Genomic DNA, 144,179 nt, shown 5'->3' with positions numbered 1-144,179 from the left:
GAGGATGTGCTCAAACACAATCACATCATGCTCCTGTATGTTATCACTAGCCTTTAAGCTGTTCGTTGGCTTTGTCACTGCTCTGCAATGACTGTAGACTTGGAGTTTTGGTGAGGTATCATGTCAAATATAGTATATAACCATAGTTACTGCAACAAGAATTGGGATTTATAACAAGTATTTATCAATGGCACATCATAATGCAATTCATTGTGGACATAAATCAAATATTTACATCAACAACCACAAAAGCAAACTGGATGTCTAGTTTCTTTCTGGGGAAAAAAAAAAAAGTCTCATTTGATTCCCACAGGCAACTTGAAATGACAAAATGTTGCATAGCGCTGCATTTGCATCCACTTGACCCCAGTCTGCGTATGTCATGATGCTGTTGGCGTGTACTTTTAACAGCGCCTCTTGGTCCCTCGCTCATTCAGAGCTGGGTGAAGCCGCAGAGTCTATATCGTCATTTTCCAGGTCGTTTGGTGAGCCTGACTGTCCTCCTTTTACTCTCTTCCACTTCATCCTCCTGTTCTGGAACCACACTTTCACCTGTAGTCGAAAGACAGAAGAAATGCTACATTAGAGTTAACTATGCCATGAACTATGCCACTATTCTATGAACTATGCCATGCCCCCACCCTACTGCATCTTCTTTACAGACTGGAACTACATCCGCACATGGACGTCCATCAGTCCTGGTGCATCTACAGTCTGTCCGTCCATGGGAGTGGATCTCTCCTTCACTGTGGTTCTACCCGAGGTTTCTCTTTTCCCACTAGGTTTTTGGAGTTTTTCCCTGATCCATTCCCTTCTTTTACTGTTTGACTGTTGTTTGTTTTCATATCCAGCTATTTCTGTAAAGCCCTGTGTGTCTTTTTTTATGTTTTTATGTTATATACCTGTTGTGAAGCACTTTGAGTCTGCCTTGTGCATGAAATGTGCACTATAAATAAAGTTGAATTGAATTGACTTAAAGCTCATATGTTAAAGGAAATGTTTGCATTACCAACTGTCACTTTTGCATTGTGAGTTCAGCATTTACTAAATGCCAAAGTAAAACTGCACGAAGTATATTAGAAAGTGTTCAAAAACTATAAAAGTAAACTAAATGTAAATTAATTCTATTCTCTCATAGTGTTTCTGCCATCCCATACTGAACACAGAATATGTGCATACTCTATGTATTAGAACTTGTAAAATGATCACTGTGGTTTTTTTTATGTTTGGCATTTTTTAACAAAATTTACAACACGGTCAGCAGAAAAACAGACAAATAATCTCCCTCAAATCCCCCTGCACGGTATATAAATTGGCTTGGTTTACTTTGGAATTACAGGGAGAATGAATTGTCAGAACAAAGTACTTGGTTCTGGCTCAGAAATCTGTACAAAAATACAGGCAGAGAGTATCGTATAGACAGTAGGTCATAGAAGTCAATTATCAGGATGTCAGCCTACACAGGAAGTAGGTTTATTCACAGTGGATTGTGTGCATCTGTATCTGCACTGTTCTGAAATGACTATGATATCATGCTTTAACCGTCTTTCCAAGAATAGCAGCAAAAACATGCGCTTCCCGAAGTTCAAGGACAAAGCAGATACAAAAATGCAACACTAGAAGCATCATGTATTCATCATAATTATGTATAATAACAGAAACAGTTTGGGTGCACACAGCGAAAATCAGTTTTAATACACAAGATTATACAAATACAGAATATAATAGCATTTTGACAACTCCAAGTTTTAAGTTTCTCCGGCCAGACAGCCTCAGTCGAGCATTTAAGGTCAGGCTTCGAGTGAACTTTGCGAATCCCACTAAGTATTCCCGCCTGCAACTCACATATGAATTTCTTCCCACATACTGTAGCCTCTTCATCCAAGTTCATCTGCTCATTGTGACTGATTGAAAAGACGGCAAAAGGCCAAGACATGTAGGATGAGCTGGAAAAAGCACGGAGAGTTGCAGTGGGAGCTGGGAGTGAAGATGGATCCTGGCTCTGTGAGTGTGTGTCTAAATGTGTCTGTCTGTACAAGTGTGTGTGTGTGTGTGTTCTAGAGGGCCTGGGAAATAGATTTAGGAGCAGACTGCAGTATGTGTGGTCACTGTGGCACTGTGGCCTCATTAGGAGGAGCTGGGACGCTGGGCCTGACAGACTGGGGCTTTATCCAGCAGCATCTACATATGTTAGCCTTATTTCATCCAGTCTAGATCTGAAAACCCACTCAGTAAAGATGCATGAAATTCTACTTGAACCACAGGATTAAAATTTTAATATTCTGGAAAAGAAAATGGATGTGTGTTTGTGTGTGTAAATGACCATATAGGAGATGAATGATATCTTAAAGGGTGCTGCTCATCTTAAAAAACAATAATTACGTCATTGATTTCGTTTTTTTACAGAACAGATGGAGAAATAAAAGAAAAAAAATAACTTGTAGTATTTTGAATTACTATTTCAATTCTTGTTAGGTGGATTGTGTTTCTGGAAAAGCACAAAAAGTGTTACTTTTATCTATTTTCTAACCAAAATGTTTCTTCTAGATGTTGCCCATGTGTTGTATAAGGTGTCAGTATTGATTAAATAAAAGAATAGTGTGTTCAAAATAATACAGAACAACCTGTACTATTTTTTTAATTTAAAATTCTATTCATGGATGATGGATTATGTTTCTGGAAAAGCACAAAATTAATTACTCTTATCTATTTATACACTATTTTACAACAAAAATGTGTCTTCTAGATGTTGCCCATATGTTGTATAAGGTATCAGTACAGATTAAATAAAAGAAAATTGAGTTTAAAGTGTGTTATTGCATTTAACTATATATATATATATATATATATATATATATATATATATATATATATATATATATATATATATATATATTTATGTATAATACAGATGAGTGATGGCAATGAGAGGCTCCAAACGCTGATGTATATATTTGATGGAGTACCTGTCTCTCTGTGAGGTCCAGGTTGACGGCGATCTCGTAGCGACGGAGCCTGGTCAGGTAGTTGTGGTGGGTGAACTCGGCTTCCAGCTCTCTCAGCTGCTCCTTGGTGAAGGCTGTGCGCTCTTTCCTCGCCTTGCAGCTGGAGTCCACCTTATAACTGGCCTCTTGGATATCTGAAAATGAATTTTGCGCAGTTTTGAAGTGATTTTTTTGTGTTTTTTTCTTCATCTGAAAGTTTTTGTATCCATACTCTATTAAAAGAGGGCACGCATTATTCTTCATTTTACATCACATTTGTATTAAATTAAGAAAAAAAATGATTCAGTTTGTCGTTTTTATTCTATATGTGCTCAGTTTGCATTCAGTGTCAGTCTACTAATTGACCCTTTTAGGCCTAATATGATTTTAAATTCAGTCTTCAAACATTGTGTGTCCAGCTTTACTATTACACAGACCTTAAGGGTCTTTAAAGCCAACAAAACCACAACTCCAAAGACTCTTTAATAGGAGGGCCCTCATATAGTAAAAAAAGACCACCCTGACCTGTCCTCATGAGTCTTGTCACCTGCACTGTTTATGTGCGTCTGCGCTATATATGTGACTCATCTGCCTGTATATGAATGGAAATACAGTACATAAACAAATTTAGCATTTTCGCATGTCTCCTTACTTTGTCTGTGATCTAATATTTTCTATCTCGACACAGGGCAGGGGCCACCAATCCAGGCACATAGGGACTGAGTTAGGCGTGGAATGCAGCGGAACATCGTTAAAGCCTCTAACAAAAGAACAAAGGTGCGGATGTGTCCAGGTCTGAATGCTGTGTGTGTGTGTGTGTGTGTGTGTGTGTGTGTGGTTTTGTGTGTGTGTGTTACATATCTCAAAATATTTCCCTCTGGAGCATGAGTGGTAGATTTGCATTAACTCATCTTGACATGACAGCAACACATCCAAAAAAAAAAAAAAAAAAGCCTGAGATGTCCATGAATGTGGAGATGGGTGAAGGGGTCAACCAGTGCATGTAATTTTAACTACACTGACATAGGGTTTTGATATTAAAAGTGCTTTGTTGAGCTTTCAGAACCAAAATAAGCGCTACCAAATGGGTTCCATATCCTCTCAGAGCCTTCAGTCGAACCCCAATAGCTTTCTTTAGTGAGTTTTTATAGAATAAACTAAATTTTCCAACCTTTCTTATGACAATTTGTGCAGGTTATTGATGAAATTTCTAGATTCCTGAGGCTTAAAATTCCTTCGGTAACAATAGGGTTTAAGTCCTCATTTACCAGGATGAATACAAATAAAACCTGGTTGATGTTAACTGTCAGTAAAGTCTCGCTTGTGCCTCAAGATCAACTTGTTTGGGTAATATTTGTGCAATGGTAGCGACACCAGCAGCTGATGTAATCACCAGAAAATGGTTCTAATTTGTCAAAGTGAGAAGTTTTTCTTGGTGTTTGCCAGAGCACTGGGCCAGGATGTGAAATGGACTGGACTGCAGTACCTGATCCAGATGTGTCTGGGCAGACCAGGATATTCTGGATGTGTGTGTGTGTGCATGTGCAGAAGTTGAATTTATGCATGCCTACTTATGTGCCTCTGGATGAGAAACGTAGAACTGCTGGCGTACCCATGTGTCATAGTGGAAACCTGTCCCACTGTTGTTTGTCATTAATGACAATCTGCTTTAAGTGTGCCAGCTGAACCTAGCCTCGTCAGGCCGCGTCTGGAACTGTGTCAGGCAGGTTTAGTAAGTGAACACCTGGCAGGGCACATACTGACTCTCACTAAACAGGCCCCCAATAAATATCCTGCACAGCTAGAGGCCGTAAACTGACAAAGAGAAGGCTTCTGCTCTCAGCGGGGTCCCAAAGACAAACAGCATTTGGTGCTTTCTGAGTGTATGGTGCAAGAGTAGTTTGTCTTAATCAGGACTGAATTAAGTCTGCTGTAAATGTGTAATTAGTACTTTTAAAGCAAAACCACAGAGCAGGTTCCATTCTGTTTTTTGTTTTTTTAATTTTCCCACAATATCTTAGATACTACTACTACTACTACTGCTACTACTGCTACTAATACTACTACTAGATCTACTACGACTACTACTACTACTACTACCACTACTACTACTTCTACTACTACTATTACTGCTACTTCTACTACTACTATTACTACTACTATTACTACTACTACTACTACTACTGCTAATAATAATAATAATGATGATGATGATGATAATTTCACATCACCATTTTGCAGAGGTGTGAATAAAATCTTACATTCATTTCCTAATATGTAAATCAGATAATATTCATGTATCAGATATCATATTGGGTTTCACCTTTTGGAAAAATCTCTCTTTGCACTGCAACACAATATCAGTGTAAGTACACACAGACTTTAGTAGACTGTATAGCAGCTCTGTCTGTAATACGGATGCCTTCAGGACATTTTCCTAATATATGCTGTTCTAACAGCTAGTCAATACAAGACTGAATGGCTCTTTTTTGAAACCAAGAACTGATGTAGTGGTCAGGCATGTTGCATGCACTCAGTGGGAGATTGTGTTACGGCTTAACGACAGGAAAATGTCAATGGATAAGAATGTAAAAAGTGGGCTAACAGGCAAGTGATTTTACCAGACGTGGTCTGGCATGTTTTCACTGTAGTGAGTGGAGGTTACAATAAGGTAAGAAAGGGAGGGGGATCTATAGTCCCCCCATCCTCTTCAATTAGCCTCATGTCTGTTACAGACATAATTATTCATGCTGTAGGATCAGTTTTGTTTTGTTTTTAATGGACAAAAAAATATAGTTTTGGAGATGAGAGATGGTAGATTAAATGACACGTAGACTTTTATTGTGGAAAAAACCCATGTAGTATATGTTAAAATAAAGATTTTATTAATAAATCAAAACAAAGAAAAAACATCAGTGACATTCATTTGTTAATTAATTTGATTTTTTTTTTTAAATTGGTTAAATGGATTTTGTATTTGTATCACTTTTGGGTAAAATTGTAATATGGATGTAAATATTCTTTTAAAGTACATAAATTCGTTAACAGTGAGGGTTAGACTTAAACCAAGAGAAAAGTGTAAAGCAAGGTTTTTCAGTTTACTTTTTGAATTTTTTAAATGATATCTGTTTTTAGCAAGTGAAATAAAAATGATTTGCATATGATGAACACGCTTTTCTTCTGCTGCATTATAAACTCAATATAGTCCAACTTTTACATTGAGAAATTCAGCTTGTATCGCATCAACATTTTCATCAGTCTTAGCTTAAAATAAAATTACAAATATTTGCAACTACTCACTGTAAATAACTATGGAATTTGATATGAATTATTACTGTTAACTTTGTATATAATAAAGTCAGTCTCGACACTTAATGTGGTGATGTATACTCACATTTTTTTTAAACTGCAGAAACCTGATGTCATATTTAACTGGCATCTTAACTGGGTCATGCTGTAATAAAACAATGGTCTATTTCCATAGGATACCGGGCACAATTAAACGCTCGGATGTCTCATTAATCATTTCAGCCTTTTGAAAGCCCTTGAACAATAAGAGGATGCAACTGCAACTTTTTAGTGTGTGTGGTGAACACTAAAGTCTTGTCACCTACTCACCTTTCACATAGCAATCTGGTGAGAGTCCTGTTAAAGACTAATTTGGTGAGGAAATGCACAGATGATTTGTATTATTGCCAGCTATGACAGAAGGCACAGACGAAAAATTTCAGCCTCGACACATTTAAGATAGAATTGTCTATTTATTTTTACCGAGAAACAAGGTGTGTTTTTGTTTATTACATTTTTGTATCATTGTAAACTAATTTCAAGCAGGTAAATTAACACAAATTTATTTCATTTATTTACACACTCCTCACTTTTCTGTTCATGGTAAATGAAGTCATTGTATATTAGAAAATGGTGGAAATTTGATGTGACATTTAAGATTCCCTGCACAGCTGACTCCCATCTACCCCAGCTCACCCTGACTCACCTGTGACGTCCCTCTTTCTTTTATTGGAGCTCTTCTTATCTGAGTCAGCTGATGCCACGCTCTGGGGTGAGTATTCTCCATCCAGGCACACGGACACAGCCCCCGGCAGCCGCTCGCCACCTACACTGTCCATCTCTGGCCCTACGTTGACCCCTCCACCTCCAGCGCCCACCGCCACGGGGGCAACAGGTGGACAGGCCTCGGGAGCCCTCGCCCGTGTCTCACAGGAGCTGAACTGCCAATCGGCTCTCTGATAACCCCCTTGGCTGTCTTGGTACAGTCTGTCGTCACGGGGGTAGGCTGGATGCGGTGAGGCTGGCACCAGGCAGGAGCTGGAGAAATCTGTGTAGGCCAGGAACTCAGGCTTCTGGTGCAGGGAGAAAGGGGCCTGCTGGTACTGCAGATTCCCCCCCGGGACACCTGAGTGAGGGTTCCTCATGCAACCCCAAATGGGGCTACCAGGATGAGCGCTCCGCATGCAGCTGCTGGCTGGCTGATCCATAGTGGTGCAAATACACTTCACACACTCTTGAATCACTCAATTATGAGTCCAACTTAAGGCAGGATTTGTCTTTTATCAGTGTTGAGAAAACTCCACTTAGCTGATTGCACTTATTAAACACTAGTCATCATCTCACTGCATCCACCTCTGGAGTACTCACGTCTATCTGAGGCTGCTGACTCTTCCACGGCCCAAAGCGCGTGAGGATAGACGCCTTCCTGTGACAGTGTGTTTCCCCTTTCTTTTTGGGAGTGTGTGTGTGACGTCCTTCGGAGCCTCTGGTCCTGACACGCTCACACACACTTTCCCTCTGTCTTGCTCTCACACACCCTCTTTCTCTGACTGGCTTGTGGCGTGTTGGGAGAGCTGCATCCGTAACTGCATGACTCCCCTTCTTGGCTGGCTGTTTTCACAACTCTTCTAAGGCATTCTTGACAAGTGAGCCCTCCTCCTTTTTAAACATATAGGTGGGAAAGAGTGGCAAGTTTATGGAGTGTAACGTGAGATTGCAGAGGAGGAGCCCTGTCGGCCACATGTTGGTAGTACCCTCCAACCAACCCTGCCTCATCAACTATTAATCACGGGGGAAATTTTATATGCACATCTAATGGGCTTTCCAGACGTGGGGCTTTTTAAAGGGACATTGTCTGTAAAATATAAAGCAAGCACCCACCCACATGGGAGCTGGGGACCCCAACTTATTTCAGCTTCTTAGTGCTTTCTGACACCCAATTTAGTTCCTTTTTTGACACCCTTTAGAGGAAAGTTAACCCTAACCCTTTCCCTTCGTGCCCCTGATCCCTGCCTGTCCTCTTCAATCTAAGAAGCCTTTTTTCCTCTTTCATTTGTTTTTATGACTTTAAAGCTTGTGTATGTGTGTGTTCACATTTATGCTTCACACCCAAATCCACCTGGCTAGACTTTGAGGTGATGGGAGACATTCGCTATGCAGGCTCTCACACCTCTGGAGGGTTTCCCACTTTACTGAAACACAATATAAAATTTCAGCGTAATATTTCAAAAATATAAGCCAATATTTTCCCTTGACAAACACTAAGGCTGAGGGATTGCAACTGAATGCCCTTTAATGGATAATTATTTTGCATCGTCTGCTCCATATTTCTCTGTGGAACTCACTCTTTACTTTTTTAGCTTTTAGAAATAAAACAGCAGCAGCAAGTGTGTGTGACAGCAAGCCCATGTAGATTAACCGCATTTGGAGCAGCGTGGATGTTATTATTCAATTATCTGATCACAGATTTTTAATCTGTGCAGACTGCGCTCGATAAAAGCCACTTCCCCATGAAGTAATGTCTCTAATACCATTAAAACCTTTTGGCAAAACCAAACTGTGGACTCTAGTTTCCGTGTATCCGTTACCCAATAAACCCACTGAACCACATTTTACAGAAATGCAGTTTTCTTCATACTGCTCATATTTGAGAGGTGAGGTTTGTCTTCCTCTTGTGTCCTCACTTTGCTCCTGACCTCTAAAGGGGAAAAAAAAGAGGACGTGGTTCACACCTCCGCTCAGAGAAAGAAGAAATACAGAAAAGAACAGAGAGACATATAAAATATAGAAGGAAGAAAGCAAGTTTGTTTTTGTTTTTTTAGAAAACTTGTTATAATACACTCTCAGGTTCTTTGTTTGTATATTAATGTAACTATAAATTGTATAATTAGAATCAATATTGTACATATTAATGTTATTTTTGTATATTTATGTGATTTCATACTGACATTTTCCTATTTGGGAAAATAAGGGATATCTAAATATTTAAAAAAGTCTTATAGAAATGGAAATCTTGTTCTATACGTCTATTAGTTTCGATAAAAATAAGCTATTAAACGTTACAGAAGATAACTTCACTGCACAGAGGAAAAAAATAAAAGCAACAACAAAATAAAGATTGGACCTGCGCAGATACAGAAAGAGTCAAAAAGAAAGTGATAAAGGAAAAACAGAAAGAGTGAGCAGTGTTTGAGGTCACACACAAAACCCTTTCCATTTACCCAGCGAATTGTTGAGCCATGAAGCATCCCTCGATTTTACTGGCAGTCTGAGCCCTGGCCGCACCGCAGGGAGCAGGGGTTACACTGCATTTGTGGTCAGAGCAGAGGCCATCTGTGTGTCAGGATAAATTAGAGTGTGTGCGTTTCTGTGTGTGCTCTAAAAATACATGTGAGTGAGAGTTTGCGTGAATAAAACAGAGATAGAAAGTGTATTTCTGTTAATTTGAGAACAAGCTCTAAACAAAGTGTCATCGGTTAAAATAAAACAATGACGAGAAACTTTGTGTTACGGTCGATTTGTTCAACACAGGATCGGTGATTGTGTGTGTATATTGTGTGTGTATATGTGCATGAGGATTTGTGATATGTCTGTGTTTGCACAAGAGAAATCCTGTTTGTTTGAAAAGCCCGAGTGTATGTGCACTAACTCAGTCATACACACCACAGATTGCAGATAAATGAGTTGGACATGAGTCACATCTGCCCTCACTCTGCAGACAACCTGTCTCTGTCAGTCTAATACTGTGAGTTTGTGTGTCAGTATGTGTGTTTGTGCAAGAGAGGAAGGGAGAAAGTACACGGTAGAAAAGGGAGTTCATACACGCACATGTGCAGTCAATTTTAGAAATCGTTGCTTTGTTAACGTGCATGCTTTTTTTTTTTTTTTTTTTTTTATATTGTCCACATCAATATCAATAAGTGTGTATTTGTGGGATGGGTGTGTGTATTTTTTTTTTTTTTTTTTATCTGATCCATCTTTGTGACACCAGCAGGATTAAGTCTCTCCATCAGTCTCTTGAGTTTGACAGCATGACCCCCAGTGACCCCCCAGTTCACGTGGGTCTTACCGGACTGTGGGAGCCCCTTCATCCCTGCTACTGTCCTGGAGATGAAGCTGAAGGGAATAGAAGACAAGAGTAAAAATTTATCTCCTACAATCACTGAAATTCTTACATGGTCTTTGCACTAACAAATCTCTCCAATCCTCCATCACAGATGGTGAGATATCATCTTGGCTCTTGTCTCCTATCAGTCAGCTGGCAGACCGATAGGAGCCAATACGCAAGATTGTGGTTTCATTTACTTTGTTGGTGCAGCCATAAACAAAATTAAACACTGTAAACAGCTTCTGTAAAACCCCAGGCCATGAAAAGACTTTAATAATTCTATTTTTAATCCTTGTGTTTGACCGTAAGCCAGTAAGGAAGTGCAACAACACAGCATGAAAGATAAACAGTCACATTTAAGCATTGTTATGGACTACACTTTTTTAGAAAGGGGTATAAATTATTTGCAAACATTAAAAACTCTGCCCGACAAGTCAATATCTAAATGCAATTGCCTTTATCTATATTTTTTTGTGTTTAATTCTGACATCATATAAATCTTTTTTAAAGAAAAAAATATGTATAAATGCATTTTGTAGTCATCTTATCCTTCATTTATGACCAAAAATGCAATGACATTTATCTTTAAATACAAATACATCCTCAAGAATTTTATATCTTCCTTTTTTCTTTAAGTGCCACTAACTTTTCCAGCATTTTTTGTTCCCAACTTTTTAGAGACGTGTCATCGCCATTCAATTCAATATACATCGTTTTGCTTTTTGTTATTAGCTTAAAATGGTATGTTTTTCAGAGTTAACAGTTGATATGTTTTCTGTGTTCTAATTGGAATAAAAAATGGGTTAATAAGATTTGCACATATTTCTTAATACGCCATCCAAACTTATTACAGTTATAATACAAAGCCTGTTTTTATGACACTTTTTACTCTGAATCGACGGATTAATCTGATTGTTTGCTATAGATGTATTGTCTGTGAGTGTAGCTTTAACTGAGCGCGTGCGTATTGGTGTGCGTGGGAGGTGGGAGGTGGGACACACCAACAGGTGCTAATAATCACATATGATCACATATGATTGGAATCAGGTGTTGGCTACAATTTCTTGCTATTGTGGGGGAATATTATAGCTCTCTAAGGCATTGGCCTGTCATCATCTTGCATTGTGAAGTTGTTTACCATTTTCCATAGTTAGAGCTAGTTAGAGTTGGACAGAAGAAACCCTGGTTATAGTTTTAAGCCAGTTGGAGCATGCAGATTTTAAAAGAGCACGTCAGCTTAAATTTCATCTCTCTGATTAACTGTTAGGAGAGGCAGACTGTTTCGATGACACATTTTAATGAAAAGGAATCGTATATTATTTTCTCAAAAGAGATGAAAAAGTAAACAGTGTAATAAATAAACATCAGTACAGTCTGACGAAGCAAAACAAAGAAAAGTGTTCCTATTCATCACCTAGTCTGTAAATAATTGCACATTTCTTCGTCATTTTTGGTGTTATAATATAATTCTGCAGTGTACTGTTATAAAATCACATTAAAAAATTATTAACTGCTTGTAAAACTGACGAATGCTGTTTAAGACTACATTGTTCCTCTTGTACAAAACAGACTAAATTACATTTCTTCATTTTTAGTGAACTGACCCCTTACACACAGCCTCTTCCATTACAGGTCTTATTATAGGTTACGACAATAAAAACAGGTAATCTTTACTTTACTGACACAATACCGCAAAAACTAATTTCCCTGCTACCACAATATTACCGCATACTGGATAATATGAGCCGGACCAGCTGAAGCCAGGCTACTGATTTCATTGGCAAGTATCTAGTATTTGAGTTCCATCCAGGCCACAGCAGAGGTTTAGTCTACATCCATGGAAAATCTATTGAAGACTGCTCTCTAGTGCTTTTAAGTGGAACAGCAGAAAAAGGCCCCAATGTCTTCACACAAGACTCAGTTCATGGTCTTGTGGATTTTTTATTTAAACAAACTCTCATTCACTTTTTTCCCCTTTTACTCCACAGTAATTGGATTAGTGGTTTTTGTAATTTCTGTATACACATATTTAATCACTTTATAAACTCTTTTTCTCATAATCAGTGAATGAAAATGATTATCATTTCTGTGAAAGCCAATATTATGCAGGATGCAGCATTAATTTCCATGAATTAGATGCATTCAATGAATTTCCAATGTGCTTCTCTGCTACTGCTAGTCCTATAAATCAATAAGGCTACATGATATTTGATAATGCATACCAAATTTTATTCATAGACAGATAACAGAGTATATGTATTAGTGAAGAAAATGGTTGAATTGTTGAGTCTGTTTGTATGACTGTACTGCCATGATCATATTGTAGTGTGTAATTCAGTTACTGCATTATGTATTTGATGCTAAAATTAGGAAAATAGTATTGTTTGATTCTTGTATCAAGTTAGTGATAAAGGTGTAAATGGACTGAGGGGTAGGATTAAATAAGTTTATGCTTCTTCCTACTCCTTTTCGACCATGCAAAATTCAGACTTGTATGTGCTTGAAGATAGATTCTGTCCATTTAAATGTTTTATTTTGTTTTGTTTTATTTTGTTTCTTTGCATGTTCAAAAATAAATAAATAAGTAAATAAATAAATAAAATAAAATAAAATGAAATTTTAAATAAATAAATAAATAAATAAAAATCAATGTATAGGGTTTGTTTGTTAAAATAGCAGCAAATCTATTTTATTCAATATGGCAATAATTTGTTGACTATTATATTAAAAATAACCCATCATAAATAGGTAATAAATAAATAAATGCAAACAAAGAGCATATGACATCCTCTGTGTGTTTTTTTTTTTTCATTCTCCTGTTGTTATTATGTTTTGTCTGGTTTTGTTTGGTTTGATGCGTATTTATTTATTCACTCATCTTCCATATCTCCTTTTGGAAATTTAGAGTATATACATATGCATCTCATTGTACCTTGTTTGAAATGTACTTGTATTTGAAAAACCCCAATAAAAAGAAGTTAAAAAAAAAAAAAAAAGAAAGAAAAAATAGCAAATCTGCTGTCTGTGACCTGTGTGGTATTGGAATGGTTCATACATTGACACATGCACTACGTCAATACAGGAAAGCTCACAGAGCACCAAACACATGATAAATCAGAATAACTGTCTGTGGGGTCTCAGGAATACCTCAGGTTTTGTGGGTGTCAGGGTAAACTGCAGGGACGTCAATATGAATGTGTGTTTGGATGGTAGCGCTGCTGTGTGTTCGTGGATTACCTTCCTTCCTGCCTGCTTCGCTTGTTTCCAAGTAGCACAGGGTTGGACTTCCTGCTTTGGGAGCTGGAACTCTTTGAAGAAGCCTACTGAGCGTGCTCCCCAGAGGGTTGTCAGGATCAGCCTTGGCTAACAAACACCTCAAAAGGGGAGCATACTCATCGGGCCAAACATTTCCTCAATCACTGAACAAACTCTAGGGGTATAGACTCCCAAGGCGCATGGGGCACCGACTCCCTGGTGGTGGTTTTAGTTTGCACAGAGGAAAGAAGCTGCTCACACGCAAGGAAGACCACAGCAAAAACATATTCACCATTTTCACATCAGTGAATATTGTAGCGTAGAAACCTCTACAAACAAAAAAATGTTGGGCGTCAGACAGGAGAATGGTTAAAGTTCACCTCAACCTGTCAAATTTCTAAAGTATTTAACGTAAACTGGAGAGGAAAACCAACAACTGATCACTTCATTAATACAAAAGACACATAGTCATACAACATCATAAAGTTAAGGTTTCTTAACCCTTTCACGCATGAATTATGAGAGCTGTAAACAAGAGCGGTTTTTATTCCTCTTTAGGCAATAAAAAAAAACTAAAAAACAATGCGATTGAAAATATTTTATGAACCTATTTTTCATGGAGTTGCAGGTGGACACCACGCGTTTAATTTTTGAAGTGAAGAAACGTGTATTTACTGATATACTGTGTGAAATCTGTGAAATAAAGAACATTTTTTAATGCTGCTAATCTCATGTTTTCTCACATTTTAACATACTCTAATACTAGTCATTACTCACTTCATGGAGATAATATGCAAAAAGAAACAAATTTTGTTTAAAAAAAATGCAGTCTAATAACAATAACAAGCAACTGATTTACACTGAAACATGTTACTGCAGATCAGGTTTATCAAGAACAGCAAAGTTACAGTAATGGTATGAATTGCAGTGTATTATGAGATGATATATATGTGTCCACTGTGTTGGCTGATATGGAACTAAAACAACAAAATCCATGAATATACAAAAGTCCAACAGTAGAATAGCTGTCCACTGTACTGACCACTATGCATGAAAGGGTTAATTTTCTTACTTCAAGTCAGTAACACAAAATCATCAACATCATCATCAAAAACATCTCAGATTAGTCATCAAACTCAGGTGAGTCTTAAATGAGGAATTAAACAGTAAATTCACAGACATTAAATTAAAATTAACAATATGTTTGTATATCTGTTTGTTTGTTTTTTATTAAATTTACCATATGTCATTTCTGCCACTAAGGACTTCTATATGTAATATCAAAAGATGCCGTAGTAGATGATGTTGTGACGTATAATTTCACTATCAATCTCATGTGACTCCGACAATTGTGATTAGAAATGATGTGATTTATTAAAAATTTATTAACAGTATGTTTTTGCAAAGCTGGATTGTGACTAAAACTCACAATATGATGGCACAGAAAGTGTTGTCTTTATTTTGTTTCAGATGTAACACCACCATTCTAATTGCTCTATAAGTCTTATTTCTTTTTCCATTGCAAATTTGTCTGGAGTACTGTATATGTTTTGATATTTTTCAGTTATTTATTCTCTTTTATTATGATTTTATGTTTTCTGTACTTTCTCTTAACTGTATTTTTTTGACATTTTGATATTTTATTGCTTAAGCACAGTTTTTTTCCCCCATGAATATTCCTTTTATTTTTCTTGAGGACATATAAAATGTGTTTTATGTGTAAACTTTATATAAACTTGCCTTACCTCACTGTGTTATAAGCCTTTTCCAGTAATGTTCAATGGATTACAGACAACATGTGTTCAATTACCTTACAAATTCTAGTCACTTGATGTAACTGCAGTTCTGTGAGTACATACATGCGGCGTTTATTAGGCTTCACAAAACATTAATTTTAATAATGAAGATATGACGCCATTAAAAGAAATAAAGCGCTTAAAACAGGCAATTTCACTGAATAAAATGACATTAATTGGAAGAAAATATGGAATATACAATGGGTCTTGTCATTTTTAGATATTCTAACACAGAAATGTTATAATGCTAAGTACACCTTCAATTTTTGATTTATTCTAGTTCATTTTAGCCTGAATCACAGCTCCTCATAATGGGCGTAACTTTAAAAGAATCATAAAACACTTGTTAAATTTGACAGTAAACAGTGAAAGGCAATAAGAAACATGAGAATGGGAAAGCACCTGGCATAAATATCTGAAAACAAACTCCAAACTCATACGGACACTTAACGCAATGTGATTCCAGCTGAAAAATACCTTCATTTTCTGAGATATGATACGCATATATTATGGGTACAATCTAAGCGATGGAAAAAATAGATGCATGTTCAGCTGTGGCCAAAGCATGTAATGGATTGGCAGTGACGTTACCCACTGTCTAATGACAATGTGTGAGCAGTAAAACTTGTGGGGTTCAGACAGTGTAATGTAGGGTTAATGCTCTGTCTGCCCTGTCAAAGCCACAGCAGGCGAGGTTATGATAAGACACAAAGCATTGGTGATTTGAGATAAATTGCCAATGACAGCCTCCATTATGATAATTACCCAACATGTATATACTAGTGAAACCCTATAGGGGTTCAGTGTGGGGTCAAGCCAAAAGCAAAGGAGGGCATGATATCATGTGTGGTAATATATGCAGTGCCAGAACAGGCACAAGAAAACAAATGTCTATATTTAGCTGGCTGACGCTTTTACGATGATGGATACTGTACCGAGTGAGTCAGCCCTCAATCAAACCAAAAAAAAAAAATAGAAAAAAGAAGAAGACGAAGAGGAAGAAAATAAAAAGGAAGGGGAGGAAAGAAATTCCAGATGTCAACAGTAAAGTTTGTCCAGCTCCGGTTTGTGGCCACTGGAGCTTTGTGTACCTGCCCCTGTTAAAGCCATTACCTCCATCTGCTGCACTGGGGGAGCTGCACAACAAAGCCAGAGAATTCTCGGAAGCTCTTCAATCAACTTCTCCAACATCGTCCCGGCAGTGCTGCTGCTGCTGTCTGCCAGCCTCACTCTACCTTCCTCTCTCTCTTATGAACAGGCCGTTAATTTGACAGGGTGGAAGTGAGGAAGATGATGAAGGTGTGTGACAGCATCCTGCAGTATTGTGCTGTTTGTTTCAAAAGGAAATGTGTTCAAGAGTACGTTTGTGTAGCTGAGTCTATGTGAGTGTATTAGATATGATGAGGTTTACTCATAGAATATGATAGAGATTTTATGGTATTTTTTAAACTTAATACTAATTTATACTTTAAACCACAGGTGTCAAACATGCAGCCCGGGGGCCAAATCCAGCCTGCCAAAGGGTCCAGTTTACAAAAAATGGGAATAACCTGAACAAATATGAACAAACGGATATGTGTTAAGAAAACTAAGTGCAATTTTACCAATATTCTGCCTGTTACTAAATGGTTTGTGCAATTTTAATGCACATGTGTAAACGATAAACTGATAAACCGAGGCAGAATATTGTTAAAATTGCATTTGTTTTTCTTAAGGCAATTCAAGTTGTTCATGTTATTCAGATTTTTACGGGAACTTTGTAGATATAAACCTGATCATAATATAATTTTACTATTTTCCCTGTTGTTATTGTACTGGTCCAGCCCACTGGAGATCAAATTTGGCTGGAAGCGGCCTCTGAACTAAAATGAGTTTGACATCCCTGCTTTATACTAACAATTACTCAAATATTGTACTTATGCACACATTTCGGGTACTTGTTTTCACAATTTAATGCAAATTTATATTTCTGTTTAACTACATCTTAGGGACAGATGTTGTAGTTTTTACTCCGCTCCACTTGTTTGACAGCGTTAGTTATTTTTCATATTACAGTTTTACAGTTTTAACTACATAAATGTGTTGATTCTGACTGTGATACACTGAAGAATTAACTTATCATTTTTATGTTAAGAAAATTCTTCCCCTTTTAACCCAAATTAACTTAGTTTATATAGAAAATTATATGCTGTTTTTACAGAATATGATGCATAAAGTATTAAACAGTATATAAAGTGATTTAAAAAGCCAGTGCTACTTTTTTTGTCAGTTCCAAAATATTTTTTTTTTCAATCTTTAACTTATATTACGTGATTTCCACCATTTATTATAATATTATCCTCTGTGTTTTAAGTATAAATCATGTATTTTCCTATATTTAATTCACTGATCATGTAGATGTTGATTAAAGCTCAGATTAAAGTTGAGGGTTATTATATCAGAAACAGAGAAAACTGATGAAAAAGTGAATTTTTCAGCAAAATCTATCATTAACTGAACATAAACCAAGTGTGTCCGTCCACTGTCATTTATAAAACTCCATAGGTTTTACTGGTAAATCAATGTTGTAGAAGATAACGGTGTTTCCACAGTAACTACAGAGCCTCTGATCGTCCAAATTGGTCATATCTGATGAACATGAAAAGATGACAAACTGCATTTTAAGACAATTATTTACATGTATTGATAAGATTAGTGAATCAACAGATTTTAAACAGTTTAGATCAGATGTTTTTTTTTTTTTAATCACTGGTGGATATTTGGGTTTTTATGGGTTAAATATTTACTGCTTTAATATGAATAAAAACATCACATACAATAGCAAAACACTGACAAGGACCATTTCCCAGCATAATGTACTTGACTTCACTTACTTGAAGTATGTTTTTCCTGATAATACTGTCATCCTTGTAAACATAAATAATGCTATTAATGCAAAGGTTGGCTTGGAGTTGAATATTTTTCATAGAACTGCCTCAGACAAACGTTTGCAAGAATTCTCCCATGAATATCCTTTTCCTGCATCAAAATTAACCCCTGTGGTTACATGTTACAATGCAAACTTGACAAAACTTACAAATGCATAAAATAGAATAAATAAACTACTACATAAAGACAAAAATGTCCTTTTTATATTGTGAACAACAGATGAAACTCTAAACTCTAAAATTCAGTGGGTTATATTGAGAACGTGTCTCCTGTTCTTTCCTTATTTGTGCTTCCATGTGCATGTGTGTTTGCATGTTTTTTTCTCCTTACGTATTTCCATGTGTGTCAGGAACTGGGTGTCACACATAAAAGGTGTGTGGATCAGTTTGCGGTTTTCCACAACCATCATCTTGTCTTCCAAAGTCCTGTTCAGTTTACTTGTCACCTGTGTAGGCGGGCGTACGGAAGGACATCCTTCACCTCAAGCTTTTTCCATGTTCCTCTTCCCATGGCCGTGGTCTGACCACAATCAACCCCCCTCCACTCACCACCAGAATTCTTCCACAAAACATCGCTGCTGGAGAGAGAAAAGGGTCCCCATCATATTCACTTTGAAATGAGCTGAACCAGACTTTGTTTGCTGAGTGTTGTACAACGTGATGATGAAGCCTGGGTGGCTCTCTTGCGTATCTAATCCAACCATTGGCTCCCTCAGGGACTCTCTCGGAGACGTTTTGGAACCACAAAATGAGAGACAACTGCCAAACAAGTCAGAGGAAATATGACAAGAAGTATATGGCCTTTTACTGTCGGAGACTGTCGGAGACATTAGTGCTGATTATGTTGCTTTTAACCCTTTAAAACCATTTGTATCGTATTTACTATGCTTGGTTCTGAGAACTCTCGTATCAACAAGGTCAATACTTTATTTAACCCTATAACGCCGAACGTTTCATATTTGATACATGAGTTTTGAAGCCCTCTATATGATCTGTGTGATATTTTTGTCTTGAAAAACCTAATGTATACAATTAGATACATGCAATACATAGGTAATCCACCAGGGGGAAGGAATTCATTCACCAGAGGCCTTTCCAGTAACACTACTAGACTTTCAGGAGGCAGAACTTTGTAAATTTTGAAAAGGAATTACAAATTTGTTAGACATGTTCGTGTTACATTATATTTTTTTTGTTCAAAGAAAATATTTGAGCACTGAGACCCGATGTATCAAATATGATGCAAAATTGAAAATCAAACATGGAAATTGATATTTGAAAAAAACATTTTCTTAGTTGCTCAGAAGGACCAATAAAGGCACCAGTTTCAAAGAACTGGAATTTTCTGTCAATGATTTAATAGTTCAGGCTTTACAGGGTTAAAAACCTGTTGTATATGACCTGATACGTGTTTTCTGCCCCCTGAGGGATTACCATCCCACTGCAGCCAATGGAAAGGCTTTGTTTCTGCCTTTTTCAAAATGGCCGCTAATTTTAAATCACCCAACACACATTTTGTCGGAAAGGCTTTAGTAATTTTCAAAACTTACCTTAAGAAGACTTACTTAACACTTATATTGTTATTCAATTGAAAATTTAAAAATATTGAAAAATATTGACAATATGGTGCCATTCAAGGGAAATAAAAAGGCTCTAAAAAGTTTTATGTAAATAAAATACATGAAATGTTCTACATTTTCAAAATGTTCCTGGTAAAATGTATTTATATCTCAAGTTAATGTTTTTGTGAGCAAAAGAATGCCAAAAATGCCCAATGTATTGAATGTGATACAAAAAATATATCATAAACAAAATTATATGGCAAAATTTTTTGCTTGGATTATGTTAAAAGGCCTACTAAACATTTCAATTCCAAAAAATTTGAATTTTGTGACTAGTTTTTAATGGGTCAGGTTTTACAGGGTTAAAATGTAATCTCAATGGCCTTCAATACAAACCTTTTTAAAATGTTTCACAAGAGAAAATGTGCCATTTTTTTTTCTATATCAACATCATTAAATAAAGATCAGTTCTGCTTGTGTGACAGAACACTAAACACTGCAATAAAATCACATTTTATGACAATGCAATGATGCCTCTTAAAAAAAACTGCAAATCACAACTACAGTTAGTATATTTAATGCATGTGTAATAAAAGATAATGATGCCACATTTCATGCTGATGACTGAACGTAGCATTAAAATGTTACAACAATGAAATGATCACCATAAAATTAAACTGTTTTCAACCATAAAACACACACATTTAAGGAGAGGCCTCACAAAAAGACAGCATTAAGAATAATGATATACTGGTTGAACTTTGTCAGTGAAGCATTTATAGTTTCTCCTAAAGTCATGGATGTTCACTTCCTTCACTGCAATACATTTTTAGGAGGAGAGGGATTGTATATTTTAGTGTGAAAAGTAAATTGATGTTCAGTTTTAGATAAACTTCTGGCAGCATCAAATCTTAGGTGAAATCTGTTATTTGGCCTCCCGTGGCTGGACCGCTGCTCAGTCAATGCTAATCTGACATAATGCTCCTGAGGTCAGACTATATTTATTATTATGCATGGTGTTTACGCTCTGTATCTAAAGTACTTCAGTTCAGATTTAGCATCATTCATTTCACCTCTCACAATCATCCTTCTGATTTTTAGTATTTCTTATCAGACCTTTTCTATTCGTGGATAAGACCTGTTTACACCTGATCAGAGCTGATAGACAGAAGGAAAACATTTCTGTCACAGGTACAGTATGTGTCTCATGATATTTGAAGATTTTATACAACACTGCCCTCTACCTAATATTGAGGGAATTTCTCAAACATCTGGCAGAGGGTCTTTCCAGCCCAGATTTTCTTTCATTATTATAATTTTAATAACAGACATCTTGTGTCTTTGCCACAGGTACTTTATTATGTAGCATTTATTATTGCTCAAAATAAACTTGTTGATTTTCTAGAAGCACTCCCTTTTCCTTTTCCCTCAGCAGGTCAAACACTCAGACATTTAGTCCTGTTTGTAATATTTTTCCATCACAACCTATGAAGTAAAGCAGTAATTAGGTGCCTAATAACTTTAGCTAAAATGTGCACCACCTGAGCCAAAATGCCTCATTTAATGAACATATTTAGTGAATTAAATTTTATACCTATTGTTCAGAGGAGTTGGATGAATGGAATATATTTATATTGAAGCACCTTGTAACTATGCAAAGTAATAACTCAACCCTTTGGCACAAAAGCAAAACCTCTTTTCAGTAAACCCTTCATTTTAATGAAACAAAAAAGTTTGTAAAACTTTGTAGGACACTGGGGACATTTGTCCTGTCCAGTGCTTTGAGTTGTTCTTGCCAGGTAATTTTACAAGCCCTCGTGAAGACAGATCTGACAGGAAAGAACTGGGATGAGAGAGTATGGAAGAGTATAAGAGAGAGAGGAATAATAGAGCACCTTAACATGTGCCAGAGAGAATAGGAGTTCTTCAAGAGGCCAGAGCTGCGTGTTGCTAAACCTCAGCCAGAATGAAGGTTTTGCTGTGACCTCTGTGCTCCCCACAGGGAGAGAGAATGATGGCTGGATGTCAGAGAGAGAAAAAAGAAGTAGTTAAACCAAGTGCTCCTCTCCTCCTCTGTCTTGAAATCCTGCAGGTCAGGTGCACCGTGGAGCCTTGGGTATGCACGTTCATAAGTTGCGTCTGAATTCTGCAGAGCCTTCTAGTTCTGCCAAACTCCTGTTGACATGCTTGTTCGTGCCAATAGAAACATTTAAGGCTCCTTTTGCTGACCCCATGATCATTGACCTAAGAACGTTTTCCAAAACAGCATTTCCAGCAAAGCCGACAGGAAAACAGAAAAGAGGACAGTTCATTCCAGCCAACTGAAAAGGCCTTCTTTGTTGATCTCTGATGCTACAGCTGGATGGTGCAACCTCCTTCTGACTGTGATTGAAACTGGCAGAACAAATCACTGCATCACTATTTATGAAATTTTTTAGTATGAATGGAGCTTTTTGGGAGAAAAATACATTCTTGAGATATGCGATGAATTGACACGACTGAATGAATCACAGTTTACACAGAGACTCCCATTCCTCTAAAAGATTAAATCAGTCTTTTGCAAACTAAATGCAACCAGTGTCCTGCAGGATTACCACTGACAAAAACAATAGCGGTTCAACCTTGAAAAAGAATTACAAAACTATGACGCAAAATTACCCTAATTTCTGCTCCCACCCTGATGGAAATGCTCATGGTGTACAAGAATAAGACAGATTTGAATAATATGTATAAAGAATGACAATCTAAATCATGTCTTTGTCTGCCCCTATTAAAGTACCAAAACAAACTAAAACTAGTCAATTCACCAATAAATATAAAAGTAAAGTATGTCTATTTTTTTTCCCTAATTTTTAATTAATTGATTTATTTTTATTCCCCTCTATTTCTGTTGGCTCAGATAATATTTTGTATATCACAGATTTGTTACTGTTTATACCAAGGTTATTATCGTTAAAAACATTTTCGTTAACTGAAATAAATAAAAATTTAAAAAATTAAAAGAAAAAATGATGACTAACTGAAACTCTATTGTGTGCTTATAAAACTAACTAAAACAGATAAAAATTAGGGATAAAATTTCCTTCATTTTCAACGTCAGATTGATATGAAATCGATTTATTTCACTCAAGCAATTTTAGCTGCTGGCACCATACAACACTTGACAGTCCGTCACTTGTGGTCACTTGTGGTTTAGAGTCGTCTTCTGGTCCCCACTCTACCTGGAAACATGGAGACTAAAGTTGGGAGAAAGCAGCAGAGTCCTGTCTGGGATTTATTTGAATACGATGGAGAAGAAGAGAAAAGATATAAAAAAACAAAAAACAAAACCTAAACTAAAACTAAGCATTTAGGAAAAAAAATGAAAACTAATAAAAACTAGCAAACCTGCTCTAAAAACTAATTAAAACTAAGTGAATTAGAGGGAAAAAAAAGTCAAAACTAAATAAAACTAAACTATATTGAAAAATTCAAAACTATTATAACTTTGGTTTGTACTTAACTGATTTTCTACTGCACAGAGACTTTGTTATAATGTTCTTATTCCTGCTGTTGCCTCTTCTGGTTTGGGCATGGGGAGAAAATGATATAAAAAGCAATGTATAATGAATGCACTGTAATTCCACTTCTTTGTACGTACTGTTACATTGCTCAAAAAAAGATATATAAAAAAAGTAAAGTAAGTAAGTAAAATGTATTTATATAGCACTTATCACAGAGAAACCTCACAAAGTGCTTTACGGATTAAAAGACAGCAACACACAAGAAATATAAAATAGGAAAATTCTAAAATACCCAATAAAATCAAAGAATACCCATAAAAGCAATAGAAGAAAGGTGCGTCAAACCACGCATGTACTCATAAAACAAAACTAAAATCAGCTAAATAAAAGTAAAATACGAAGTGACAAAGCGGAGGGAAGTCGTTTCTCGGAGACTCTAACACCCCTAATGCAGAGAAGCTGTGTTTTGTCGTACAGGTGTCATTTATCACCTATTATTTTCATTCCATCTGACCTGCCACAGTGCTGTTTAATTAACCACAGTCACGTGCTAAACAGGTGTGAGAACATTAAAACTATTATTAGCATTAAAACAGCCTTTTCCTAAACATCTTCAATGACGCCAGTTTATCCTGAACTGGCTTTAAATCTGTGTTTTATGACGACTGATCCAGGGCCAGTATCTTAAAAACATTCTCAGTTTTTCAATATTTTTTGACACATACTGTATATTTTATTTTTACCTTTGAAGAGTGCTACAGGAAAGAAGTGTGAGTCAATAGCCAACACAACAAGGTCACATGATGCTTGGAAGTGACCCCTGTAGTTGCATTTACTTGTCTCTCCCAGTGTGAGGTTGACCCAGATTACGCCACCCATGTGTTGCTTTCTTTCCCACATCTGTCTCCACTTGACAGCAAACCAACCGAGACCGTGACCACTCATTATTCATAGACAACGAGTTACTTTTGCGCTCTACACCATTCCAGTTACGTCATATTTGTTTATGATGTCTGACAAAAGAGCCCCTGCCAGCTGAAAAGGCCGCATTGTGAAACATTTATGGAGATGAATTTCCAAAATGGCCTCCCTCTAGATTTCATTGTGCTGATTTGCAAAGTCTAACAGCAAGTGTGACTTTATTCGAGCGCTATCATTTGTTTTGGAGATTGTTGTGGCAAGCAGCAACAAAGCTTTTACTGAATTCACACAATTCCCAATATTATAGACAAAGAAATCCCATTGTGCCCGGAAATCTGTATTCTAGGTCTTAGTCCAGAAACTTTAGCACTTAGAACTCATGAAAGTCGGCTGATGAACCTTTGTCTAATACATGCAAAGCCTCTTATAGCTAGACACTGGAAAAGTGTTGATTGTCCATTGTTGAATTCATGGATTGCAGAACTTTCATCCTGCATAGCCATTGAAAGGCTCACATACACAATTAAACGGAAAACTCATATCTTCCACAAAATATGTAATTAATTTCTTAAATTTTTAGAATCAAGACCTGATATCTCATCATCATAACTTACAAAGTGAGATCATACCCCTTTTGTTTATTATTTATTTATTTATTTTTTGCTAAATGATGTTTGATTATGTATCAGATATACAAAAATGGATGTTGAGAAGTATTCAAGTCACTATTACTCATATTGTCAGTCAATTATTATTTTGTTATGTTATTTACTTTCACAGCTGTTTCAAAATTCAGTGGTCTGGGAGGGGGATTCTGGAGATTTATGTTCAAGAGAGACCCACACAATACTATCAATTCATGTCAGAAAATAAATGTAACGTGCTAAAACCTTAATAAAGAAATGTGTTTAAAAAAAAAAAAAAAGCTTTTACTGTATCTTTTAAGTGTCTCTTTACCTAATCTGCACTGGGCATGTGGTATTCTGCCTCACCACAAGTGGGAGCTGTGTGACTATGTACACAAAATGCATGTTAAACGTTTTACCCTGATCCACCTTTCCTCTCACTAACAGTGGGAAAAAATAGAAATAATGTTTTTTGCAGAAATCCGGCTGATCAATCATGTATTTCCATTGATGTCAAAGACAATAAGTGTATGTACAAGATCTGTTAAAATCAGAATTATTTTTTTTTTCATGTTTGGGAAATTGACACTATGGTTTCCTGTTCAAACATAAATCCCATGACTTGTCAGTATTCGGTGGGCCAATATCTTTTTTTACATTCCACTGTACACTGATGGATTGTTGTAGTTTTTGGACAAGAAGAAGCTAGAGCTGATCTAGTCAAAAGACTGTGATGTGGCCTGGTCAAAACTCCTACAGTGTCGTCCCCAGGAGAGGGTTTAGATGTGTGTTTGGATATCTTCACACAAGGCACAGTCTGTTTCAACATTTGTGAACCTCTGCTCTCGCCGCTGGAGGACAATTTAACATCAGGCTCAATAAACAGGAGTCACTGGTGTGTTTGCACGTGTGCGCAGAAGTGCATATGTAATTGAGGAGTGGGAAGTGTGTGAATGTGTGCAGCTGACAGCTTGGTGGACTTGTGTGTCAGATGAGGGACGGTGCACAGTTCAAGCCCTAAAGCACATCTTGTTTAGTTAAGCATCAGAGTGTTTCTGTGCTCCTGTCTCGACCCTCCCTCCCCACCGCTCATCACTCAGCCACGGCTAACAAGGGAGGAATAAAACTTCCTGAGCCACCCACACCCACCCACATACAGTCATTCATACGCTGTAAAACCATAAACTTATGGATGTAAACTGCTGCATATGGAAAGCAGTACAAAGATATACAAATACTCACATGCGTACACACAGTGGATGTCCTCATTGTGTATGTCATAAAATTTAAATTAGCATCATATTTTGGGAAGAATGTCCTCCTTTTGTCCTAAATGTGTCTATTTTGTTGAAGCTCCACCCCTTTGTGGCTGGCTAATGCATTAAAATTACATGCACCTTCAGACCACGGCATGCGGTTGTATAAAACCACCATGTACGCATACATTATTAAACATAATATACACATAATGCATGATGTTGCCTTAATAAAGAATAAAGAATAAGTTTGAGAGAACAAAAAAAAAATCTGTCTTTACCCGTACTTTCTTTCTTCCTTCCATGAACTTTACCTAGTTTCCATTACTTGCTTGCAAAATAAACACTCCTCACCATAGGAATGTTATCCCAAACCTACTAATTTGCCTTGATTACATTAATATTTTTTCGGTTGAAATTGCCCTTTTCCCCTTCCTATTGCTGTTGTTTATTTTCTTTTTTCCCTCCCACTCTGCCCCCCTCCCCCCCCTCGCCTCCACATGCATTGCTTTCACTATTAGCACACAATTAAGGGTGATTAGTTGCCAGTCGGATGCCCTGCATTTCCTGTGTGTGTGTCGTTGTATGTGTGTGTGTGTGTGTGTGTGTGTGATATGTGGATATTTCTCTTGCTGCCTATTTTTGCGATCATATGGAAAAATAGAAGAGTCATATACTTATGGATTGCATGATCCACTACCGGGAGAAGAAGACTATGGAAACTAGAACTAGAAGAATGTGATGTATTAGACAGAATAGATTGAGGTTATTTTCATTTCACATATTCATCTTGTGAAATGAATTATAAATAATAAAACAGAGCTGTGATTAGTTTTATTTTCTTAAAGATTTAAGTCATTTAGAATGCTTGGAAGCTATGTTTATATTGACTGATTCCTCATATAAAAATCATTTGTGGAATATGATGTGTTTATTTGGTTTTGTCATGTTTGCACAGATCTGCCCCCCCCACCCCCCTTGTAGATTCTAAGATAAAGCTTTGCCCATAAGACAAGAATAAAAAACAGTTGTTAACACCCCTTCAGTTTTTTTTCATGTAATATTAAAAGCTTAAAACTACCATCGCACCTCCTGGCATCAGTAATGCCAGTGAACCACATTGCTGTGGACTTACACCAAAGAGGAAAGATTCAGACGTATTACAGGTTGATGGAAGAGAAACAGGCCTTGTGGGTTTGTAGAAGCCAGAAGAAAGTGCTCTGCTCTCTGTATTAAACTTTGGTGGAAGAGTAACAAAGGCCACATGGATTTGTAGAAAAGCAGCCGAAAGTGCTCTGCTCTCTGTAAAGAAATCATGGCCCAATCTAGTTTCAGATACTCAGATGTCAGGTTGACATGCGTCATGATTTTGTGAGGCAGTGAATCCCTTTATTGCTATTTGTGTGCAATGAAAAGCCTCCTCTGGCTCACAGAAGATATTAACAGGTGTTTGCCTGTTTTGTGAATCTGTTGCAGCTGCGTCATGTCATAAGAACACTTCTTTACATCTTGTCTTGGGTCGTAACACTGGACTATTCAGTATCGCTTGAAAACATATGGTGCTCACAGCCTTGACCGATACCTTATAGGCTCGAGTATTCCTAATTTTCCCAATGATTATTTATACAGATTCAGAATTGAGCCTGTTGCTTTTGGTGAAAGCAGACATTCCATAACTCACTGGGCCTGAGAATCAAGCGCTTAGTCATTTTTTTTCCCTCTTATCGTAATCCCATCAAAATCCGCATTGATTTATTGTGTTTTGAATTATGCTCTGCTTGACGGCTATGTCACTGCATAAAGGCCAAGCTGTTTCAAAGCCCTTCTGTGTTCCTCACTAGCATGCAGCATCACATGGTCTTTTCCTTGCTCGTTGGCCAAGATGCAGGGACGGAACTTATCATAAAAAGATGATCAGAACCCTCACCCTAATCTCAACCTCGCTGCAGACATAAATACAGACAAAGACACAAAAGTGATTAGCAAAGGGGTACATTTGTGACTTTGGGGTCTGGCTTGAAAGCGAGGATGATGATGATGATGATAACAACTTCTCTTTGTTTGTGCATTGGAAAAGCAGCAGTCTTATTTAACAAAAGGCCTTGGAGACATTCTTGTGTTTTTGATGAAGGCGCTGGCATAGATGACTAAGAGATGGAGGATTAAAAAAGGAGAAAAAAAAAAGTACAGATAAAGAAGAGCACAGATTTTGTTTGTGGATATTCTGGAAAAAAGCTGAGGCACAACGCCAACACACTCTCTCTGTTAGTGACACAGATACATAAGGTTCTCCACAAGTGTAGTATTACTTATTTGCTTTATGAAAGTAAACAAATGTAAAACACAAGTCAGTGACACCTACACACAGACACAATGCACATAAACTGTAAACACATGCACACGTTACACACATGGATAAACACATTTTCTACCTCTCTCTGTCTCACATATGCTTTGCACACTATTGTATAACACTGCATGGGTTTGTTCACATTATCTTTCATTAAATAATACATAATTTAATACAAACAATTTAAGACACATGTCTAAATATTTGGGAAAAATCTGCGCAGCACATTTTCAAAACTAACAGTGTTGCACAATTGGTGAGGGAGTCCCACCAAGCTTATAAAATATTATTGCAAGACGTGATTTCTATCAAAAATAATGTTTAAACAATTGAGTAGACATTTTATAATCCCTAAGATTACAATCAGATTTCACAGTGGAATTAGGTTTGCTTTTGAAACACTCATAAACAGTGCTCCCTGAGAATGTCTGTATTTGTACAGCAAACACCATTAGGAAGTAAATGGGATTTCAATGAAAAGAGGCTAATGTAATGTTCTCCGCAATGAAATGGTTTGGATTTTTGATGCTATTTTCAAATGTTTTGCACTCATCTTTTAGATTTTTCTTAAATAAAATAAAAATAGATTGGGTGGAAAAACTGCATCCTACTTGCAGTGGCTCTAAGTAGAATACAATTTGAGGCCCCCTATCACTTTAGCAATAGCAATAATGTGCAAATTACTGATTTTTACATGAACACAGACATGAGGACTGCAGCCTAATGTTACTCTGACTGACCCTGCTTGAATCTAAATGCTGTTAACGTCTCCAACATGTGCACGAACATAACACCAGCTCTGACAGAGGCAGTAGGATTTAACTGAACAAGCCACTTGTTGTAGCTGGCCAACACATTAACATAATATTGTATTGTGGTATGAACACCACTGACATTGTATATATAAAAAGGGTCTGTTGAGGGAAATTTCAAGGACTCTTGGGGGCTGTCTTTTGACCATGGGAGCCCTAAACAGACACTTAGTTTGCTTATGCCTCAGGGCACCTATGAACACTTTATTGATTAAAATAACAGACCGCAACCTCTTAAAAATACTACATTTCAGGCAGGGAACTATCCTGAAGCTACCTTTAAATATCAACTGTCTATATTTAGCTGTAGCCAAGGAAGCCACATATCTACTTGCCAAAGCAGCTAAAAATGTAGCTAAAAAATTCCAGTGTTTATTGTGGTGTTTCCGTTCTTTGGTAAACCAGGAGAAATGAAAGAATATCACAGACTTTCCAATGCTTTCCACAACATTCAAAGTCAACACCAAGTCTATGGCTGACTTTGGAAACCAAGCTAGAGGTACTATTTCTGTTTTTGATCAGACATGGGTTTTATTCTGGACAATTATTTAATTTTAGGTCATGTGTTTCTGCTGAATGAAGTATGCTAATTGTAGAATACATTAATCCATTAAGATATCTCTGTGAGTTAAAGAATTCTGGAGAAAAAGCGTCTGTTTATGTGGCCTGCGTGTGCTATGCGTGTGGAGCTGCATTCATTGAAGCCTACAGGGGATTTGCCTATTCAGCTAAATCGTGCCACACTTATCTCTCCCATTTTGTTATCTTCCAAAATGGTAATTGCTGACTTCCAATCACGCTTGTTTTCCTCTGATAGGGAGCCCTTTTCTCCTTAGCAATGAGTTCACTCTGACTTCCTCATGTCAGTAGAATAATCACTGACGTCTACAGAACTTATTACAGAACACAGTGTTTCCCAGAGGCTCTGCACAATGCTCATTATATTCTATAGTGCATGTGAAAAATATTGTACCCTTCAAGTTAGCAGCAGGGGGTTTGTTACCGTTATTTCTTACATAAGAAGCATCATTAACGGGTACTGTGGATTTTGTGTGATGCAAAGGAGTTCAGCTTCATCTGCGGATAGAGCCAAATGGCAATGCTAACAAATAGTTGTAATAAAATGTTCTCGAGAGACACATGGGTTTGATACTGCGCTTCATAGTTGCCAGCATTTTTGGAACTGAAGCATCAGTGTATATTTATATGTGGCTTTTTTAAAGCATCTTTAAAAGAATTCCTTTAAAAGAAACTTTCTTGCCTTGTGTACAAGTGCATCCCTTTGTTTGTTTAGCACAGCCTTGATACACAAAGTACATCCACACCCTCTCTGAAATATCAGCCAATATGTCATTCCATTTTTTTCTCTCTCTCTTGAAGGAATACACAGCCACAGCCCTGCGGTCCTTGGCAGTCCTGTGGCCAAGAGGGATCACACCACATGTTGTGTCGTGGTTTACCGAGAACCAACCACTTTAAAAGAGCCTAAATGAATGTAAACCATCTTGAACTAATTCTCTGGTTGAGGATGTGAGAAGAGGAATAACCTGGTGGGTTGATTACTCTGCCACAGATATGTTCTATGTAACCTGGGCTTCTTTATGGTGGTTCACCACAGTGACCAGATGCCACTCAAGTATCTGGTATCTCTTGCAAGTAGTTAGTTTCTAACAACTTTGTAATGTCAGAAGAGGCAGACTTGACATTAAAGGCCAAACAAATTCTTGTGAAGAACAAGAATTTGACACTGCTTGAACTGTTTGAGTATTCACAGATTGTGTCGTCCAAAAGACAACAGCAGACCACCCAGGCACTAATTTTAACTCACTAACTTAGTAGAGATGATACTGTTTCTAGCGCTCCCTTCTAGCATGTTTTTCCGGCTTTGCCTCATCCCTTGGTATCGATGGCAGCGTGTTTTTCTTTTTGACACAAAAGAGAAGTAAGGTGGTGGCAGCGGTGGAGGTTGGCCACACAACTGGAACAGTTGAGTTCACTGAAAACAGTGCCTGAGTGTGATTAGCAGAGCAGCAGTGCTCGGCCAGCTCCAGTGAAGACAGTTTCATCCATCAGTGTGTGTGTGTGTGTGTGTGTGTGTGTGTGTGTGTGTGTGTGTGTGTGTGTGTGTGTGTGTATGTGTTTGTATGTGTGTGGGAGAGGAAAACAGTAACAGAGATTCAAAGAGGCAAAGACACAAATAAAAGAGAGGAAAAAAAGGGATCGAGAATAGAATAGACATGGACAGAGACAGACAGAGGCGGGAGATAATATAATACAACTGCATGGGATTGGTATGTTTTGACTGCCATTTGAAACTAAAGTGATGTGTGGCCCAGCACCATGGTTTCAGAGTTACACCCAGGACAAACAAACAAAAGAGTTTGGGCAGAGGAAGAGTAAAAGCTTCAAAACCTTCATTAATTTCAGCGTGGCACATGAATGCACACGCACAAACACTCTCAGTGACACATACTCATCTGGGATGGATTTCCCTCCTAAGGTAAGGTTGACACATGGCTTAGAGGAATCTTGTGGTGTTTCACTTCATTGGGAATCTCTTGGAAACCTGTTCATCACATTCCTAACACTCACCACCATGTGTCACTGCTTCCACTGGCTGGAATGCAAATGCAACTTCTGACATACGGTATATCTGTTAAGATTTGGAAACACAGGTACAAAGTCACTGAGGGAAGGGTGTGTAATCACACCAGTATACACAGTGCATCCATGTCTCCACGTCTAATTAATACCAGACGTGTTGTCTGGCTGTTATCACTGTAACAAGTTACGGTACTTTGATCATACGTTCTTCTAATCATCCTCTCATCTCTGTCAAGTTTGCATTTGGGTACTCTGTATGTTGGCAACTGCTCCAGCTCGTATACAAGCAAATTTACTCCAGGTTTTTTTCTTTGTTACCTCTGTGTCAGAGAAGTTGTGTTTTCATTATCACTTATGTATTTGTCTGTAACTGGATATTACAACTCTACGGTGGGTAATAAGATGAGGAAAAAGAAATAGGTAAGAATAATCAAACAAAGAAGATGGACATTACACCGAAAAACACAAAATTATTTCCTTTGCCTTGTTGGGTTTACACAACAATAGAGTGAAAACCATCCCTGTTCATGTGGGAACACTGAAAACACTGTAGTATACATGTCAGGCCAGTAGTTGGCGATGTAACTTTGTAGTGACATATCCTACGTGGCCACTATATGTTGCTGTACAGACTGGAAGAAGAAGTACAGCTAGCTGTTACTGTTGTAATTTGCAATTTGAATTTTGCAATTTGAAATAAAGTGTAATGTGCATTCACAAAGTGGAGTATCACATCAGTGTTTTCACTGCCCATTGACACAACGACAATGGCTGTCGCATTTGAGAAAAATTCCAGGCTGGAGGCCATATTCAAAGGTGTTTCCATTTGAGGTCATCTAAAATTGAAGACCCTGGTGCTTAAAGGCACAAAAAAAGTCTGCTAAACATATTTATAGGTTCGACTTAGCTAAACAAATACAACTTAAATTGTCCAAAAATGTGACTTCATTACTTTTAGCACCAGAGTCTTCAATTACATTTCTGTGTAAACAGGAGGCCATAACGCAACAAAACCTACAAATGTTCCGCTGAAGATGCTTCTCCCTGACACTCTGTGCAAAGGCCCTGAGATTGATTTTAAGAAACAAACCAGAGAGGTTCTTTTCCCCATTCCAGAATAATTATGATGATGAAACAACAAACAAGCCTGCAGCAGAACCTTAGAGGACTGTGCGCCCTTGGCAAAGGTATTCGCTCTTTTCTATTTTTAATCTCAGGTGGGGCACTGGCACCTCTTCTTCCTCTCCAGATTTTGATCACTTAAGGTTTCAGGGGTTAGCTCATATGGAAAACTGATTCCAGAGCTTGCCTCATCTCACATGGTTTCAATCACCTTTTCCTACAGACCTTGCAGGTTCTGAGACAGACCTTTGCTCCAGGACTCCTTCAGCAGAATGAAAAAGTAGAGAGGGAGAAAGGAAGCAAAGAAAGAATAAGAGCAGAAAGAATAGTTCTCACACTCGTCTGCCTTCTCCCCAAGTGCTTCTCTCCTCATGCTTGTCTTGCCTTGTCTTGTCTGATCTTTTGTCTTCTCATTTCCATCAGCCTCTACTGAAATGTCTACTTTCACACGTTGGTTTTTGTTATTGTATGACAGATAACCATCTTGTGCATTACTAAAGTACTTATTCTCACAGACTAGATGTTGATGGTGGACAGTTCCAAACTTTCCAGATCGACAGACCAGGGGCAGGAAAAGGAAAGCAAGTCCGTCTACATGTTTTCTTTATCTTTCCCAAAGTAGCTGTGAGGGAGGAAGTGGGACGGTGCTGGTGAGAAGAGCACTGAATGCATGTGAAACATAATTAAACAAAAGCTCCTTTTCTTCTTTTCTCAGTTTGGTGGAACAAGCTGTGCTCTGAAGGATCTCCTTCATCACCTCTGGCGGTGTCAACAGCGGGGTCCATGGCGGCAGAGTGTGTTCACATGGATCCTGTGGAGAGGAGGGACAGTCAGGGGTCGCCTCAGGTCACTGGTAGGCACTGCAGTAGAATGTGATTCTGCAGCTTGACAAGAGTCTGCTGATACGGGTCTACACATCACATCTGTCAGTGCAACTATTGCTCCTCATTGGTGGGAGTACGCTACATGCAACAGTCATGTTATGAGGGAGTCGTAGCGGGAAGGAAGAAGAGACAGGCTTAGTGGCCAACAAGGCTGTGGTTCCCTCTGCTAGTTTTGTTTTCATTCTTGCTGGGGTCGGAAGTGTTATTTGGGTTAGGATTCAGAACGCTGGTTTATAAACATAACTACTGTATGATGGGAACAGCCAATCTGGTTGGCACATTTTGCCCTTTCCTCCATTATTCTGCTTAATTCACTGTGAAGGAGAACAATAACACATCATCAAATACTCAGTGGATGTCAGCATGGAAAGAGCAGAGCAGACGTACTCCCTAATTTTGGCATTAAATTCATCTTTGACATTTGGCTTCGACTTTAACAAAAGTGATCTAATCACACTTGGGAAAAGCAGCCCTACATAAAAGAAATAACACATGAACATTAACACTGGGCTTATTCTTGCCAAGTTTTACAAATTAGATTATGATAAAGACAAATCCATTATTATTATTATTATTATTATTATTATTATTATTATTATTATTATTGTTATTTTGCCTCCAGCTATAGGAGGTTGTGTATTACTCTTGTTTGTCTGACTGTCAGCAGGATTATGCAAAAACTATTTGGATGAATTTTCATGAAGTTTGGTGGAAGTGTAGGACATGAGCCACGAGGGACCCCATTAAATTCAGCGTTCTTCAAAAAGGGCAGGGTTGGTTGGAATTTTTCCCATTGTTTTGTTTCTTAAACTGTAAGAAGGTATGTTTAATTGAAATACAGACTGAGTCACTTTAAATCAACTTTTTCTTCTAAATCTGATGTTTGTAGTAAAGTACAGTAAAATAATTATAGAATTACTGTGGAATTAACACATGGAAGTGAATACAATCAAATGCTGTTGCTTTAAATCACTATTTTTAACATGCGAATGTGAATAACAATAAACCTATAAGAGCATCAAAACTGACAATCTGCTTAAGGCATAATTCTTACAGAAAGACTATAAATATAAAAAAAATATCTATTATTCAGATGCTTTAGTAATACACATGCATATATGTACAAGATTAAATCACATTTTCTGGATTTTCCAATATTGCTGTTGGGTCTTTCTAAGGGGAAAGACCTTTCTCACTAAAACAGTGGTTACAAAATGCAGGCTTTAAAAAAAAAACATGTACTCTGCCTTACTGTCTGAATGGGCCAGACAGGTCACTTGGCCAAACTGATAAAGATCTGCTGTTGAACTGCATTTTACAACAAACAAGAGCCCTGATAAATGACAGTACGGGGGGAGTTTACCCAAGGCAGTAGACATAAACATAGCAACCCTCATGGATGGAGGGAGGTAATTTAGATGTACCACCACCATTAGCTGAATTAGGGTTCAATGCATATGAATCCACATGGCTTTGCCTGTATGCCAGAGAAGGAAAAGGGGAAAAGTACACAGCAATTACATGTACTCAACAAAAACGGCAACATGGAGGAAATGAGAGAGGAAGCCGAGGTGAAGTTTGAGCAGGGGAGCTTCTCCTCAGCTGTCTAGAAGTCGGCCATTGAGGTAAGGTTGCATTGAGAATTGCCAGGGGGCTTTGGTGTAGTGTGCTGGCATTTCTGACACTAAATCTCAACTGACTTAACAGAGATAAGACATCTGGTTGACTCCCTCTCTGGGTCAGACAAGCAAACATTATCCAAGTTCAGTCTGATTGAATATCACTTTGTTTTTGACAGGGGATGACAACCGTTAAGCTTTTATAACTCTTGATACATGGGGTCAGTTTGCATAGACGGAGGTTTAAGCTCTTTTTATTCTCATACTCTGACTTATAATCAGATACTCTAAGTCTTTTCTCATATTTCTGACAGAAACCTTGTGCGCGCAAGTTGATACTGAATGTTGCTACAGCTTTAAATCTTAGTCTCACATATAAAATTTCCCATTAAAACAATCCAGTTCAGGTGTTCAGTATTGCCTCTTAAATTTGATATCAAACAAAACCGCATCTACAGGATTTTAACAGCTGTTTACAGTAAATACACAACAGAGCTAAACCACTCTCCATGTTAAAATGTGTGGCTGTGAACCAGTGAGTCCTCAGGCTGCTTTGGCGTCTGATGGAGTTGATCCTTGAAGGAGCCAGCCTCTATTTAAGGACTGCCCCAACCTCAATCTGCCATGATTCGTCGCACCCACACAATTGGAGCAATTGCAGGGGAGGAAAGTGGAAGTGGAATGGAATTTCAGAGACTATGCCATGGTGCAGCAGGGATAGTTCCCACCAAGCACACGACTCACTTAGATAGATTGCATCAAAGATTAAGAGTAATAATAGCCTATATTTGTCAGAGTGGAGTGCAGCTCAGCAAAAGTGCAACAGTTTGAAATAATTTTGATAAATAACATCCTGAGTAAAGGTGACAATTTGGATAATTCTGGACCAACATATTGAATCGCTCACAGGAATGATGCTTATGGCGTATGTCATACATATAATTACAGCATAGAGGTGTAATCTAAATGTTTAACAAAAAACTGACATCCTATTAATTCATCTATGTAAAACAAAGCTGACACCGGAGTTGAACTTCAAGGAGCCTCTCCTCCTCCTCTCTTGCTCCCTCCTTTTTCTCGTTGTCCTCCTCTCCATAAAGATGCTTATCCTGTGGCCTCATTATGTGAGCAAAAAAGGCTGTGGCCCTGTTCTTTGTATCATTTTTTGGTGGGGGGGTTAAGGATTTGTTATGGTTTGCAGATGTCACCCTGCATAGCATTTGGAGGGAGTCATTCCCTGGTGCTGTCAGGCATGGACCCTCCTCTGCTCTCCTGTCCTCTCTCCTGGGTGCGGTTTCAGGGAGGGGTCTGTGTAGGGAAACCCCACCGGTGGAAATGAACAACGACTCAGAAGGGGTAGTAGAAAGTCACACATGACATGTGTTTATACATAAAGCAAGCCTACCTGGATGAAAAAAGGATAATACAGTTAAAGTTTTATGCGGATCCACTCAAAAATGTCCAAACACTAAGACGTTGCAAGCGCATGCACACATCCAGTTAGATGATACAAATCTGAGCTAATCTCTCTCCTCTCAGTGTAGTTCACAACAACTTTACAACCAGCAGAGGCTGTGGTACAGTCGATAGACTGTACCTTTTCCCTCGTCACTGTAGCTTTATTTTATTTTACTTTCACCGAAGCTCAGAGAAAACCATAAAATTATGGGAGCAAATTGAATGATCATACACATTTTTCTTGCTTACAGCCCTGACTTTAACCCTATAACATCAAACGTATCATATCTGATACATGAGTTTTAATATAATAATAATAATAATAATAATATTCATTCATTCATTTTCTGAACCCGCTTTATCCTCACTAGGGTCACGGGGGTCGCTTGGAGCCTATCCCAGCTACATAGGGGCGAAGGCAGGGTACACCCTGGACATTTCGCCAGTTCATCGCAGGGCTGACATATAGAGACAAACAATCACTCTCACATTCACACCTATGGGCAATTCAGATTAACCAATTAACCTATTGGTGCATGTCTTTGGATGGTGGGAGGAAGCCGGAGTACCCAGAGAGAACCCACGCAGACACGGGGAGAACATGCAAACTCCACACAGAAAGGTCCCACCCCCCGTCGACTGGTGTTGGAATCGAACCCAGGACCTTCTTGCTGTGAGGCACGAGTGCTAACCACTGCACCACCGTGTCGCCCCCATAATAATAATAATAAATTTTTTTTTTTTTTATTTATAAATAAAAAAAAAAAAAAAAAAAAAAAAAAATTTATAATAATAATAATAAATTTTATTTATAGGCGCCTTTCTTGGTACTCAAGGACACCATACAGTAAAACAGGAGAATATAAAACAAGCAATAAAACAGAGTAAAAAATAAAAGGCAGCCACAATGCAATTGTGGTCACAAAGAGAAAGTGGTCCTAAACAGATGGGTTATGAGTTTACATTTGAAGAGAGGGAGTGAAGTGATATTTCTGAGCTCCAGTGGCAAGGAGTTGCAGAGTTGGGGAGCAGAGCGGCTGAATCCTCTGCTCCCCATGGTGGTGAGACGGACAGAGGGAACAGTGAGGTGGATGGAGGAGGAAGATCTGAGGGTGTGAGAGGGAGTGGCAACATGAAGGAGATGAGACAGATATGGGGGGATGAGGTTATGGACGGCCTAGATTGTCAATAAAAGTATTTTGAATTCAATTTGGAACTTAACCAGGAGCCAGTGGAGCTGTTGGAGGACAGGAGTGATATGGTGAATGAAGGGGGTCCTGGTGATATTGCGAGCAGCTGAATTCTGAAGCCCTCTACATGATCAGTGTGATTTTTTTTTTTCTTGAAAAACCTGATGTATACAAATAGATACATACAATACACTGATAATCCACCAGGGGGGAGGAATTCATTCACCAGAGGCCTTTCCAGTGACACTACAAGACTGTCACTAATGACGAAGGAGGCAGAACTTTGCCAATTTTGAAAAGGAATTACCAATTTGTAGGACATGTTTGTGTTGTGTTTTTGTTTGTTCAAAAATAATAATATTTGAGCATTGAGACCCGATGTATCAAATATGATACAAAATTGAAACTCAAACATGGAAATTGATATTTGAAAAAAAAAAAAAAGTTGGGGTTGTTCAGAAAGACCAATAAAGGCTCCAGTTTCAAAGAACTGGAATTTTCTGTCAGTGATTTAATGGTTCAGGCTTTAAATCACAATCAAATCAAATCAAATTTTATTAATATAACGCCAAATTATAACAAAAGTTATCCTATGACACTTTACTTATAGAGTTGGTCAAAACCAGACTCTTTACAGGGTTAAAATGGCAATGATGAATAAACACATACCTGTTTTGAAAGGGAAGATCATGGTAAAAAAAAAAAAAAAAAATCACCTCTGTGTAACTGTAACTCAGCTTCCAATGATAACAGAAAACCAAAGTATCCTTTATCTTCATGTATGCAAATAGCTTTAAAAGACTGAGTCAGTGAGTTAAATAATATCCTCAGCACAATGACCCATACTATAACAAAGCCGGCAGGGTGATTTTAATGATGGTGTTTCGATTCCAGCTTGGCTCTTTAAGGAAAAGCAAATGTTCATGCACCACTGAATTATAAATGGATTTGATTTTGAGGAGTACTTAGGCACAGGCCCAAACTAGGCTGAAAGGCCCAGGGACTGTAAACTAATATTGGTTTACAACACATGGTCCAGATTTCATAACAGACATTAAGACTCAATCCTGGAGGACACTCCTGTGGAAAAAGGATGATTGATGAGCATAAAGTAAAGTGTGTATGTGTGTGTATACGTGTGTTGGAAAGGGGGCTGGTATAGAGTGCATCAGTCTGTGAAGTGCTGTTTGGTCGGTGGATACTTTCAAGGAGCGGAATCGCAAAAGACTCATCTTTGCCTGAATTCTTGGAACTTGAATGATGTTTATTCATGCGTTATCCATAAAGTACAAAAACACCAGTGAGATGTATTTCTTTTTCTCAAAAAGCACTTAACCTTTATGCTTTTAGTGACATGTGACATTATGCAGGAAAATAAATAATAAAATAAATAAATGTAAGCGATTTCCATTACAATTACTGTAAAAAAAAATATGTATATGTAAGAATAATTAAATCACAATTATAATTGCAATTGCCAAAGTTGCAAATATTTTCTACTCTTACTGGTAAAAAGCTTGTGCAGAAAGTAACAAGAATCCAGTTGTTTGCATGTTTTCTTTATATCTTCTGCAGTATTTCTGTACAGTGGGGAACAGCAAAAGCATTAGGACACATATGACCCTCATGCATCTATAGACAGGCTCCATTCAGTCCTGTTTTTAATTGTTTCTCTCTTTCCAGTTTTACCACCTTTACCAATCAATTCCATAGTCCAGCACACTTGGTATGTGCTTATATGCTTGTGCTTGTGTCACTTCCATTACCATTGTTGGTATGTAATTATTGTTTAAATTTATTGCATTATAAGTTATGCAGACTATCAGTTAGATAGTTACTATGTGTAATATATATACATTTTCCTAATCTGTTTACTTTCTGTTATTTACATTATAGGACTCTAAACATGTAACTTTATCATTAAGGAAGCAAAAGTAATGTGGTATGATTTATAAATGAGAGATGGGGGAGGGATTTAATAAGTTTTCTTCTTCTCACTCCTTTTCGAGCAATACTGAATTAATTTCGTTATTTCTATTGCGCATGGCAATTGCTATATTGTCTTGATCACCCCTATTTATTAATATTTTGCTCTGCTATTAGTTCCTTGTACACATGAAAAATTTTGTTTTTTCTTCTGCTCAAAACAAAACAAAACAAAACAAAACATTTGTTACTACTGTATTTTCCAGACTATAGAACACACCTGAATATAAACCACACCTGAATATAAGCCGCACCCACCAAATTTTAAAAGAAAAAAGAATTTGTACATATATAGGCTGCACCTGACTATAAGCAGCAGGTGTCCATGTTGTAACATGAGATATTTACACAGAAAGATGGTGAACAGAAAGATTATTTAAATATTTATTTCCATACCTTAACTGCTTTTTTCCAAACAGTGCCTGTAACACAGCAGTAAAACGGCAGGAACACAGCTGGTTAAAAAACCCAGAAAAGTCATTGATTGCTATCTTCATCTTCCTTCTGCTCATTGAAACCACTGCGGTCGTCTTCTTCAGTATCCGAGTTGAACAGCCTCAGAAAGGCTCCGTCACACTCCTCAGTCTCTCTTTCGTTGTCACTCTCAATGGCACTTCTGTGCAGCAGCTCTGTTTCCTTCTTGGACAGCCAGATCGACTGGTTTTAACTTAAACGCTGCATCACATGCATTTCTTTGTATGTTTTCCATGATGAGGGTTTGTCCATGACATGCAAAATGATTGTTAAAAGTTAAGATTAAAACTTCTCTTCTTCACATCACCTCTTCCACCTGTCTGTCTCGCTTTTGCGCTTCCTGCTAGGGCACCCCCTGGAGGCTGGTAGCCCATAAAAATCTATACTTGAGCCACATCTAGGGATGGGAATCGAGAACCGGTTCTTTTTGAGAACCGGATCCCAGTAGCTCAATTCCTTGGAATCGTTTGCCTGCCTGCACGATGACGTCACGCCTTCGCTGCATTGTTTTGGTCAGAACGTAGCCAACATGGTGTTGAGGTAGAAACGGTCTAAAAAGACGACACCAGGTCCACTTATAACACTTGCAAAGCTTCCATGTCTTCAAAAGGGTGGAATCCCTCCAATATACTCAAACATTTGTCTGCACAGCATGTGATTCATTTACAGGAATGTCACGTATATAATATGCTACTTAGTGACGCTTGTGAATGTAGCGGCAGAGTGAACGCCGGGCTCAGCTCAGGTTCTGGTGTGAGCAACAAACGTCGTACCCTAATACAAGTTTCCAGAGGTAGGGGAAAGGAAATGAGGTGCACAACAACGGGAGCTGAGCCGAGCCGAGTCGAACTGGTTCGACGTAGTGGAAATGCAGCAATAGAGGAGTTAGTAAAGCATCTTTAGTTTCACTTTCACTGCACACCCCCCCTCCCCGAACCGGGCTCGGCGCCATTTGTTGTTATTATTTGTACATACTGTATATGTTATATTTTCTGTGCAGAGATGGAAATATACAAGACAGTTAATGCAAACACACCCGTTTGTACTCTTTTATTCCCTCACCCAATGAGAATCGCTAAAAGAATTGATAAGGAAACGGATCGATAAGCAAAATCGATAATAGAATCGGAATCGATAAATTCTAAATGATTCCCATCCCTAGCCACATCGTTGTATAAGCTGCAGGGTTCAAAGCATGAGAAAACAGCAGCGGCTTATAGTCCAGAAAATACAGTAATTGGATGTCAGCATGCATGTAAACTGTATTGTTATGTGACTAAATCTATACTATATTATCATGTTATCATGTTTAAAGCAATGATGATGAAAAACAATTCCCACAATCCCATGGCACTTCACAGCTAATAAGACTTCTGTTGTTATTTTGATTGACAGACACCTTGTGGCAGAAATTGCATACAATGGATTTAGCGAATAGTCATGAATCTTGAGATCCTTTTGATAACACACTCCGAAAAAATGTCTCAATTCCCAAATAGAACAAATCACTCAGCTACCGAATATAATATAATGCAGTGCTCCTCCTTTTTGCAACTCAATCCTGAGTATTTTGCAGTTATTTGGAGGTCATGCTGAGTGTCTGTGCTCCCAGTCAAAGGCTCAGACTTGGCCCAACGCCAGGCTCTGGTGATGGGTATCAACATGCTGGCGTTTGCACTCTGAGTCATTACAGTAGTTCTGTAAATAGCAACCCAGCTAAAGGAAATATTTCAGATTAAATCAGAGCATGAGTATTTTCCCCCAAACTGCTTCCCAAACTGAAACTCACTAACACGCAGACTCAACCGTACGCACGCATATACGCACACACACATCACAGATAGCAGCTCTTCTGACACGTGGCTTCCTCAGATGATAATGACGTTGAAGGGATCATATTAAGAAGCACTTTGGTGGTGGTTGAAGGGAACTTCTCCCTCTTGCTATGTCCCATTCATGCATTTGATTTACATTCTGTATCAGGTGACCGGTGCTTTAGCTCTCCTTGGTATTCATCGAGGTCAATACGTTTCGGTTAGATTACAGGTTTTCCCAAGTGAAGCAAGTCAGACCATAAGAATGAAGAACCCATCAGTGGGGTTTCACTACAGCCTTTTGCACTCTGGAAAAGCTCCCATGGAATGAATTGAGATAATACAATAACTTCAAAACACACTTCCTCCGTCCCAGAGGCTACATCCAGACTTCAGTGTAGCTGTTAATCTTGATGATACAGGATACAATGGCTCCGCTGTGGCTGCACCGCTGACTCAAATCTGTTCCTTTCCCCTCCATTTAGGTGACATGGATCTGATATTTTATTTGTTGTTTCAACTTGGGTTTACTTACATAGGTCTAAGCTTTCAGATTGTTAACTCTTTGTGGTATACATGTGATGTTTCAGGTTTACAGCTAGGTTTACTGTCAACATTCTCCAAAATTTGCTTATTTAAACAGATAAACATTCTGTACTCGCTCAGACCATATCTTTTTAAAATTGCCGAACATAAAATACATACTTTGTCATTCTTTACTGGGATAAATAGAAAACCATATGAAAATAATGTTTCCCTTGGTTAGGATACTTAGGATGATAATAAGAGACCATATTTGTGGCAAAAGTCACTGAAAACTAACCCTGTTGCTACAATAAAATGTTTCCATTGTACATTTGTGCAAACCACAGATATGTGTAATTTGTCATTGTAGGATTCCATCTCCTTTAGTTTAGCTTAGGTTTTTTTGTTTTTTTTTTTAGATTAGGTAATAAAAGGGCTTTGGTTAGGATTAGAAAAATTGTGGTTTGGGTTACTTCATAAATACACTGTAAGTCATTTTTATCACATCTCTGCACATTTATTTTGCATTAAACCGAACCCTAGTATCTTTCCACTGGTGACCAAAATCCTCCGCAAATTATATATAAAATGTTGAATCACCTTCGAACCACTAATTGTATTAATAATTCAGCTAAAATAGAAATTCTCAGCAGCATCGGATGTGTCTTTTTTGGACATTCAGAGGCTCCACAGTGAACAGTGGAAATACATCTTCTTCTGCAGCATTGATTCACCGATAAACCCCTACAGTGGTTGTAGGTACATGTTTTTATATTCAGTTAATGATATATTTTTCTAAAAAAAACAAAAAAGGAACACCGTCTTGATATGATAGCATTTGAATTTCCTCTGAGCTTTTATGAATCTACATGAGTAAGGAAATTAAATATAGTAAAATATCTGATTCTCACTGAAAAATGAGAATGTATAGGATATTATTGTAATAAATGATGATAAATCACTTAAGATAGGTTAAGTGTAGAGAAATTCATTTGGAAGTCACTGTAGAAAATAGTTCTTGGTCTGTAGTTGAGGGTTAGATTTAACAGAGTGCTGTCAATAACGAAACCCAGCCATAAAAAGAGTTTGAATATGAGTGTCATTTCTGAGAGATATAGTTGAAACCCCCACTGAGAAGTTAAAAAGCTATCACAGTGATTTACACATATCTAAAAATGTTCATCTGAAACGTATTTTAGGCCTAGAAAAGGTGACATTTCAGAGACATATAGAAACATTTTATTATGGCGAATGGGTTGTAAAAACAGATGTGTGTTACTGTATCGACGCAGTCCTCTGGGTAACATGTCAGGTTTATACTAAGTTTGCAAATGTAGCCCATGACATTTGTGTGCATTGAACAGCGCAGTCATATGTCTTTTTATTTTGCTGGAGGTTTTGGTCGGCTCCAAGAATGTGTAGGAGGCCCTTTATAGTGACATCACCACCTTCAGTACGACTCCCCAGAGTTGACCGAAACCAAGCAGTCTGGTCACGACCTTTTGCTTTGTCAGTGAATTTCACAAAGACAGATAGATGTTGTTACAGTAGCTTTATCCAAAAGAAAAGAAGTGTGAATGGGAACATTTTACTGATACAGACTGTATCTAATCTAAAAGGACTTTGTAAAGATGTCCCAGTGGTGTGGGAATTAGCAGAGAATTAGCATTGTTTTCCCATAACACATAAAAAATCAGTCTTGTCATATATGTTTGCTCCATTTTCCATTATTTTACACTGACCAAAAGGATACAAAACTAAACTCTGGTGTTGTCATTAACTTGCTTTGTTATCCTTGTAGGGAAATTTAACCCATTAAAGGAGTGATATATATATTTTTTTATATATGGAATTATGCATTTTAAAACATTTCCCTGTGGTCTATATAAACTGTAAATGCTATGCTTGGGTCTGAATTCTTCATTAATTCAACTCCACAGGTCCATCTTCAACCCTATTTCTGAGTGATGACACCAGAAAGGTTGTTTTGAGCGCTGGCCCTTTAAATGCAAATGAGTCACTTCACGCCCCACCCCCTCAAGGTTGTTGACCGTGCTTTCTGTCCCGTTCAACCACTTGCGTTTGTTAAAACAACCAACAACTGAACATTTTAAGTAATCGTCTCGAAGTTTGGATATATTTTCAGCTTTTATTACAACCGCTGTTGCTGACAAACTATTATGTTGCACCCGGAGAAATGTATAGGAAGTCTTGACCTTATATGTGCAAATGTCATAACGTAAATAGTTATAAAGGCAAAAAATTAAGAAGGAATTGAAACAGGTTGGAGAAATCCACTTGATTTTTACCAGAATGAATATAAAGATAGCTTTGCAGCACCTGGAGGGTTCAAATTCAAACTTTTTGAACTATTTGGGTCCAAATACACAAATAAATGTACCAAAGACTAATAAAAGTGGGTTTAGCAAAATATGACCCCTTTAACATTTAACCTCTCCTAAATGATTTATGACCATTTATGACAAATTTTATCTGCTGTATTTTGCATTTTTATGTGAACATTTTTTGTGATTTTACTACATTTAATCTACTGAACATGTAGAAGCTTGTTAAATTCTAAAGTTATTGTATCAAAATAGAAAAAAGTATAGAAAATGTGACTATTCAGCAAAACATTAACACTGCAGTTCTTAATGCTTAATTCTGATTTTTTGTTGAAATACAATTTTTTGGGTGGTTGCTCTCACTATAGTTCAAATGTGATGCCATCAGACTAATGTGTGAACAGTCTACAGTCCTGAAGTGACCCACAGCTGCAGAAGAATGTGAATGTTTTATCTTGCCGGGTCCTGTTTCCAACATCGCGGAATTGTGACATCTGTCGCATTTCAATCACAGGAAAGTCAGCGGAACCACAGAATTACTGTACAAACTGAAGTCACATTGCAAAACCTCAGATATGTATCTGATTTAGGACCACACATGAAAGTGGCCTGAGTCTGATGTGAAAAAATAGGATTTGTGCTGTTCAGTCATTAAAAAAATCAGATGTGGTCACTTTTATCTGCAGTGTGAACGTAGCAAAAGTGTCCACAACCACTGTCATTTGTCAGCCTCTATGGGAATTAACCTTATAACGCTAAACGTATCATATTTGATAAATGAGTTTTGAAGCCCTCTATGTGATCTGTGTGATTTTTTTTCTTGAAAAACCTGATGTATACAATTAGATACATGCAATACACAGATAATCCACCGGGGGGGAGGAATTTGTTCACCAGAGGCCTTTCCAGTGACACTACAAGATTGTCATTAATGAGGAAGGAGGCAGAACTTTGTCAATTTTGAAAAGGAATTACCAATTTGTTAGACATGTTTGTGTTTTATTATGTTTTTGTTTGTTCAAAAAGAATAATACTTGAGCACTGAGACCCAATGTATCAAATATGATACAAAATTTAAACCCATACATGGAAATTGATATTTGAATAAAAGATTTGGGGGTTGTTCAGAAGGACCAATAATGGCTCCAGTTTCATAGAACTGGGATCTTCTGTCAATGATTTAATGGCTCAGGCTTTACGGGGTTAATGTTGCTGAACATTATAGTGATTCTACCTTCACTACATTCAGCCTCTGAATGTACAAAAAAGACTCACCTGATGCTGCTGAAACTGATTTATCTGAATTATTTCAGTGTATTGATAGGATAAGTCACTCAGAAGTTATTCTAGATCAGTTGATGCTTTTGGTCGCTGGTGGTTGTTTAGGTCTTTGAGGGTTAATAAAGAGTGAACTTGTAGTGAAGAGCGTGATTGTGTGGTGGTGGTCTGTGTGTGTGTCAGTGCTGTGGTGGTCTAAACCTTGTGTTGGCTTCCTCCCACCGGCTCCCAAGCAGAGGCCAGTCCTGTTGCCAGGCCTGGCCCCATTGTGGGAAACGGCCTCTGTGTTATTGTACGCGCAATGAATTGCTGATGACGCATTTGTTTATACGCTTACTCAAATAATGGGAACATTAAATATTTGGCTGAAATAATAATAATCCATTTCCTCACCACCACAAAAATATGACTAATCACATGAAAATTAAAAATAAGCAAACAAGTCGTCAAATGATTGTATTTTGTGGACATCGTGAAGATTTGTCTGCACACGCCCTATGTGGTCAACATTACCTCAGATTTATGTGCACCATTATAGCGGCTCCGCCCTTGGTCAATGGGCCACTGTGCATTCCTTTAAAAAATCATTACATTATGGGCATAATTGGAAATGTTGCCATGCTGTTTTTTTTTTTTTTTTTTTTTTTTTATTCTATAATGTCTGGATCTGGAGATTATGTCAGTCTTTGTTGTGTCTTTTGTGGAAACTGCATGGAAATTGTGATAAAATTATTTTTTGTTTGGCCGCAGGAGTTGGCAGTGAAAATAATGCCTGGAATTGAAGGATGGATCAAACTGGGCTGCATGTGTACCCTAACAGTCAGCAGCTTCAGTGGAAACTCAAAACTCCCATGCAAATCCTTCCATCTTAAGCAGAGAACTTTCCTCTCACTGTGAATCTGACCACAGGACTGTTATTCCCTTGTGACAGATATTCCTCTGTCAAGAACTATTATACTCTCTCGCAGTCATTCTCACACGCTCCTCATCCCACAAATGCAGTGAAATTTCTTGGAAGAAAAAAAAGCAAAGGCCAGGACATGTGAGGATCAAACACAGGAATATAAGACTATAAACATCACACGCACACTAAGGGCTCTTTATGAGCCAGCAGCTCTTGACTGACAGACGGCATGGTGGTTGGCATGTAAAACGAAGGGAGGTCAGGTCTATTCACTGACTTTCCTGTTTATATGTGGCGTGATTTGTCTTGGGCTGAGCTCGTTGGCTGAATGGAAGAAGTGTTTATAAATGCCTCGCTGGCAGAGAGGAGAGGCAAGAGTGTGAGAAATCTGATGAAGAGGAGGGAATAGTTGATTTCAGTTCTGAAACAGTGATAGTTCTGAAATGTTAACATTAGATTTATCTTATACTGTCTGATTTATGTGATATTGGGTGTGTAAGTATTTGTAGGGTGTTTTTTTTTTTTTTTGAATGACTGCCTAGTTTTAGTTAAGTTATAATTGATTCAGTTTTGGTGTTAGCTTTAATATTGGATTATTATGGGATAAAATGTATTCTAAGTGATTGCAGGACATGATTACATGAAATTAATGTAGAAAATAACACACAAAACCACTTTTCACGAAATTAAAGGGAGATTAAGAGACATCTAATTGCAGATTGTACATGTGTTCAGTGATATGTTATCACCTGAAAATAGTAAAACTGTATTATTATTATTATTTTTTTTTTTTTAAATTACCAATGTGTTGTATGATGTACACTTGTATATAGTAATGTGTTGTATATACTGTTTTGTCTTGTTTTTTATGTTTAGTCTTTCTTTAAATGTTGAGGACTGCAGATGGAAAATAGCTTCCAGCTAAATCTGGCATATTTACACAAAGTAATGTTTTTTGTACTGAGTGTTCATTAATATGCATTATCCTTATCAAATAAACAAATAAAAGAGAGAAAAAATGACTCTATGTTATAGGGTGACCATATTTTGATTAAAAAAAAAAAAAAAAAAAAAAAAGACAATATTCAGCTCTGCCTCGAGATACTTACATGATAATTAAAGTTTATGAAGTTTAAGATGCCTCAGAACAACCACCACCCTGTGGAACATGGATCATTCGTGCAAAGAATCCAAGGAAAGAGTTTAGTTTATTTAGTTTTCACATTTCAGAAACTGTCTTTTTTCAGTGAACGAAATTCTTTTTCATGGCAAATTTTAGTCTCATTTTTTGTTAACTGTAATAACCCTGGTCTAAATGTTCTATCAAAGCAACATTTTTCCCACATATATTCATGAGAAAAAATTCTTAAGAATAACTCCTGAACATATGTACTGTATTTGTTTTTTATGCAGCTGTTATTTATCACTAGATGGGAGTAAAAAAAACACTCATCTTGCCTGTGTATCTTTGTCATACATCACTACTGATCAGCCATGATCATTTCATAGACCTGATTGTGATGAAATACTACATCCCATAGGACATCTGCCGGGAGATGATCATATTCATAGCTCTGACAGTTGAGAGAAACAACCAATCAGATGCACCACAAATGAAAAGGTATTATTTATTAAACTTGGCTCTGTTCGCCTAAATCACCCCCTGTTTTTCTTTAGCAAAAGTCTGTCTCACTGATTTTTATTTTTGGGTGATAAGTGCCTCAATATTCGCCCCGAATGAACTCCAGAAGAGGATTCAGGTTAAGACGTATCCTGCCAGACATTGCTAATGAACAGAGCTGCCTGGGGACTTGCAGTGTCAGTCTACCTTCCGGCGTTCTTATCATCACCCATACAAAACCTCCCCACCAATCAAACTGAATCCTGGAAAGGAAGTTGAACATGTCAAAGACTATTAATTCTGCTGCAGCCGTCTTTGTCTGCCTCACAGAATACTAATGGAGGGCTGAGAGAGAGCCAGCCCTCTTTTTATATCTTTTTGTAGGGTTTTCTGTAAGGAAGCACGTGAATAAGGGCGTCGATTATACGGAAAGTGGATATGTTTAAAAGACAAATGTACCTACAACCCACTGCCTAGGGGAGTGAGAACCATGTAAAACCCTGTTATTTTAAGAATCAGCTTTAGACCACCAACACAATAAGGTATTCACTTTTTTAATAGCAGGTTGTTGGCCCTGGTTAAGCCTTGTTTCCTCTTTAATAGTAATGATATCCTGTTCTGCACACTTTCTTTCAGTGGAACTCAGGTAAAGCATGGGTGGGACCTTCCGTTTCATGACATATTTTGTCAAAGTGCTGGCTTTTCTTTGTGCCTGTGCATATAAAAGACCTAAAGTATACTCTTTCATGCACTTCCTTCAGACACAGCATCCTTAAAAGAAACTCTATATATGTTTCATTTGAAACAGTCACACTGTGGCTAAACAGTTATCCTTGCTCGAAGCTACAGTGTTTTAGCAGCACATGTGTCCTGCTATTATCATATTACATCAGTTTGTCTTTTTTGCTCCAAAAAAATAAAGACCTTATACAGCAAGGTTAAAGTCATTTAGGTTATTTTGTGTGCTTAATGCAGCTTTCCTTGCATGACAGAAAGCATGTTTTTGGGCTTTTCTCAAAGCAATTATTCCCATACCACTTACTCACATGCTGCAAGCAAACATATTTGTTAGATATAGCATGTTTTGAACACATTCCAACATGGGCCCTATCTATGTCAAGAGCAATTTTGCTTTGTTGCTCCTACAAAGCCAGCGAGAGACTCTGCAAAACATATGTGATGAACAGGCTGCTATACTTTACTGAAATCAGTTCAGTGTATGTATGTACATCATATATGAGTAGTATATCTGCAGCGATTATGCTCATGCATGTTTTATTAAGGTGTGTATTCTGTTAAAATTCAGTTAAATGATACTGAAGAGCCCCTGTGTCATGTATGCTGTAAGCGATGCACAACTGGTGTTTTGTGGTTTGCTGCAACTGACATTATTGAATGTAAATGACTAAGTAATAATAGACAAAAAGCAAACATAAGAACACAATCAGAAAATTGTCTTGTTTGCTTTTTTTTTTTCTCCAAAATGGCCAATAAGGAGCACATCATACTGTGTTTTTTGATTAGAGGAATTTGTATGTGGATTTTTCCTTTCAACAGGACAAAACAAATCCTCAACTTTCAGTGTCGTCTGTAGTTAAAGAAAAAAGCAGCTGTCTCTAGACAGTTTTGTCTGCCATTATAATTCACATGTACTCTCTGCCAGATCATAATGCAAACTGAAAAATTGGCGTAAGCATCAAAGTCTGATGATAGAGAGAGAATACTGTTGATGTTGACTTGGAAAACAAACACACAAACAAATGATGAAATGGGAAATCCTCATGTGTGTGTTCTTTCATCAGTTCTTCATCTAAAATCTCACATCCTCGTGACATTTGAAAGTTTTTTTTTTCCCTTTCCAATTTCTGTGGTTGTGTTGAAAACAAAAATCATGTGTCTAAGTGGCTGTCCTCCTCAGGGCTGTGTGGCCAAATGTAGCGAACACTGAAGGCTAAGGGCCTGGTGACTAAGCCAAGACGTCATGTTTGGCACAAAGACACAAGTTCTTTTTAGCTTTCTTCCAAATTCCTTCTCTTTGGAGTGTGCTGGAGGAGCAGCAAACTAAGGTGCAAGCCTTTTCATTTGACCTTTTCTTTTTATTTCCTTCTTCCTCTGTCGCTTCCTTTGTTACTTCCCTAGATGTTTTCCTGTGTAATAAAAAGATGGAGTACATAACCCTATGTACATAAAAGTCTTTTTTATTCTTCAGCCATCGTTCTCTCCTGAACGTCTTGCCTGGATGTTGACAGACTGAAGGTGATGGGAGTATGCTTGCCGGTCCTCAGAGTGTCTTAAAAGGGACATATGTGTAGAAGCTTTGTTTGACCATGAGACCCCTGGCGGGGTGCATCTACGGTGGCGTGGGTGTTCAAAGACAACAGAGGTATATGCATGAAGTCATCTCTAACAGTAAAAACTCAAGCTAAAGGGAATAACAGGTCAAATGCAGAGGCGAAACAGTTGGATCAGCATGGTTTACTTCATTTACTTCACACAGACCGTTCCAATGACCTCATTTCCTCCGGGGCATCCTGCTGGACGTACCCGCTTGGATCCTGATGAATTACTAGAGTGATATGAATGATAGGCTGGGATTTGAAGGGGCAGATCTGTGAATGTTTTGCACATCATTGTCTAGCAGACAGGACCATCATCCATGTTACCTACACTTTCTCCTCCCCAGTCTATTCCAGGCCAGATCTGGCCAGACCAGACCGGACCATGCCAAGTCCTCCTCTATCCCAGGATGAGAGATTCGTTTGATGATGGGTCACTGGAGGTTAATATAATATGTAATGTAAATTCTGTTAAATTTTAATATTTATCGTGGACTTAGGGACCAGTTTAACAGGTAACAGCCAAAGTTGTTGCACGTAGAGTGGCAGTGAAAAAGTATGATGGGAAATGGGGGTTTTGTCAGTATACTACTTGCAGTAGATCATGGTCAACACAGCCAACATGACCTGGTGGAACATCCACACCTTTTATTATTACTATTATTATTAATAGTAGTAGTAGTTTTTTTTTATAACTCCCATCTTGCATAAAATGGGAGTTAGCCTTAATGCTACCTTTCAGATGCATTTTAAAGGAGTTATGTTTTGCTTTTTTAATTGGAATTATACGTTTTAAAACATTTCCCTGTGGTCTACATAAACTGTAAATGCTATGCTTGGGTCTGAATTCTTCATTAATTAAACTCCAAAGGTCCATCTTCAACCCTATTTCTGACTAATGACACCAGAAAGGTCGTTTTGAGTGCTGGCCCTTTAAATAAAATGAGCCATTTCATACCCCACCCCCCAGGTTGTTGACTTTGCTTTTTGTCCTGTTCAGCCACTTGTGTTTGTTATACAACCAACAACTAAACACTTTAGGTAATCGGCTCAAAGTTTGGACATATTTTCACTTTTTACTAGAACTGCTGTTGCTGACAAACAATTACGGCGGAGAAATGTTTGTCAGAAGTCTTGACCTTATATGTGCAAATGCCGTGACGTAACTAGTTATAGACGTAAAAAATTAAGAACGAACTGAAACGGGTTATAGAAATCCACTTGATTTTTGCCGGAATGAATATAAAGATCGCTTTGCAGCACCTGGAGGGTTCAAATTCAAACTTTTTGAACTATTAGGGTCCAAATACACAAATAAATGTACCAAAGACTAATAGAAGTGGGCTTAGCAAAATCTAACCCCTCTAACAGTTTACTCTGGAGGAGCTTGAGAGCAGGAGGAATGAGGTGGTTGTGTTGCGAGTCCACGGTGCGGTGTGGTTTCTGGGTGTTGTGGGATTGTTTCCAGAGCTCTTGAATGCTCCATTGCAGCTCAGTGTATGGAGGTATCATACCACTGTGACAGCCCTTTTGTGAAACAGTGGAACAGATTAAACCCTGCTCCGCCCAAGTTGAAAAGCAATCAAAATAAATAAAAAAAGAAAGAAGGAGGAGGAAGCAGTTCTACACCTCTGTCTCTACCTCACTCTCTCTCTCCCTGTCTTTCATTCTCTATCACTTCCTTTTCTCTCTCTCTCTCTCTTCAGTCTCTCTATCTCCGCAGATCTTTACCACCTGTTACCTGACACACATTGGCCCTCAGCCACAAAGCACTGTTTTTAGGACCAGGACAATGGTGTGCCCTATGAAGAGCTACTAAATCCATAGGGTGGTGTGGCTGTGAGTTTACAGTCAGCTATTGTTAGCCAACACAATGCAGAAGCACATCCCCTCCTTTACAGTATTATAGCAATTGTGCTCCGAACAGCTATTCTGGGGCTATTCCATGCGCCAAGGTGATTTCCGCTTGCGAAGTATCGTTTTTCAGCTTATTGATGTCTCGTTTTGTCATCAGAAGCTTTCACGCAGAAGGTCAGTGATTCTTTTGGAACAGGCTGTCCCCAGTGTGTGCATGTGTGTGAATGTGTCTAGGGAGGAAATTCTACCAAAACATCGTATGTAGTCAGCCTTTCACCTCTCTCCTTTTGCTCATTTCTCTTTCAGGTTCTTTGTTTTTCCTGTCTGCCTGTGGGAAGATAGTATTTTTCTTTACAATGCCATGTGACACCTTGGGAGCTTTTCTCAGTTGTTTAAACAACAACAGCATAACATACCAACACATACAAAGAGACAAACAATAGAGGCCAATAGAATAACAACAGGAAAAAAGCAGATAGCTAATTGACAACATGCAGTGTTGAACAAACAAACAAACAAACAAAAAAATCAAGAATTGTGTTCTGCTCTGACTGATGTACTCTCAACTTTTCTCAGTATTTATTTATTTTTTAAATGAAGTCATTCTGGTGTTGTTAATTTTATTTGGACTCTCCAATAACTATTCTGATGATCCAATTTTGAATTATTTCTCTGTTAACCCTTATATACCAAGATCTAGTTTATGAAGACTTCCAAATACATTTTCTCTACATTTAACCAGGTAAAAAAAAAAAAAAAAAAAAAAAATCAGGTATTTTTCTATATTTGATTAATTGATCATGTAGATGTCCATAAAATCTCAGAATAAATTCCAAGGTTATTATATCAAAACAGAGAAAACTGAAGAAAAGGTAACTTTTTCAGCAAAATACAGTACACGATTAAACTGAACATAAAAACAAGAATCTACAACCACCGTCATTTGTAAAACTATATGGCTTTTATTGGCAAATGAGTGTCAATGAAGATGATAATGAAAAGCTGAGTTATTTACATGCATTAATACAATTAGTTGTTCAGAAGTTATTGAACATTTTAGATCAGTAGATGCTCTTAATAAGATTTAAGAGTGAATATAAAGCTTTGGTATTGGCTATATTGGCTTTGGTTGACAGAGGTGGAAGACAAGGGACATGATTTAGGTTCACTCTGTCATTAAATACTTTTCACATTGGACTCGTTCACCAATGAGGAGATGATGATTGATGTGTTGGATTGTCAGGTCAAATATCTGCATCAATATATTTGAAAACTAAGACCTTTTGACCCTTGATCATCTGTTCCCACCAGCCCACTGCTATAGGTGTCACTCATACTAAATTGTATTTTTGTATGAACAGAATACAAAGGACCTAAAGGTTATTTTCCAAAGGTGAAGACTTTTTTTTTTTTTGGTGTTGTTAATGTCATTTTAGAAATATATACATCTAAACTGGTGAGAGTTGAAGGGCAATCAACATCAATGTTCCTCAGCTGTTGGCCACAGATAGCTGTCAAAACAGAATACTGTCCGACACGTTGGCCCAAAATCTCTGGCATCTTCAGATATCTGAGCTGCAAAGGCCAAAGCATATGATTCAAATCATCTTCATACTCCCCGAAGCCCTCAGTGAACACTAATGCTCTTCAAGCTTTGACGTTTTGTTGATTCTTCTCCTTATTTATTCAAGGTTTTCTTTGGACGAAGAAGACAGCTAGTCATGCTTAGTGTGACTTTATTAAGTTGTCAAAGACATCTGTATGTGTATCATAACATCTGTTTATTCATTTAATTGTAAAGCCTGTGGTGGTAACAAGTCTACTTTTGCAGCTTCAATGCAGCAGAAATGAATACAGTTAGTTTTATCAGATAATTTCATCTTTTTTCACATAGTTAAGACAGACGCAATAAGTGTGTGTTCAACTCTTACGGAATTGTCTTCATATCTTAATCCTCTCCATGTTAGGCTCAAAACTTTTCAGTCGCCCTTCGTACATCTACAGCTATGGTCCAGAGCTCTTAAACATCTTCAGCTTTATGTCACAGTGTATTTTTAGATGCTGTGTGATCTCATTGGTACAACTTGTCACAGATTGTGCTTTTAAAGGTTCAGTGTTATGTCACTTTTACGTCACATGTCACCTGTCTGTGTTGCCATGGTAATGCTACCCCAGATAGCAAAGAGACACTGGGACGGATCTGGAACAGAACCGCTGACTGAGTCGGCCCGAAACCGTTTGGCGGATCTGGCCCAGTGTCCAAACGCACATCGGGCCAAAACTGGTACGGCTCTGCGAAACAGATCTTCTACAGAAATGGTCCAGCTCTGGCCCAGTTCCGTTCAATCACATCTAGAATATACACAAGAATCATATTGGCCCAGATTTGTATTACGATTCTGGTCCAGATCAGTATTACTACTTTGAAAATCAGTCTTGGTTGTGTGATGGGAGACTGTTCTGGGCTGAATCCGTAAGCCAGCACAACTCCGGAACTGCTAGAGAGAGCTGAAAGACGGATCCGATGCAGATTTGGTCCAAAGTCAGAAAACGGATGTGAGCTATAAATGGATGTAAAGGTTTTAATGCGGATCCGGCCCAAAGGTAATTGCTATCTGGGACATGATGCTTGTAGCAAAATACATTCTATACATCCACGTTACCAGATGAACATCAGTTAAAAGCTCAATAAAACCAACTGTCGGGCAACAGAACACAAGCCAAACAACAAGCACGAAATGGGGAAAATATCAAAAACAAGCTAACAGTCCATCAATAATAATTTCATAAAACAAAACACAAATGCGACAAACTTTGCACCGCTAAGCTAACACCAAGTGGAGTCAACAGTACAAGTATTATTTCTCTTCCTTGAACACACACTGAAGTGCAAAAATAAGTTGTATTATGACACAATGATTATGAATTGTGTCTTACCTTTACTGTTTTCTCATCATAAGTTGGTTTTCTGTGAATAAAGCTTCTGCTATGAGCTACTCCATTGTTTTATGTCACGTTGAAATGATTCTGACTGGAAACAAATGGCCCAGGGGTTAAAGATTAAACTGCCTCCATGAGAGACTAAAAACAAAATCTCCATGAATAATATACTGGAAAATATGTGACTTCCACTACCATATTGCTCTTTCCATGCGAAAGCAGTCAAGATGAGATGAAAGTGCAAGCATCGGAGGGATGTTTTATAAGGTTTTTCATTTTAACTGGTACACTGGTACAACATACTATAAAAGTCATGACTGTTTCATGTTTAACAAAGGGCAGTGTTTCTGTAGCATGACTTTGTGGTTATAAAAATTCTTGTAAAGTAAGTCATTCATGTACATATAGCTCTTACATATAGCTTTGGTTTGGCCACACTAAACTAAAACATTTCTCCGGAATTAGATCAAAGCTGTTTTTGAGTGACTTCTAATCTATGACATAGCGAAATACTCTCTGGTGTTTACTGGGCACTGACATAAATATACAAGACTTGGAGCATATTAGAAAATGCATTAAAAATATTTGGAAATTCGTGTTTCATACGTAATTTGGCTAATCTTGCAAGACTCGTGCAGCTTTTCAGCTCTTCTGCTGATTTGGTAGTCGCCCTTTCATGTCTGGTTCTTCAAATATTTGAAAGCATTTAGATTTACAAATATTATGAGAATATGTTTGATCGGCCTTTGTGGCATGCCATCCATTGAAAAGAGTCCTGACGGGGTGATGAGGATATTGGTCTGGGCACACACACATAAACACACTAACCCAGGCTGTCTGAGAACCAGCTGGCCCTGGTAACCTCTGGCAGCATGGCACTATGACTTGGGTCTCAAAGCACTGACCCCAGAGCAGCTAGAGACAGCCCAGGGAGCCATGCGGAACAGAAATTAAAAATGGGGGCCTTCCCCCTGAGCCCACTTGTGGTCCCTAATTAAACACAATCACATTCCTTTAGCTGGGATAGGACTGAAACAGGAAGAGCGTGTGAGGGAAACAGCTTCATCCCATTGAGGTAATTTTCCCACAAAAAGTGTTGGGAAGTCACAATGAGGCGATTCTATCTTTGTCTGGAAAACTAAATATTTACAAGTCCTTAAAATGCCTTAAGAGGACCTTTATCTCATAGAGCTGTGGTGTTGTTGAATCATTAATAATCTAAATTCCTTAATTTGGACATGAATCTGAGAGCACAGCAAAGCTTACTTAAGCCATGTGATTGTTTGGTTAATAAACACAATGGGAGGGGAGGGTTTTAGCCTTTAATCTTCCTTTAACAGGGGCTCAATATCTTGACATTAGTGAGCTTCTGAGAGACGCAACCGTCAATTAAGATTTATAGACATGAAGCATTGGATGACCTCTTAAGTGAGCCAGCCTGTCAGGAGAAAAAAAAAAGGATGACATACTTTCACTTTTCAGACAAACATGTCGGTTATGTGAGAAAAACGACTCCTCTGTGGTGCCGTTTGAACATGTTCTCTTTTTTTCTTTCCCCTTTTTGGAAGCCAGTCATTTAATCATTCATTGATATTGAAGGCATGAACATATTTCAGTCTTGGTTATGTGTGAGAGAAAGAAAATAAAACCATGACATGATCATCCATTAATTTAACTGGCAAAAAACCCAGCAGCCCAAACCATCCATGATTTGTGATCATTTGCATAGAAATTAAAAAATCTTTTTCTTGGCATCTGCCATCATATAGATTTCATGGGAAATCACTTCAGAGGTTTGGTCCAAAGGTGAAACTGCAGGTGTGGGATATTTTCTGTGGAAGATGGAATGGGGATAGAGGTTTAGTAATGCTCCAATCCAGCATTTCAAATGAGCCGAAACATCACCAGGGATCTACTGAAAGGCAGATGAAAATGGTTGTACCATTTACTCAATTAGAGACTGGAGTTGCACCAATGTAAACACTGGCTTGATGAAAAAGTGATCACAGACGCCTGAGAAAAATACTTCCTGGATATCGGCTTGTTTTGGCTGATCTTCATGTTTAATCGTATCAAACTCACATGGATCTTTAAATCCTCTTGTCTCCTTATGCTTATTAAGAAGACTGCCTAAAGTAATGATGTATGCCAATTAGTATCTAATAGTGATACTTCACCATGACCTTAGAATAAACTTTCCCAACAGCCAGAGCAGCTCTATCCTTTCAGAGTGCTGGAAAGTAGCTAGTAAAGACTATCTGAGTATTTCTGTTTCAGTTTGATTGTAAATATAAGTTACATACATGGTACTTTTTATTACATTTACCTGATCTAAAGTAACTAGTTGCAGTTACACAACAGGTAATACAAGTAGCGTTTAATATATAATGTATTGTTATGTTAATATTAGCATAGTTTCCAGACATTGTGGCTTCTAATATCTTTTTTTTTTTTAACCCTTTTATAACTGGCTGCCTAAGTTTCTTCATGTTTTCTTTGCAATAAAAGTGTCAGAAAATCTACTTTTTACCAATTCTTTTGTGCCTCTGTTTTCAGGAAGAACTTAACTTTCAATATCTGGTCATTCATCAATAATAAATGCTTAAAACACTGCATTTTGGTAAAAAAAAAAAAAAAAAAAAAAGAAAGAAAAAAATGACTTGAACTTCTTCGCATATTTACTAGCAGAAACAACTATAAATGTCTAAGGCAGAAGTTTCTGAGATTGCAGAAATAAACTTTAAACTATTTTACATCTGCTCAACCATGCTTTTTGGTCTTGAACATTCAGTATCCACACAATGGTGTTTTTAGCCTGTGTGGATGTCTCTGAAACCCTTCCTTTCTACTGGTGATAGAGTCCCATATTGCTGCCGTAAAGTGTTATATAGTGTCGGAAAGCTCAGGATATCAGCTTTCTGTTGAATTCGACAGTAATTTGAATGCTGTAAAGCACAAAATGCAGCAGAGAGACTGCCGTTATTAAAGGGTTAAATGGCAGTGAGTAGATTCACATTTCTTTTGGTTGTTATCAGCTTCACCAAATAGTGATTGTTTCCCCCTTTAAACGCCTCATTTCAATAAATATTCCAATCATCCAATATCTTACCAAAAACAAACGTTAGGGAAAATGTCCAAAAACTGGAAACAGATTTGTATATTAGACTTAGTTTTTTTCTTCGCTCCCCTCTCATTAATCATTTCACGAGGCCTCAGATTTATCTGGTGTCCCTCTAAATAAAACAGGACATAAAGTAGTTGAAGCTCCCCCTCCAGCTGCTCCAACACTAACACACTGCTTTCACACTGAAGCTTCAGCACTGATCTAATCATCTCATATATGATTTATTAGTCAGAAGGACCATCCAAAACGTCTACATATCTTTTTATCTACATTGTTTTGCTAAGAGTTATGTACTTGCAGGAGTTTTAGCCATTTTTACATATTTGGTAAAAGTTCTGAGGACTTGCAATAAAAGCTCCCAGAGGTTTCCAAAAAGATGTGATTTCCATAGACACTGAGCAATAAACGAACAGGTAGGTGCACATATACACACATGAAGACATGGGGATTAAGGGGTAGAGGAACTCATCAAGACAAGGACACAGATCCAAGGGCAGGGAGCAAAGACTGTTTATCTATGGCTGGGGTGGGTCAAAACGAACAAACACAACCTTAAACACAGGAAAATGTGATTCAGGTGTGTGGGAAGTGGAGGTATACAAAGTCCTGCAAATCAGCCATGTGCTCTGGAAACATTTCTAATTCCATGAGTGGGTGAAAAAGACACAAATCAGGCATCATGTCCCGGGTGCTGTCTCAGAAAATGAAGATAAACGAGGATAAAGGAAGATTAAAAGGCTTTTAAACATGCAGGAGGCTGCGAGGTCAGCCTGTTGGTAACAGATATTCAGATTGGCTGCCGTTGGCCACTTTAATGAAGTACAAAAGTCTGTCTGAGAGCAGAGGCGTTTTTCTGTATTTATTCAACATCAGTGGGTGTGAAGTGACATTGTTTATGTGCAATGTTGTGTGGCATGACATCAGCTGTAAGCCTGTGAAAGGCTGTCTGTTGCCTTGATTACAAAAATTAATGCGAAGCATGAGCACCGTCAATTGATGTGCCAGACTCCCCCAGTGTGAAGTCATGTGCCATTTCCCTAGGAGGCCTTGTACACCCCCCGGTACTCCTTTAAATGTTAAAAGGCCTCTTTAACCCTGGTAATCATTTTAAGATGTCAAAAAACACAGTCTTTCGGGGGAGAGTATCTATCGCTATTGATGTCAGCAGCACTCTAATGGATGTTAAGCTGAAATGATAAAGAGGCCAGTTCAAAGTAAAACACCCCCTTGTACCTTTGAATCTCTAAAAGCTCTCAAAGCCTGGACAAGCTTCCCAAACGGGCACCACCCTTAAATAAATGTGGCTCCGGTGCTGGAGACTGCCAAGAATGTAATTGATGGGGGCTGACCAGCAATACTTTGAATGCAAACACTTTGGGAGGATTGTGATGGTTCAACAATATTTCTAGGAAGGGCCTTTGGTCTCTGGGCAGTTTACTGGCGTTCTGTGACCAATGAGAGAAGTGAAGCTGTCAACTAACATGTAATACACACTGACAATGGCCCCTGGTTTTCATTTGGATGTGCATTTACTACATTTTCCGCCATTAAGTCTCAGAACAACAGAGCATCAACATAAAGCCCCTATACTCAACAGTAATAGCACCAAAGTCATCTGAACATAAAGCAATGCCCTTAGTAGATGCACAGATGAGGACAGTGCACGTACTGGAATGGACAGTAAAGCTTTGCAACGCAACTTTACTTAACCCTTTATTGGGCAAGTGACTATTTATGGTCATTTCCACGCACATTACAAGACAGTGACAGCAACAGTTACAGTGAGGACCACAAGTCAACAATCTCAGGTCCAGTGTGGTCTACAGGGTCTGTAAGGTCCACCTCTGCATGAACAGTGAGTGTAAATGCTTTGTTAGGTACCATGAACTAATGGTACTAATGTAAGGAATGATGTTCAAAGGGAGAATGTGGATGTGGACAGCACCTGGATCAGCACTTATGATGTTCTAATGTTCTAAAAGACATGTTCCTTTCACCTTACACATGTTTTTTCTCATATTCTTTATATATACTTCTTTTTTTTTTTTTTTGCCACTTATGGGCAAGGAACCAAATATGGTAACTTCATTGACCTTGATTTTCTACATGACAATAAAACATTTTGAAAAATTTCACAAAAGTAAATAAGTCTTATGTTCTCCAATAACACACTAAGGTTGAAATTTATAATTTCAAAAATATTTCTGAGTGCCCTATAAAGGGTGAATTAACGTCAGAAACAGAACTATAAGCTGCATCTGAAAGAAAGAAGTAATTCTCAGCACAGCGAAAGCCTGCAAGTACATACAACCACTGACCAGCGTGATAGATACTCTACTGAAGATAAGCGCTGTTGTAAGTGCACATATCACAACATGCTTATGCCTGAGTGTCTGTGCAAGGCATCAGTGGAGGAACTGTGCTGTTTTATTACTTCTCCCAACTTATTTTCCATTTATCTTGTCATTATCAAGCTTAGAATTCCCACATTGCCTCTTCTCAGGGCCTCGCCTGAAAACATCGAGTTGCCCAGCAATGCATGAAGGCTTAAGTTCTATTCCATAGTCTATATATACATATTGAAAAAACTAGACATTTTGAAAAATTACCCCCAGTTCTGCATTTGATAATTTTTGGAATTTTCTTTTATGGATGTCGGTAGGTAGGGGATTGGTGGATATTTATCCAAATTTACAGACCCAGGTTTTCATGCATGAGTGAGCAGGGGTAAAATGCGCAATCCAAGTTAAAACCCTAACCCTAACCCTAATTTGGCCTGTCCTCAGTGATATTTTCAGGCCTAAACAAGCTGAATTAACTTTGAAAGGTAGGAACAGTTGCCATGGGTAAAGAAATGAAACTGTCATGGTGGCCAAAGTGTTAATGCTGTAACCTGGCCATTTTGTGGAAAACAAGATGGATGCCCATTGTCCCCTCCCATGACCTTTGATTGGATTTAAATCCCACTGCTACTTCACGCAAAAAACAGTTTTAACTTGGATTGCGCAATTTGCCCCTGCTCACTCATGCATGAAAACCTGGGTCTGTAAATTTGGACAAATATCCACCAATCCCCTACCTATCAACGTCCATAAAAGAAAATTCCAAAAATTATCAAATGCGGAACTGGGGGTAGTTTTCCAAAATGTATAGTTTTTTTTTTTTTTTTTGATACACCCTGTATATCATCACACCAGCCTCTTCTTGACCTCAAGGATGTAGGTTTACCTGATTGGAAACATGAGAGGCTAACGCAGTCACCAGAATGAAATGTCACCATCGTAGATCTACGTACAGAGCAATACTTCACTATAATAAATCCTGTGCAAAGTCAACATGATACGTCATTATCAATCAGAATTGGGCTCATTTATTGATAGCTCTGTGTTGTTTCTAAGTTTTTATTTATTGACTGTCAACTTGTATCTACTGATTGTCACTTTATTTTTATTTACTGTTGCTTTTACTTAAGATTTGAAGCCTTACTAATAGTAATGTATGAGGCACCAATGAGCCCAAAACAAATTTCTCCACAAGGACATTAAAGTTACATCATATTGTATCATATTGTATTGCATCTCATCATTTTTTATCGTATCATATTGTACTTTTATGTAAACCACAGATACATATGTCAATATTTCTGACCCACAAATTCCATGTTAGTGCAGTTTTGTATAACTGCTTATGGTGATTTCCAACCATTTGCTTTTACGGCTTCCACCTAAATGCCTCAAAAATTCAGGACGTAAGAGACCCTTCAATGAAGATTTCTGATAAAAAAAATATACAAAATATAGAATATATACAGAATATATTTGCAGAAATCCTTAATGGGCTTTTTTGGGGGGGTTTTTTTTGGGAGTTGAGTTGGCCAAGCCCCTATAACCAATGACAGATTTGACCTAGTAAAGACAAACAGACTTCAATAAACAGCAGGATTTTGTCTTGACTTGACTACATATCTATTTACATAAGCAGGGACATAAATAAAAAAAACAGGTGACTGACAAAAGAGTGGACAGATCAGTAAGATAAGACAAGTGTATTTCAGGATATCTCATGTCTTAAAAAAAAATGCCATGGAATTTGTTGCTTTCCCTTTTATCAGATAGAAAAAACAGTTACCACAAAGACTTTCTTTACCCCTAACCCTCTCCGGATTTATAAGTGGGGGTCTCCTCCATGTGTCTGAGTGCTGACAGACTCAACATGCCCTTATTTAGTGGGCTGGAGGGACGATTTTGTGAGGCTGACTGATGGAAAGACGGATTGTGGACATGAAGGAGGGACAGATAGTGAGGGTTTATTGGTTTGGCCTTGACCCCTTGGGGTTTTTCCAGGTTGTAAGACTTTCCCAAGGGATGTGAGCCCTGCAGAATCCTCAGATTGAGCCCTATGATAAGGACTTTAAGACTCCGCCTTTTCCTATTATCTTCACTACAACCACCATCGATGGGGGGGGTGGTATGTACACAGACACACACACACGCCACCTCCCTCCCTTCCATTCACCAGCTGCATTCCACTAATGCCCGCGGGATGGGTTCATTCCCTTTTCTCGCATAGTTGCGTATGTTTCGCACATGTACGCTATAGATTTCAACTCCCCAGTACAGAGAGACACCTTGACTCAGACACACACACATACACACTCGCAGGCACAATCGCACTCTGATCTCAGATTTGATAGATGCATGAGGCCCTCTGTAAGCGTATAACATGTGTGCCATATGAAGCTACAGCCCCAAAGAGGGATGACTAAATCACTTTTTGAGTACATACTGACAATTCTGTAGTTGTTGTCCATTTAGAAAGCCTATCTGACATCAGCTTTTTATTGCAGTGATGATGTTAGGGGATCTGCAGACTGCCGCTATGTACTTCTCCACATCTGACTTGCATTTGTTTACATTCATTTATCAAAGCATTTGATGTAGTCTGATTTATTTGCATGAGCATTTTTGTTTGTCCCAAAGGAATTTTTGAACTAAAACTTTGGAGTTCATCAACAAATGCTTAAGCCAAGCTACATTTATATGAGAAGTCCACAGAGGCTGGTAGAAAATACTGCGTTGGCTTGTCAGTAATATTAATCTGAAATGTTTTTCCTGGAGGCCTTATCAATATTAAAAGAGGTTAAGATATTTCTAGTATGTAAGAGATTGTTCAAGGTCGTGATGATGACTTTTAGATTACAATGACAGGGAACTTTGCTCAAATATCCTCCTTAAATATAGCACATTTTTTGTTTCCCAGCTGTTACCATAACAAACACACATCTCATAAAACTAGGTGCTGTGTTCCATAAGTGATAAGATGGTGTTTCATGATTTCAACTTGACATTCAAATTTTTTTTATTATTATTATTATTATTTCTTTTCCTGAGCCAGTTGAACCACTGAACATTTCTTTTTAAGACTTATACCTCTGTCCAGAAAACAGTTACTACTAATGTAGTTTCATTATTTAAACACATAAAAAACAATGACTAATAATGAAAATTAAACATTACATTCCTTAAAGTTTGTGCACAATAAATCATTGCAAAAATAAATCTCATCTTACCACAGCATGTTGATGTTTTAATGTGTTAATGTTACAAATGATAGCTTTAAAGCACTCTAATACAGATGTTCACATAAAAAAATGATTGGAAGCATCTTTTTGTTTGGAGAGCTATAATGGACTCTAATGCACATAAATATACCAGTGGCTGTTTTGCTCATGTGATGTTCGTGCAGGACTCTATCCAGAATGTGCTACCTGAACATGCTGTACAAGGACAGCAGGTTTAACTGCTAACAGTGCAGGTGCCTGCAGCAGGTACCATATAGACCACTGGATCAGCTGTAGGCCACAAAGAGCCGGAGGGGAGGGCTGATGAAAGATGCGATAGCTCAGTTGTTCCATGGAAAAGCCTGAGTCAGAGGGTGAACATCCTCCGTTACATGTGTCTGTTGGAGCGGGCCACACGTTCACGGTTATTAGATTATGGCTGTACCTGCTCGCCTTGCATCCCCCAGATGAAAGTGGTTAAGACAGCCCAATTAGGAAATTATGCTTGATGTTTCTAATCAAGCGCTCGGCGAGAACAAAGAGAAAGAGACTCAGCCTGGGCCATGGGGCTAAAATGCACGGATGTGGCCATGGGTATCTGTGTGTATGTGTGTGTGTGTGTGTGTGTGTGTTTATATGCATGTGAAATCTGGATGAATCCCAGTCTCATACTGAAATAAAGAACATTAGTTAGATCAGTCCACACAAGCAGATATACTACATTACTCCCAAATGCCTCCCTTTTTCCAGCAATAATTACAATTCTGATGATAAATGTGGTGCTTATTAACTAACTGCAGATTTCACTTCAAGTATGACTAAATAACATAGTCATGGTTGTTTGGTTGTCCATGAGGACCTCTCCACAGGTTTACATTACTAAAGTGCACTAATGAAATAGAAACGATCATGTTTAACCACAGTCGTTTTGCATAAATTGCACTGCTTTGAGCTGCACTCCTTTTATGGACTGCACTTCAACCATAGTGTGCCATGGTTTTCTTTTGACCCGAGTTCAAGCGAGAGAAAGGGTTGATTTGAAAAAAGCCACAAAACCCAACTGTTGTTTTAACCATTTAAGAGATTCTGACCACAATCCAGTGTGCTGTAACTGTATCCACTTTTATGTGCTCGTAAAGCCACTTTTTCACACCACCATGCTGGCTGTTTGTGAAAACACAGCAACAGAAAAACTTTTGAACCATTTTTTATTGAAAGATGAAAATGAAGAGTGTAATCTTAGTCATGATTTAGGCAAAGTCTGACTGACAAATGAAAATAAAAACAAGCTAAAACAGTATTGTGCACTAAAATTATAGAAGCAGTGTCTTTTTATCTATTTATTTCATGCATAAGCCTAGCATTCTAGTGGATATGAAACCTATTTTCCAAATTGTTGCTGTTATTGAATTTTTCTGGACACAAACACATTCATTTTATTTTTTACTACACAAATACTTTCACTGACTCTTACCCCTGATTACCCCATATAACAAAACAACAAAGTCTACAGCTAATTAAAACCTAAAATAAAACTATATTGGAAAAAAAAAGTTAAAATGCTCTAAAAATAAACACTAATTTAAAAAAAAAAACTGCAAAACTATTATATCTTTATTGCCGATTCATGTGTTATACTAATACTCCATGCTGCACAGACTAAAAATAATAAACAACACAAAACATGGATTTAATCATATTTATCCAACACTTTTGTTTTTGAGCCGTACATTGTATTACAGACCTGTAACACTATCACAATGTCAATCTCCAGTCGAGGTTCATGTTTTCGTAAGTGGAAAGCTTTGAATAAACTGACCACAGTGTACACAGTTGGAACAGACAAAGCAGCAAGAGCAGTGAGGTTGTCCATGGGTCGTATTAAGAACATGAGGGGTCACTGTTAATATCCACTATGGGGGAGATCACATCACATCCAGAGAGGTTGGGGGGTCGAGGGTCGGGGTTTGGCTGAGAGCCAGGGGGCGTCTGTTTGTCATAGTTTCACCTCTGAGTCCCCAAAGAAAACATGTGAGAGCAAAAACTGCACTCAACAACATATGAGATTTTTCTTTTTGTCTCATCCCGACTATTTATTCATTTCTGATCGTTGCTTCCACATTTTAGGCATTTGTATTTAGTCTGTAAGTTTTGGTTTTTGATTTCAGTTTTGTTTTAAGAGTTTAGTATTTGTTTTATCTTGAGGAATTAAGCCATTTTAGGGTGATTTCACACCTGAAAGCCTGAGCCAGGGTTCACATTTTCACATTGTAGCCTATACATCTGGTCTGGTTAGTTTTGCTTTCACACTGAAGTCACTTAAATATGAAGGTCCTGACCAAATGAGGTAGGTGTGAAAATACCATCAGTTTAGTGTTTATTTCATTTTAGTGTTAGTTTTTCTGGCATTATAAGGAAAGCCTTTATTTATACAAGCTGAAAATGTGAAAGAATGCTTGACAAATCCAACGCTGCTGTTTTGAGCTGGGTCATTTGATGGTCAGTTGTCTACATGCATAACAACAGCCTACACTGAATTCTACAGATAACATGGGTCATTTTTTATGCTTAAATCCTTATGCCAGTGTTTTTCAACCTTGGGGTCGGGACCCCATGTGAGGTCACCTGAAATTTCTAGTAATTGATAGAAAATTAAAAAAAAAAAAAAAACAACAACTTACTAATAAAAATATATGGTGGGTTAAGAGAGACAATTATAATGCATAAATGACATGACAAACTGTGAAGCTGAAACTGAAGCACTGTTTATCTTTCAAATGTTCATTGTGGTCGGTTTCAGATGCTGCAGCTCTTTCATAATTCATAGTTTGAGTTATTGTTTGTTCAGTATTAATTGTCAGCCTTGTAAATCCAAGCTGGACTGACTGTACATATCCTGACCAAGGAAAAAAAAATTCTCATTTTGTGCAGTAATCTACACCTAACTTTCCTGCCTCTGTCCATAATAATAAAAATATAAAATAATAAAAAGCGTCTTTGAGTACTTAGAAAAGTGCTATATAAAACCGATGTATTATTTTTTATTATTAATATAGAGGGTGGGGAAGCAAAATTTACAATATTTTGAGGCAGGGATTGAAAGACAGTGTATGACCAATTAGTTTATTGAAAGTCATGAGAATTTATTTGCCACAAGAAAATTGACAAAATAGAAAATGTTTTTATTCTATGTGTCCTCCTTCTTTCTCAATAACTGCCTTCACACGCTTCCTGAAACTTGCGCAAGTGTTCCTCAAATATTCGGGTGACAACTTCTCCCATTCTTCTTTAATAGCATCTTTAAGAAAGTTGACATTGCTGTGTGATGTTCTATTGGTAGCATGTTCTAAAACGCCCCAAATAGCAGAATCCAGAGGGTTCAGATCTGGGCTAGAAGGCGGCCATAAACATGATTCCAAAAAATTGCTAAAGTTGGATTTGTTGCTGTTGTTAACAAGTGTTTTGGTGTTCTTGTGTAAGATTTGAACTTTAAAATCATATTTTACTGCATTTCTAACGGTCTTGTTGTCTACCTCAAGTTCAATTGCCATTTTTCTCATGGATTTGGTTGGATCCTTTAGGATTTTGGATTTGAGAGCTTTAATAAAAGCTTTGGTACGTTTTTTGTTGCTTCCTCCACTTCCAGACTTTCTCGTAATAGTTTTGCTCATAGTCATTCTCTTCTTTCCATTATAAACAGTCTGTCAGGATCTGTGCCTGTGTGACCCTCAGCTCCTCCTTTTCATTATCATCATTATCATCATCAGATTCACCTGCTGGCGCTGCGTGGCTGCAGCCACTTACCTTCAGCCTATTTAAGGCTTTGGTTTGCAGCCATGCAGCGCTGGTCCATTTCTCCTTACTCCTTTCCATAGCCCGGACATTTGTTCATATTCATCCACGGACTCTGATACAGGTTTTGTATGTTTTCTTTTTCTGGACTCTGCCTTAGTTTTCATGTTAGGTTTTTTGTTGTCTGTTTTTTTCATATTTTTGTTAAATAAACTTTTTTTTTTTTCCCCTCAGTACCAAGCATTTGACTCCTCTCTTTTCCCCGTTGTGACAGAATGGACCAGCCATACCTGGACTCAGCCAGTACTGAAGGGACCCGTTTTTTCGTTTTTCCGTGTTTTAGTTTTTTATTCCTGGTTTCATTTGCTTTTCCTTAATTTTCCCCTGTACCGTCGCTCCGCGCTTCCCTGCCCCATATCCGGTTTTTCTGAGACTTACCCTTGTTCTCAGCTCCGGCGGCTCGGTCTCCTCCGTGCCGGTTGGTTCGGGAGGTCCCGGAGCCGCCGGGTGCTCACCTCGGTTTGTTCTCCCGGTGTATCTGTCCCCTGTCTGATTCCTGTCTTGTATTACCGGCGTTCCCATGTCATTTGGGGTCCCGGTCCATGTTGAGTCCGGGCTCTCCTCCCGTGTTGTTTTTTCCGGTGCGTTTGTGTCTCTCGTCTGTTTTCTGCCTCGTGTTTCCGGTGTCCTGTTCCATGTGGGGACCTGGGCCTTCGTGGGGTCCGGGTTCTTCTCTTGTGTCTTTTCCTTCGTGTGTCTAATGGTTTGAGTGAGTTTATTAGCTCTGATCTGCCTGTTCATGTTAGTTTGTTCTGCTTTTTTTATTCGTTCCTCCCTGTCTCTCTCTGTCCGTGTGTGCCGTTTTCTGTGTTTCTCTGTGTGTTTCTGTGTGTGTATTTCTCTGTGTTTATTTGTCCTTCTGTGTATTTTTCAGTCTGTTTCTTGGTCTGTGTGAATTTTCTGGTTTGTGTTTTTTTTTGTTTCATTTCTCGCTTCCCTCGTTTTATTTTGTTCTTTTTTGTGGAACTGTTCTTTATTTTTCCAATCAGTCATTCCTTTTTGTCCTTCATTTCTATTTAGATTTTTTTCCCTGTATTTCTGTTGGATTCTGTTTGTCTTTTCCCTGTTTGTCCTTTAGCTCTGTTTCTTGCGGTCCGTGTTCTTCGGTTCCATTTTGTCGTTCTCACCAGTTCAGTACTGTAGATTGTCCCTCTGCCTGTCTGTGTCTCTGTGTCTGTCTGTCCGTGTTTCTCTGCTTGGCCTTGTTCCCTTTTCCTTAGTACTACCTGGAGGCTAGTACGCCGTCTAGTAGTTTACCCTCCTTGAAGTCCGGTTCCGTCCGGCAGCGTTCCTGAAGTCTGGTTCCGTCCGGCGGCGTTCCTGAAGTCCGGTTCCGTCCGGCAGCGTTCCTGAAGTCCGGTTCCGTCCGGCAGCGTTCCTGAAGTCCGGTTCCGTCCGTCCGCGCAGCGTTCCTGTTTCCCCGTCTCGGCCTCGCTCTTTGTGTCTCCCCGTCTCTGCCTCGCTCTTTGTGTCTCCCCGTCTCGGCCTCGCTCTTTGTGTCTCCCCGTCTCGGTCTCCGTTCCCCTGTCTGTCCAGTCTCCGTTCCCCTGTCTGAGTCCGTTCCCCTGTCTGAGTCCGTTCCCCTGTCTGAGTCCGTTCCCCTGTCTGTCCAGTCTCAGAGTCCGTTCCCCTGTCTGTCCAGTCTCAGTCAGCTCGAGTCATGGGTCCATCCATAGTCCAATTCCAGTCGATGTCTGTAGTCCAGTCAGTGTTCGGTCTGTCTTGTCTCAGTTAGTCACTAGTCCAGCCATATTCAGTTCCAGTCAATGTCCTAAGCCCAGCTGGAGTCCTGTCTGCCACAGCCCTGGAGGTCCACGAACCAGGGGATTTTTCTGTCCTGTTTTGGAGGGGTTCTCACGTCCTGGTCGGGAGGTTTCTCCATGATCTGGTCCGGAGGGGCTACATCATCCTGGTTTGGAGGTTTTCCACGTCCTGGTCCGGAGGTCTGTCCTGAGGTGCTTCGGCAGTCTTCCCGGAGGCTCTTCATGCCGCTTCACCGGGAGGTGCTTCAGCCTGTTCGCCCTGAGGTTCTGCAGCCAGTCCGCCCGGAGGCTCTTCACGCCGTTTCACCGGGAGGTGCTTCACCCTCTTCGCCCGGAGGCTCTTCACGCCGTTTCACCGGGAGGTGCGTCAGCCTTTTTGCCCTGAGGTTCTTCAGCCAGTCTGCCCGGAGGCTCTTCACACCGTCCCACCGGGAGATGCTTCAGCCTATCTCCCCTGTGGTTCTTCATGCCCCTTTTGCCAGGATGCCCTGGTCTTCGTGGGGGGCTTTTTCGCATCTCTGGGGACGTCAGGATGCCGTCCCTTGAGGGGGGGGTCCTGTCAGGATCTGTGCCTGGGTGACTCTTTGCTCCTCCCTTTTGGTCATGGACCTGTGCCTGTGTGACCCTTCAGCTCCTCCTTTTCATTATCATCATCAGATTCACCTGCTGGCGCTGCGTGGCTGCAGCCAATTACCTTCAGCCTATTTAAGGCTTTGGTTTGCAGCCATGCAGCGCTGGTCCATTTCTCCTTACTCCTTTCCATAGCCCGGACATTTGTTCGTATTCATCCACGGACTCTGATACAGGTTTTGTATGTTTTCTTTTTCTGGACTCTGCCTTAGTTTTCATGTTAGGTTTTTTCGTTGTCTGGTTTTTTTCATATTTTTGTTAAATAAACTTATTTTTTTCCCTTCAGTACTGAGCATTTGAGTCCTCTTTTCCCCGTTGTGACACAGTCTTTATGGACACTCCAACTATTTTTGAAATCTCCTTTGGTGTGACGAGTGCATTCAGCAAATCGCACACTCTTTGACGTTTGCTTTCCTGATTACTCATATGGGCAAAAGTTTCTGAAAAGGTATGGATAATAGTGTTAGGTATGATTATGACATCAATATATGTTTGGTTTCAAAACAATTGATGTAGGGCCTGCTGAGAAAAAACAACTAAATGTTCATTGTTAATTTTGCTTCCCCACCCTGTACATTATATAGACTAAATGTCATCTAAAGTTAACGTTTATTTGCAACATAGTATAGCAAACTATTACGTGATCAAAAATGTCTGAGGTCGCCAGAAATTTGTGATGTTAAAATGGGGTCACGAGCCAAAAAAGGTTGGGAAACACTGCTTTATGCTCACTCCTGAGACTATGTGAAGCACTAACCACCTCGAGTTTGGAAACTGACTCAGCAATATCAAGGTTTGAGCACAACAAATACTCCAACACAAACTTCATATAAGCACCTTAACACACACAAAGTCTGACGGTCCAGAACAAATGAGAAAACTGTGAATGTCCATTAGTTTATATCATTAAGTGTTAGTTTTCAGCAGTGGTGTGGTGGTCCCTGGAGAAGTGGGTACACTTTAATTTTTTTTTTTTTAAGTAATCCAGAAAAATGCTGTGTTTTAGCAACAGTGACATGTCAGACTACTCTAGTTAGTTTACCAAAAAATCCTTCAGTAGTATTTGCTCACCATTATGAAATCATCATGACTTGATCAGGAGCAGTTTGTAGGTTTTACTGGTCACACAAGCAGCTGCATGAATGTAAATGTATTCAACATGAGGCAAACATAGGATAACGTTAGCCTTTCATAACGTTAGCCTACTCACACAGTTTAACTACTGACGACAACATCTCTTCTCCTCTAAATGTGCAGTCATATGGTCAGTAGTTTAAAACTGACTCATCCATAAACCACCTTAAAACTTACCTCAGAATTATGTATTCCATGAAAGTAGGTTCTGTCGATATGTGTCACTCACTTGAAAGACGTTTATTCTGCCTTTCTCGTTCGCATTTCCAATAATCTCGCATCTTTCAAGGCAAGGCAAGTTTATTTGTGTAGCACATTTCAGCAACAAAGCAATTCAAGGTGCTTCACACAAGACATTGAAATATAACGACAAAGGAAAAAGAAACACATTTAAAACATAAAAGAAACATGTAAAAGGTGATTAAAAACAGCAAGTAAGAAAACAACATATAAAACCCAAAAATATAAAAACAAACACATATTAAAGTAAGAGTTGCAGTGCAGAGTTTCAAAAGAGAATATAAAATTTAAAAAGTCAAAAGCCTTTCAGTCAAAGGCAGCAGTGAACAGGTGAGTCTTTAACCTTGACTTAAAAGAACTCAGACTCTCAGCAGACCTGATATTTTCTAGTAGTTTGTTCCAGATATACGGAGCATAGAAACTGAACGCTGATTCTCCATGTTTAGTTCTGACTTTTGGAACACAGAGCAGACCTGCACCAGATGACCTGAGTGGTCTGGATGGTTCACACTGGACTAGAAGGTCTCTGATGTATTTTGGGCCTCAACCATTCGGTGCTTTATATGATAGCAAGAGAATTTTAAAGTCTATTCTCTGAGAGACAGGGAGCCAGTGTAGAGACCTCAGAACTGGACTGATGTGGTCCACTCTCTTGGTCTTAGTGAGGACTTGAGCAGCAGCATTCTGGATTTCAACAAGATGTGCAGTGACCTGTCAATCAACTGGGGTGGCACTGGCACCTCAGGTGTCCAATCAGGCTCCAGAGGTGGCCAGCGCTAGTTAGCAATATTTTCTTCGGAATGAACCACACTACCTTGTCTCTTATTGGCTCATCAGTCCTCATGCCTGAAATTAACCAATCTAGTCTAAGTGAGTACTAGCCAATTAGAGGCAGAGTAGGGCGGGTCATGGCTTCACCGTCCTAGGGAAAAAATGGGAATTTGGCTCAGATACTACTGAATGTTGCGCATCAGGGTGGATTTAGAAGTGGGTATATGCAACGCTGACTGAAAAATAAGTAGGTAAATGCTGTATTTTGGTGTATACCCTGGACTACACCACTGGTTTTCAAAAGACTTGGATAAAAGAATGATCGACAAATTCATCACTGCTGTTTTGTGCTGGCGTCATTTGTTGACATCAACTCCATTTCCAAGCTAACAACAATCTCAGTTGTCTGTATTTACGATAACGGCCTGTGCTGGTTTCTACTTAAGGAATATGGGTAATTTTTCCGGCGAAGATCCTTATCCTCAACCTTGAGTTTAACGACTGTGTGCAGCAGCTTTGGCTAAGAAACTGAATCAGCTCAAATCCAGGTTCCAGCATAACACAGATTCCAACACAAACTTCATATAAGCACATTAACATGCACAAATCTTACTCAGTGAACCTTTAAGTAACTCTTTGTCTTTACAATATTTTCTTTTTTTTTCTCCTGCCGGCTCCTTTTTCATCTTTTATCATTAGTTCCTGCTTTTTTTTCATCCATGTCAAATGTCTCCCGGGAGGGCAAAGTACTGTTCTAATAAAATTGTTCAACTTGACTTTGGAAGCACATTAAAGGAAGGGATGGACAACTGTTAATGTTGGCTCTGGCAAGAAGAACAAAATCAGCCAAAATAAGTAGGCTGCCCCCTTGGAAGCCAAGCCCAGACACATACACTTCAGAAAACACTCATTCTATCTCTCTCTGCCGACATGTAGCATTTATCTGTCCTCACTCCTCTGTATTCACACTGCTCCATTGGCACATTTGCTCTTTTAGGAGTCGTTTCTCATAAATGCGGGCAGGGTGTAGCAAAACATCTAGACCTCTGGATTGTCACAATAGCCCACGTTATTTTTCATTAAAATGCTTGGGGTTTTCTTCTCACAAAGTTTTCACAAAGAACAAGAGGAGGTACAGTGAATGAAGTCTGAGTCATGAGGCTGAAAGGCCAGTCAGCGTCTCCCAGGTGCCTTATATGAACACTGCAAGCGAGGGGGTGAGTGTGATGATGTTATGGGATTATTTTTATAGAACTGCTGCATGAGGACACTTTGCCTGTGTTGCCATGAATTATTCAGCCCCCATCTGCGTCGTTGGAGAATGTTGTGTTTTTTTTGGGAACTCAGCGAAAGAAGGAGCTGCTTTTTTTTTTTTTCAAGGAGAAGGAGATTAAACGCTTGTTGCCTTTTTTTTATGACGCGTCACCTCAAATGTGCATTGAGCTGCCAGAGCCTCGTCCTCAGTGAGCTGTTTAAATTCACGACAGGGCTGTCTGCTCCCATAGTAGACAGCACCACCACAATGCACACACTCTCATGCTGTGCCGTACACACTTCACTTTACTTGGATGAAAAGCCAGTTTGCCAGGTTTGCCTTCCTGCCAGGTCTCTCTCTGACTGCTTACACGGCTGAATGTGTTCGCTTGGTGGGTTGAAGACCACCAGGAACGTGGATGATGAAACCTCCAAAGAAGCGCAAGAGTTGCCAGATTTGCTGGCTTGTCAACTTGGTGCCAAAGCACTAAAAACCTCATAGTGACAGCACTCCCACATACAGGTATTTCATTGCTTCTGTTGAGACTGGAGTCATTTGTTTCCCAGTTTTCCACAACAAAGACTGAAAACCCTAAAAGACATCAATGTCAGACCCCAACACATCAATTTGTGTTGTGACGCTAGCTGTGGACAGGTGAAATTGCTTGAAAAATAGGAATAGTCACTGGTAAGCTCAAGGGAAAGCCCTCGTTTTCCTTGCATCATTAAACTGAACTACATCTTGGGAAACATAACTGCTTTTGCTACCACAGAGCAGCACTTCTGCCACGTCTGGCACGGGCCTTAAAGTGCATATTATTATTTTCCAGCACATCAATGGTGAAAGCGACCTGGTTGTGTAAGAATTAAAATGGGAGTCACAGCCAATAGTCAGTCTGCATTAAGAAGAACAGAGGAGGGTTTCTCTTATGACTCCTTAGTCCTGTCTCTTCACTCACACTCCCCACAAGAAATGCCCAGAAAATATAGGGTTACCTCTGTCTAAATCTCTCAGAGATGGAACAAATTTAGTCCCATATGTATTCACTCACTGGCATTAAGTACTCTTATGTCTCACTGCATTAGGAGACATATTTGGTAGGAAAACATATTCCTAGCCAGTAAGTCTAAATAAGTCCCAATATTAGATTTGTGGCACTGGTACTTGATATAATAAGTACTTACGTGAAGGTCCAATAATTTGATTTGGAGACTTTAGCAGATGACCAGCAAAGCAAAATCCTTACATCAGTTTCACGTCTGCTCTCAATCATCCAAATGAAATGCTAATTATTTTTTAATAAAACAAAGGTGTCATTTTGACATCTCTGACCATTAAATTTAATCATAGTTAAGGTGGGCTGTTGTTAGTTACATTAAATGTGTCAAAGACCTAAACACACTATAAATTACTCTTTTTTTAGTACCTCAAGCACCTGCATTAAGAAATCTTCATGCCATATTTTTGTGATCTGAGAAGGTTTATGATTTGATGACTCTATCAGAAAGTATGTTTCAGATGTCTTGGATCTAATAAATATTTCAGTGCACCCATAAAAAAAAATATTATATACAGGTGTCTTTTATTCAAATATTAATTTTATGATAATTCTTGTGAAAAGGCAGCCTTATCAGACGTATAGTCTATGTGTCATAAAAGTGCCACAGACAATTAAAATCTTCATTAAAATATATTATCACAAGCTCATAACATACTACAGTAAGTCAATAAAAACTTTTGCAGGTCACACACATGCCTCAAGCTAAATGGTGTCATCACCAAACTAAAACTGACCCACTCATATTCACATCCTGCTTTCTGGGCCTGTATTTCACACTTCAGACTCAAACAAAGAAATTCCATAAAAAACTCTTAACTGACGGGTGCAGGGATTATAAATCATCGAAAATGGTTGCAGGGCACTGGTTAAATTAAATAAAAACGTGTTGTATTCTTGTTTCTGTTACTGTTTTTGGAAAGGTAAGTTTGAAGCAGTTATGTTACAATACTTATCACTCTATGCTCCTTTTCTCATCCGGTTTGCACTTGTGTTCCGAAACGTGCAAAAGTCTGGCTGATTTACTGAGTGTCAGACGAGTCGTGATCTCTGGACTTTACAGACAGCCAGTGGCAGTAAAACACACTCCCCATATGTAACCCACCTCCTCCACTAATGAAGCCCATAAACCAGACTGTTTGACAAGCAGCAAACACAGCTGAGAGCACAGGCGGTTTTAATCGGGTCTCTGGAGGGGGACACACACCTTGGGAGAGGACCCTGGGACACTCCGATATACATCAGGCACGACAGGGAGGCCCGAGGCCCCAGGCATGGTCTGAGCAGGGACCGTCCCTGAGGTCCTCGACTGCACAGGTGCATGATGGTGTCACGGGGAAGGAGGTCAGAGTCAAGCTTCAGTGCAAATGACTGCGCAAGATTTGAAAAGGTTCCTGATTTTTTCTTTACTGACTCAGGTTGGAAGCAAAAACAGTTGCGTCATCCCCACTTGTCATTACCAACTGGCACTGAAGGTCATTTTATTTGTTTTCTTATACCATATGATAAATACACTTCTAGATGAAGAATTATGACATGTAAGAAAAATATGTTATCGCTAAATTTGCTAAAGATTTGCTACCCGAGCCCATTAAAGCTAAATAAACTTGGAGGTGAGGCCAGATGTGTTGATTTAATGCCATGTGTAAATTTGTCTCGTCATTTATAATTTTATTGAGTTCATCATGTTCTTGTTTACAACTCCTGCCATTAATTACTAAAAGAATAACTTTATTACTAAAACATTTCAGGACAGACCAGAACAATTCATTGCTCAACCTCAAACAAACAAAGTGTTCCCATGGATTAACTTTAAAGTCTATTAGTTGTTTAACTGATTCTGTCTTTTTTTCTTTCTTTTTTTTTTAACCATTCACTACTTGATGCCAAAACCTATAATAAAGTAGACTCAAGATGTTGGACTTTTTCAAAAAATTAAGGCAGGTCTTGCTTTTATGAAAGATTAATCAATTTCATATGGTGCAAGAAATCATTTAGTGAAAAAGAGCAGAGAATTCCACAGGAAAATAAAGCAACAGATGCTGAACCACTCCGAGACCGAGCCTGCCAACCGAGGGTTTAGCAGAATGATTCCCGGGCCATTTTTTTCCCCTGATCTTGCAAGGAAAATAAAATCTCTCCTTGGCTGCAGATTAAGCATAGATGGAGGGGGTCAACCTTGCTGATGCCTTTTCATCATTATTTAAACTCCATCTGCCTGGTCAATCAGCACCTCAGAGACACCCAGTCCTATTCATCTACAGGGGACATCACTTTTAATAGATATCGCAGCTCTTTTGATTTTTGATTGAACATGAACTCATTCTGAGTACTTTACTTTCAAACTGATACATGAGGAATCAGATGGCACAATATTTCTCAAGACACGGACACATGTATGATAGCGGTTCCAAAAGGAAGACATTAACTTGCAAAAAGTTTTTCTTTTCTCCCTTTGGAAATCTAAGGTTTCGACACAACAGCCCATTTGGACAGTGTTCTGTTGTTATTCACAAGAGGACGCATGTTTTTAATGGCGCAAACATCAGTGGAGTCCTACAGCATTTCGCTTTCTCCCTGAGTATTTGAACCTGTAACGCAAAGTCAAATGTTTGCTCTATTTGTCAGCGGTTTGACTGAACAGTCTATTATTTCAAGTAGATGTACTGTATCATGTCATATATCTAGTACAGGCAACTATGTACAACAAAAATATGTAATTACAGCAAAAAAAAATGTGTGAAATTGTGCTAATTCAGTCCTTTGGGTTTTTGTGATTTAGAAAAATACGCCTTAGGGTAATGAAATCTTTCAGAAAATATTTGGGTTGCAGCTGGCGTGAAAGGAAAGCATCCTCCCAATAGAGATACTGAAGTTTAGAAACATTGATCAAACTGAGGAAAATCATCAGACTTACCTTTTAAAAGTGTTCTATTTTAAAATAAATGAATATCATAGAAAGCCTACAATGGCTTTTTATTGTCAAAAAATCCACATCAAGTCAGTTTTATTTAAGTAGCTCACTATCACAAATCACAAATTGGTTTCAAGGGGCTTTATGATCTGTACATTATATAACTACCTCTGTCCTTGGATTAAGTAAGGAAACGCTCTTGGAAGGATCCTCAGGAAGAGGAGGGAACCCTCATTTCAGGACACGCTGATATAAGACCTGAGTTTCTACCAAAATCCTGCACATTAATGTCACAATGCATGTTAATTATAGGAAAACGAAGCAAAAAAAAAAAAGAAAACGTGGTTTTTGGTTGCATTTATACACTTTGCAGGATGTGGCTCACTGATCACATAAAAATGTTAAGATTTTTAGACTTTCTATGCAGCTCTGCCATAAGACATTAATACTCTGAGGTTATGATAGTTAGGGGAGGTTGTGTTGTCATGTCAACGCATTGAATTTTGAGTATCTAGGGTCCACTACGGTTCTGCATTTTTGGATTTTCTGTTAACATTCTGAGAAGTTCTTTACAGACTCAGTGGGATGTTGGTCTTTTTGTTCTGCTTAGTGTTTGGCCTGTTTCTTAACAAACCAAATTTTACAACCTCTGCCCTTTGTAGCGCCTTCATAACACATGTGTATGTGTGTGTGTGTGTGTGTGTGTGTGTGTGTGTGTGTGTGTATGTGTGTGTGTGCATACGTGCCTGGTGTTTGAAAAGACATAAAATGCGCTATTTGTTTGTCGAGTTATTTACTTTTAATCACAACTCTTCTGTTTTTGAGAAATCCCAGCTGTAGGGAGTTGAAGAGTGTATAAGCAATAATTGATTTGTTGGACAGGATTCAGTCTGCTTAATTTCAATGTAGAAAAGGCGCATAGTACGTCAGCAGCGCGTCTGTCCATGCCAGGTGAACAATGTGTTTAAAATCACGTAGATACAGGCAGAAGGAAAACAAATCTAAATGTGTAATTCATGGTTACATGCCCTTTTGCATTTCAAAGCCTTTTATTTGATCACAGTCCCTTTGTTTTTCTTATTTCTTGTGATCCACCGTATACTTTCAGTTATAAAATTCAATAGCATGATAATCGTAATTGTTGTTATTATTTCATCTTACGGAGACCACCAACCAGGTTCTAAATCCTGCCTGTTTTATAAGTTTTAGCAGCGTGCTCTTGATGTTGAACCAGCAGCCTGCAGGTTAATGCAACTATGCTTTTCCTTTTGATCCTTTACCCTTTCACTTACGCACACATGCTGCTCTTCTCTCTAGTTGTTGTCAGATGTGACATCCGACACCGTGTAGCCCAGCCATGCTCACAATATCTCATGCTTACTGATGACTAAACATGGCGTCTTGCGCTAAGCCCCTCCATGGCTGTGGAACATCTCACAGAGTGACTCGACGGAGCTCAGCTTAAGAAGGATGTGAGACAAAAGTGAGGAGAGCCATTTAGGGGCTGGCAACTGCAGCAACAACAGGAGGCACCTGCACAGAGTCATGAGACTGCCTGCCTGGAGCCCCGATGGAGACTTATGGGCGCTGTCACCAATCCAGGGCTGTGTCCTTACTGTCAAGCTGCATGACGGAGCCCAGAGAGATGCTTTATAATCAGGCAGTCTATCTTAAAGACAGGTACACTGTCTTTTTTCTTCCTTTCTGGCTGGAGTGAAACATTGGGCTTTAAGAAGTACCACCATTATTGCAGATTTGAGAGAGCTGTTTCTAAGAGCTGCTTCCATCTGTGTATTTTTCTTTAAATTCTTATGCATATTTTCAGCTTATTGCTGTATTACAGTACAAAAGTTTGGCAATAAAATGGAAAAAAAAATATTTTGAAATTTTTGCTCAGTAGATCTTTTTTTCTTTTCATAGGAGTTTGAATGTACACTGCCTGGCCAAAAAACACAATCTTTTGTTGAACTTCCTGCCTTTAATTATGGGATGCATTCATCATGGCATTGTGTAAGCCATGGAATGATCATACAGCGTCACTAAAAGGTTACAACCTTTACTTCCATCCAAAATCACCAAGTTCTTGTATTAATGATGATGTGTAAAGCCTTCTCCATCACATCCCACAGATTCTCCATGGGGTTCAGGTCTAGACTGCGTGGGGACAAAGAAAGCATGAAAATGTTATCTCATGATCCTTAAACTACTCTTTCCTCCTGTCATTGTCATCTTAGAATATGCCTGTGTCACTGGGAAGGGGGGGTTCTATGAATGGATATTAATGGAAAATCCTGGTCATTCAGTTTATTCAGGTTCAGCCGACCTCATTTTACGGACACATAACAGTGCTGATCCTACACCTGACCACCTGAAGCAACCCCACATCATACGATCATAATCTGCCCCCACAGGCTTGTACTGTAGGCACTAGGCATGATGGGTAATCACTTCATCTGCCTCTTTTCTAACCCTGATGTGTCCATCACACTGGAACAGGGTCAATCTGGACTCATCAGACCACATGACCTTTTTCCATAGAAGCACAGTTTTGAAAACCATCATCATGTTTTTTTGGGCTGACCAGTGCATAAAAATTCCATGAATCACTTAAACGAAGCTTGTGTTACGTCAGTATTAGCCAACTCCGTTTCTAAGCTGACAGTAACTGTTCCAAACTGATATTACAGAAGCAGATTGTTAAAAAAAATACTGAAGCACAAGGATTTTTGCTGAAAATCCAATTAAATTCTTTAACTAAATCACTGTACAGGCTGTTATGGATGTAGCCAACTGAGACAGCTGCTAGAAAGGGAATGAGCTAACATTAATAAACAACCATCTCTGAACAAACAAACTTTACATAAGCTCACAAGTATGCATAAACTTTACATATTAAACCTGTAATGGGAGACGAAAACACACTGACTCAGCGATTGTGTGAATCACATGACTGATCATTGGAAGAAGATGTTTTCAATGACTTCCTGAATGTTCCCATTAAGCACAAAAACATGGCAGGAGGTTGAACCAGGGGCGTCCGGAATAAAAAATCTAATTATACAGAATCTACGTCACATTCATTAAACATCACAAACATTTTAGATGCAAAACAGCAACAGAATGCTGCAATAGGCTACATTCTATTAGCAACTAGAAGCGCTTGGAGAGTGCAGACCTCCCCCAAGGCAGATCAGTGTACCGGATTTGGATGAAAATTTCAGGAAATGTTGATACTGGCACAAGGAACAAATGATTAAATTTTCATGGTGATCGGGGGGGGGGGCTGATCTGCCTTGGTGGAGGTCTGCGCTTTATGAGTGCTTTTCTAGTAAAGACAGCGCAAACCTCCACCAAGGCAGATCAGTGCCCCCCCGCCCCCCCCCCCCCCCCCCCAATCGCCACCAAAATTTAATCATTTGTTCCTTGTGCCAGTATCAACATTTTCTGAAATTTTCATCCAAATCTGTCCATAACTTTTTGAGTGATCTTGCACACAGACAGACAAACAAACCAACGCGGACAAAAACATAACCTCCTTGGCAGAGGTAATTACAAAAAGAAACACTCACATACGCATGCATAATGTAACACATACTACCACCTAATTCCAAACCAGGTGAAGTGAAGACTAATTTGCTTTTTTACCTCCACTATGGAACGGTTTGTCTGTGTATTTGTTTGTTTGACTGTTAGCAAGATAACTCAAAAAGTTATGGATGAAATTTTCAGGAAATGTTGATACTGGCACAAGGAACAAATGATTAAATTTTGGTGGTGATCAGGGGGAGGGTGGCAGATTTTCTGTTTGTTTGTCTGTTAGCAAGATAACTCAAAAAGTTAAAAAGTTATGGAAGGATTTTGATGAAATTTTCAGGAAATTTTGATACTGCCACAAGTAACAAATGATTAAATTTTGGTGGTGATGTGGGGGGGGTGCTTTTCTAGGTAATTTTTTTGTTTTTTTTGTTAAATTTCATATGTTGTCCAATTTTTTATTTGTATATGGAAATGCAGCTACTGTAAAACCCCTTATATTTTTTAACCTAACACTCCTTTGCAGCAAGTTTCGTAAGAGTGAAAGCACCATAATATTAAATGCCATAAAGTTCAAAGCAGTTACTTGATGAAGAAAACACACTTAACAAAGGCTTTTCATCAATCAAGCATCTGCCTCTGCCCAGTTGTGCGGTCAGAAGGAATCTGTGGCATGTGCAGTGTGGTTTAAGGAGTGCTGGAAGCAGCCACCTCTTCAGTCTTTCTCAGCAACAATGCCGTCGACTCCCTGAAAGATCCAGCTTGACTTTGTAGGATGACTGCGTGAAACCCATGGAGACACTGAGAGTCCATGGCATTCACTTTTAATTAATCAGGGCGAGGTGAGATCAAACAGCCAGCTCCACTCCCACTACAGGGAGGGGGAAAATAACAGAGTGAGGATATTTACTGGTTGATGGGATTTTACAGCAGAAGGACAGAGTTTGTTTCCTTCACTTTTGAGGATGTTTTTCATTGTGATTTTTAATAAAGTGATAACTGATAATAACCAAACACGTGCATATTTGTGTTGTGGCCTCATTAAAAATGAAAGGCTTTATTAGTCCAGATGTATGCATTTAAGGCTTGGGAATCTACAGTGTAGTCTGTCAGTTTCAACACCTGCGTTCCACTCCCTCATAAAAACCACTTTGTTTCATTCCCTAGGGTGACTTAAGGGCATGTTAGACGATATCGCATCCCTTTAGACTCTGAGTGCAGTTTTCATTGTCTTGCTGACATCCAAAAGTCATTTGTGTTTACTGAGAGATCACTGTTGTCATGGATTCTAACAGGCATTTTGAGACGGCCTCAAGATGAGAACTTTAGCTGAACTACTGATTATATAACCCTCAGTTAGTGACATTTTGACATAATAGATATTTGGATTTCTGAATTTTGTAGAGCTGCACCATAATATTATTAATAACAGTAAATTTGTGGCATATATCAAAACAGAGTTACAAAGTGCTTTACAAGAAACATAAAACACAATGACAAAATAAGTAGTTATTTATGAAAAACAGCTCAGTAAAGGGAATAAAAAGAAAAAGAAGTAAAACTTAAAGCCATAAAACCCATAAATATAGCATGAAGGATGTAATATAAAAACATTAAAACTCAAAACAGAGCAATGCAAAACTGCAGTGTGGCAGCAAGACCAAGACAGAGTAACGTAATAGGTAAAATAAAGGAGGGAGAATAATAACCTTAAAATGTAATATTTATTTTCCAATAGCCATTTGAATAAAATTTAAGGAAAAGATCATTCAGAAGACAAAACTGGTGAGCTGTAAATCTTTTCTTCTTTATACATTTGCATTTAAATGTGTTGAAAACTGTCAAATTGCAGAAAAATTGACAAAACATTAAGTTCAAACAAATTAATAATTTATTGTAGATCTTTTGCGACACCTCCCAGAGTTATCTCAGTCACCATAACTCATCTTAATAGACCTATTTTCATATACATGTATTATTGTTGTAGTCAGAATTGGACATGTCCAGGATTTTTACCGACCGTATACTGTATTTCACATCCTACATTAACACCTGTGTGACTTTTTGTCTGAGGATGTATGTGCCTCTATTTCTCTTATATCAGCAGACTTATGTGCCCGAGATGTACACTAAAACTTTAAATGAAAAACCTGTTGACACGTCCGCGGGGACCAGAGCCGAGCTTGTGGGACTGCAGCTCTCTCTTCGGCTCAGCTGGGCCAATAGCTAACGGGCTGCCATGAGGTGTTTAATGGCTGTGTGAAGTTCCCACAAGGGGATGGCTGCTGGGAACATGGATGAATCCGGCCCCCTCACTCCCTCCTGCTCTACAAACACAGCTCCAGCCCAGTGATGGATGAAACAGGCCGGAGCCTACCTCAGCCTTATTTATGGGTGCAGAAAGCGCTCTCTGTCTGTCCGCACACGGCAAAGTGAATGCCATTACATGGTGGGGGAAAAATAAGGAGAAGAGGAAGAAAAAAAAAGACATCTGACATTGAAATGAACAACTCGCTTGTAACAGTTATTCTGGAGATGGGAAGTGATTGCAGTTTGTAATATGGACATTCCAGAGGTGGAAGCAAGGCAGACCACCAGAGCAATCCTGAGCTGATCTGCTCTTCCAATTATGTTCACGACGGTCCATGCAATGCTGATCTTGAGAGACCTGGAAACGTCGTTCACTATAGTGGCACAAGCTGGGTATGTGGCTGGTAGGAGAGGAGAGGCAGAGCGACGTTTTTATACTTTGATACTACTTTATACTGTAGGAAGACATACCTGTATATATACATCAGACTAAGTTGATCAATCCTGAAAAAAAAAAAAACATTATGCACTATATTAGAGGACACAAAATACCACAGATAATGTTAAAAGATATATCAATTTAACCCATAAAGACCTAGTACTAGTTTTATGCCAGAACCCAAATAATTTTTTTTTCTCTATTTTTAACCTTTCTTCACCAAATTTTCATCAAATCTCTAAAACCCGAGTCATTGCCTAAGTATTATGAATCCATAAGTCTTTCTGTGATTACACACCTGAATCTCTTCCCTCACGGTGAACAATTTTGAAGTGTACTAAACCATAAACAATCCATTTGTTTACAAACAGAGCCAGTAGGTCACTTGGGCATTTTCGAAATTTGTCGCGACATGCATTGTGGGAAGCGGACCTCCATGCAACTGCAGTAGCAAGAGGCAATGAAGCCGTTTCCGTGTTTGTTGCCGCTGCAGCCATAATTTTGGCTATGTGGAGCTCCGCTTCCCACAACGCACATCACAACAAAATTTCTTTAAATACCCAAGTGACTTACCTGCTCTGTTTGTAACCAAATGGATTGTTTATGGTGGAGTACACTTCAAAATTGTTCACCGTGAGGGAAGAGTATGGAGAGAAATTTGTTTCTTTATTCATCAATCAAAAAGAATGGATTTGCAATTAAAAAGAATACAGGGTGTCCCATAAGTCTCCATACATAGGAAAAATAAACGTTTCTTGACATAAACCATTTTTATTTATATAATATGCTCTATATGACTGCCATTTTGTCGGGAACACATTTCAATGCGTGTCCTCCACTGCTGAAGAACTATAAAGAAGAAATATAAAGAAATACATGTTAGAACCATATGTATTATGTCTCCTATGTATGGAGACTTATGGGACACCCTGTAGATTTGCAACCAAAAAAGAGATTTGAGAGCAAAAGACGGTAAGTGGCAATCCAAAAAAAAAGATGATTTTGATTGATGAATAAAGAAACAAATTTCTCTCCATAAAGAGATTCAGGTGTGTAATCACGGAAGGACTTATGGATTCGTGATACTTAAGCTATGACTCAGGTTTATACAGATTTGATGAAAAATTGGTGACGAAAGTCATACGCAGCTTTGAGTGATTTATCACCATTTATTATAAGAGTATCCTCTCTATTTTACATTTTTAAGTGAAAATCATTTATTTTCCTATATTTAGTTCACTGATCATGTAGACGTTCATTATAGCTCAGATCAAAGTTGAAGGTCATTTTATCAAAAATGGAGAAAACTGAAGATAAAGTGACTCTTTCTGCTAAATATATCATTTATGGAACAAAACATAAGTGTGTCTATCCACTGTCATTCATCAAACTCCATGGGTTTAACTGGTGAATCAATGTTGTAGAAGATGACAGTGTTTTTCTACATTCACTACAGAGCCTCTGAACGTCCAAATGGGTCATAACTGATGACCATGAAAAGATGACAAACTGTATTTTACACAAATTATTGGTAGGATCAGTGGATCAACAGTTATTTAACATTTTAGATCAGTAAGTGATTTTGGTCGTCGATGGATGTCTGGGTCTTTATGGGTAAAGCACAATAACTACTTGGTTATGGTTAGGAAAAGATCATGGTAAGGGCTAAAATAAGACAATACCAATATAGTGAAGTGACGAACATTACTAACACAAAAGCATAATTTTTGTTGGAAAAATAACAGAAATACTAATCTCCCATGTTAAGTTCACAGACTTCCTTTTTCCCCCTTGTTAAGTTTAATATCACTAGACCGACTGGCATGGATGCTTCTTTTGATGCACACATAATTAGCAGAACTGCAAGAGGTTAGCATACAACCAGAAGATGCTGCATACATATGACTACTGCTTTTGTATTCGGTTCTGGCTGAATATGTTTACTAATGTGTACATGCACATGGGTAACTGGTGGTCCTGGGTGGGCCATTGGCACCTTCAAACTGTGACCTGAGCCATGTCAGACTAGGAGTCTGCTCACAACACCGGATGGAGGTCTGGACTCGAGGCTACAACGAGGCTTTACAATGGGGTCTGCATTTTTGGGAGTCTAGCAGCTTTTAAGGACTGCACAATAAATGCGCTCAAGTGGTCCTCCACTCCTGGAATTCCTTTCACACGCAGCAACAAGTTTTGTTTTTACCACTGTGGTTGTAAGATTACGAAACACTTTCAACTTAATCAGAAAAGTATGATTGGAATTGTAAATTGCACGGCACTTGCTTTGGTGTTTTTTAGATTCAGTTCAACACTTCTATTAGTGCTGTAACAACGTCCAAGCTGAATCTGAACCAGACACAGAACTCATCATTTATATCGCAGAGATTGGAGGGAAAACATAGTGTCTGTACTGGGTGATTAACTGTTGACACAAGAGAAATCAGGCTTTATTTATTGGATATATTTCTGACCGTGCTGTGTTCTTGCCAAGTTGCTGCAAAATATAATCAATCATCTCATAAAACCCTCATCTCCATTGATGTAACCGTTCTTCAAGAAGGTGTTTGGCCTGGCTTGTCTGGCACTCATATTTCATTTGGCTTTTAACAATGTTATTCAAATTTATTAGAAAAAAAACACGACTTCTAAAGCAAATAGTGCTAAGATGTGCAGTTCTGCCTCCAAAGTCAATGTTACGCCATGGGTTTTCTTTGAAAGTACTGCTTTTTGACATGGAGTAATTGAGGCACCATACACAGTAGCCTGAGATGGTTTTGTAATGCATTTAATTATCTGTATTCTACGAGGCTTCTTGTCTGCAAAAGGACCTCAGAGGCATCTGCTGGGTGAATCAACTCTCGCCCCATGTATTCCTCTTTAGTGGAGGTAGAAATCATACTGTTTGCTCCGTGTTCCTTCCTGCTGGGTCCGATATGCTGACTAAGAAAGCAATCCCAGCACACTGTGATAACGACACGAAACCAACCAAAGACCCTCCAAGCAACAGTGAAATTCAGGCATGTGAAATCAGTTGAGTCAAACGGGGAAAGACAGAGGAGAAAAGAGGAGACTGTCACTATTTGAGATGCCATAAAGGTTGTAAGTAATACGTCATTGTGAACAAGGCAAAGAAAAGTGATTATTTTTATATCCCAGGATTCTTCTGGAATCTTAGTGACAGTTTTGGCATCATACAAACCTTTAATATAGTAAATGGAAAGATTTTCCATGCATTGACTGATGATAGACTGTGAGTCATACAAAGAGACACTTTCTCATAGAATCATCTTATGAACAATTAGCCTTAGCTGTCATAACATTAATAATCTTCTCCACGCCCCGGTATTAGACTACTCCGCTCTCACACCACTATTTCCCGACAAGAGCTCTTTATGAGAGGAGTCAGAAGGGTTTGGGATAATCATTATCTTATAGTACCTTAGGGAATGAAGGATTCTGTTAGAAAAAAAATTAGTGTCATTACTTTTTATTAGAGAAAGACTATGTCCTTTAAGGAAGCCTCTTGTAACTTAACCCGAACGCCTGAATAAAATGTTGCCATTGTATGTTTCTGCTAACCACACACTTATATATATATATATATATATATATATATATATATATATATATATATATATATATATATATATAAAATCTCACAGTAATTTGTCTTTGAAGGATCCACTTTTCATTTTTTTCCTTTGCTTTTCTTCAACAGGGTTGAAATGGATGGCAAACTCAATCCAGGATTTTGCCACCAGAGACTGGCATCCTGGGTACTGGAGGTTTTGGCGTCATTCATTGTGGTTTGGTTTAAATATCATTAAATACATTGTGACTCATTTTTTATCACATGTTTGCAGACGTTTTCTGTATTAAACCAGAAACAAAGTTACCAGGGCTTTGTTACCAGGGCATTATGTTAATGCCTAAACCTATCTATAAAAATCATTAAAGGTTCAATTTGTAAAAGTGACAGATGCTTAAGTGTTCATGTGAATCCATTAGTTAGCTAACTCCATTTCTATGCCAATCATTCTTTCTCTTGCCTACATCCATGACAACAGGGTGTGAAACAAAAAACAATTAGAATATTTATTTGGAAGATCTCTTGCTTTGATTATGGCATATATTTTCCATTGCATAATTTCTTTACTGTTATGCGCTGTCACAGCATTAATTCTGTAATTTTCTGACACATAACAAACAAAACATGTATTATAATGGTGACATACAAGTAATTATTATTCCTTAAATGACATGATATTTGTCCATTTAAAAGCTATTTTTACAATTGAAGTGAGTCGCAGTTTGTTTTAAACTGCTTAATTAAATCATAATTAACATTTCTGTCTACAGTCACATGACCAGACCTGTGCTGATTTGTACCTCCTTTAATGCTTTTTCATCTCACTTTTGAAATACAAGTCGAAATATGCTGCCATTTTGGTGCTGGTGACATGTAACACATACAACAAGAGATGCAGTCCACTGAGCCATTTCACACAAATTAGATGCTTCTATATTATTTTTTTTTAACAACAAAATGCAACTTTCTCAGCTCTGAAAATCATCTTTTAAATAGACCAATACTATACAGTCATGGAAAAAATTATTACACCATCAAAAGTCATCAAAAACAATGGTTATGTGATCAAGTACTAACTCCTGTGTGTATCATGTGACTAAAACAGACAGAAAAGAAAACATGGAATGCCTAAAAGCACTGTTTATGGCAGTACAATGCCATAGCTATTGATGTAAGAACTGAAGTGATTTTGGTTATTATCATGAAAACATGGAATATAGATAGATATCAGCTCTGAAATTAAACTCTTATGAGCTATTTTTGTTATTATATTTGTAAAAAAAAAAAAAAAAAATGTACCTTTAGTTGTACCAGGCATTAAAATGAACAAGAAAGTGAAGAAAACAAGGGTGGTATAATATTTTTTTTCTGTGACGGTATGTCTAGAGAGGAGCACAATTCAAATAGAAAAAAAAAATGCTGTTCATATTTTTTCCGAAGTTGGGTTCCATAATCCTAACCCCACAGCAGAAGGGGCACAATTTCAGCTTTCTATACAATGGCAACATTTTTTCTGCCAAATTGAGTGAAACACTAGTGAAAGCATACAGTTCCAGAGGCTCTATGACATCTGATAACGGTTGCAGAGCTGAATTGATCCCGATCTTAAACTCCCCTAAACTGGGGAGATTGCAAAGATATTAGCCTTAGCCTCTCCTGGGTCGTGCACCAATAACCACAAAGATAGGAAGTAATTTCCATTACACTTGGAGCTGATTGCATTGAGCTGGTCCAAGGGGGTCAGAATAAAGTGAAAAAGACATTCAAGCCTGATTAATAAGCACCAGGCCTAAAAAATAAAACAGGTTCCATCTGGGACACAATCTGAATGCACTGGCTTTTTGTATGCATTATCGCAACATAATTGAGGTTCAGGGTGAAAGATGCAGGATCATAATGCTTACACCACTGCCCCAAAATAACATTCTCAGCTGAGAAAATATGACACAAATATACAAACAAACACAAAGGCACCGTACTGTCTGTGGAAGTAGCCATAAACCCTGAGGGGAAAACTGGAGTTTGTTGTTCTGGGAAGGCAAATACGCCACTGTTTACTTCTCAATCCTGTGCAGTCTGTTTTGCAATGCCAGAGAAATGAGCACGGGGCCTGTGTTTTTCCAAGATAGGGTACAATAGAAATGACATCCTCCCTCACTGGAGCGAAAAGCCAGGGAGGGAGCAAGTAAACTGCCAATGCCACTGTGCTGAGTGGTGATATAAAGTCATAGAAATAAATTGAAGTCAAAGAGGACAAAGATGCTGTTGTCATCAGTTAGGTTCTGTCCAGAGAGCTTTGTCATGATCGGAATCAGCTGTAAGTCCACAAAATTTATGAGTAGTCGGGATAGGAGGGTACAGGGAGGGATGAATCACCAGTCACGGTCTGATGGGCACTACCACATTAATACAATCAACTTCACTGTGGTTAGAAATGATGACATCGAGAGAATTGGTTCAGTTCACTCTTCATGTTTCTTTCTTTAAGGATCCTTAATGCAAAGGGAGGTTTTGGTTAGACACTGACTACTGCCTGTCATAAATCTGTTTCTCATGGGCTGTATAATCCCCAACATGCCATGTCTACCACCCCCACAAATACTTTGCTCCTGTTTAAAAATCATCCCAGTGCATTTAATTGTTTCTGTGTGCTCTTAAAGGAGTCAAGATTTAATGATCCCTCCACTCATTTTATTTTTCAGAAATGCCTGCGGAAATAAATTGCCTTATTGAAAACACACTTGAGCTCAAGACTTTTGGGTGACCAGTTTAATACATCTGTATGTGTGTGTGGGGGGGCAGTTTTCCCACTTATTTTAATTAGCTACAGTTCACTACTTTCCTGTTAAGCTTATCAGTAACTACTTTATATACTTCATCAAAGTATTGCAGCTTAATACTTCTAATTACTTCTCGATTACTGTATTAACAAGTGTTTTAAAGTGGACAGTAAAGCCAAAAGCTCCTAAAAAGCCTCACAAGAGCACTCAATGATCAGTGTTAACCCTTAATTATTAAAAAGTACAGTAAAATGATTCCTTTTCTGATTTCAGAGGGAATATTTCGAATTTCCAACAGTTTGACATATTCAGACACCATATGGCTACTCAGGATGCTTAAACTACTTTTCTGGGAACACACAATGGCAAAACATCTCGATAGAATTCCCAATATATTAACAAACTGTGATAAAAAAAAAAACATTCCTGACCATTTTTTTCACTTCACTTTTTGTATTATATTCAACAGGTAAACCAGATGTTTTAAAGGGAATACATTTAATGAGACGCAACTTCTTTTTATGGATTGGAAAACTATGAAAAAGACAATAAATAAATGCAGGCAGACAAAGTAAAATAAACACAATGTAGCCTACCTTTCACTTTAAGGTGGATCAATGTATCTTAAATTAGTATTGCAAATGTCAAAACTATGCTTCTTGTTGAGAATCTTTTGAAATGCTTGATGTTCAGATGGATTTAACCTGTTCAGCCCTGGACCATTTGTTTCAAGTCACACATATAACACAACTCAGTGGATTAGCCAATAGCAGAAGCTTAATTCACATAAAACCAAGTTATGATCAGAAAACAGCAACGGTAAGGCAAAAGTCCTATCAAAAATCATCATCGTTTCATAATGCAACCTTTATTTTACTCTTCTTTGTCTCATTTGGTGAATTTCAGCAGTAGAGAAATACTTGCTCTGTTGAACCTGTTTAGTGTTATCTTAGCGGTGCAAAGTTTGTCATATTGGTCTTTTGTTTTATGAAATTACTCATGCCATCTCGGATGAACTGTTAGCTTGGTTTTGATATTTGCCTAAGTGTTTATTTGAATTGTGTTCCATTGTCCAAAATATTGGGTTTGTTGAGTGTTTTCCTGACGCTCTTCATGGCATCTGCATAGTGCTACAAGCATCATGAGGCATTACCATGACAACATAGATGGAACTGTGGCTACATGTGGCCATGTATACATGTACTTGCAGAAATGGATATTTCCCCACCTCTATTTTCAATAATAACATTGTACACCAGATAATTTTCAGAAAAGTAAAACAGGCATGAATGTGTCGTAGAGCAGCTTCACTGGGTCAGGGTTAGGATAAACTAGAAAAGCACTCAGAGAGCGCAGACCTCCACCAAGGCAGATCAGTGCCCCCCCCTCCCGATGTTTGTCTGTCTGTCTGTGTGCAAGGTAACTCAAAAAGTTATGGACGGATTTGGATGAAAATTTCAGGAAATGCTGATACTGGCACAAGGAACAAATGATTACATTTTGGTGGTGATCAAGGGTGGGGGGGCCACGGGGGCCCACTGAGCTGCCTTGGCGGAGGTCTGCGCTCTCTTTTCTAGAAAAGCACTCAGAGAGCGCAGACCTCCGCCAAGGCAGCTCAGTGGGCCCCCGTGGCCCCCCCATCCCCCATCACCACCAAAATGGCATAGGTGGCTTTGTAAAATGTCTCATGACTCATCTGTGAACCTTTTAACTGCTTCTTGTAAAGTGTCCTTAACCTTTGTGGTGTTGCACTCAAATCTGCCTTTGTTGTCTTGTGTTTTCCAGAAATCTATTAAAAGGAACTCCTGGATAGTGAAAAGAGGAATGTTATACGTATACACCAAGATGACTTTCACTTGCAACTATATATTTGGATGTAACCCTTTTGTAATCACGAATTTTGATTTAATTACATCTTTATTCTCACCAACTGTAAAAGAATACTGCTCCAGTTTTGTCCTTTCTTAATGCAGACACAACATCTACAGGGGGGAAGTGGAGGCAGCTGCCCCACTAACTTGTTCTGTGTTCAAACATTTTTTTATTGGAACTTTTCATGAACAAAGTTACATAGACAGGTACCAGAATATAGTGATTAACATAATATCAGGATAACACAGGACCACAACAGAAACTACAACAAACTATAACACCATGGCACAGTAGACACAAAGTAAAACTAAAACTTAAAGGGTGACAACATAACATCAGTGAGAACAGACAGATGTGTAAAAAGTCCAAGCACCACTATATCCTCAAGCTTCTTGAAGCATTGAAACAAACAAAAACAGTGATTTCGTGTTTTGTTCTTTATCTCCGGTGTGTCTAAAAAGAAATTATTGTATTTTTGTCAGAGTAGTACTTTTAAAGAGCTGCACAATTTTGCTCCTGTTGTGAAAAAGATCCAACAAATTATACTTAAGAACTTTTTTATGAATCTTTTGTTGTATTCATTTCCATTGACAAAATTTGTAGATTCACACATGCCATCCAATCTGTGAAGACCTCTTGCCACCTCTTGAAGGTGAAATGTTAACCTCACTTTTTTATGCCAGTATGGAAATTTGACTTCTGCATTTTATCCATCTTAATTAAGTACTGATATATGCGTTCGTGGTTAGCATTAGCACTTAGCTGTTTTTGCTAGATTTTCATTAGTATCGTGGTCTATGACATTGCAGGAGGATTAACCTTCATATTTCTGTTTGTTTTGATGGCCGGGGTAAATCAGAGGACCTGGAGAGAACAAGTAAACTCAACACAGAAAACACACAAAACTGTCTAGCTGTGAGGCGGATGTGCTAACCACTACGCCACCATGCTGCCCTTTACCACCACATGTACACTTTTCTAGATCCACCACTGAGACAGATGTACGTTGTTATTTTTCAACAGCATATTTATACATGTGTATTTAATATATCTAATATTAACCATATATGCCTTCTCAGCATGTAGGTTTTGAATGTATGTGCACATGTACAGTATGTGTCCAGTCCTTACTCAGTACTGTATATCCAGTTTAGTTTGCTCACACACCATCTGGAGATGACGAGTCCCTGATAGGAACTCCTGAATGCCACAGTCTTAAAGAGACATTTTTTAGAGATGATGGGAAACAGCAATTACAGTCTTATGAAGCCATTTTTGCTCCACCCTGGGACGGAGTTCTGGGTTGGGCTTTACAGACACGGGTCACTGTTTCTGGATAGCGACCAGATGACAGTGAGCACTGAATTGAGTCCATTCATCATTTTAAACGAAATAAAGAAAATTGACAAAAAGTGGAGACGTCAAGCAGTAAAAATGGGAACTTGTCGTAACACTTAAACACCCTGTATGTGGTTTTTAACTGTCAGCTGTAATTTTGGTACATTTCAAATACTTTTTCAGCAAGTTTGTTGTTTATCTCAATGTAATACACTGAACAGGGTAAATTGTTACTATACAGAAGTGATATTTTGCTTTTTTAAACAGAATTATGCATTTTAAAACATTTCCCTGTGGTCTACATAAACTGTAAATGCTATGTTTGGCTCTCAATTCTTCATTAATTCAACTCCACAGGTCCATCTTCAACCCTATTTCTGAGTAATGACACCAGAAAGGTCATTTTGAGCGCTGGCCCTTTAAATGCACATGAGCCACTTCACACCCCACCCCCTCTTGGCTGTGCTGCTCTGTCCCATTCAGCCAACAACTGAACATTTTAGGCAATCAGATCGAAGTTTGGATATATTTTCAGTTTTTACTACAACTGCTGCTGCTGACAAACAGTTATGGCGTTCTCTGAGAAATGTTCGTCGAAAGTCTTGACCTTATATGTGCAAATGTCAAGACGTAACTCACAACAAATTAAGCAGGAATTAAAACAGGTTGTAGACATCCACTCCATTTTTGCCAAAATGAATATAAAGATAGCTTTGCAGCACCTGGAGGGTTCAAATTTAAACTTTTTGAACTATTAGGGTCCCCAAACAAACAAATAAATGTACCAAAGACTAATAAAATTAGGTTTAGCAGAATATGACCCCTTTAAATGTTATCATACACTGAGATAAGAGGCAGAGATGCTTTACGCAGGTGTTTGACAGTCTAGGGAGAAAAGTTTCATTGCTTTCAAAATGTTATAGTTAGGTTATTAGACACAGCCTGATGCATGCATTTTTGGGAGAGATATTTCCCTTAGGTTCTGTATAAGCCAGTAGTAAAAACTCTGAAATATTTCTTATTATTTCTTACAGTAGAAGAAACTGATTAATGAAGATTTAAAGGGGTTACATTTAGCATAGATGTTCAAAACTCTCTACAGGCGGAGGTCAGGTACCACAACACACTTACGGCTGTCAAAACATCAACAAATGCTATGCTATCACTCACTGAATAAAGTATAAAACTCATTGTTTACTCATGCCGATTATTTTTTGGTATTATGGTTTCATCAGGTTGTCTTCCAATGAAAAACTCATAGCTGGTTATTTTGGCAGTCGGTCAAAATAACACTGTGTCCTATTTTTGTGTCTTGTGTCGGCTGATAGTTTACATCATAGCTCTGTTAGCTTAGCTCTGTTTTTAAGCAGAAAACAGCCACAGTAAAACCACAAATAATTTTCTGTATGGTTTGTCTTGTCAGTAGCTGCACTAAAGATCTGTTCAGAAGCGTACAAGGTCAAAACTGTCGCAGTTTAGTCTGAAACTAGACACTAACATCACATAATATCTTCATAAGCCTCAAACCTGTGTAGAGGAAATGCTGTTGATTTCAGATTTTATCACTTTGTCAATTTGTTTGACTCTAAAAGTTGTTCCTTTGTTGTTCTTATCTCATTGCATCATTTTCTGACACTGTAGTCAGCAGTCATGGTGTTGGATTTCTTCACCATGAGAGACTCCCATAAATCAGTCAGACTATGAATATATTCAGTGCATATCTCTACAATCCAGTATATTACCATTTTTGTAATAACTTCAAGACTCTTTAACCTCAACACCTATCATAATTTCCCTGTTTTTTTTAAAAATAATTTAAGTAAAAATGCTACATATAACAGATAATTTAATAATTAGCACATTTAGCATGCTTATCTTGAATATCAATAACTTATCTCTTATCTTGTATTTAGCAGACCAATGCAGGAGGAAAGCATTAGATTCAATGTAATGTTCTCCTCCTGCATTATTTACTGAAACACTGGAGATAATGATCAAATATCCTGACATACCTAATTCTACTTTCTCAGGTATCAACATTGACATCTCTGTTGTATGGGCTCAGACTTGCCTTGTAAATGGAGATATTGGGTTTCTATGTTATACATGTCTGACACACAGTTTACACTATGTCAGATGTGCACAGACAGTTTAATTGCTTGTGTGTGTGTGGAAGAATTGACCTTGCTTATGTCAACCTCTCTGAGTTGTCAGTTTCATTGACCTCAAGGTAATTACTGAGCGGCAGGGTGTGTAAACTTATGATGTTACATGTGTTGGATTTACATGCCTCTTTGTGCCCACTCGGAAACACATAATTGAAATACTAAAGCTAATACTAACATTTTGTAGTATTATCACAAGCACAACTAATATTTGGTTAATGTTTCTGCAAGATACTGCAACCATAAGATGATGATTAAACAAGGAAATGCATTCAGCCTCCAGAACCTTGGGGCTTGCTGTGGTTGTTTAGAATTGTTTGTTGACAGCCCTGTTTCCTATCCTCTGCACCTCCTGTTGTCCTGAGCACATATGGTTGGCTCGCTTCTCTTCATGGCTGGCCTCAACTAAGAGAGTGAGGCTTACATGCCTCAGCGGTAGTGAGTGACCTGTACTGTACAGCGCTACTGTCCCTCTCTGGAAAAGTGTCATCTGGTTCTCAGTCTAATGAGTCGTCTTCATCCACAACCAATAAAATAAATACAAATCACTGACTAGTATACGCTCTGGATGCTCAAGTCCACATCTTTGGTCTCACCTATATCCCAACCCTAGCTTCTCCATTCCCTGCTGAGAATTAAACTCTCATCTTGCAGGAAACATTAGCTACTTTTCAAAGTCTCTGCACTGTTGGAAGAACACAAAATTATTTAACTATTGCTTTCCTTGTTCCCCCAGTCCTTCAGGCAGCCAGACATCTCTTCTGGTTTCCATTTGTTTTAGGCTATTAGTGCTCATGACCTGATAAGGGAGTGGTTGGTTGAGCACAAACATCCGTCTCCAAATACATCCGTCATTGCCCATATGTGTTCGACCGAAGCAATAATATCCGCTCCTGGAAAACTGGAAACTAGAGGAAATGTGGAGGTGAAACTGCTGGCCTGTAGCAGATTTCTAACTTTACATAACGCTTGGTAGAACTCTGAATAGTGTGTTACTGCGCTCATTTGATATATTCCACCTCAGTAAATACCATTCATTTATTTAGAAGACACCTGAAAAGCATGGTCAGATAAGAGTTGGGGATTTGAGGACATAAAAAAGTTACTATGACTATGCAACTGCAATTATCTTAGGAGGTTTCCTTGGTTTTCTGAGATTCAGACACATGGCAGTAACGTGCATCAGTCGTCATCTCTTCATTTGCAGATGATATACAATCTATTTTGTCACTGTTTCTTCTGTAGTTGGAAGAACATCAGTTAAGTCTGTGTTGACAGTGCTTAAGCCGCTGAAGTGTCTGCCTTCTGGAAAACTTTTGGCTAAACAATACGCCTGCCCTGCACAGAGCTGAAATGAGATATTTTACCATTCCATTATGTGAGTTCAAAGGAGAAATGAGGAGCTAAACATGCATTTTGGCTCGGTGTCTTAACGTCTACTCCACGTAGGTCCTTAAGTCAGCAGATTTAAAGTGAATATGTGGCAAGATGGAGATGAGTGTTGAGTTGATTATCATAATGTGCTGAAAGCAATATGGTGCTTTGCAGAGAGGCGGCGATTATCTTAAGAAATTGCCAGCTGAAAGATAAGCTAAACATAGAGTTAGCACACAGATCATGCTGATGGTCTTTCATCTGGATCAGTGCCGTCCAATCCTATTATTCTTCTCCTACAGTTGGACAAAGGAAGTCCGACATCATTTGTTGTGGTCAGCATGTCAGTTCTATAAATATTCCATACAGAGACCATGAATCAACCAGTGAACTCTTGGCGAGAACCTCGTTTAGTTCTGTCTCCTACACTTGTAATAGAGTAGGGACCCTCAGAGACTTTTGCACCTGGTATTCAGGACTTCATTGATGACAAAACTGTTTCATAGACTGGTTACATTTGTTTGGAATAGGTCATGCCTGACTTCTTGTGCACCCCAGTACTTTCCAGGTCTGTCAGGGTCACTGGCAGGTTGCAACCAGTAATACAGGGCAGATGCTTTGTCAGCATCAATATATTTTGCTAGTGTTCATGTTGTGCACTTAAGGATGTGTTCTTGGATTTCTTGGGAAACTTCTTCCATGCAACTTGCCTGGCATGTCTTTTCTCCTTTGGAAAACACAGCTTGAAAATGACATAATGACTGCACATTATGGATGATGTAGTGAAACTTAATATCAACTGTTCTCCACTGGCACAACAAAAGACAAGCTCTCAGTCACGGGAGTACAGTTGCCACAGTGACTTTCTGTTTTGTGTTTACACTGATTTTATTTGGCCCTCTATGGGACCTCCTGTCTTTAGGGTGTGCTTTAGTCAGAGTAATTAAAAACTATATTTGCAGATACATCTAAGAATAAGTATATCATTGAGCAGGGTACATTTTCTATGCCTGGATTGCAAAGCTTCTGTTTGACTGCAAATCCAAAGTTTTAGAGTACTTTTTGGCAAGCACACTCCTGATATGACAGGCACAGAGTTCTCAAGTAGAGCAAAGTGTAATACATTTTAAACCCTTAAACTTGCGGTGAATCAAGCGCCGAGCCTTGAGGGAGGAGAGGCAGTAGCAGAGTGATGTTGAATGATGGCTACGGCTTATACCCACCCCTCAAATACAAAGAAATGTCAGTGTTGTGACTGAACAGAGAACTCAAGAGGGCATATTCCTCCTCTTTTCCTTTTGGAAAACTCTGCAGACATTCCAGAGGCTGGCAAACCATAACTTTTCCAAAATGCATAGATGTGTTTGTACAGACACAACCCAATTTGGACATTTCCTTGGAATGCTTGCAAAAAAAAAAAAAAAGGTAAGAATAAATCAGTCAAACATATAGGAAGATACAAATAAGACAGCCATTAATGTTTCAAATACCTGCCTTTACTTTATTATGTACTGTACAGTATTTCATTTCCAAAGTCTCTATCATACTATATGACAATATTGGCTATCATTTACTACAAAAGGTTGCATAAATAATTTAAATGTTGAAATAAAAAATAAATATGCAGTTCATTCTTTATAATAGTCCTTCTTGTGTCTGTAGAAAACAGCCCTCTCTCTCTTTTACACCCTGTCATACGAGGGCAACTCTGCAAAAGACCACACAGGTATGATATGTACACTCACTTTATGCAATTGCAGCTCTCAGCTTACATGACAAAACCCGTTCCAGTTGCTATTTCAAACATACAATTGGAAAAGAAGCAAACATTGTCAGTACAGTTTAGACAACTGAAGTCAGGAAGCAATATGAGCAAAAACAACGGACTGCTGACAATAAACGGAAACATTGTGAGTATTCTTCACGAAGCACAATCCCATCTGGGGCATTTCTGAGGAAGACGGTTGTGTTGTCTGCAGTGACAGACTGGGTATTGCCACTTCCTCTTCCTTCCGGATCTAAAATTTAAATATTATTTTCATTATGCTATTTTTAACTTTGATCTTTCCTGTGAACTATTTACACAATTGATCTATAGAGGAGTGGGAATGTCTAGAATACTGCAGGCAAATACCACAGTTGGATTTTGGCTAAAGCAAGGTGTTTGCTGTTCTGTTTGGCCTGTTGAATTCCAGTGTGGGTGTGCTGGAGAACGCTCTGCCTCTAGGTAACAACCCGACCACGCACAATTTTCTGATGCCTCCTACACACATGTGCACTTTTTGTGTGATTCCAACAAACAGGAACTGGCTACATCTAGAGGAAATTGCTTTTTATGACTCAAATCCTAACACAGGAATGGGCTCATTTAGTAATTTAAGGGAGTCACAGGATTACCCAGTGCCCCTGTGGTGTCAGAGCTGACAAAATCGTTTACTCCCCCTGTTTCTTTCTCTTTCCTGACTCTCTGTATCAAGTCATGGGAAAGTTGCTACTGTAACTGACAGGCCTGGTAGAGGTTGCCGCAGTTTGGAGAGCGCTGTAGGGCTGTCCTGATGAGTGAGGTCTGGACTTGGGAACTGGCCAGGGCCTCTCAAAACCTGTCAACATCCCACCGTCTGAGCCCCCAGAGCTGCCACCATCTCCTCCGAACACAGCCAAAAGGAGATGGATTACAACCACTCAGGAGTGAAGATACACCTTTACAACTTAGTTATGGTGCCGTGTTGTTGTGTATCCGCTCGATGTTTGTTCAGGTGGGTCTGAAACCTTACGGGACTTCTCATTATGGTTAAATGAAATCTCTTTGTGACAGAGCGGAAGACGAGCTGAGGGAGGATTTCAGCTGTTGGGGTGATCAGATACTCATGTTATCCAACACAGTGCTACATCTCCTGACCAGCCAGAGCCATGGCAAGCCCTTGACATTGATGGTACACTCATTTTGTCATGCAAAACAAAACAAACGTTCACAAAAATGCTGACAAATGGCTGGAAAACATAGACTGATAGTGTCTGTACGATGACTTTAGATCAGCCCAACAATTAGCTTATGAATGAGTTCTCTTTGAATTTTACTCTTGCATCTCCTCCACATTTTAAGGAGATATGTTGGTGTGTGGTGTTTGTGTATGAATGTGCTTTGGTCTCTGTCCTTTAATGAACGATGAAGAGCAGCTTCAGTACGAGTTACCCATCAACGGTGTGTTGTTCTTGCTTCGGTCCGGAGACAAACGACTATGCTTCTTGTTGCGTTGTGGCCTCGGGACGTCCTTGGCCACTGACTGGTTGTGGTGGGGTCTAAAGCGCTTGCACTTGCAGGAGGTCACCACGCGGATTTTGTAAGTCCGAGTGTTGCCGTTAGGACACTGCAGCTGGACTCTCCGTGTCCGTGAGTGAGCTGGAATGCAGCGGTAGTCCGTGGCACTGCTCCTCCACCACTTACCGCGGACGATGGAGTTTGGCAGAAGATGCGCTGGCATGCACTGGCCTGAGCACACGAGCTCCTTAACAGGCTTGGCACTGCGACAGGATCCGTCTGTGATGTAACGGGTGGAACGCAGCTCCCGACAGCTGAGCTCAGAAGCACCTAGGTTGGAGAGGAACACGTCACAATTACACTCATGGCTTCAGCCCAAAACAAGCACCCTAAAGTATGACGCACTGAAACGGACATTCTGCATTTTAACTACTTCAGAACTGCCCATGACATACTTTTCTCTCAACCTTAAAACAGTCCAAAATTGTACCATAAATCCCATACTGTTATACTATCCCACTACTTAAAATGTTCAGACCTTCAACTTATTGTCAAAATTTGTACATGTATATTAGGTCAAAGCCAATGTGATTAGATCAGTTCAGTTTCTGAATTTGATTCATGGTCTAATGATTAGCTGACGATAGGGTTTGACAAAGATATCCAGCTGGCAGCAATCAGCTGATAGCAAATCCAGACCAGAGCGCCATTAAACAGCTCAAGCTCAATCAAAACTAATGGAGGTTTGTGCTGGAAGGAAAGCTGGCATAGAGCGCTGGCCCTCAGGAAATGTATGTGATGGAAGAGTAAATAGCTGTCTGGTTATTTTAAAGCAGTGCTGCAACTGTAAAATTCTGAACAATCTGGACATCTGCCAGACTGATTTGAGACAACATACTCAGCCTGTAATCCTATATTTTAGCCACAGCTTTTTAACAGCCGTACGCATGAGTTATTGTCCCATTTTTTACAAGCACTGTGTAAAAAAAGGAGTGAAAGGAACTGTTGGTTAAGAAATGATACACTCAGAGAAGGATCTGTTTTCCTCTGTGGCTTTCTGTGCAAAAAGGGCTGAACAAAGGATTTATGTGAGGTGACTTCCTTTTTTTCATCCCCATGAGAACCTGATCTAGTGTTATTCTGTGGCCGCAGCTGAAGGGACCGCAGTTGTACACAATGCCTACCACACGCACTGAGCAGCGGTTTCCAGCAATTACCAGGGTATCCAAAGAAGTCAGGTTGTTTTATGTGTTGAACCTTGGTGTGTGATTTTTATCGCACACACGGGTTGAATTCAGTTACACTTTTCTGCTGTATTTTTGGTTTCCTTGTCAACTGTCACTCTGAAAAAAAAAACCTAATGAGACAAAAAAAACAAAAAAAACATACTAGACTACTGTACAGTTATGTGAGCTATTACTTCTCCTTTTGTGATGAGAGACAAGCTTCAGGAGGGAACTGGAGAGAGGCCAGGCAGTGGTCGAAGCCTCTGCTTTAACACCATGAAGACCACCGACGGATGAATCCTGGAGATTTTTTTCCACTTGTGTGTGTGAAACTGTCTATTGCTTCATATCCACTATAAAAAGACGTATTTTTTTCAACCCTTTTATGGAATCTATAAAGAATTCCACTCGTAATCTAACACATGCTTTTGGTTTAAGTATAAATTTTTGGCCTTTTATTTTTATTTTGCAGTAGCACCTAAATGTGATATGTCTACGGTATAAAATAATTAGTCACTGTAACAGATGTTGACGGGTAAATTCCACATCAGGTGTGGTTCATCTGGTCTAAGCAGTCATTTTCTTGTCTAATCCCTGATTCAAGTGACCATGATTAAATAAAGACAAAACTGTGAGGATATTGCACCACCCATGTTGAATTCATGAGGCGTGCATGAGATTATACACGCAAAAGGCCAATCAGAATATCCCACATTTACTGGTCACAGGTGGGAATCATTCTCAAAGGCAGTGTTGCATTTAAAAAGCAATTTCCAAAACCCCCAAAGACATCTCCTGAAGAATAAACTGTGGGGTTTTCTATTTGGGAGACATGTTGTTGCAATCAAATAGTTATGGTGTAAGTAGAGCCTGACTAATAGTATAAAGACAGAAGGAAATAACCTGGAAGACAACGTGAAAAAACCCTGATCTTTGTGTAATGCTCCACTTCAAACCGTGTAGTGAAGAAACCACAAAAATGTCTTTGCGCTCTCATCACACTCGACTTTGGCACCGAGCGAGTAAGAAAACACCCACGCAAGAGCTGGTCTTAATTTGGTAATTAGTGTGGGGGGAGAAATTAAGCAAAAATAAAGACGCAAGATCCAAATATTGTTAAAGCCTGGACTCCATCAGTTTGAGAGACTTCAATCACACACACACTGTAAAATATTAAAAAAAAAAAAAAAAAAAAGTCTAATGAAAACACCCATCCCTTTAGAACGCAAACACATATTTGGATAATAACCATAATTATAAACTTGACGGATCTGTCTTCCATCATGAAGAGTTTGATTAAAAGTTTTTACTTACATATAAGGAGGAAACGATTTCGTAAGAATAGTCTCTGAACTGAAATTATTTTTGCGTCAAATCTAAGAACACTTGTTTAATGTTTGGGTGCACTTGTTTCCACTCTGTATGTACATTTCTGCTGTTAGTGGTTGACCTAAATTTAACCAAATAAATAACCCATTTAAATTATTTAAAGCTCCGTTATTATTAAATCCTATCATTGATCTGGATGAATTTCAGTAATTTCACAAAATACGCGCATCTGCTTAGAATTTAATTTCTTTGCGCAATAACTCATCTATGGAAAAAAAAAAACAAACAAACACACATCCCACATTCTTAGTTGAATACTTACTGTAGGAGACTGTGTTTGCTGTTCTTCCACCGTGTTTCGCCCTGTTATTCAAAGTGTTGTTATTGCTGCCGTTCGACGCCTGTGTCGCCTCCTGGGGTGTCCGTGTGTTTTCTCTGTACTCCGGTAAGATCTCGGTGGCATCATTTTTTAGTACCTTCCATTCCTTGACTGCGGTGCAGCATCCCTGGAGCAGCAGGAGAGCCGAGCTGGAGACGAGGAGGGCCAGAGACACCTGCATGCTTGACGGCACAAGAGGGGGAAAAAACGCGCAAAAAGAGAGGAGAGAGAGAGAGGAGGGGGAAAAAAGTGCTGAAAGAGATGCCCGCTTTGCACAAGTTGGTCAGTTCCACCCTTATGCAAGAGGCGCACACGGTATTTAAGCCTACGCAAGTTTCGTCAAGGATGACAATTAAGCGCTTACACAAAGTGGGAGGGGTCGAACCTGGGCGCAAAATTCATTGAGAAACTTGTGGGGAGAGGTCTGGATGCGTGCGCAATGAGAGTTTAAGAGGAGGAAGAGTGAGGTGAAAGGAACGAGCAGGAGGAAAAGGTCAGATGTTTAGAGAAGAAAGGGAGAGAAGAGAAGGAGGAAAAGGTGAGATGGGAGGAGAGAAGAGAAGAGAGGAAGGGCTAATGCCAGAGCGGATGTGGACAGATCTTATTGTGCTGTTGTTGGAATTAAGTTTATAACCCCCCACCCCCCCCCCACCCCCTTTAATCACATCCGCAAAGCATTGAGGTGTTTTTCTTTCTTTCTTTCTTTCTTTCTTTCTTTCTTTCTTTCTTTCTTTTTTTGCATTGCATCGTACCCCTCACACAAGCCTGTTCATATTATTCTTGTAGTTATCATCTTAACCCAGTGTTTTTCAACCTTGGGTCAGGATCCCACATGGGGGTACCTGGAATTCAAATTGGGTCGCCTGAAATTTCTAGTAACTGATAAAAATAGGAAAAAAAACAAAAAACTTATTAATAAAAAAATATACAGGGTGGGGAAGCAAAATTTACAATGAACATTTAGTTGTTTTTTCTCAGCAGGCACTACGTCAATTGTTTTGAAACCAAACATATATTGATGTCATAATCATACCTAACACTATTATCCATACCTTTTCTGAAACTTTTGCCCATATGAGTAATCAGGAAAGCAAACGTTAAAGAGTGTGTGATTTTGCTGAATGCACTCGTCACACCAAAGGAGATTTCAAAAATAGTTGGAGTGTCCATAAAGACTGTTTAGAATGTAAAGAAGAGAATGACTGTGAGCAAAACTATTACGAGAAAGTCTGGAAGATACTATTAAAGAAGAATGGGAGAAGTTGTCACCCGAATATTAGAGGAACACTTGGCAAGTTTCAGGAAGCGTGTGAAGGCAGTTATTGAGAAAGAAGGAGGACACATAGAATAAAAACATTTTCTATTATGTCAATTTTCTTGTGGCAAATAAATTCTCATGACTTTCAATAAACTAATTGGTCATACACTGTCTTTCAATCCCTGCCTCAAAATATTGTAAATTTTGCTTCCCCACCCTGTATATAGTGAGTTGAGAGAGACAATCATAATACTAATAATAAAAGACATGACAAACTGTGAAGCTGAAACTGAAGCACTGTGGTACTGTTTATCTGTCAAATGTTCATTGTGGTCGGTTTCAGATGCTGCAGCTCTTTCATAATTCGTAGTTTGAGTTATTGTTTGTTAATTGTCAGTCTTGTAAATCCAAGCTGAACTGACTGTACATATCCTGACCAAGGAAAATAAAATTTTCACTTTGTGCAGTAATCTACACTTGGCGTTTCTGCCTCTGTCCATAATAATATACATTATATAGCCTAGATGCTGTCTAAAATTAATGTTTATTTGCAACATAGTATAGAAAACTATTACATGATCAAAAACAAATTCATTTTAGCAAAAAAACAAAACAAAAAAAGTCTGTTTTGAATGTCTGGTCACTAAAAATTTGTAATGTTAAAATGGGGTCACGAGTCAAAAAAAGTTGGGAACCATTGTCTTAACCCTTTCATGCATGAATTATGAGAACCTTAAGATTTTTTTCATGAGTGTTTTTATTCCTCTTTAAGCATTAAAAAAACAATGCAATTGAAAAAAAAAAAAAAAAAAAAGTATGAACTTATTTTACATGGAGTTGCAAAAATGTCCACTCAACTAGACACCATGCATTTAATTTTTGAAGCAAAGAAACATGTATTTACTGATATACTGTGTGAAAACTATGTAATAAAAACATATTTAATGCTAATCTGATGTTTTCTTACATTTTAACATACTGTAATACTAGTTATTACTCACTTCATGGAGATAATATGCAAAAAAAACACCTTTTTGTTAAAAAAAAACAAAAACAACAACTGTTAATTACAGTCTAATAATGATATCAAGCTATTTTTTACACTTCAGCATATCACTGCAGATTAGGTGTATGAAGAACAGCAAATTTACAATAACGGTATGAATTACAGTGTATAGGATGATGCATTATATCCACTGTGTTGGCTGATATGGAGCTAAAACAACAAAACCCATGAATATACAAGAGAACAGTTGTAGAATAGCTGTCCACTGGAGTGACCACTATGCATGAAAGGGTTAATCATTAATTAGTCATCATTATAACTCCCAGATGCTTTATTTATACATTACATTATACATTCTAAAGCTCTTTTCTTGTTGCAAAAAGAAGATATTATCCAATCAACATCAAGCCTTTTTATAATATTCTATTAGTTTTCATCTTAATCATTAATTAGTCAGCATTATAGCTCCCAGATGCTTTATTTATACATTACATTTTACATTCTAAAGCTCTTTTCTTGTTGCAAAAAGAAGATATTATCCAATCAACATCAACTCAATCCCCCCTGCAAAAAGATACCCATGTGCATATATTGTGTTTAAGGGTATCTAATGTTTTTTAATGGGAATCCAATATTTAATATCCTCAAATCTGGTTTAAATAAAATGATATGGCCTGAGTGGATGTTAACACTCCTCCAAGCTCTTGGCATCATTCATATTCCAGTGATTTGATGAGTGCTGACAGATGGAGGCTCCTTCATTCATTCAAACACTGCCCTCTTGAGGGAGACTCAACAAGTCCAGCCATGACAAGGAAAAAAAAAAAAAAAAGATAGGATTAGGGTTCATTAAGAAGAATCTGCAGTTTTCTTTGACTGTCCAGCTCCTTTTAGTGCCTACAGTCATGCCAAGTGAAGAAACCAGAGATAAAAGGGAGCATATATATGCTGGTATCGCCGCTGGGAGACATTCTTGTACCCATTCATTTGAGGCACAGAGATGCTCCCATGGAGGCCGAACAGTCCGTCCTTCTTTTATCCAAGTCTCAAATCAGGGTTTGCAGAGCTCTGGCCAAGTGGTCGTTCATCACGGTTCACAACGACAGATATAATTGTAAATAGCAGCAAATTAAAATAATGACATTGTGAGCGGAGTGTTACATAAGAACATTCAGTCAACAATATTATTTTTCTTGACCTTTCTTTTCCCTTCTTGTGATTAATCCTTCAGCACTGGATGGAATAAATCAAATATGATCATAAAATTATTTTCATTTGTGTGTGGATTTAAAAATAGCTATGAACATGTTTGTCAGTCTGTATTACATTTTACATTTGTATTACAGCAAACTATTCAGGAAGATGACAATCCCACTGTAGTTAAAGGTCATGATTCATGCTGTTGTCTTTTTAGTGGTTATTTTCAATCTTTCTAGAGTTGTCACTGTAGAAAAGCAACATGAGAAGACAACAGAGACAGGCAAAAAACAATAAAAAAATTTTTTATAAAACCCTTGTAAAGACACTTAAGCTATCACCAGGCAATAGACACATCCCTGCATGTTAGTGTAGCAGTAGATGCATCCAATAAAAGTCCACAAATTTATCTGAAATGGATCAAACTATTAATTTGGGCACATAAGGAGGAGTTAAACACAACATAAACAACTTGATATTTGCCATTCGTGCCTCTTAGAATGTATTTCAGGTTTATTATGCCGTTCAAACCCATAATTCCTTAAGTGGCACCCTTCTCTATGCTCCAGCAATGAGTCTAATACACAAAATAAACTTAACACAAAAAGCATTTAGTTGTAAACCAAATATTGTTGTATAGGTATGATTTTAAACAATATTTTCCCCAAATTTGCGATTTTTTATATAGTATTTGTGTCACATTTGAATAGTTATGACAGTATACATTCTAGAAGTTATTTATGTTGTTTTTAACTTCATAGTCTCTTCACTATTTAGTTGCGAGTCTTGGATTCATCTGTACTGTTTCCTTTTATCCATTTTTCTTTTGTTCTGTTCTGTTTTGTCACTGTTTTTGTATGTTGGGGCTTCTGGCCAGGTCATCATTGTAAATGAGAAGCTGTTCTCAATGTTCTATTCTTGATTTTACCTGGTAAAATGAAGTAATAATATTAATAAAAAGTTAAGAACTTTCTCAGAGTTTTCTGCTTTTTTTTCACCTGATAAACAAAACTATTAAAAAATACTGTCAGGTATTTAACCATAACATGCATATAACTAGTGGTATAATTTTCCCTCTATTTCTAGATATAAACATATTTTTCAAAAACTAAAAGTACCAAAAAGACAAAAAAAAAAAAAAGTTTCACAGGGAGCTACTGGTTTTAGACTATTGTATTGGTATTATACCTAAAAGTACCACTTCGTACATTTTTATCTACTACTTGGTAACAAAAACACAGTATATTTATAACAGAATCTGTGCATAACATTCCTACCTAAACCTGTCCGCATGCTGAGAGGCTGACGTGCTAGTTCACAGCTGTCTGAAAAACAATTGTTCGTGATCTCAAGTATTGATGAGGCTGTTGGAACAAGCAGAAATGCTGAAGTTGCATAAGACACCAGCTTTTAAAGTAACTCAAATAGACAGCTATGTCCTCCTATTGTGTGTAACCCTTCAGCTCTGAGGATGTGCCAGATTTTTTTAGTGAAGGATGGATGGTCCCGCTGTCTGCACAAAGCCAGCTCTGATTATAGCCTTCTCACCGACATCTCGACGGTTGTCAGTCATAGTCTCAATTTAGACCTCTTTGGGTTTCTTTATAGAGCCCTTGGGCCTCGGCGCTATGTTTTTTTTTATCATGATAACAGTAGAATGAGGCCTAAATAACAATCAGATGCTCACCAGATTGCAAGACGGCCTAAAGCATCGAGAGGATGGTGGAGTGTAATTTTTTATGGAAATGGCAAAAAACAGAACTTTTCGGTCCATAAACAAGAAATTTCTCTCCTCGTGGCCAGATCTTGGGAGTGTGAGGTCATTGTACAAGTTTGTTAACTACTTGATCACACAGGTTACAAGAGAAACCCTTCTTTACAGAGGGAAGGAAAATAAAAAGATATTGTTGCACTGTTGTGTGTCCAAATTCTCCAGTGTTTAACTCTGTTTTCAGGAGGGTGAATTATTCATAATGTGTCAGCTGCAATTATGCAAAACAGGCTCCTTGTTCAGCTTTTCTGTCCCTAGAAACATAAAACAGTCAGGGTTTTATAAATGTGAGTGAGAGTAATCGTGTAAAGGTTTCAGTTTTGCCTGAAACAAATGGAAATGTATGACTGTCCGCCTGTCATATCAGGTTTATTATAACGATAAATGCTTCAGGGTCACATTAGAAATCAATCTTAGCACATGTTATATTTAATTGTGAACGCTGTAATAAATGCGATGTATGATATTTTGTCATCGCACATCTAAACCTGACTTCTGCATTATTGTTGACAAAGATATATTTAAGTACATAATGTTCTCCCACAGAGTTGTTGTCCAAGTTGTCCACACTGAGCAGCGATGTGCTAGCTCACAGCTGTCTGAATGTAATAGTTCATGTTGACAAGTATTGATGAGGCTGTTATTACATTTACAAATACTGAAGCTGAGCATGATTCTCAATACACAAGCCAAGAGCTTCTAAAGTAACTCGAATAGACAGACAGTTGTGAGTTGAACCCATACCAGACACTCTGTGTGGCGTTTACATGTTATTCCAAAGTTTCCAAGACTTTATTTCATGTCTCCTTGTTTGTCAGTGGTCAGATTCTGTTGGTTAATGGCCCAGAGGTGGTGCCCAAGCAGCTCTGAAGATGATGAATCAGTAGACAAGATCAAGACTAAGGAAAGTCATGTGATTCCACCAAAGTAACTAATGAGCATTTTCCTGCCTTGTAATAATGGATTAAATTCATTCATTTTCTCAAGGCAGAATTATATTTTTCAGGATATCAGTTCCTTAAATGTGTTGTAAGTTTAAGAAACCATAGAGAATTCAAAAAATATGATAGCAAGTTATGGGAAATTGGGTTGTTGGACGGCACACAAGAGCACAGATCAATGCAAAAGAATTTTACTGAGTACAAAAACAATTAGTTGTTCAAGCTTGTTCCATGAACAATATAAGATGAATCAAAAACTACATATGCCTCTCATTATAAGATCCAGATATGATTACAGTCTACCAGACTCTTTATAAAATGTAACAGAGACAAAGCCACATATTTTCATGCCCTCTGGATTTGGTCAAAGATAACTGAATTTGGGAACAGTGTAATGAGGACTGATGAGGTTATTTGTTCAAATGTACAAAACGAATGTTTTCATTTCCAGACTGGAGGATACTGAAAAATTATCTATTCTACAAATGAGGATGAGTGATAAATATCCTGGTGTCTCACAGTGGTTTGAGAAAGATGTTTTATAAGTTTAAAAGGCTGTTATACAATACTTGAAAACATAATCCTCACAAATCAGTCCATGAATGTATCATTTATGACAAGTCAAAGCAGGGCTGCACATATATGGTTACAAAATAATCTATTATGTAATGTACCTTACATCAATTACCACACAGTGTATACATGCATTAAAACAGGACAGCGGTCAATAGTGAATTGTCAAAAGCAGTGTTGCTGCAGTTACATGATCAGAAACAAATGCACTCTTGTGCTTACATTGTTAGTCTTTATGTCTGCCATCACAGCTTGCACATGTGTAAATAATCTAAAATCGGCAGAGACTTCGAGTGCTGTAGCGTTGATCAACTGCTGTGCGTTGACCCTGGACACATTTAAAAGTGTTTCATTATTGACAGTGGCTCTGCTCTGTATCACTTTGTTTATTCCACTGTATAAAATTCCAGAGCTACTTCTCCATACTTTCCACTGGCTCAGCCGATTGTCATATGCATAATTCTCTCCAAACTATATCCATGAATTGTCATAATGAAAATCATTTATCATTGTTCAGATGTTCTGAACAGTGCTGTGGGGAAATAAATCTACAAAAGGAAGGTGAACACCAAATATGGAAGATATGGATTGAACTACGCTGCGAGTGTTTTATATATTGTCACTGGAGCAAGAGGTCACTGGGAGGTGATTGTTTCAGCGGAGACACGATAAGCCTTAAAGTCTAAAGAGGGATTCTTCCACCACTCTGCTCTTTTATGTGGTTTCCACACAGGAAAACAGGAGATTTAACCCTGCCTGTTATAAATCAGACTCCAACCATTCCCATTGTTTGTCTTAGAGCTTTTCAGAGAATCTTCAAAATAGAAAGTACGCCCATTGACACAGCCTCGCGGCCAAGTAGTGGGAACTGTGGGAACTGCAGCGGTGGCCAGCTTGAAGAGCCTGGCCGGACCTCAGAGACCACACCAGGCTGTTTGCTAACCACCACGAGGCTCACAGCGCACCGCTCACCAGCAGCACACAGCCCGCTCACCAGCCACAGGTGCTATTCTGAGCTGGAAGAGAAATTATCCAGAAAATTATTCACACTACAAAGTAAAGGACGCACTTTTTTTCAGTGTTACTCACACACACGGTGCCAACTTTATCTGCACTTTCACAATGTTTGTAGTCAAGGTCGATTCAGCTGTTATCACTACAGGATGTTTTGGGATGTATCAGTTAGCCCATATGACCAGTAAAACAAAGCAACAAAACGGTAACTGTTAAAAACTGTCCAAGCTAAATGCAGATGTCAATCACAATCCCATATGCTTCTCTACATGTTATAAAAAGATCTAAATATAACCAGTGCAGCAGGCATGGACACAGAGGGGATAATTAACACCATAGTTTACCAAAGGAGTGTTACCTACTGTACTTTAAATGCTTAAATAAAGAACCTATTTTAAGTTCAATGTAGGACTCAAATGTAGGCCAAAACACACACTACAGTCCCTCCCTATAGAATACAAAATGTCCTCTTTATATTCCTGTCTGTATTTTCTATTTTTGACAAAGTGATTTTATATTTATATTTATTAATATTTTATTTGTTGCACTTTGGTAAGGGCATCCTGAACCAATTTTGTTGTAACTTGGAGTACAATAAAAGATTATTCTATTCTATTCTATTCTATTCTATTCTATTCTATTCTATTCTATTCTATTCTATTCTATTCTATTCTATTCTATTCTTTTAGACAAGTCCTGACATTTCAACCTGTGGAAATGCTGCAAAAGAGATTACAATGTTTAATTGCTTAATAAAACAAATAAAACAACATGTGGTGCTTCAAACTGCACATTAGAGCTATTTATGAGATTCACTTTAATTTTCCAAATCGTGCTTGACAAGCATTTTTTGCAGGTTGTAATCGAAGCTCCGTTTATGAAAATATCAGAAGGATGTGGTGATGGAGGTGGATGAAAAATCTGGTGCCGCTTCAGTGCAAGGGTCGGATGTTCTTTCTGAATGTCAAAATATCCCAGAATACTTTGCAAGGTGTGCTAATTAAGCATGAAAATACAAACAGGCTCAGTTGCTGCATCTGCAAGAACTGAAGCCAGCTCTTTGTACACAGAGATGGTTCAGTTCAGAGCATGGAGAATCACTCCCAACTTTGCTTTTTACGAGATTAATAAAACAAGATAATAAGCATGTGTGGATTATCCACAGCTTTTGTATGTAATCCAATAAATGCTAATTATTAGCAGAGGTTTTAAAAGTGGTCATGCTTTGACTTGTCATGGAAAGGTGCTGCAGCTAGCTGTCAATTCCAAGCCCACCCACTGTGCAGCTTCCTGAGAAAATCTAGCTTTTTTTTTCTCTTTTTTTTTTTCACTCATACGGTAATTTCCTGCACCTTTTCTCCACAAGTGAAACAGCATTTCTTACCAAAAAGGGTGGACACATTATGCAAACAGTGACTTTAAGCTGTATAGTTCAACACAGGGTGGATCCTTATATACATGAGAGCACAAAGTGTGATGCAAAGCTACAGATGATACAGTATATAAATACATTTTACTGTTTTTGAGATGTCTGTATGATTTTCTCATGAGTGGGATGTGACTACTTTTTGTCACTTTTTGAGTGGTGTGAAAACATTAACCCTTTATCGGGGAAGTGACTATTTATTTTTCCTTTTTTTTCTCCATTCTTTGTTTATTTGGAGAAGTAAATCATATAAAACTTCCCTTTCAGGTACAATTCAATGTCTACACCTCAAATGTGAATAAAAGAATGAGTTGCTGATCCATGTTTTTTAGTAGAATATAGAACAAATATCACAAGTGGGCAGGAGAAGAGGGCTTGCGCCACTTCTTCATCAGCAAAATAAGACACATTAAGGTGTGTATGTTTACACTAACCTAAACAGAAATGTATATCAGGTAAATGTTTTCACATAACCGATATATTCAATTCAAATCAATTACAGGTTTTACTTAGTTTGTCCATTTTGACCAAATAGTGAAAAAAAATTCCCTTTGACCTTTATAACAAAATGTTAACTTCTCCAAAATGTAAATGTCCTGTACGATATCGATCCATTCTTCAGTTTATCCTTCAGGCTTTAACCATTATCTAGTGATAGTCTTTTTACTTGTTGCCTAAAGCATTAACAAGAGGTTTTTTTTTTTACTTTTAGAGTCCAGTTATCACAGGAAATATCTCCTAAGTACAGGGCTTCACACTTACAAGGAATTTTTTCAGTAAAGATGTTATTTAAATGTTCACATAGCTGCTCCCAGAATGGTTTGATCACTGGACAACTCCGGAAAATATGATAGTGATTTGCATTATTTGTCCCACAGAGTCTCCAACGGGTGCAAGTGACAATTTTTGATTATTTATGAGACACTGACAGCAGCAGTTCCAGTAAGGACAGTGTTTTTCAACCTTGGGGTTGGGACCCCACGTGGGGTCGCCTGGAATTCAAATGGGGTCACCTGAAATTTCTAGCAGTTGAAACTCTGAAGGTGAAACTGAAACACTGCAGTACTGTTTATCTTTCACATGTTCATTGCGGCCAGTTTAAGGTGAAACTCTTTCATAATTCATAGTTTGAGTTATTGTTTGTTCAGTATTAACTGTCAGCCTTGTAAATCCAAGATGGACTGACTGTACATATCCTGACCAAGGAAAATAAAGTCTCACTTTATGCAGTAATCTACACCTGGCTTTTCTGCCTCCGTCCATAATAATATACATTAGATAGCCCAAATGTCATCTAAAATTAATGTTTATTTGCAACATGGCATAGCAAGCTATTACATGATCAAAAACAAATTCATTTCAGCCAAAAAAAAAAAGAAGTCTCCGGTTTGAATGTCTGGGGTTGCCAGAAATTTGTGATGTAAAAATGAGGTCACGACCCAAAAAAGGTTAGGAATCACTGCAGTGAGGACAGTGAGTCAACAATCTCAGGTCCAATGTGGTCTACAGGGTCTGTAAAGTCCACCTCTGCATGAACAGTGAGTGTACCTGCTTTGTTAGGTACCGTGAAGTAATGGTACTAATATAAGGAATGATGTTCAAAGGGATAATGTGTACGTTGACAGGTGTCTGGATCAGCACTTATGTTGGTCTAATGTTCTAAAATACATGTTACTTTCACCCTACATGTTTTTCTTTTCTTTTCTTTTTTTTTAACACATATCTTTACTAAAGTTTTAACACATTACATATCTTTTCTGACATGAATTGGAAATATTGTGTGAGTGAGCACACAATACCCCCCCAAACCATCTCTGAATTTTGAAACAGCAGTGAAAGTAAATAACAAATAATAATTGACAGATAATATAAGTAATAGTGACTTGAATACTTATCAATATCCATTTTTGTATGTCTGATACATAATTAAACATCATTTAAAAAAAAAAAAGGGGGGGGGGGTATGGTTTAAATTTTGTAAGTTATGACGATGAGATATCAGGCCTTGATTCTAAAAATGTTTGAAATGAATTCCATATCTTGTGGAATACATGAGTTTTCAATTTAATTGTGCACATGAGCCTTTCAGTAGCTATGCAGGATGAAAGTTCCGTAATCCATGAATTTAACAATGGACAATCAACACTTTTCCAGTGTACATACATACTTACTACATAAATACATACTTCTTGGATTTATTTATTTTTTTAGTGTCAAATTTGGGCAAGGAACCAAATATGGTAACTTCATTAACCTTCATTTTGACAATAAAAAATCTAGAAAATTTTCCCAAAAGTAATTAAGTCTTGTTATGTCCTCCAATGAAACACTATGGGTGAAATTTTGAATTTCAGAGTATTTATGAGTGTCCTGTAAAGGGTTAACTCACAGTGAACCTAGAACAATCTTAGAATATAATGCTCCACATTACCAGTGATACAGTGATACTTGGATAATAAATATATTGTGAATATGAACCAGTTAAATATGGGTACGAGATGTTAATAGAGTGGTACAGGCCATCTGGAGTGGATTACATGAATTCTATGTGTATCACTCAAATACACTTCCTCCAAAACTCCTTACACAGCCCACTCTGACCCACTCATCCAAAGTTTTTAGTCTGAGATCCTCAGACTTGTGATGAGCTTTTAGAGTGAATGTTTGGAAAATACTTAACTTGATAAATGTGCTTTTTGCTTTTGCAGGACACTGTAAGAGCTGGGCTTAAATCTGCTCCTTCGGGTGACACGGCGGATTGATAATGCGCAGCTCTGTACTGTTAGTGTGGCAGTAAAATCTGTTTAAAAAGATGAAAACCTGGCCTGCATTTCAACAATGTCACCCTACTGCTTTTCACAACAATTAAATGCCTCTCGACAGGCACAGCTAGGAGATCTTTCTGAGGACGCTTTTGTTTATGATTAAATTAAGAGCATTGTTCCTCCCGCAGGAATCAAGCGGTTCCTTTTAAGTGTTTTCATCATTATTGCACCACTTTTCTGTCTATTCTCATTTGTCAGTACGTTCAAACAGCGGTAAATAATCATGTAGGGAACAGCACAGAGAATTAAACTGTATCTGTCCCTGTTTTAAAAGTAAAATATGTTGCCTGAGAACACTTGTTAACTGTTTGAAGGGCTTTTGTGGCAGCTTTAGAGTACATATCTGAAGCACTAAATTGAAGGACCGCAAGATCCACACAGCAAGTGCAGTAAAATGATGAGGATAAAACAAGCAACACCACAGGCACAGTCATTTGGAAGAGGATCTGAGAAGTGTTCAGCTCCAAAGCCCATTCTCCTTCCCTCTCTTTCTCCTTTACTCTCAGTATTTCCTAATAATTAGTGCTGCGCCACAGATGTGCATTTCTCTCTTTTCACCCTCCTGCCTTTCCACCCTTTCCGTCATTTGTCATGTGAATTGGATATTAGGATGAGAATTTAACCCATAAAGACCCAGTGCTACTTCTGTCCTCGAATGAGTTTTTCTCTCTATTTAACCTTTCTTAAGTGATTCATCACCATTTATTACAATATTATCCTCTGTATTTTGCATTTTTAAGTGTTCATCATATATTTCTTATATTTAATTCACTGATTTTGTAGATGCTCATAGAAGCTCAGAGTAAATTCAAGGGTTATTTTTGATCAAAAACAGAGAAAACTGAAGAAAAAATGACTTTTTCAACATAATACAGTCACAGAAAAATTACTTGACCACCCCTTGTTTTCTTTAGTTTCTTGTTCATTTTAGTGCTTGGTACAACTAAAGGTACATTTGTTCGGACAAATATAATGATAACAACAAAAATACCTCATAAGAGTTTAATTTAACCCTGTAAAGCCTGAACCATTAAATCACTGACAGAAAATTCCAGTACTTTGAAAATGGAACCTGTAATGGTCTTTCTAAACAACCCCAACATTTTTTTTCAAATAGCAATTTCCATGTATGAGTTTAAATTTTGTATCATATGTGATACATCGGGTTTCAATGCTCAAAAATTATTATTATTGAACGAACAAAAACACAATATAACACAAACATGTCTAACAAATTGGTAATTCCTTTTCAAAATTGGCAAAGTTCTGCCTCCTTCCTCATTAATGACAATCTTGTAGTGTCACTGGAAAGGCCTCTGGTGAATGAAATCCTCCCCCCTGGTGGATTATCCACATATTGCATGTATCTAACTGTATACATCAGGTTTTTTAAGAAAAAAAAAATATCACACTGATCACATAGAGGGCTTCAAAACTCATGTATCAAATATAATACTTTGGTGTTATAGGGTTAAAAGCCGATATCTAGGCATTTTCCATGTTTTCTTGAAAATAACCAAAATCACTTCAGTTCTTACATCAATAGCTATGGCATTGTACTGCCAAAAACAGTGCTTTTAGGCATTCCATGCTTTCTTTTTTTCCACGACTTTTCGTTTTTCCACGACTGGATATCATTAACCTATAAAGACCCAGTGCTACTTTTGTGGCAGTTCCGAGAATGGATTTTTCTCTCTATCTAACCATTTTTAAGTGACTTATCATCATATATTATAATATTATCCTCTGTTTTTTGTTTTTTTTTTTTGCTTTTTTCAGTGAAAATCATGCATTTTCCTATATTTAATTAACTGATCATGTAGATGTTCATAAAAGCTCAGATTAAAGTTGAGCGTCGTTACATCAGAAACAGAGAAAACTGAAGAAAAAGTGACTTTTTCAGTAATAAAAATAGCATTAACTGAAGATAAAACAAGTGTCTCCATCCACTGTCATTTATTAAACTCTATGGGTTTTACTAGTGAATCAGTGTTATAGAAGATGACAGTTTTCATCAAAATGAGCATGAAAAGACAACAAACTGCATTTTACACCAATTATTCACATGTATTGATAGGATTAGTGGATCAAGAGGTATTAAACAGTTCAGATCAGTAGATGGTTTAGGTACCCAATGGCTGTTTGGGTCTTTGTGGGTTAACCGAACATCAAACAAATGTTTCTATCCTCTGTCATTTATCAAACTCCACGGTTTTACTGGTGAAAGATGACAGAGTTTCCATGTTCACTATGGGGCCTCTGAACATCTAAATAGATCATATCTAATGACCATGAAAAGATGAAAAACTGCATTTTACCTGATTTATTTACATGTATTGATAGGATTAGTGGATCAGCAGGTATAGAATATTTTGGATCAGCAGATACTTTTGGTTGGCTGTGGATGTTTGGGTCTTTATGGGTTAAAGAGAGCATCATGTGCTTTCTATTTGATAAAGCCATTAAAAAAAGAGGACGAAGATGAAAGCAGAGCCATACGGGGAAAGCTGTTGGGAATTACAGGCAAGGGTATAGGGGCTGTAATCATATTTTAAGTAGTTTGATGAACTAGAGCATATGGGGAAAAAAAAAATGCAAGTGACTTTTGGAGCTCTGAAAATACATTGGTATTTGGACTTCATAAAACTGGAGGGAAATGGGGTAAATGAGTCAACTAGCAATAAAAATTTCAAAGGCAACTGATAACTTTATGCACTGAGATCTGGGCTGGAATAAAATCTGTTCCTGGGCTAATTTATCAAGGCCAAAGTTGCATCCTGTTTCTCACCAGTGAATCACTTCCCTCCATAAACAAGAATCAAACGTAAGCGTCCACACCTATTGCAAAGCTGATGAATTGGCTCTGAGATCATATGAGAAGGCATCTCACTTTAATTACCTTCTATTTGAGTTATACTAACATCTTACATGAAGATTAAAACAAAGCCGTCTTCATTTTAAACATATCTCTCCAGACTTTTATAAAGTGTCAGTAGGAGAACAGGTCATGTGACGGTGAACACACTCCTCTCACAGGAACTGGTCTGCTTTGATTCCTGCCTTAGCTATAAATATTTCCCCCAAGATTCCCGGCAACAAAAAAAAAAGCCACAGTGCATAGTCGAAATAAATGGCACTTCATTACACCAAAAGATCAGAGTGGTTATTGATGAGATTTCGGAAATGACCATCCTGGATTTGCTCAAAAAGTTACCACTAAGGGACCGATAACCTACTTCAGCACATAATCCCTCCATTTTACTCAAGTTACTTCCTGACCTCAGATTCTACTTCCTAAATCCTGCACCTGCAATAACTCTCCATCAACGATAATGATATGAATGGATGAAGATTAGTAGTAAACAAGTTTAATATTATAGACCTGGTTAGTTCATGTAGATTAAAAAAAAACCTGCATGCTTTCTGTGTGCTGAATGCAATGTTGAGTGAAATTCTTAACTTGCCATATAGTTTGAATTCAGTGAGAATAAGGAGGAGGTCCCTAGTTTACTGGGGCCCCTAAGGGACCACGCAGCTGGTCCACGATAATTGCTGTGCAAAGGACCGTGGAGAGAATAGACCGTGTAGAAGGTATGGAGACTAATTCCAATTGGTTTGAGCCTTCTCAGTAACCCCTTTGGATGTCATGCTGTTCGACTGGTCCATCCCAGGTGTGTAGGTCCGGTCTTGTGAAACATAAAATAGCATTTGCATCAACACTTGGAGACTTGGACTTGGAAAGTGTTCTCATACACTTTCTGTCATCTGATTCCCAGTCTTGATGTCATTTTCCCTCCTGGCTTTATTTTCTTTTTTCTCCCCTTGTTGCTCTATTTTTGTCATAGGTCGTGGTCGCTCATGTTGGTTTAAAATGGGGAGTATGAACAGGGGTTTGGCGCCACCTAGTGGATGCTGCAGCAGTTACAGTCAAACACAACTAGGGCTGAAAGATATATCGCTATCTTATCGATATCTAGATATGAAGATTCAATATATTAATATTGAAAAAGCAATGATATAAACGATATAGATTTCCACTGCGCTCGCCCAGCATGTACAGCTCTGGAAGTCACAACAAATTTCATTTTTATGATTGCCCTTGAATGCACCGCTAAGGCCAGCCAACCACAAACCTTATGTTGATGACTGGCACTGAGTTCTTATAAATAAAACTGCACTTTCCACATTCTTTTGTATTATGATGTTTGTATTTTTCTGAAAAATGCTCGGTTTTCACTGAACCTGTAGTCATATCGTATCCATATTGAGATATCTGGCATGAATATCGAGATATGAAATTTTGTCCATATTGTTCAGCCCTAAACACAACTATGTTTTGTTACAGTGAAGTGTGTTTTACTGTAGCAGCAGAGGAGCTACTGTATGTGCAGGCTTTTCTGGTTTGTCTGACTTTAATATAACTACGAACTACTATAACTAAATGAACGGAAACACAACTTGAACCCATAAAGACCCAAACAGCCACCATCGACCAAAAGCATCTACTCATCTAAACTGTTGATCCACTAATCCTATAAATATATGTAAATATTTGGTATAAAATGCAGTTTGTCATCTTTTCATGGTCATCAGATATGACCCATTTGGACGTTCAGAGGCTCCACAGTGAATGTGGAAACACTGTCATCTTCTACAACATTGATTCACCAGTAAAACCCATAGAGTTGGATAAATGACAGTAGATGGACACACTGGGTTTAAGTTCAGTTAATGATATGTTTTACTGAAAAAGTCACTATTTCTTCATTTTCTTCTGTTTTGATATAATAACCTTTGAATTTATGGAGAGGTTTTATGAACATCTACATGATCAGTCAATTATACATAGGAAAATGGATGATTTCTACTGGAAAAAATGCAAAATTCAAAGGACAATATTCTAGCAAATGGTGATAAACCACTTAGGAAAGGTTAAATAGTGAGAAAAAATCATTTGGTAACTGCCACAAAAGTTACTTTGGGTCCTTATGGGTTAATATAACTACTATACTACTAACTACTGTAACTAAATGAAGGGAAACACAACTTTAACCCATAAAGACCCAAACAGCCACCATCAGCCTAAAGCATCGACTGATATAAAATGTCTAATTACTTCTGCTCCATTAATCCTATCAATACATGTAAATAATTGGTGTAAAAAAAAAAAAAATTGTCATCTTTTCATGGTCATCAGATATGACCCATTTGGACATTACTGTGGAAACACCATCATCTTCTACAACATTGATTCACCAGTAAAACCCATGGAGTTGGATCAATGACAGTGGATGGACACACTTGTTTCATGTTCAGTTATTGACATATTTTGATGAAAAGGTCACTTTTTCTTTGGTTTTCTCTGTTTTTGATATGTTAACCCTCAACTTTAATCTAAGCCTTTATGAACATCTACATGATCAGTGAATTAAATACAGGAAAATACCTGACTTTCACTGAAAAAATACAAAATACAGAGGATAATATGATAAATGGTGATAAATCACGTAAAGAAAGGTTAAATAGGGAAGAAAAATCATTTGGGAACTGCCACAAAAATAACACTGGGTCTTTAAAGATTAACAGGGATAACTAAGTCCATGCTCAACTCATTTTATTATTTATTTTTTTGAACCAGTTGAACCACAGAGCATCCTTATCTTTTTTTTTTAGGGTTACCCCTCTTCCCAGAAAACATTTACTACTAATGCAGTTACACAAATAAATAAATAAATAAATAGACAATTAGGGAAAAAACAAACCTGTTCCTTAAAGTTTATACTAGTTGTTTTAGAATCAAACTACACTGATCAACCATACATTTTGACCACTGACAGGCAACATGGTATTAATATAGATTATCTGTTTACTATGATATGTACAATATTTTTGGCGTTTTGTGTAGGGTTGTTTGGAATTTATTTTGACATGTGTAAGATTTATAAAAGGTGCTCTGAGGAACTGACATGGGACTTTGTGATCAGTAGAAAAAGATAGGGTAAGGGGACAGGAGGATGTAAGTTGTACTTCATCCCGCTCCTTTTTGAATGTTTGTTTGGTTTTTTACTTTTTTGTTTTTTTACCTTGTTGATTTTGTTCGAAATATAAAAAAAAAAAGACAGTGACCAGAATTATTGTAACGAAAAAGGTACACCATGAGGGAGTCAAAGTAGTAAATAATAAGCCACTCATAATGATGTTAATACCTCAGCCATTTATTCTTAAACATAAGAAAGAAGGGACTTCTCCAAGGTAAGAAAATAACATTGCAATTTAAAATCAAGTGCACTTCAACAATGTCTCCATCTGTAAGGGAGCAGTCCCTTCCTACTGTGTGAAGTGAAATACACAAAATCAAAAACATATCCCAAGAATCAATCTTTACTGTAAGGCTTTGGGTGGGGTGCTGTGTCGTTACTGTTGTAATGCGTTCTGAGATGTCAGTGCAGGTGACAAAGACAGTACACACGGACCTATCCAGTCTACAACCTGTTGAATGTCACCACAATGTTCTCTGACATTTGTACACGAACAAAAACACAAACATGGAACAAGTTAAGACTATGACTGTGTAACAGACTCCAGGAGGAGTCAGGCAGTGGGCTCAGTTGTGCTAAAAGTCCTCCTTTAGCCTTTTGTCAGAATGGGAGCAAGAAGAAAATGAGAGCTGTGGTGTTGGGGCTGTGCCTATGCCAAACAGTATTTGCAAATTACATCTTGTCTTAGTTCGAACACTGAAGTACCAGATGGATGGAGTTTATTGCATCATAGACAATTCAGATAAGTTCAGCCAGATGAGTTTCCATGATGCAAGACATCACTTGTCAGAAACAGAGGGTTTGAGTGTCTTATGTTTTTGCCTACTTAAGAGCAGATGGCTGGATTATGCCACATGGGACTGAGCATTAGAATGGAAATAACAGGAAGTCATTTGTAAGTCAATTTAATGTACTTTTCTGCCTTAAGAAACAAATGGTACCTGGCTTTATTTGCATTACTGAGCAATCCGCCTCCAATCTGGTAATGTGTTCAGTTTTTAGCACTATAAATCACTTTCAATTACTGCCTGGCTGGCCCAGCTCTGACTACTATTATTGGTGACTCATCCTAAAACAATATGGATAATGACACAGTTAGCTAAATGATTAAGACAGAGAAGTAGGTCACAATCGCTCTTTCATTGGACACATCAGAGTTTCCTTCTGTAGAAAAAAAATAACCTTCTTTAGACTAGAATAAAATAATTAACCTAGAATCAACTTGTAACAGGATACATCTAAAGAAAAGTGAACAAAATTTTTTGTAAAGGAGTAAACAAACAGGAAATAATGTTTCATTTGCAAGTCAACACTCAAAACTCCAATATCAAATGACACTATCTATATAATAGCCCAGTTATGAGAGTAAAATTCAGCAATTCAGAATTGCCTTAGTGTGTGTTACATACTCAGTATATATAAGAATGTACATCAATGGCATTTCACATTTGACATTCGCAATAATACATTATATACTGTACCTTGAGTATAACCCACACAATGATGCTGCTACAATGTGAAAACAAGATGTAGCAATATTGATTACAGTGTTTCCTATTCGGAAGGTAATAGACAAAAAACCCTACAATGTCTTAATGAGGCTTTTGAGTTTTGATCTACAATATCACAAATAATTAGCAGTTAAAACACAACTTGTGCAAATTAGTCATTGAACAGCAGGTGGCAGTGTTTATCTGTTACTCAATGCATGACAGTGTTAAAACAGCTGTACAGCCATTATAGAAGTTTCTTTTCATACATACTGGTTTGATGCTCCATTGCTTTTACACAAAAGGAGTTGTGTTAGGTATTCAAACGAGTGTAATCCTCATTTCAGTTACCATATCACACTTGGCCTGACATGGCATCCCAGTGTTTAAGAATACAAGCTTGTGTTTCGGTGTTCAACTAATGTGCAACATCAGTGAGAATAGTGGCTATACTACAAAACACTACAAAAAATGCAGAATAGAAAAATTCTAGCATGGCTATTTTGTCTAACACTTTATGTTTACTAGGCTCTCTACTGACAGAGGGAGTTGCACCTCATGGAGCCTCAAAAACTTGATGACTTAATCAATAAGCATGTTGGTACAGGCAGTTGATGCTTTAAAGTACATACCCTCATCCTGGACCAATTCAAAGGAATTCTTAAAAAAGAAATTTCATTTTCAAAGACATGTAAAACTTTTCATCAAATTAAAGAGAGTTGTTGCTTTTTAGTTTCAGGGGGAGGGCAGTATTGTAGAGCAGATGCTAATATTTGAATGAGTGAAACCCCAGTTATCTTTATGACGTCAAAGCCAATAATATACATTTATAACTGGCTTTTGTACAATAGGTTACTTGGCACAGACAGTCCTGGTGTACAATGTGTTTGTGTTTGAGTGAGAGCACTGAGGTAAGTGGTTCTCCGCCTGTTGCTACATCTCAGTATATATTTTTTTGTTTTGTACAATACAAATGCATGACTATAACTATTTGTTATACAATTTAATTTAGTGGACAGGGAAATCTTAATTGTTGTGTGGTTTGGGGTTCATGGTGAAGTCATGGTAAATAGGTACAGTGTGACACAATACTTGAAAATGATTTTACTACACTTGACAATGGTCTCAAGTATTTGAAGTACTGCGTACAGTTTATCTTGCCAGACACTCCAGCGGTCCCAATAGCTTGCAAAATGTGTGAAATCATGTGTATTACTACACAGATTTTGAAACATTTTCAAGTGTGTGTTTCATACACTTAATTGCATGCGATGACCAAAGGACAGGACTCAGAGTGGACAGGAACAACCTGTGTGTGAACCAGGGCTGAGACCTTCACTGGGAGCCAATGTCACAATGCAACATTGTGAAGCCGCCCCAAGAGAAGCATCACAACTGCACTCATGTTTTAAATCAGCAGAGTTTGAGACAGGCTGCCCTTAAATCTAACTCCCTATGATAATATTACAATCTCTGACTTTCTCTTCTTGCCAATAATGAGTCAGAGGCTACGGTAATACTTGACAGTTCAGTGCGTGTTTTGAGATCCTGTTTAAAGACTGGATTTTATGACAACAGAGTGTTTTATAAAACCATGGTCTAAAAATGGCTGCACTGCATGACCTCTGGCTGTTTTTATTTAAATACATTTCTTTCTTTCCCACTGACCCAAATCTACACACAGCTAATGCACATGGGACTATGTAAAGCCAAAATTATAGAAAACTGCAGTAAAACTCTGCACACATTGTCTCTAGCCAATACAGGTCAACCCTTGAGTAACATACTATTGTTGTGTTCACTAACAGTAAGTAGAGAAAACGAAGGAAATTCCAACCCTAAAGCATTTAATTGAAATTAGAAGTGTAGCAAAATCACTTCCAAGACAGCTGCTGTGCTTGTCCAAACTCAAATGAAAATGATCCAAATGCACGTTTTGAAGCTCCAAATGAACAGATGATGGTAATAAGATGTATACTTGCAATGGCGTGATGCAGTGAGGTCAAATGCAGGATTATTTATATGCATATTATTCTGCCACCTGCATCTTGCTGTATGTCATGAATTCAACTAAATATTTCAGGAACTACCATGGAAACTTAAAATCATAACTGTACAAATCACTTGTAAATACAATATGGTGATTGCAGGCCTCAGCATCCAAGTTAAGCTTTCAAATCCCCGCAGTTATAAGCAAGTTCTGCATAATTGTGATATGAAATATCTCAATTACATATAACATGGTATTTTACATGTACATTTGTATATTGTTGTACATGCAATTTACCGCATGGAACATAAAAATGGGGGTGCTGTGCAAAAGTTGGTTATACTGTAATGTCATATACAAATATAACATGATATATAAGACTTAAGACAAACTGACAATACCTACACATTATAGACACATTGCTGATACATTCATATATGTCAACACATAAATATGTATATACAGTATACATGTATATCTTCATATGTATACAGATATATCAAAGGAGGAATAAATAGTGCCATTAATGAGGTGAGAGAGCCTAGTTGAACTAGTTTGTTTTCTTGTCAAGTCAATTGCAATCCTTCTGGATTTATGTTGCTGTGCCCCCAACCATAGAGACTGAACTCCTGACGCTCTTTACTGACAGCAAAGCTGAAGTGATGCTGGTGATCATCCAGCTACAAAAGTTCCGACTTTCCATCTCAAACTGTCTCCAAAGTTCCCTTATTCTCACAGTTCAACCTTCATGGGAATTTACAACAGCTCCATCTGTCTTGTTCTCTCTAGGGGAGTGACCTGGTGCAGGTTTTAACACTCCCAGCATCCTCTGTGGCACTAGGATCTACTTTACAGGATTATACTTAATATTAAATACAGTGTCTTTTCAAAGGTATTATTGATGAACTACCATTGCCTATATGTAACTACTAGTGTCTGAAAATAGTCATATTTAGATGTGATTACATTCTACAAAACTGATGGGGTATTGACATATATTGCAATGCTTTAGTACTGACAAACAAAAAAGGCTTTGTATTTGGATCCTGTGTGCACATGAAATCGTAATAACTTACGGTATGACACACACTTTGGAGTGAGACAAGTGATATGTTGTGACCTGTGACAAACTGTGTTGATGAAACAGTGGTATTGGATACTGACCAAATGGCTGTGTCAGGGAACTGGCAGTGGACTACTCTGGCATGATGACTGGAACTTTCTGTTGAAAATGGGAGGCATCCATCCCTGCTGATGCATTTGACAGTTAAAAACCAAAGGCCTCTGGTTTAAAGGTGGTAAATTGAGGCTTATGACACCCATATGCAACTGCCACTTTGCGTGTCAGTGATGAGGGAGCATTAGGAGTATATTTCTGAGTAGTTAGCTGGTACATTACAAGAGCTGATTACTTATTTTATAGAGGAATCTTTGGACTTCCACAAGTAATGCCAGGAGCATATCCTGTACAATTCATGCTGGAATGGCAATTAAGAAATGCACGGAGAGTTGCAATAATATACAGTATGAGAAGTTCTGTCTATGATAACTAAATTAAAGCTAAATGGCTACCAGTAAATACTTACTGTATTTAAAAAAAAAAAAAAAAAAACTAAGCCCATTAGTGTTGAAGGTCACATGGTTTTCCCACAGCATATTGATGTCTATAACAGAAACATCTCCTATAATGCAGCAGCAACTAAAATGGAGCCCAGGACTGCAGCTTTTATTACAAGGTACAAGTGGAAATATTCCATTAACTACTTCTACCTGTAATAATAATTCTGTTCAAACAGAGCCATGTTTAGACAGTTTTCAATCAAGTGTTAACTTCTTTAATGCATGATTTATCTGCTGCTTCCCTCATAACGTGGATATATGAGGCCAATACATTTAAATATACTGGAAATGCAACTGGTTCTACATGGGATTTAGTAAATGACTATATCACAATTATTCAATACAAATTCTCGTCCAATTTTTTCCCCATGTCATCACCACATTTGCTTTAGCATTTCAGTTTTGTCCCTCTCTCCCTCTCAGAGACATATTAATATTAAATGCACCAAGTGCCAGGGTAAATATGGTATTTCAAAGAGACTGTTGCATCATGTTTTTGTGTAGCCGATGTATTTAAGTCCATTTATGGTGATTCGACGTGCCAGCATAAGAGTTCAGTTAGTCCACTTTACTCTGCAGGAGTTTGTTGAGTATGCTGCCACAAAAGTCAGTGTTTTTGTGACACCTTGTACAGCTTTGGCTTTTAACTGAAAAAAAACCCACTTCTGAACAAATGCTGATATATACTGTATATATATAATATATTGCCATTCAAGTAAAATACGCTGACATATGATTTTTGCCTGTTTTTCCCATCCTACTTAAAATTAAATAGAGGAAATGACCTCATTTCATCATAAATGACTTTCCTTATCTGAACGGAATTACATAAATATGACAGGTATAAACATTCTCCATGTCAGCAGGTAAATGCGGCTGATACATGAACAAACCATGCAGCTCATTATTTTTAATTAGCTTGACCTTTGCTGTTGTTGATGCTGGCTTTACTGACACCGCTGCTCTGTATCAACAACCGTCTTCACTGCACATAAATGTTAATGCTACCACTTTCAAACTATAGGCCAGAGAGTCTCGGGTGCCGACTGAAATGCTACATAGTGCTACTAGAGGGGGAGGAGGATTTGAATGGTTGAGTGTGTGGAAAAAAATCTGTAGCTTGTGCATAAAACATCAGCCCCTATTGAACATATTTGAGGAATTAAAGTGGACAACTAAGGTTTTGGGGGCTTCTTCAGTTTTCATGGAATGTTTTTTCATCATCTATTTACATTTTGACATAACTTAATATTTCCTTAAACCATACGTCTCACAACATACTTCATGTGATGTATGTTTTGTGTTGCACCATATGAACTGAGCCAAGTAGACAGACATGTCCACTATTAAGGAATTTATCATAGCATTGAGCTGTTTTGGAATTTATGGAGTTATCCCGCTGGCGGAGACATTACTGATATTCCCGGCAGTGGAAACTATGGAATGATTGTGCTATAATCTTCTATTTTCTACCACTATCAAATAAACCTTAAAAATAAAGGTGAAGGTTTCCACCCTTTAAATTTGTGGGAATTGAAGGAATGCTTACTGAGAGCAATTTAGAGCTTTCAGGTCTTTGCAGTGTGACATCTGCACATCAGTACGGAGTTAGAAAAGAGGTTAGGTATTAGTGATCGTGCTCATCAGGAGCTTGTGAAGAAGATCAACGGCCCATTGCAGAGCAGCAGCAAGACGTAGATTGGACATTAGAAATAAACAACAATAAAGATGGCAGATGAGTAGTGTGTCTGCATGTGTGTCAGAATTTGTGTGAGCATGAGGCAGAAATATCTATACTAAGAACCATGTGTATAGATTTGTGTGTTAAAATACCCCTGGTGAGTCAGATGGGTGCTGGTTTGATCAAGGTGGGGTCAGTCTCAGAGAGCAGCTGAAACCTGTGAAAGGCATGATGGGAGAAGATAGGACAGAGAGTCTCTTAATACCACCTTCTCTTGCTTTCATTTGGTCTTTAGCTTGCCCACCTCCCCGTTCAGCTTGCCCTCCTTTGCCAGTTTCTCATTAAGCTGGCACAGTTGGCGCAGAAAGCCGTCATTAGGACCAATTTCTCTCTTATGCCTCACAGTGGCCACCGCCAACCGGGCATCCATTTTATGGCGCAGCATGAGGTAAGCAACAACCATGGTGGGGGAGCGGCTGTAACCCTCTCTGCAGTGTACGTACACCTTCCCTGGAGGACACAGATAGAAAAATAGGACATTAAAATAAGTGCTATATATGGTGCAAGGCTGGTTTAAAAACAAATGTAAAAAAAACAAAACAAAAAACTGTCAGTTAAAGCCATCCATTCAGAGATATAATCATCATGACACTCGGAAATAATCCTAAATTATAAATATATTCTGCATTTAATAAACTGTAGATATTTAAGAGATAAAGAGCCTCCTCATTCTTTTTATATTAAATTCAAACCAGAAAGGTCATGGTTAGTCTGATATACTTTGAGACAATGGTTTAAAAAGTCAAAAAGAGGGATAAGAAGGATAAAGAAGGAAGAAACAAAGTAAAGAGGAGGAAAAAAGAAAAAAACAAATTAAGAAAGAAAACAAAGGAGAGTAAGAGCGTTTGGGGAACATATGCTGTGACCAGTTTTGCCTAGCAAAGCATCTTCTCTGCCAGGAGATGCAAATACAAGACCTGACCTCTGCTGCAGAGTCGGCAAAGTCAATCATCTTCAGCGCTTCCACATTCTACAGCAAACCTACAATCTGCATACTGCAATGTGCACTGTGTGTGTACATACAGGCTGTATGTGTAGTGTACGTCTGCTGAACGCAAGAGGAAAGCGGTGGAGCTATGCATGTTCAGTCATGTGTTTGCTTGTGTTTGTAAATCACAACATGTTTGTGTGCACATTCTGGGAGTTGTCCCTGTCTAACTTACATTACAGATAAGCCATAGTCCCATGAGGAATTCAATTTGGCAACGTTCACAAAGGCTCTGATGTGCCGAGCTCAGGTGAGATCTGCAGATTCTGCACAATATCTGAAACAGAACACCTCTCTGTGTCCCCTCCTAGATTCTCTCGAACATCTATCTCTCTTCTCGTTCTCGTCGTCTTCTTTTCTCCTCTATACTCCACTTAGAACAGTCCTCTGTCAATGAAATGACCTCTTCAATATCTAATCATCCTGCCTTCCACAGATCAATGCTGATTCTACTGTATCCTCTTGTTAGACACACCAGATTTTTGGCTTACTACTTCACTCATTCGTACAATCTATCATCCACCAGCTGCCAATTCCCTGTTTCACTTTCTTGTTCACCTATTCACTTACTTGCAGGTCATGACTATGTTTTTTCTAGTTCTCACTGATTGATGTTATTGATGAAATTGAACTGGAAGTATTTAGTGTGAACAAGGCTGAACAATTACAATTTCATTTACAGAAATTGTTAACAAGAAGAAGGAGGTGCTTGCATACAGATGCCAAATCACATTGTCCAGTTATAAAGGAACATGCACGTTTGGTACAGGTCCCAGCAAAAAATAACTAAATAAAATAAAAACACAATATCATTTTTGTTTCTGTTGGTGTATGTGTTGTGTTGCAAAAACATTTTTGTCCTTTATGATTGAAAATAAAATGTAAAAATACCGTGACAGCCTTAAATATGAGCCTGCGAATACATCTATTGTAAAAGTAACCTCATGGTAAAGGCAGAGACATCAAGCAACAATGCAGCACCTCATTAAAACCCTGACCTCTGACCTTTTCAGAGCTTAGAGCTGTAGGGGTCAGAAAAAGTCAAAAGATAATTTTGTTCCCAGCCCAATGTCAAACTAATACAAAACAGCAGCAAGAGCATGAGAGACGCTCTCCAATTTCTGCTCTCCCTCTATCCCCTATTCACTCCTCTCCTCTAAGCTGCTTTCTGTTACAGTAGCTCTTCACTCCTGATTTACCATACAGTAAGCTGTTCCACAGTCACCAAACTGCCTGAGAATTAAGATGTTTTTCTGTGTCAAACCCATTAATAAATCTATGCCATAAAATACAGGTTCAGCACGCTAATTAGACACATCCCTCACATGTGGTGACAAAAGGGCTATATTTAGTTGGAGCTTTGGGAGAGATGTGGAAAGATTTTTTTGGGGTGGGGAAGAGCTGGGGACTCATGGGATTGATTGTTTCTTATGGTATGAAGTTTCTACTTTCCAAACCATTGCACAATGCTAGATTATCTATCCCACACAATAAAACAAAAAGGCTAACTTAAAACTTACCTTTTGGGTGTCTTCTGAAAGAAATGGAAGGATAGTAGTACACTATTTCACTGCACAGTTCTTAGATCTATATCCCAGTAACAGTTAAATATAACTATGCCATTGTAGAAAACGTGTTTTAACAGTATTGACATCCAGGGACACAACGTGATAATAGAATATGGAGCAAGGCTCAGGAGTGTGTCAGATTTAGACTCAGGGTCATCATATTCAGGGTAATCTCCTGTCTTTACATCACAAATTTACAGCCGCGCAACAATTAGCAGAGTCCTTCCATCAGGTCCACTAAAGGATTTCTGTGTTACTCCATTTGATTCATTTGACAAGAAATACAGGAAGCTTGTTTTCCTTCCTCAACTTAGAGAGACTATTTTTTAAGCAGGGAATACTGAAGGGAAAGGTGTATTACTTTCTCTTTTGATCTCCTCAGCCTTTGAGAGATTTTGAACAGACAGACTCTTCATTCATTTTGCTATTTAAGTGTACATACAGGCAGTGAAAAAACATGCTTTAAATAACATATTTTTACCCAGTCACTGCTGACATCTATGATTTAACTTTAGACTTTGCATGTCCAGTTCATGGATTGGCAGCGACAATTACAAGTACAATTACCAAAAAAACGAATATTTTCTATATTTTTCATAATTTGATTACTCAATAGTGTATTAGCTAAAATAGCAAGCAAAACTGACCTTTTTTCAGAGTTGATTAATTCTCATTGTATGTCTGTCTTGTTATAGACCAACTTAAAACAATTCAACTAATTCACTGTCTAGCTAAAGGGTTAAAGAGCCACCAGAAGAGTTGACATTGCAAATCAATCAATACAGCTTTAACCAATCCAAGTCATTTTCATGTTCTCTATCTTGAAAGGTGTATATCTATGTGTATGAATTAAAAAAATATATATGCAAAAGATGAATATCATCTTTCCTCACTTGCGGGAAAAAGTGTTGTTGTGATGCTCTCCAGCAGCACTGCACCTGTATATAATTAGATCAACAGACTTCAACATCACCGATATGAGTCTAACACTGCTGATGTTGTCTTCTACTGACAACCTCAGCACTGTGGTTATTAAAGTGACAAATCCTGTATCCCAGATGACAAGACAACAAAACAGAATAGACTCACCTTTGCCATTATTGTGTGCTAGAGCCTTGTCAATAAAATCTGCCCCCTCCTCAAAGAAGGCACTGAGGTTGAACTGCTCGGTGTCATTGGCCTGGATACCATGGTATGTGATGCCTGTGCCGGTGTAGAAATCTGCACTGGTGTTGACATGCATGAAGGAAGTGCCCTCTGCCATGTTGAGGACATGTGTCACTCCGAGTTTCTGAAGACGCATTGTATTCTGGGCTACAAACCTGGATGAAAAGAGGTTCAGTGTTAGAGTGAAACAGTAAAAACTAGTTTTGAATTTTTCATTAGTTTTTATTTTGCTTTCAGGTTGGTATTGATGTCAATTTTAATTTAGTGCAGATGTAGCTTTAGTTGTATGTTGAGGAAGTTTAGCTTTGACTTAGCTTTAGTTTTTAAGCTATTATGACAAAGGTCCTCATTTATAGAAGCTGGAAAATACATAATGAAAGACTGAGTGACACTAAATATTTAAATTATTAAATGTCCCATGTTGTGCAAAGCCATTTTTATTCCTGAACACAAAGTTAAATTAACTTTTCTTGACCTATTGGAGAGTTTAGTAATTACCACCTGGAGCTAAAGCAAAACTTCACGGTGTAACTTTACCCCATTCTGCAAAATTCAGAAAATTACTACAAAGTCCAAAACGAGCTGAAATGGAGGCGATTAGTGTCTGAATGTGTAATGAATGTGAATGTGTGCTGTGGATGTAAGACAGGTGTAGGTCAGGGACATCTGTATGACAGAGAATCAAATTATACTTACGCAGAGCTGTAAGAGACTCTGAAAGTTAGAGTTTTTACTACTGGTTTTACCACCCAAGAAAGCCCTGCTAAGCACATTTACATGTATACTATATTTAGAATATTTTCACAGCCTATTCTTTATCATACAGTCCTTTCCCACAGAGACCTGAAGTGGTCATTAATCTGCAAATACAAAACGTGCACTTCTGCAGCCTGTGGTGTTAGCTATTTTAGTTATTTTTTATTATTTCTCACAGTCCAACCAACAAACTAATTAACCCAATTAACACAGCAGTTATATGAGCCAAAATAACTGTGCCCATGAGTCCAGATGTTTACAACAGAGCAATAAAAACAGCTTCAGTTCAATTTGTCAGAAAAGGAATGTCATTTGGCAGAATCTGACAAAAGAATAGGTGGATTGATTTTTTTAAATACATATTTCATGATGGACAGTTGTACTAAAACTATACTATAAGTACAACTACGTAATGAAATGGGTGGGCGGGCTCAAAAAGAATCTCAAACAGGACGTAGCATATTTTCCACATTTTTTTTTTTTTATCTTTACAGCTCAAAAAATAGGTTTTAATGTTTAGTACCCCATCAAACAGTCTAAATCTAAAAACATGTATTTCATTCCATTTTATGTTATATTTTTCATTGTATTTACAACTCATCTGTTTGAAAACTGCTGTTCTGTTTTTTTTGTGCTAATTTTTTTTTCTCTTTGTAAATTAATTCTAATAACCCTGGGTTGGTAACAGATTAAGCACCGATAAAGTCAATAAAACTTTTGTCTATGCAGGTGTTCAAGCTGTGAAAAACCTCTCTGCAATGAGAAGTCCCTAACCTAGTAAAATGCCTTTGGTGTTGCTGCTGATGGTGAATCAAAGTTTTCTTGTGACAAAAACAGTGAGTACAACAGAACAGCACTAATAAAAATAGCTGACACATATGTTTTAGTCATTTTGTCAACATACATAGCACATATATGGCAGTACATTTATTACATTACAGTATCTATAAAAATACAGAGCCGAACATTCTATGTCTACATGTCTTTCAAAAAAAAAAAAAAAAAAAAAAACAGCTGTGGATATTATTCATCCTCATATTAAAAGTATCTGTTCCAAATTGTTAAAATTGTTAACTTCAGCAGGACAGGAGCAGCATTGTTTAGCCACATGATCAATATATTCAGAGACAAACAAAGTATTGTGTGGCACACAGCTGGCAAACACAACACAGACACACAAAGCAGATATTAGTAGACATGATGTACACACATGGATGATGGCAAAACACTTCCCAAAAGACAGGCTGGCATAAACGAACAGATTACAGAGTTGATTCACGAGAGAGGCAGATCACAAACAAATGAAAAAAATGAACTCTAAAGAAGTTAAATTACTATTACTCCAATCAGGAAAGGAAAGGAGGGTTAAAGGGTATTTCCTAATACTGCTCCCGTCCAGTAGCCTCACCTTCATCTTCATCTACTTAACTTCCAGGAAACTATACTCTGCCCTTGTCCTGTTCTATAGTACTGTCTCTAAGATCTATAATGTTGTATATTAGGTCTTTACAAAGCTAACAAACCCATAAAGATCCCAGCTAACAAACCATAACACAGGGAAACAGGGTTTGGCTGCTTCGGCCTGTGTCTGGCAAAAAGCCACAGGCCACTGATACTGTCCAGCCTGCCGTGGCCAAAGGCATCAAACATTGATTCTGAATAAAAGACTCTTGTATGTGTTGTCTTGCAAAAACAGTTTATGGGCTATTTAGTGTTACAGTACTAATTAGACAGTTGAAGAGAATTTATGTTTAAAAATGTAGCAAAAAATAGGTGCATGAAAAGGAAGTCTGTGATGCATGTAATAATGCCTCTTTACTATTTTGATCTTAAATTAGAAAAAAAAACAGAACATGGTTGCAAGTGGATATACACCCATTAAAAGTCAAAATTATGGCACAAAATACCAAAGTATGTACACTTAAATACACAGCTAGCCAACAAATCCTTAAAATTGTTTTAAAATATTAACAGCATTAAATCATCTTTTGTTAAACCAACTCAAACCAAAGAGCCATAAATCCTAAAATAAAGCGCTCATACTGACAGTGTTGTGTGTGTTTTATTGCTATATCTGCTTTCAGTCAATATGAGGCTGGTGAGGCAAGGCTAGGTGACCCTTGGACAGCTCCCTAGAGGAGGCTGCAAAGCCCCTCCACAAGATCTAATAAAAAAAATACCTCACAGCCACCTTTTTTATGGCCACAGGAGTAGAGATGAAGCAGCCCATCTGCCTGTGTGTCAGCTATAGGGCGTGAATGCTCTGTGATGAAGCAAAGCAAAGCCCCATGAGGGCTCAAATCAGCCACACAAGGCATTTACATTTCTTCCCCCTTTTCTTTTCTAACAGTGAATGGATCTAAATTTAGACTAAGTGCAAGTGTGTGGGCTAAGGTGATCAGTAAATATTGTGATGTACACTATGAGCACTTTCTCTCCATCACACTGGCCTCATAATGCACAAAAGCGGATGTTCATTTAATACTGGGAGGCATCTGTGCATTGAATTCTGTCTAAGCAGCACTGTTTCCATTTACTGTACTTTTACAGTACAGAATGCAGAGGCACACTGGGTTCAAGTGAGTCTGAGCCAATGGCATACTTCCTATTTACCTGCCCTGTCCCAGCCTCCTCACCCTGGGATCTGCAGTCCCACAACATCCATTATTAAAGACAAGCTTCACAAAGAGCCAAAGTGTTTCTCAAACCAAACAACCACACCTCAGCTCTGTCCCTGAGCTGCATACAGCAGCACTTACACCCAGCTGAAGAAGATATTAGTTAAGAAATTTGCATTTGTGCTTTATTTTAAAGGTAGAAATATGATGGGATATTATAAAACAGAAAATGATTAAATATATAAAACAGCAGGTAATTTTATCATAAGGAAAAACAGCTTGCTACGTAGTGTTAAGTTGATTAGACCAAGGTTTAACTGAAAAAGAAAAATGGAAAACTACATGTAGCAGTGTAAAATAAGCAGAGGCAGAGCATTGAAATAAAAGTGACAATAGCTGAGTAAAGACTGCAACAAACAATGCAAAACAAAGCAAAATGATATAGAACCACAAGTAAAATCAGCTTTGAACTTTGTTTTAGTTTTCCTTCAGTGTTAATGGTTCATGGTGTATATGTTTAACATGGCGTTGTACAATATGGGAACTTTAATAAACAATAGTTTTGTTAATAATATTCAATGTAATTTTTTTCTTTCATCCTTAAAATTCCTGAAAAACTACATGAGAACTACAACTAAATCAAAACGTAACTGGAACTAGCAGATGCCTCAAATTAAAACTATAAATACACTTCATTACTTTTTAGTCACAAAACGAAGTAAAACCTAACTAAAAGACATACATAATAAATCTGGTCTGGACTTCAGTCACTGATTTAATTTTCAGGTTAACTTTTTTTTTTTTTTACTTTTATTGAGCTTTAGCTTGTTGTAACCAAATTATACTTTTTAGCTAGTACCTAAAAATCAGTAGTTAAAATCAATATAAGTAAGCAAACTAAGTCACAATAAAAACTATTTTTAACTTAATAAATCATTACTCCTCTTCCATGTTTTGTCAAATTAACCAAGTCCAAAATTAAGGACATTATCAATCTACTCTCCTAGAATAACAGGGAAAATGGAAAATAAAAAATTAAACAAAATAAACCACCTGACCTACCATTACAATGCTTTTCAATTTTTCAGTTCTTTGTCAGTTGACTGCTGAATTGTGTGTCATGGATGATGTTAATTTGTTTTTACATCATAATGAAATCAAAATGAAACATGATTCAGAACTGATTTTTGTTTCCAAAAACTGTCATAAATGAGCAATATCATTAAACAATACAAAAACAGCACTTGCAAGGATGTCAATGTACACTTGTTGAAAAAAAAACATTAAAGGTGTTATATGTAGTCTTGATACATACATAATTGTTGTTGATTGTAACAACAAGAGGAAACTACCAAAACCATCAATGACTCAATGCTAAGTATCCGGTGTCGGTTCCGGCGTACAACAGAGGCATAGAAGCCGGGAATCAGATGTTCAAAGCAGATAAAGTTTCACTTTCGGTTTACGCCAGTTACAGAACACACCCCCACGTATATACCGCCGGCATTGTTTTGTGAAGATGGTCTGTTTTGTTTGTGTTCTCTTTTAAAACTTGAAAGATTTTACCTGCTGGTCAGACTTTTAGTTTAGTTTTAAATATCTGTACCTGTTTTATTTATCTGAAACAGTTGTATAATGTTCTTCAGCATATCTGTCATGTTCAACTTCTGACAGAAAATAAATCATATTTAACATCAAAAATAACCTTCTCATGTCTTCACAACTAACTTGTGAGTAACGGAAAATTTAAGCTTGACAAAACTCGTGATTTGACTGAATATTGTCTGATATCTAAAAAATTATCATTTTATGATTTTTTTTTTTACATATCACCCAGCCCTATGTACACTTGTTCAAAATTTAAAAAAATATACAGGGCTCAAAATTAACTTTTTGACCTAGGAGCACTGTGCTCCTAACCCTAAAAAGTTAGGAGCACAGGCTAAAATCTAGGCGCACCACTATTATATAAAAAATTTGGAGAACAAGCAAAACTCTTGGCCATACCAAGTAATATTCCTATATGTATTTAAGCAATGTTAACAACCTAGAATAAAGTATTTGAATAGAGTATGAAAGAAAAAGCTTACATTGACACAGGTGCAAAACAATTGTCAATGTGTGGTATATACTTTAGTTGGTTCTTGGAGAAGAAAGACGAATCACACCATTATTTGCAACAACCAACTTTTGAGGAAGAAACTTTTGACGAATCATGTACACGTCTGGATACCGCTTGTTGTTTATTCATTAGCCCCTCGATTCGCTGGTTACGGTCAGCTGATCATGTAGCAAGTTGATTCGCGCAACATGATCATCTGACTTGCAGGATACATTACGTCATGGGAAAATACTTGGAACAACGCCAGCGCTACTAACCGGGTTTGGCGGGAGATTGTTTCAAACGTCGGTGGAGTTATTTGATCCCTTTGTTTATGCCGCCTGCGCATGCGAGGGGGCGGGGACTAGATTTTCCGCTTCAGTCAGCGGGGCGTGGAGCTTGTTTATTTTCAGCTGACGAGTTTCTTCTGCAGCCATTATTCTAGGCGCACGTATTAATTTTCACTCATTTTTTTATTGGCGCACCGTGCGATCGTAATCTCAAAAACAGTCGCACTACCGAAATTCTCAGGCGCATGCGACCGTAATTCAGTCGCAGTCACGAGCCCTGATATATTAAAGGGGTTATATGTAGTATTGATACATACACAATAGGAGGAAACTACCAAAACCACCAAGGACTCAATGGTAAGTATCCACAGACTGTATCGCTCACAGAGGAAAGTATAAAGCTCAGGGTTAACACACATTTGTATTATGGTTTCATCAAATTTATGTCTTCAAACAAAAACTCATAGCTGATTTTTTGACAGTCGATAAACCAACTTGGTCTTATAATCTTCAGGTGTCAGCTGATAGTTTACATTATAGGTCTGTTAGCTTTGCTCTGTTTTTAGACAAAAAACAGCCACAGTTAAACCACAAATCACCTCGGTTTTCTGCACTGTTTGTGTTTTCAGTAGTAGCACTAAAGGTTTGTTTGGAATCGTCCAAACAAGGTCAGAACTGTCACAGTTTAGCCTGAACTAGGGATGTCCCGATCCAATCTAAAGATCGGTATCGGCTGGCGATCTGGAATTTTTTACAAGATCAGATCGGAATTAGTCACGAGATCATGAGAAAGTGCAAAAATTACACTAAAGTTATTAAGAGTCAAAGGTGTCATACTTGTTTTAGTTCAGGTTCCACATTCAGCCCAATTGTGATCTCAAGTAAAATAATAGCATAATAACCTATAAATAATGACTCCAAATTTAAATCAAAAATTTCATTGTAAAAAGACGGTATCAGATCAGTATTATATCGGTATCTGCAAAACTAATCCTAAAAAAAATCAGATCGGAAGCAAAAAAATCCAGATCGGGATATCACTAGTCTGAACCATGGCTCAACAAACACTGAACTTAAAATAATTAAATCACATTATAATTTAAGAGGAAACGCTATGATTTCAGCATCCAACTCCATTCCTTTCATTTAGAGCTGTGTCCAGTGGTGAAAACAACAATAATGCTTCTAGTTTTTATTACTAATGTCACTTTATTTGACTCTAAAAGTTGTCTCTTAACGGTTCTGATCTCGTCACTTTCTGATTTGGTCAAAGGCCCCGTGGCGTTAGTTTTCCTCATCATTGGAGATTGGCAGCGTAACTCACTACTCCCTCTAGTGGTCACATAGATCACTAGCCCATTGGTGTAAATACAGTTCAGTTCATACCTCCACAATCCAATACCCTGGCATCTTTGGCAGAACTTCATAGCTCTCTCTTCTAAACAATGTAATGATAATTTTAAGACATTTTTTATATTTTAAAGCAGAAATACTAGCCTACATAAAGTCTCTTTAAAGGAATTCAAGACTCACTGATGTGCAGTGACTGATGGTACATATTCACAGGGTATATATATCACAACAAACAAACAAATAAACAGATTGCATTTTGAGTTTATGTTGAGAAATTAAGACCAATTACAGAGCTTTTGAACTAGAAACACATGATTAATCAAATTAGGTCAATATATTTCCCCAATCTAGTTTACAGTACTAGTGTTTATAATGGATAAGTGCATAATTTTGCTGACCAACTACACAATTGAAGTTTAACAGGATTCTGCTAATAAGATACATCAGCAGAGAGACTCAGAGGGTCCCAGTGGACAAAGTACAGGCTTTAGTCCACAATCAATACCGCCTCTGTGTCTGAGCCATTTGTAATATCTCATTACATTACACAACCCTTTCATCTTGTTTGGACAAATTATGATATGCTTCAGTAGTACCATATTTTATTAATTACCATAGAGAGCATGGCCTCTGATGAAAGAAAAGGACTTGTTTGAACCATTTCTCTATTTTATACTCTGTTCCTCATAATCAGCAAACAAATGTTCCCAATCAAACATCAGAATAACTTCTTCAGAGACATTCATAACCATGTCCTGTGTTTCAGAGCCTCTCTTTCAGGACTGTAGAACTGTGTGATCAGTTATAGCAAAGCACAGGACTGCCAGCACTTTGTTTTTGAGACTTGGCCAAGGAGATTGGCATATTCAGATTGATTCTGTTGTAGCACTGAAGTACAGTAATGTGCTTGTATTCTGTCCTGCCTCCCCACCCTCCACTCTCTTGGCAATCACTGGAGCCAAGTGATGGACTACAAAGAGACACTGGTTTCTCAGGGGCATCCCAGGATTTGTTCTAGACCATGAATCCATAATGTGGTATTAGAAGCTTTTATTAGAGTTCAGCCAAAATAAAATTTAAATGATATTTTCTCTAACCTTCCCACAACAGATGCAATACTGCAGAACTAGGGTGTTTTCACATAAAGCTACACCTGAAAGACAGATTTAAGACATATTTCCTTCTAGACAAATATTAAAGTCCATTAGTCTTTATTGCATTAATGCTTAAAAAAAATCCCAGCGACTGTTAATAACAGCTGTCAATTATGAATTTATTCCATGTAGCAGGGGTGCACGGATGGGCATAGTCAGGGGACTATGAACATGTTGGGTGAAATAAAAAAACAACTTTAAAATAGACTTATTTTGTCATTTGTAGCTGATATATAACTGTTTGGGAGTCCTAAAACCAACTTCACTGTTTCTAAATGATGTCTACAAAAAAAAAAAAAAAAAAAAAAAAAAAAAGAGACATTAATTTTCAGTGTTTTAAAATATTACATTTGACGTCCACATTTATATCTTTTGTCTCATACTTTACTTGCCCAAGAGAGCACTGGTTTATATCTCAACCTAAATGATTGTAGGTTTTAAACATTATTTATCCTTTTAATTATTTACTCCTAGCATGATATTGGGATAATATTAAATCATTTGTGCTTGACAGACAATTCTGATTACCAGCCTTGAAGACTTGACAATTTACCCTACGTAACCATAATTACTTTACCCTACGTAACCAGACTTCTCTCCATATTGATATCCCCCAATCCTAGACCAATTAATTTTTTTTCACCAAAACTGCAGGAGCTGCAGTCAACAATACACTATGGTAATATTAATTTTGGCAGCTTCAAGTGAAAACAGCAACTTTTGACGTGCTGAAAAATTCGACAATTTTTTATTTTAACCCTATGTAACCAAGATGTTTTTCACAAACATTTCAGTGAAAATGGCTGAAACTGACAAGTAACTTTGCATGACCTCAGAGTACTAGAAATATCCTTTCCATCCATATATTACACTTATATGCCAGGTAAATGTAGGCTGACTCATCATCATCTGAACAATTTTTTTACCCTATGTAACCGATTGATCATGCCCTGATATAAAAAGATAAGTCCTATCCCTTCTGGTTGTGCCTCATGGAACCTTATTTCAGAGAAAAATTATGTATTACAGTCAATGGAAAGAGAATTTTTTTTTCTTTTTATTCCTTTTGAATCGTGAAATTACCCACACACATATGTCGCTGTCTGTCTCTTGAAGTCATGAATTACAAAAAGCCAATACGTAATCATGGGTTTTTTGCCCAACACTGTTGAAGCTATCAAATACTGTGGCTTTAGTAATAATTTCCACCTTGTTCCTGCCCCACTTCTGTGCTTTGACAGACCTTTTATCCCTATGCTCCCTAAAAATGAGTGTTCTGAGCCTCATATGCCTTGAAAATCTTCAAATAATGACATTATTCTATTGGGTTAAATTCATCAATGTCAATAAAACAGACCTGACATGAGTTGTACAATGTGTACGGTATACAGGAAGCAGGAACTGAGAAGCTTGTTGTGTGTCTTTATCTGACGCACACAGACACTTTTCATACACAATCTGCACATACTGCACATACCAAGTACCAGCATCTAGCCTTACTGGAACATCAGGCTGTAAATTCTTGAAGAGTCAGCAAGTTCATTACAAAGCCAATAGGTCACAATCATCCAACAACCACAGATTTATGGCTGTAGTCCTATGTTTAATACACAGTGTGCTATACACATTGTGTGTTAAAGCACTGCCTCATGTTAAATCTTAGAACTTCTGCAATGAGTAAATGTGCCAGCCCTTTACAATACTTTGGATTGCACAATAGGTTTAGCAGTGTTTTTTTGTTTCTTCACAACTTGGGGGTTTAGGTAACGTTTGAAAAGATGTATCAGCTTTAATATATGGCCTGCATACATTTCTGCTTAGATGCTTCCCGCTCAGGAGTTTAAAAAAAAAAAAAAAAAAAATCCACATTATCATTGTTTTTGCAGTTTAGTATTCCAATAGAAATCTTTAGACTGAACAGGAACAGGAGCAGCTTGAGGAGGACCTGATTGAAGACCGTGATGGTGGAAGATTGATTGAGAAAAATAAGGTCTTTGTCTCATCCATCACATATCAATCTGGGCGTGTTTACAAGGCTGTTGAGCCCTTTGAAACGGGAATCGACTCTTGCATTATTATTATTATTATTATTATTATTATTATTATTATTTTAAGGCTGTGTTACACAATAGACACCTGTGTGGCTGCTGAGGAGAGCCCGCTCCGTGCTACACAGGCTGATATTTTGAGGACAACCAGTTATTTGTTAGTAACAACAGGCTGTCGCTTCGTCCATGACAAAGACAACAAAATAACACTCCCGCCCTTGTGCGCGTGCTGTCCGACATGCGACACTGTTGTCATTGTCTGGACGAAGATGACGCCTGGCTGAAGAAGAGGAGGAGGAAGAGGAGGAGGAGGAAACGCTGTTATCTCCAAACCTGTCTTACCTGTCAGTGTCAAACACCATAACGAACATTAGGAATTAAACGAGCTGAAATGACTCACGCGTTGCCGATGTAAATCCTGGGGAACACCTCGTTGAAGTGCTGTGTCGGTAGGCTGTAGAAGCCGCTGCCGTCCGACAGGAGCTCGTTGAGTTGTTGAACGGTAACCTCGGTGCTTGGAACCGGGACATCAGCTGGTGGTTGCTGCTGCTGCTGCTGCTGCTGTTGTTGTTTCGTAGGACTCTGGTGTTTCTTCATGGCTCCTCTTCTCACAAACTAATGTTAGATGACAACCGAAGCCAGACTCGTGCTCATTTTCCGATTGTTCAGCTGCATTTTACCTCCGCACGTGAGTCGTGCGCGGTCTAGTCTACAAGGTGTCTGACGCGAGCTCTACAGCTTCTCCCATCAGCGTCAAGACGCACAGCGCACGTAAAGCACACTTCCGCTTTCAACTTTCAAAGTAAAAGTCACGGACTTATTTTCTGAACTGATTTTCTCAAACTTAGAGTGAGTTTGAGAAAGATGATGTGATCTTTTTTTTTTTTTTTAAACTCATAAAGACTCAGTGTTATTTTTGTGTCGAGTCTCAGATGATTTTTTTTCTCTCTATTTAACCTTTCTTTAAGTGATTTATCACCATTTATCATAATATTATACTCTGTATT

At 38.0% G+C, this 144,179-nt stretch overlaps 3 protein-coding genes across 3 annotated transcripts in view; all 3 read right to left on the bottom strand.

The window, feature by feature from the left end:
* Positions 1-7,887, bottom strand: part of meox1 (mesenchyme homeobox 1) — an 8,133-nt gene extending 246 nt beyond the window's left edge. Inside the window, exons 1-3 of the mRNA XM_030122255.1 lie at positions 6,979-7,887; positions 2,967-3,139; positions 1-552 (exon numbers count right to left, since the gene is read on the bottom strand). The exon at positions 1-552 is cut by the window's left edge and continues 246 nt beyond it. Of these exons, the coding sequence (XP_029978115.1) occupies positions 430-552; positions 2,967-3,139; positions 6,979-7,480 (798 nt within the window). The 5' untranslated portion in view covers positions 7,481-7,887 and the 3' untranslated portion in view covers positions 1-429. The remainder of the gene's footprint in view (positions 553-2,966; positions 3,140-6,978) is intronic.
* Positions 7,888-99,520: 91,633 nt separating this feature from the next.
* Positions 99,521-104,729, bottom strand: sost (sclerostin). The gene is made up of 2 exons (XM_030122258.1): positions 104,183-104,729; positions 99,521-101,635 (listed from the first exon to the last, which is right to left on the bottom strand). The coding sequence occupies exons 1-2, from the start codon at positions 104,418-104,420 to the stop codon at positions 101,226-101,228; spliced, it is 648 nt and encodes a 215-aa protein (XP_029978118.1). The 5' UTR covers positions 104,421-104,729; the 3' UTR covers positions 99,521-101,225.
* A 17,715-nt stretch (positions 104,730-122,444) lies between these two features.
* On the bottom strand, positions 122,445-143,942 carry dusp3a (dual specificity phosphatase 3a). The gene is made up of 3 exons (XM_030122257.1): positions 143,573-143,942; positions 132,775-133,007; positions 122,445-129,579 (listed from the first exon to the last, which is right to left on the bottom strand). The coding sequence occupies exons 1-3, from the start codon at positions 143,767-143,769 to the stop codon at positions 129,350-129,352; spliced, it is 660 nt and encodes a 219-aa protein (XP_029978117.1). The 5' UTR covers positions 143,770-143,942; the 3' UTR covers positions 122,445-129,349.
* Positions 143,943-144,179: the final 237 nt, after the last annotated feature.

The sequence above is a fragment of the Sphaeramia orbicularis genome, chromosome 19, assembly GCF_902148855.1.
Source record: "Sphaeramia orbicularis chromosome 19, fSphaOr1.1, whole genome shotgun sequence".
Classification (NCBI taxonomy): Eukaryota; Metazoa; Chordata; class Actinopteri; order Kurtiformes; family Apogonidae; genus Sphaeramia; species Sphaeramia orbicularis.
This window is presented reverse-complemented; position numbering and strand designations above follow the sequence as displayed.

Coding starts and splice junctions, on each gene's coding strand:
- sost (XM_030122258.1), bottom strand. CDS start 104,420: ATGCAGGTGTCTCTGGCCCTCCTCGTCTCCAGCTCGGCTCTCCTGCTG. Junction 101,636..104,182: donor AGCAAACACAGTCTCCTACA/GTAAGTATTCAA, acceptor TCTCCAACCTAG/GTGCTTCTGAGCTCAGCTGT.
- dusp3a (XM_030122257.1), bottom strand. CDS start 143,769: ATGAAGAAACACCAGAGTCCTACGAAACAACAACAGCAGCAGCAGCAG. Junction 133,008..143,572: donor AGGATTTACATCGGCAACGC/GTGAGTCATTTC, acceptor CTTTTCATCCAG/GTTTGTAGCCCAGAATACAA. Junction 129,580..132,774: donor AGCACACAATAATGGCAAAG/GTGAGTCTATTC, acceptor TGTGTCCTCCAG/GGAAGGTGTACGTACACTGC.